Here is a 144,179-nt window from a genome sequence, read left to right as displayed (position 1 = left end):
GATGCTCTCTCAAAAGTGCCACCATGTTGAATAGTGTTTTGTCTTCCTCCCTCACTCACACATCATTGGTTTCAGGTGGACGTAGAGCCACCTCTGGGTCAGAATACATTTCAGAGACAGATAATCAAAAATAAAGCTTCTGCAATCCCATTTACCTGTTTTTGCCTCTGTTGCCCATGGTTTTGAGGTTGTAGTCAATCATGTCCTAGATTAATATCAAGAAGCTTTCCCTCCGTTTACTTCCAAACTTTTGTAGTTTCGGGTCTTGCATCTAAGTCATTAGTCCAATTTGGGTTGGTTTTTGTATATGGTGTGAGATAAGGGCTTGATTTTGTTCTGCATACAGATGTCTAATTTTCTCAACATCATTTGTTGAAAAGATTGTTCTTTCCCTATTGTGTATTCTCAGAAAACAGTATTATGTGTCCTCAAAGAAATTTAAAATAACCTTACAATCCAGCAATCTCACTTCTAGGTAAATTTCCAAGGAAACTGAAACCAGAATATCAAGAGGTATCTGTACTCCACATTCATTTCAGCATTGTTTGTTAAGATAGGAAACAACATCCAGTAAGTCCATGTCCGTTGAAATTACATACACACACATTCAATCTTACTCAGCCTTAAGAAAAGAAGAAAATCCTGCCATTTGCAACAACATGAAAGATATTTTTAAGAAGAGTCTCATGGTATCTGGGAAGAAGTGGGATTCAAATAAAGATTAACACACAGAGAGATTAAAAAATTAATAGTTTCATTTTCCTGTGTTCTGCTTTAGAATTCACCCCAAAGCCAACTGTTTTTGTGGTTCTTTAGATTTTGTTTCTCTTCTTACTACCTCCTGCTATCTATTCCCCATCCCAGTGTTTGGGAAGACTAAGAGAGGAAGTGAAAGTCCTGTTGGCTAGGAGACCTGAGAGGTGAAGATGTGCTTATTGGTAAAGTACACTTTGTAGAATGTGTGGGTGTATTTTGTTTGGTAAGTTTTTTTTTTTTTTTTTAGTCACTACATTCATATTACCCCTATTTACCAGATCAAGTTTTGTTTGGGCACAAAAGAGAAAGAGTCAACAAACATTTGCTGAATGATTTGACTCTGCTTTGCTCCTTTTAATTATACCTCCGTGGAATCTTAGTAACTTTCCAATACAAAATCCATTCTGAAGTCTGATTCATCCAGACCTCAGTAATATGTTAATCATGAATTGTATACAAACTGATTTAAAGTTTGTGCCAGCAAAAGTTTTATAATATGCTTATACGATGTCAATAAAACATAAATAAGAGGAATTCCAACCTACTCAAGAGGATAAGCTCTTTTCAAAGATTTAACAGTAAATATTTATATACCGACAAGAAGCACACTAAATACAAATGGTGTTTCTCAACTCATTAAAGTACCAGGAAACCTGGGGTCCCTTAGGGCTCTTTCTTAGCTACTAGTTCATACCACGACAGATGCATGTTAGTTCTAATAACTATTCTTTTTTATAATTTTCAATATTTCAGATTATTCCTAACTGGGTCTGCCTTCCAATGATTTAAGTCTGAATGAGTGAGGTTTTACTATGATTGACAAAACTATATACCAAGACAGAAAGAAAAGTACACTCATCAAATATTCTCTTTGTCTGATCTGGAAAAGAGAGAGAAAAAGCAAAAAAGCACAAGTGTCTGAGGTCAGTGAGAATTACAAATGTGATTTGGAAGAAGAAGAGAGCCAAGAAATTGAAATGTCCAGCTGAGTGTGGAAAGTCTCTTCATTAGGGCATGAGTTCTAATGCATCCAATCAAGATGGGCATGGCCCTCAGAGAGTCTTAAGTCCCTTCCATGCCACCATGCCCTGCAACCTGGGAAGGACTCAACTCATCAGCATACAACTTGATAGCCCCAGGTGTGGAGGACTCCCAAAGAGTTTGTTGGGGACATCTCCAGGTTATCTAGGAAAGAGTCTGCCTTGTGTCTGACTGTGGTGGTAAGCATTGCTAAGAGTTATTAAAAGAAGATAAACTTTTTTCTTCCCCTTTAAAGACTAGAAAACTCAAAGAGTTGGGCTGGGGTTGTGGCTCAGAGGAAGAGCACTCTCGTAGCATGCGTGAGGCACTGGGTTTGATTCTCAGCCCCACAAAAAAATAAAACAAAGATATTGTGTCCACCTACAACTAAAAAATAAATGTTTAAAAATTGAAAGAGTAAGAAAAGGGGAGAAGAAAGACATATAGTATATTCCAGAGGTACCACATCTTCATAGACTTTCCACCTGTAACTACCGTCTACTGAGCTCAGGTCTGTCTTCTGAAGATGACTCTATCCCAAATTTAACTCAAGAACTTGTTCAACTTTGACTGAAAGATATTTTTAAGAAAAGTCTCATAAAAGCATAAAATTTTAGGTGTGGCAAAGACAATCAATATCTATACAAAACTAATAAATATGTCTGACTCAGAGGAAGAAAATTTCCTCTATAGATTATCTACAATTAACTTAGTATGGTTTATAAATCTTTGGTCCTTGAATCCTTTTCTCTGACCTTTATGCATCCTCTTCTTTGCCTGTTTACTCTTCTTGGAATTATGGGTCACCTCCAGAAATACTTCTCCACAATATTATCATCAATATCTGAGGGGTTTAGGTTACAGTAGAAAAAAAAATCAAATTCAGTTACTCAGGCATCAAACACATCATGACCTTCTGACAGAGTATTCTCCAGATTCTGGGTTAAACATTTCCCAGAGAGAATTCGTGAATGCCACAGATATTCAAACTGACTTAATTTCTTTTTATTTGTTTATTTATATATGGCAGCGAAATGCATTATAATTCTTATTACATATGCAGGGCACAATTTTTCATATCTCTGGCTGGATACATAGTGTACCAATTCATGTCTTCATACCTGTACTTTGAATAATAATGATCATCACATTCCACCATCATTTCTAACCCCATATCCCAGCTTCCCCTCCAACTCCTCTGCCCTATCTAGAGTTCCTCTATTCCTCCCATGCTCCCCCTCCCTATCCCACTATGAATCAGCCTCTTTACATCAAAGAAAACATTCGGCATTTGGTTTTTTGGGATTGGCTAACTTCACTTAGCATTATCTTCTCTAACTCCATCCATTTACCTGAAAATGCCATGATTTTATTCTCTTATATTGCTGAGTAATATTCCATTGGTATATATGCCACATTTTTTTATCCATTCATCTATTGAAGGGCATCTAGGTTTCAAACTGACTTAATTTCTAACTGAAATCCAGATTGGCCAGCTAAGGTGGTTTGAATGAACATTAATTCTTACTTAGACCACTGACTCAGCATGGTGGGCCATTGTATACATAAGTACATGCACAAGTCTGTCAGGCAGACAGACAATGTCTGAAGTAGTCGACACACTATCGACAAGGCATGCATCTTTGTTCATTTGTTTAGTCTACATTAGGAAGCCACTGTCTCCCTTCAGTTCAGAAGGGTGAGGCCGAGATATTGTACAAATACATGCAATTTTCCAAGTTTCAGGAAATTTGAACTGAAACATTGACTGGAAAGAGCCACTTGCATGTGGAGCTGTTGTTCAAAAACTTTTTCACACGTGATGAGCTCACATCCAAAACGTTTGACTTAACATGCACGAGGATTTGGCAAGAGCCTTCAGGGAGGAGTGCCTGTCATGGGAAATGGGTGAAAAACAAGGCTGGCTAGTGCCTTCTCTCAGAGCACACAGGCCTTCGTGGGCCAGGGTTGCTGTTAGTAAAAAAGCAAATAGAGACTACCTTTCCTCAATCCAGCATGAAATCCAAGATTACAATAAGTTAATAGCCACTTTTTCTATGGCTTCCCACTTTTAAGTACTCCAACAAGATACATAAAGATGCATTAATATATCAAGAATATGAATATATAATTAAAATACATTAATGTATAAAGAGTATTAATATATAATTAATACAATTAATATATAAAAGTAGAGCAGCTAGACATTAATCATATCTGTTTGGATTACGTTAAAGTCACAAATGTTTAAAATGCCCACTGTTTTAGAGTTGACCCCATCTAAGTTAGATCTTGTGTTAGTAAGTATATTTAACACCTTTAAGTGCTATGCATTTTCCTAGAACATGGTCCTTGTGGATTTCCCGGGTAGTTAGCTTTAAGATATTCACCAGCATGTGTTCCCCTGTATCTTAGGTCCAGCAGACTTTCCCTCAGCCTTCAATAATTCCTGAAAAAGTCCTTGGAAGGGGCTATAAGCATAGCTTATGCATGAAGTTCTCACCAGAAAAACCACAGCCATTCTGTTGCTGTGTTTCAGTTGAACCTAAGCATAATTCAAGTTCCAGGGCTAGAATGGCTGCAAGGAATGGAGCACAGGATGCCTTGTTGAGCAGCATAGACTTTATTTTACTATTAGTGGGAATTCAGCAAGATTTTCAAAGTCTGTTTGAGGATACTAATCTAGTAGGAGTTAGATGAATTGGAGGGAGTAGACACTGTAGAGAGATGTAGGGACCATATAAAGACATGGGTAATGTGAATGAGAAAGTAGGAAAGACAAAAAGAAACATTTAGAAAGAAGAACTGACAAGCCTTAAATATTAATCAGTTTTTTATTAATAACAAAATACCTGAGGTTGTGTGCTTCCTCATTTATTCTAGCAGGAGAGAGAAGTTATTGTTTTACAATTCTAAGCAAAAGCCCTGAGATCCACTTTACTTGGATTTGCTTAGTCACGTAACTACACCAAGTCAATCACAATGACTGGGGAGACAAATATGCTGACCTGAAACACACATATTCCACCTTAGAGCCCCAGGTGGAATCAGATTCCATAGAGCTATGGATCCCTAAACTGAAATGTGGGCTATAGGAAGAAAATAATAAAAGTTATAGGGTCAACCAACAAATGTCTATTACACATTGTTTTGCTAAACCCCTTCCTCTTTCCCATACAAAGTTTATGTTAGATGCAGTGATTACATGGTTTGTCCAACAAAAGTTTCAAAACCGCAGCATACAGAAATCAGAATTGCCACACACCCCATAGAGTTAAGGAAAAGGAGCAATATTCATTTAAAAGGGAAAGAAATTTTGAGTATGTTCAAAGTCTAGGCAAAACCAACCAAGTCTTTGCCCCTGGGACGTATTCTAAGCTATATTCTTTCAAGTCAGGTGATGTCTGAGGCTGCTTCCTCCTTCCATCAGTTGTGGGCTGGCTTGGCATTTAAAGACCCTGCAAGATGAGGCCTCTTAGTGCTCTGACATCAATAATGAGGGATGTGACAAGGCTTGAAAGATCTTCGATAATTACTTTAAAATTACACCAAAATGCCCAGTTTTGATGTGTGTGTTTTTTTAATGCCGTTACATGAAGAAGTTTTTAACAACCACTGGTACATGATTCTGAGAAATACTTGACCACAGAATGCCTTAGATTCAAAACGCATTACTTTGTGGGAAGAAAGGCACCACCCAGCACCCACACCCATCCCAAAGTTCAGTGAACTTAATTTCTGAATTCTAGACACTGTCTCACAATGCTATAAAAACATTCGTAGTCCTGTTAAAACCCTAGAGACTGAGACCTCAAGGAAGGACTCTCGGAGTCTCCATGACAAAGCTATCTGGGCAACGTTGCTAGATTTTTGAGCTCTCCAGCTACTTGAGGCAGATGATGGTATGGCCAGAATGATGGGCAAAGCACTCAGCCCTGACCAGTCAGAGTACACAGTCAACCAGCATCAGAGTGGACCCTGATTCTCAAAGGCCACCTTTCCAGTTAACTACCAGCCCAGTTGTCCAAGGAGATCTAAGGAGGGAGATCTGTAGAAGAGTAGGATCAGGGAGGAGGGAGACAAAGGACAAGCTGCTGAGAAGAGTGAGAAGGGGAGTCGGCACTCACTCCACTTCAAAGGAGTTCAGTTCCATGGAGGAATCACAGGTGAAAGGGTGGGAAAAGAGAAGTGTAAGAAGAAATGAGGCAGGAAGCAGAGGAGACGGTCAAGTATCATAGACTGGAAGCAGGTGGAGAAAGGGAAGACAGAGGAAGAGAAAGGAGTGGTGACACAGAATAACAGATCAGGAATAAGCAAGAGGAGCAAAGGAGACCATGGAGAGAAGGGACTTTGGAAATTCAGACAAGCAGAGAATAGAAAATGAAAGTTAAGAAAGGTAAGGCAGAAAAATGTATAAGAGGTGATAAATAAAGCCACAATAAAAAATGATGGTGTTTATGAATGATCATCATCTCCTACCACAATGCCAAGCAGGGGTCAGCAAAAATTTTCTACAAAGTGCCAAATGATAAACATTTTGAGCTTTGTGGGTGGTACTGTCTTTGTTCACTCCTCAGCTCTGTGTTGTAATATGAAAAGGCATAGACTATGAGTAAACAAATGAGTGGGGCCGTGCTCCAATAAAGCAACAAAAACAGATGTGGCCCATGGGTCACAGTGGTTGACCCCTGTCATAATGCAAACCCCTGCAGACAAGGGTGTTTCTAACATTTCTGTCATTCCCAGAGCATCCCTCCTAGGCTTGGGCGTGCAACGCCAGCAAATGTTAGAACGACTTGGAAGAGCCATTTCATAGGCCAAAAAATGGCAGCAATTTTTCGATGGTTTTCATAGCTTTGCACCTACAAAATGGCAGTTTCCTATGATTCAACTTCCTTGATTCAAGGATGACCATCTGATCCCCAATGTAGAGGCTATAGACAGAGGGAAGAAGAGCATGTTCAATCCTGAATTAAATAAAGTCAACAGAGAGGTTGGTCTTTTGTTGTGGAAGCCCAAGCTAGGACATTAGGTATCCTTCTTTTGCCCATGCTGGCCCAGGCCTGGGATACCTAGTGTCCTAGCTTGGGCTGCCACAACAAAAGACCACAGACTGGATGGCTTCAAACAACAGAAATTTATTTTCTCATGTTTTTTTTTTTTTTTTTTTGTCTTGATCCATTAAATGGCTATACCCAAATACCTTAGACTGGATAGTTTATAAACAACAGAAATCTGTTACCCAGAGTGCTGGAGAGGAATAGGATTAAGGTGATAGCAGATTTGGCAGTCTGGGGAGGACCCATCCCTCACAGATAATACTGTCTACATGTCCTTACATGGTGTAAGGGCGCGTGGTCTCCCTCAATCTCTTTTACAAGGGTACCAATCCCATTCACAAGGGCGGGGTCATCATGACCTAATCACCTCTCAAGGACCCACCTTCTAATACCGTCCCTTGGTGATGAGGTGTCAACATAGGAGTCTGTGGGGACACAGCACTCAAAGCTCAGCTGCGCTGGAGATAGCAGTCCAAGGTCAGAGTGAAGCAGAGTCAGCTTCTGGCGAGGGCTCTCTTCCTGGTGGAGGAACCTCTGCCTTCTCACTAAGTCCTCACTTGACCTCCTTCTCTTCCTCTCCTTCATTTATAAGGTTACTAATCCTAGCACAAGGGCACCACTTTCAGGACCTCGTCTAATCCCAAAGGCCCCATCTCCAAATGCCATCACACCGGGTAAAAGGGCATCCACATAAAAATTTGGGGAAGGGGACACACAAACATTCAGTCCTCAACACTTAGGAAAGGCTTTCATTGACACTCCTCTTAAACCACATTGTTGTTACCTGTTCTGTCTATACAGGAAGAACCAGGCTGTATGACTCCCTTGGGCTCCCTCTCCCAGATAGATATTGTATCAAGGTACATGGAGAGAATCACCAAAGGGCTGATCCAGAATTTCACACTCAGTACTCATTATTAGAACTTTTAGATTGAGAGCGAGTTTTCCAACCAGTACAGACAATCACTCCACAGAGTTTGGATCTGAAGCTGACCCAGAGACCAGAACCCAGACAAAGCCTCTATCTCTGTAATTCATGCCCACATTAGCTTTGAAAAAGGGGACCTGACTGCAGAGCTGGCTTTCTCTCCAACCACCATTAGTTTCTTCTACCATTTGAATGTGTAATGTCCCCCAATGTATTAGAAGTTTGGTCCCTGGGGTGGGGGGTTCCTTGACAATTATGGTGGGACCCAAGCCCCTTCCTTTTGTTCCCTGGCTCATGATGTAAACAAGTTTCACCACATTTGCTTTGGCACAGACTCCAGGTTGTGCTACCTCATCACAGACCCAAGCAACAGGGCCAATTGGTCATGGACTAGAACACCCAAAACTGTGAGCCAAAACAAACCTTTCTCTTTATAAGTTGATTATCTCAGGTATTTTGCTATAGTAACATGAACCCAGGAAACAGTTTCCAAAAGAGGTCTGTGCTGACATGGGAATAATTTCGGTGATATATGGTGACAAGGACTAGTCAAGCTGTGTATGCTCCAGGGCTTGGAGGTCCCAAGCCCAGTATCATAGACATAGGGGCTTTTTCTGACCCTAGACTCAGACCTTTGACTGTGGCCTCACAACCCCTTGTTCTTTGGTGGTTAGGAAGAACATTTTGTAGCTTCTGAGATGGGCAGTGTTTGTTTGGTGAAGGGTTTATTTTGAGAAGACAGAGCCACTCTTCCGTGGCCTCTGAGGCACAATGCAGGACATCTGGAGTTGATTTTGTGGTTGATTTGCTTCGTTTGTTTTCATTTGGTACCTGGCACCACAGCTGTCTTTCCAAGTTTGTGTTGGCCCCTGACTTCGACTCTTGTGTGGGCACCAGTGGTTTGGGGACTCTTTCTCAAGTCATTTACCAGGGTAGCATAAGCTGACTTGTCAGAGTGAAGAAATGGCCCCCAGGGATCCCTTTGGGGGTCACAGGAGAGACATAGCCACACAGTGCCCTGATGACAAAGCTTGAATGATGCCAAATGTCCAGTGAAGGAAGCTAAGTGGGTCTAGTGTGGTCAGCAGCTTCACATCTGGAGGTGAACGTGTAACTCTCAAAAGAAGAGGGTTCTACTGTGCTGCTCCCCAAGTAAAAATGAAGCTCTGAAACTTTTCTGTAGGCATTTGACCTCTCTGTAAGGGAAAAAAGTTAATTTGTATTGGGAATGAATGTGTGTGCATGGGTGTGTGGACATGTGCATATCCACTTTAAAACTTTTTCCAGAACTGCTGACAACACGGTCCTGAGCCACCAAACACCCAGTCTCTGCAGTCTTGAAATGACCTTTCTGCTCCCAAGAGCAGCAGCCAGCGTGTTTCCTAAGATCATCTCTGGGCTCATTGGCCTGGCCTCTGCATTTCCTGACCCTCCCTCTCTGGCCTCCTCCTCCCAGACTCTCGGCTCCTGTCACGCAAAGTTACTCAACACTGAGGAGGAGCTCACCAGGGCCACAGCAGCAGATCCCAAGGGCTCAGCACTGCCACCATGGGGCGAAGAAGGAGAAAAGGAAGGCTCTTTGCCTACAACCCCCAGGCTTGGGTGCCTTTTACCTGCCCCTGACCCAACACCCATCGCTGCTCTCCCTGGATGAATGCCCCCCCCATTCTCTGTGCCCACCACATACTGTTTGTCTTCATGGCTATTTTTCAAGAGTGGGTGGAGGGAATTCCATGACACGACAGCATGTGGTTGAGGACTAGCATAATGCTTCATCTTCCCTGTGCCGAGAGCTCAGGTTGAATGAATTCCCCCGAACTAGCTCTTTCATCTTTTGTCTACTTTTAATATTATTTTCCCTTTGGGCCTCAGCTCATAGTGTTTGGTGTGGTGTGAAGAAACAAGCTTTATTTAACACACACCGAACTTACCAAATCTACCTAGTTTCCAGCCATGTAAAATAACGGTAATAGGAGGGGATATGGCTCAGTGGTTAAGCAGTGGTCCAGGATGCTGAGGCCCTGGGTTTGATCCGCAGCACCCAAACAACAATAGTGATAGTACTGTCTTACGATCTACTTCCCCAGGGCTGTTGTGAGGAGTAGATGAAGAAATACACATGGAATCTCTACCACAGGACCTGATCCATAACTGTTGCTCAGTAAGTATTAATAACACCCCTCCCATGCCTACTACCCATGTTTACTGGAACTAAAGTCAATTTTTTTTCATTCTTTTTGAATTATCTTGCTTTATTTTTTAATTTTTCTGTGGTGTTGGGGATTGAACTGAGGGTCTCACACATCCTGGGCAAGTGCTCTACCACTGAGCTACATCCTAGCTCTAATTAGATTGTCAGGTCACACCTGGAATACAACTTCTCAACCCTGGTATGCAGCACCATCACCTGAGGAGCTTTACAAAGTGCTTGTACCTGGGTGCCCTTATCTTCTCTTCCCCTTAAATACCCTGAGCATTCAACCTCCTTACTTCAACCTCCTACTTAGCCTTCTTAGCCATTAGCCCCTGCTGCCAGACCAGACAATACTCTTATGTCCCTGATTTTTTATGTAAATTTTTGTTTTTGCATGACTTTTCTTTCCCAGAAATAAGGTGGTCATTAAATTTGCATGTGTTGGTGTGTGGGAGGATGGCACTCTCTCTTTAGCATGTAAGCATGAACTCATAGCCTTTCATATGTCCAACTTGTACCTATTAATGAGCCATGATTTTTTTTATTTGATGTTCACCATTTCACTGTAAAGCTGGGGAGAAGCCCCTTCAAACGCTGCATCTCATATTCTCCAAGGTTCCTTGTTTTTAGGCCACAGCAAGAAGATGATGCTCAAGTCCTCTGGACTTTGCTCCAAGACTTGAATCAAATAACTTTGAACACATTTTGCTTGCTTTGAGAAAGAAATTGTAGCAGAAATCCCAGTCGCGCGGCTGCTTTGTTCTAAGTCGTCACCAAGTCGCCACCATCGACCTAACAGAAATCCCAGTCCAAGCTTCACTCCCAGGTAGCAGCAGTGAGGAGAAGGGCTGGTCCTTTGGCCCTGCTGCTGGGGATCTATAATATGAGAAGCCAAGAGGATGTGTTTAGGGTAGAAAGTCCCGTGGTTTTCCTGATGTCATGACATCTCATCTTAACCAGCCAGAGTCTCCAGGGAAAGTCTCAACGTCCGTGGCATTCCAGCCACACGGTGAGGTAGGGCTCCCTCCTCTGTGCAGAGTTACATGGCCTTTGGCCTTCACTGGGCCCTTGGGAGGAAGGACAGCAGCAGGCTCAGAGTCTACAGAGCAGCATTTCCTGCTCTCAGGACTAATGCTTTGTTTTCAATTTACTTTTTCACTTCTCCAAGTTCATTCTTTGACCCTGAGCAGCCTCACTGCACCCCCATAGAGTGCCAGCTGCCCAATTTGTCTGGGACTGGAGGGATTTTCAGGATGAAGGCTTTTCAGTTGTCAAACCCAGACAGTTCATCTGGGCTGATGGAGATGTGATGGTCACCCTATCACCCACAAGCAAATAGCAGAACAGCCCGAGAAGCTCATCACTTCTGCCCCAACAGGAAAGAGGAGCCCAGTATCTGCTCAGCAGAATACCAGAGGACAGAAGAAAAATGTGTTTGGGATTTACATGCAAGGCGACCATTAACATGAATTTAAGAGTCACATTGTAGTACAAACAGATTCTGCAGCACACACAGCCCAGCCAAGGTAATTACATGCTGAACTGTTTAACTCAGTAAACACACAGCAGTGAACAATTTGCTTTTCCAAAAAAAAAAAAAAAAAAAAAAACCACAAAACAAAACAAAACAAAACAAAAAAACTAGTTTTCTGGTTGCCAAGTCTGGTTTTCTTCCCTATCTCAGACAGTCCTGTGGAGGGTAGATGGAAGATCTGAAATTTCATTGGCAGATGCTCCAGGACAAAGGAGAGGCAGAGAGTCCTTTCAAGGACTTGCAAGTCCACAAGTCCACATGCAGGAACTGGGCCTCACATCTGTGGCCACCAGTTTAAGTGAAGGTATGTTCACAAATACCCTGATGAATATTGGTTTTACAACTCTCTGATGCTCAGATCCTTGACTACCCAAGAACTGTATCCATCAACTCTGCACAGGTCCCAAGAAGGCCAGAGGACAGCTCCCAAGTCCTTGCTGGAAGCCAAGATGGTAGCGTTGGAGGAAGCTAGAGTTGAATGAGTCCAACCCACACACACACATATCCCAGATAATCTGGTCCAACATCCCCTTAAAGTTAAGGCCTGGAGAGCTAGAGGTATCCAAAACCCATAACTAACACAGTTAGAGTTGGGGATTAGAAGCAAATTATCTGACTCTTTTCACTAAATAAATCCCTTTGTTTCTGTGTGATGCTGCTCATAGGTCTCATCTTTCACAGAATTCCAAAGAAAACCAGGCAAAGACAGTTTGAAGATTGAGTGTGATTTATTCCCCCTGGGCTTCTAGTCTCTCCTAGCAAATTTTATCAGAGGAAGAGCATTGGGAGGTAATTTGGTCTATTTCATGGACCACCAACAATACCCACAGTTTCCACAGAGTGCTGTACAGATGCAATTAAGTTAAAAAATGGAGATGAAATCATCTCAGAAGGGGGAGATGGCAAATCTAATGAGTGTTCTTAACACCCTCCATAATATGACCCCACCCTCTCCCTTGCCAATCTCACTGATCATCTACTCCTGGAAAAGCAATCTTCCTACCATCCAAACACAGCTTTCCTCATCCCTACCACATGCTATTTCTTACTCTGGGAAGCTCCTCCTTCTCCCCCCTGAACTTGTTCAAATGCTGCTTATTCTTCAAAGTATGGCTCAAATTTCAAAAGTTTACCTCTTCCTCAGAGTCTGCCCTGATGCAGCCCTGCAGCGGGTGATAAATGTCAGAAAGACTCCAACCCCACTGTTTACATGGACCCTTGAGTTGCCCTGGGGTGAGAGTGTATGTGCATGTGTGTAAGGGGATCTCCAGCTAGACCATGTGCTCCTGGAGCACAGAGCTAGGTTTCCAAGTCATTTTTTTTTTTTGTCTGCTTGATTGGATTCTATTGTTAGTGTTATTTTTTTATTTATTTTTTATTTTTTTATTTATCACCATTGCTGCCATCCTCCACCCCAGGAATTGCTTCTTAATGTTGGTTGCCTAGACTCACACTGAGCCCAAACCATGTGACACTAAAATCACTCTGGAACAGAAAGCACCCATCTTTTGCACACACCCCCACACACATATTCATCTTTGTGTCACTGCTGAACCAATACTTTCAAAAGAGCCACCTGCCCTTTGGAAGTCTCAGAGATTTTATTGCAGAAATGTAATTTCCTTCTATGACTAGCACTATGATCCTGAGGACTCAGGCTCAGCCATTGAGTATTGGCTCCCCTTGAGTGACCTTCATTCCTCTTTCTGTCCCTCTAAAGTTATCTCTTTACCCCCAAACACTCTCCCTCCTTGCCCAATACATCTAACCTCCTCTCTCACCTGTGCAGTCTCATGCCTTTTGAATTCCACAATGAGTCAGTACAAAGTTTGTTTTTCACTGTGAAACTTGAAACACGGGGAACAAACTTCATCCACTGACAAACCAAATCTGTCCTTTGTAAGATGCTGCACCACTAAATTTTGCTGTGCAACCATCCAGCTGGGATACAAATGAATGTGAACCTGTTCTCTAAAACACCTCTGCAGGAAATTCTCCATGCATCAAAGTATTGAAAGCCCATAGCCCATCAGTTTATAAACCCATAAAGTCCTCACAATTGTCAGAAATCCTTTGCAATTAAATTAAAATATGTCTTATGGTCTCTTAGGAATAGACATCAACTGCAGTTTGTAACCCAGTGTGGAAATAGCTATGGGCAAACAATGACCTCCACTAAGGTGCATGGGTTCTTCCTTGGAGTCCTTCCTTCCGGGGGCAGAGGGCCAATCGCCTCACCTCTGCCCTACAGTGTCACCTCATAGCCAATATATGTTCCTTTACCATCAAATTTACTTCCAAATGGTAGTTTACCATAACGTACCTGATTTTATTTTCTGAAGGAAATACTCCAACCTTGTACATAGGTACAACATGACAAAGAAAAAGGTCCCATGTAATCTGGCCATTTAGGAACATGGTACTTGGTACCATGTTCAAATTCTGTCTTACAAAGTAAGAGGAGTCTCTAAAGGTCTCACTAAATTACAGTGGACACCAGTGTGCCCAATACAGCAGTACCACTGAATTCTCCAGCTCCAGCTCCATAACTTGTCCCTTCCTACATGTCCTCTATGATTGAGCTTAGATAAATTTTCTTAATAATAATAACTTGAGGGTGTAAGAAGAAGCAAGTTTAATAACTACTCCAAGACTCACAACTCCAAGTGTAGGGAACAAATTTTGGACTTAAAGACTACAGATTGGAGACTGAGTATACCTTCCACCAGACACCAGGCACTCTGGTAGAGCCATCTGAATTTTTAGCTTCAGTTTTCTCATCTGTCAATGATGGAATGGGTTTGGTCATGTGTAGTCATTTTTATAGTGTTCTAAAGTCCTCATTAGGTGTTGGGATGATAGATGATAGATAGAAAAAAGAAAGGATAGATGGGTGAATGAATGGATAGTGATATGGATTGAATTGTGTCCTCCTCACCCAGATTCATATAGTAAAGCCTTTCCCCAATACCTCAGAATGTAACTGTGTTTGGAAATAATGTCTTTAAAGAGGTAATTGAGGTAAAATGAGGTCAAATGGGTGGGTCTTAATCCAATATAGCTAGTGTTCCGATAGGAGGAAATTAGGACACAGACAGACACAGAGATGAGAGGGCCATTAACAAATCAGAGAGAGAGAGAGAGTACTTAAAAGAAATCAACCCCACCAACACCTTAATCTTGGTCTTCTCAGTTCCAGACCGTGAGAAAATAAATTTCTGTTTAAGCACCAGTCTGTGATACTTTGTTATGGCAGTCTTTGCAAACTCAGACGGATATAGATAGAAGGTTGGTAGGCAGGTAGGTAGATAGATAATCTGGACTAATAGATCTTTTGTATCAAGATTCTGGTGCTCAGAGGGCCAAGAGTGTAGCTTACCTAGCATGTGTGAGGAAGCCCTGGGTTTGATGCCCAGCACAGAAAAAAAAAAAAAAACAGATTTTGGTGCTGAAAGTAAAACAAACCAGTAAGCAGCACCCTTTTCGGCAGAGTTAGTAGTTACTATACGTGAGCTCTGTGCTGTGTGCATTATAAAGATTTTGGTTTTATCTTAAAATGTAACAACTTGGCCAAGAACCCTAAGTCCCCACTTTCTCATGCCACATATTATTTTACATTTTTATAAGGAAACTATTAGGAGAGAGGGCTCCAAAGGGAGGTTAAACTCCTCATGGCCAACTGCTCTCGGCCTTGGCTCTCAGCCCTGGCCCTGCTGACCTGGGTTGTACACATGAACAGGAAGGACTTCTATTCCACAGAAGACCTGAGGTCAAAAGTAGCAGAGTAGCCAACTTGACTCCTTCCCCAAGGCCCACACTTTCATCTAGAGACCTTAACAAGTCAAAAAAGTAAGGGAATAAGATCCCAATGAGCAAACGAATCGGAGCTCTTCTCCCTGGGGCCAGGACTGCTGGCACGAGCCATTCTTCCCTGAGTCCTGTGGTCTATCTCCTTGGACTGGGAGATCCATCTGTTTCAGTCAGCTGTTCATCACTGTGACCAAGAATCCTGTCTAGAACAACTTAGAAGAGGAAAAATATGTTTTGGCTCACAGTTTCCAAAGTTCCATCCCTGGTTAGCCGACTCCATACTCTGGTCCAGAGGTGAGGCAGAACATCATGGTGTGAGGGTGTGACAGAGAGGTGCTCAGCTCATGACAGCCAGGAAGCTGAGATGGAACTCCTCTTGCCAGGAACAAAATATGAACTCCAGAATCACACCCCTTGCCAGAACAGAACCCTCCCATGGTGATGCAGACCAGGCCTTCTGTACTGCTCTAGAGGCCTGGGGGTCAGTATTTCTAACGGAAGGGAAAGGATCTAAGAAAGAAAAACCCAAGAGTCAATTCCACAAATATGCAAACTATGCCAAAGTCTCCCCTGAGCCTCAGTAGTTCCCTCTCCCTGGATGTGGGCCACCCTCCATTACTTTAGTCATGCAATGGGGAGAGGTGTGCGGTGGGGGCAGGGGGAGTCACTTGGAAAAGGCACTTATTTATGAAAGCAAATAAGAGGTCATAGATTCCACTATCAAGTGTGTAGTGTCAACAACACCCAGCCCAATGCTCTTCTTGATAGAAGTTGAGTAGTTGAAGGAGGGATGGAGGGAGGGAAGGAGGAAGGGGGCTTTTATTATTTTCTTCTGGAGATTTCTTCCCCAGTCAAGGAAGAATTACATTTGAATATTTATTGCCTATATATTTTGAACTCTCCGTCTTACAACTACCATCTATTTATACTGTGGCCCACCTAACAGAAATGAGCTTACATTTTCAGTGAGGCATTTTGCAAAGCAAAGAATAAATCAGTTCTCAGAAATAAGGGGCTCTCAGAAATGGCCGAACTGTTATGCCACCAGGAAGGGGTTATTTCTCAGCAGCATACTAGGGTCTCTGACACAGCAAGCGCTTCATTTACCAGGCAGACAATGGAGGGGCTTTCCCAAGTGTTATTTTCATAAATGGTCAGATTAATATAGGGGCTTTTTCTTGCATTTCTTTGGAAAAATCTTATCCCAGTGTAGAACATCTGACCTCTAATACCTACAACTAAGCTGAAGCTCTTCCTCTGAGCTGTTGATCCTTAGCCTTCATTTCCACCTGGTCTGGAGCAAAAAGCATACGAAAGTGTGTTTTTCTTTCCTCCCATTGGAAGCGCTTTACAAAAGAGCTGGAGAGGATATGAGAGGTGACCCTATCATTCCAGGTACTTGTGTCTTCCTTAAGCTTTTACCCCAGTATGCACTTTCTCCTCTTCATTCCTGTCTCTCTAGGCTGTTTTGATTCTACCAAATGATTGTTGTAGCCTTAGAGGATCAACTGTCTAACTCATCCACAGCCACAGGTGGTCCACCAGGTTTCAACACGGGTACATTTCCATCAGCAGTCAAGATTTTTCCAATCACAGGTCCTAGGCACCTTCATGGATCCTCCAGGTTCAAGGCTGCCTCCTTAGAGGACCCATGAGCCACCCCAGATGGCTAACTGTCAATATCATCCTTTTGCTTGTCCAACCAACTATCTTTGAAATAAAAAGAAGAGGTCTCTTTGAACGTACCCATTTATTTCCCAAATAATTCCGTTTAATGAATTCCTTATTAGGCCAAATCCAATGCCCCAAAATATCTGCCAAGCATGTCATTCTGCACAAAGGGGTTTGAAAATAGCCAGTAGCTAGTGTGAGGAAAGGACATGTGAAAGAGCTGGGTGTGGAGTTTCCCATCCTCGCCGGAGGTCCACCACTGCCTCACTGTTTGCAGATTTGGGCTGAGCTATGCATCACATTGTTCATGTAAAGAAAAAGCGACTGTTCTCCCTGAGTGCCCCTTCCCTGCTCCAAATGTCTGTGATCAACAGCCCCAAGACTCTAATTGCCACAGCCTATTAGAAATAATGAGACTTTACATGGCAGAAGCCAAGGGTAAAAGCGACATCTCACAACACGAAAGGTTAATATCAACATATACTGCTAGTGAGTGCAAAGGGCACATCAACTGGTGGCTCATTACGGCGGGCTGACCCACGGGGACAGTGTCATTCTGCAGAGCGGCTTTCTCAGGATGTGGCAGCAAAAGTTACAAAAGATAAGGACCGGCCTGCGGAACGCGCTCAACTAATGAGAGCTGGAAATTGTTTGAAATATCCCGATGACCTCACAGACGGGGGATGCTGATTAAGATGGCTACATGAGGCTCCTTTCTTGTCTGACAGCCCACTGAGAAGCTTTGGTGAGATGTGACTAACAGGCCGGGAAGGTGTCTCCATGTTCTCTGACATGGTCGTGCTTTGGGCAAAACAAACGGGAAAAGGAAGTCCAAACAGACGCATAGATTTGAATTCAGATTTTAGACACATGTCTTGGGGCGAGAGCCCTGGGGGGCCCGTCAGCTATGATTCCTCTATGGCAAAGGGTGTTTGTGAGTACTTGCGTGACTAATCGCATGACTGCGCTGGGGATGAGCCAACAGCAAATTGAGGTCTTGAACACTTGACAAAACAACCCTACTGTTCTGTGGGCGAAATTCTATAGAGCTTCATGTGTAATTAAAGGAAAGTTTCACTAGAGTCTACACCTCAGCCATTCAGTGCTGATATGTAGCACAAAGAAAGGGTTTTTGCCGCATCAGAATACATCCATGAAACAATGGAGGAATTTCCTAAGTTCTCTGAGATAGAGATGTTCACAGAAGAAGCCCTAGGGTTCTCTTAACCTTCATTCAGTGTCTGGGACTCTGAAAAGATATCACCATTCTGGACAACCTGCCTGTAGTTCATAGTAAAGAATGAGTGGAAACATATCTCATTCTGCTTAATTCCTTCTCCAGCAAAACGAGAAGTTAACACTTGTCCATTTGCCACCTCACTTAAAATATTAAAGATCACTCACATCTTGCAAAAACAGTCAGATCTCTCAAGATAAAGAGCTGATCAATATAGCAAACAAGGCTATATAATGGTTTTTGTAGAGATTCATAGAACTTTCTAGTCTTCCTAATTAGCTAAATTGATTATCAATTGCAACAAAACTGATTACCTCAAAAATTAGAGACTCATCACTGTATAAAACAAGATTACATAAAGGTTTTTTAAGGAGATTTATGAAACCTTTTTTTCCAACTTTTCTGAATAGTTGTACCTGAGAACAAATCACCACAAAATATAGCAGCTTTAAAAACAATATACATTTATTATCACACACAGTTTTCTATAACAATTGCACAAGATTACATTCAAGAAGTTGATCATAGCTGTGATATCATGAAAAGTCTTATCTAAGGCAGAAGTTTTCTTCCAAGGTAGCTCACTCTCATGCCTGGAAAATTAGTGCTAATTGTATCAGAGGCCTCAATCCATAGAGCTACTTGAGTGTCCTCACAACATGGCAGCTAGCTTCCCCAGAACAATAATTCAAGTGACAAACAGAAGGTACAACTTTTTTTACAAGCTAGCCTTAGAATCATACATCATCATAACCAGAACATTCTAATGGTTACACAGATCAGCCCTATTTGAAGTGGGAGGAACCAGTAGGCGTATAAATACCAGGAGACAAGAATCTTTGTGAACTATCTTGGAGCCTGGCTAATGCACAATTTTAAAAACCGAAAAGTATACAGATATAATTAAGAAACACACACAAAAAAAATTACAATTGGTCTGGTCAACCAGAAGTCTGCAAGTGGAAAAAAAAAAAGTATTCCATGATAAAATCTGTGGAGAAAAAAAAAAATATATATATATTCTATTGAAAATTTTTCTTGATATTTGCTCCTACAATGTGCCTATAAAGTCAAATTGAAGAGATGAATTAAGAGATTATTCAAGAGAAATCAGATTTGGTAAATAAACCAAGGTTTTTAAAATAACTCACTCGCTTTTCACCTGAAGATCTAAACCATCTAATAAACTGCTGATTCTCCCTTTACATTGGAGTGGTATACAATAATTCACCAATATGTCAGGTATAGGGAATTCAAGAATAACGAAGTGGAGAAAACTCTAATCCACTGATTTGAAAATCCATTTTATGGAGAAACTCAACTCTTCAGGGAAATGGACTTGCAAAGACCATTTGGGAAAAGTAAATCTCTGAGGTATGGTTGTGGTCAAGGCTGATATATAGTCTACATATTCAATTCAACTGGTTTTAAAAAGTTGTCAACATTTTATTTTATAAAATCAATTCTTATTTAGGCACTTAATAATATAGTTTTGTGAATCAGTTTTTCTTATTTCTCTATAGAATGTGTGGTAGACTGTTCACTCTTAGTTTGGTGTTACCACAAAATGAGATATTTAATTTATATTTAATAACTATTATCTGGATAAGGACTACAACTTTCTTAGACTTCTTTTCTTTTTTATAATTTCTATCAAAGACGCTAGAAATTAGTTTTCATTTATAGACCATTTTTCATTAAAAAATATAGTTCTTATTATTACATAAAGGGTTACTGAATGAACATTAATGAGTACAGAATCCTAAGATAGACTTAAGATGTGAATTCAGGGCAGTCAACTGGGCTCATCCACAACTTCACAGGACTCAAGACTTAAGTTCCTGACAAACAGACAAATTACTCTATGTGATGTCTTGAGAATAACATATAAAGACTCAAGGTCACAAATATTAAATCCACATATGCCAAAAACTACCTAAATACAAGTAAAAGCTATTTATATATAAGTAACAATTTAACCACCATCAAGATTGTTCATTAATAGATCTGTATATATATTTTTTAATTTTTTGTAGTTGTAAATGAACAGAATATTTTTATTTGTTTATTTTTATGTGGTGCTGAGAATCAAACCCAGTACCTCATGCATGCTAGGCAAGCGCTCTGCCACTGAGCTACAGCCCCAACCCTAGATCTGTGTATATTTTAAAAAGCTAATAACTATGTCCAAATGGCCACCAACATATATTAATCTGTCATTTCATCAAAATATTTGAAGTCAAGGTTATCTAGTTAACGATACAGTTGTAATAGTAGTAGCAATGTTCTCAGCACAATTAATTGAAATAGGAAAGCCAAGAAAAAGGTACATTTGGAAGGCACTATGTTTGGTGTGGACATCCCTGATAAAGAAACTCTTCTCTTCCCCAGGCGGTGACTTGAGGATCCCAGCTCATTCCATTCTTGAGGTGTTACTATCTTCAACTCTCAAGTTCAGTATGAAGGGTAAGAAAGCACAGGGGAGGCATACGGGACGCTCATTCACTATAGCCTGCAAGTGATGCTCACATGCTCACACACCACTGACCAGAATGAGCCATACAGCTCCAACCCAGAAGCATGGGAAATGTCATTTCTGCTCAGACAGGGGAAATCTTCCTAATGAATTATTTTTATAATGAAATTAAATGTCTAACTTACTGTTGTCAAAATTTAAAACTTTTGCTCTTTAAAAAGCACAATCAGAAAATTAAAAATAGGTGAAAAATGCAACACATTTATCTCATAAAGGAATTGTACCTAAAATACTCCTAGAATTCAATATATGTCAGGCACTGTGGCACATGCCTGTAATCCCAGAGATTTGGGAGGCTAAGGCAGGAAGATTGCAAGTTCAAAGCCAAATTCAGTAACTTAGCAAGACCCTATGTAACTTAGAAAGGCCCTAAGCAGCTTAGTAAGACCCTGTCTCAAAACAAAAAATAAAAGGGACTATGGATGTGACTCAATGGTTAAGCATCCCTGGGCTCAATCCCTGGTACCAAAAGAAAAGAACTCAATATGATACAAATTTCATCAAAAGACATGAATGACCAAAAAATATACAAAAATGTTCAACTTGATCAGTCGTGAGTTACCATGTATGAATACAACACAAACTAAAACCACAATGAGACATCATTACACACCCACTAGATTGGCTAAAAAAAATTTTTTTTTGTAATGGGGATTGAACTCAGGGGTACTTGACCACTGAGTCACATCCCCAGCCCTATTTTGTATTTTATTTAGAGACAGGGTCTCATTGATTTGCTTAGTGCCTCACTTTTGCTGAAGCTGCCTTTGAACTCATGATTCTCCTGCCTCCACCCCCCGAGCTACTGGGATTACAGGCATGGGCCATGGCACCTGGCTAGATTGGCTAAAATTTAAAAGACTATATATACCAAATGTTTGCAAGTATGTGGAGAAACTGGAACTCTTATATATTGATGTGCAGAATATAAAACAATTCAATCACTACCAAAACAAGTTAACAATGTCTTAAAAAGTTAAGTACACAACTACCATGCAGCCCAGTCATTTTGCTCCTTGGTATTTAATCAAAAACCAAAAACAAACAATGACAACAAAGATAGATAGATAGATAGATAGATAGATAGATAGATAGATAGATATCCACACAAAGATTATACCTGAATGTTCTCAGCAGCTTTATTTGCAACAGCCAAAAATTGAAACAATCTGAAAGTCCATCAGCAGATGAATGGATAAATAGTTTTATATCCACACAATGAGACATTAGTCTTCCATTAAAGTGATGAACTATTGAATACCTAATGTGGCCGAATCTCAAAATCCTTATGCTGACTGAAAGAAATCAGGCAAAAACAGGTAACAGAGTTCAGTGATTCCTTTCCTCAGCATAACCAAGAGGATGGGATTTGTCCACCAAAAACACACAAGAGGGTTCAAAGTAGGATTTTTCATAGCAACCACAAACTGGAAACCATTCAATATGTCCTTCAGTAACAGAATGGATTTTATAACTTGTGCAATTTCCCCTTATACAGTGATGAGAATGAATAAAATATCTCTATATGCAATAACTTGGAATATTGTAAACATGATGTCAAATGAAAAAGAGACAGGTGCAAAAGGTGAATAAATAGGATTCCGTTTATTGGAATTCAAAAACAGGAAAACATTTTCTGTGGTGTTAAGAGTCATGGTGACAGTGGGCTGTCCTTGGGGTGAGGCGGGTGTGAGCAGTGGAGGGGTATGGCTGGGGTGCTGAGGATATTCTGCTTTTTGGTCTCAGTGCTGGTTACAAAAGTGTGTTCCCTGTATGAAAAAAATCCTCAAACTATACAGTTAGGATGTGATGCATTTCTCTGCATATCCTTTTTTTAATTTTAATTGACATAATATTTTTTTTACATATTTACGGTAAGACAATTCAACACATGTATACAAGTTGTAACAATGAAATCAGGTTAATTAGTATTTTCACCCCCTCAAATATTTATCATTTCTATACATGAGGAAAATTCAGACTCTTCTAGTTACTTTGAAATTATAAATTACTGTACATTTGAATCACCTTATACTGTAGAACACAAGAACTAATTCTTGGTAGCCATTATTTAACCTCTTTCTATTCCCCCCACTTGTCCTGTCCTAGACCATTATTCTACTATCTTATTCCATTAGATAAACTTATTTAACTTCCACAAATGAGTGAGTGCATGCAGTCTTTGTCTTTCTGTGACTGTTTATTTCACTTAAAATGATGTCTTCCCGTCCCAGCCATGCTGCTGTACATTCTTTTTATGGCTTATTATTTTCTATTTTGTACACATGCCACATTTTCTTCATCCATTCATCCATCAATGGACACTTTGGTTGCTTTCATATCTTAGCTATTGAAACTAGTACTGCAATAAACACAGAATGGCAGGTATCTCTTTGATGGAACAACATTTTTTTTCTGTTATACATTCATAAAAGTGTGTTCCCGTAAGCTGTGGGGTTGGGTAACGCAGTCATAACTGGAAATGGTGATAGTGGAAGAAAAGTGGGTATATGTTAGTAAGTGTCAGAATGTCAACTAGAGATAAATATGTGTGTGTCATTTGTGACAACAGTCATAGATAATGATAAAAGGAAAGAGAAAGTTAAGAATCTTGGGTAAATATTACCCATAGGTGTTGGAAGCCGAAAACAAGGAGATAGAAAAAGACCAAGGGATGTGTGCACATAGAAGCCAGGGCAGGGGCTGGGGATGTGGCTCAAGTGGTAGCGCGCTCGCCTCACATGCGTGCGGCCCGGGTTCGATCCTCAGCACCACATACCAACAAAGATGTTGTGTCCGACGAGAACTAAAAAATAAATATTAAAATTCTCTCTCTCTCTCCCTCTCTCTCTTAAAAAAAAATATTTAAAAAAAAATAGAAGCCAGGGCAGAAGAACGTTTTAAAGAGGAGAGGGGTAGGTAATTGGCAAGAGCAAACACTGCACAGTGGTAAGAGGGTGGGAGCCAGAATTTCTAGGTTCAAATCCTCCATTTTCTTAACTGTAAATGAGGCTACTAATGGACATCACCTCCTAAGTTAATTCGTTTGAACCGTGGCTAGTCCGTGATCTAGAGAGCCCCAAGAGGGTAGAAAGCGTGAGGTCAGGCTGCGGGCTTAGTAATTAGGAGCCAGGCTGCAAAGGAGAAAATAGATGCAAAAAGAGCAAACCAGTGAGGACCCCCAGTCCAGTGAGCACAAGCGGGTCCTCCAGCTTTTTAGTATGACACCAAGAGCGTGTACAAACTTTCTAGTTCCCCCGTATTCCCTTGCCAAGGCAACAAGTCGGCGAGGGTCACCCTGAGGCAGGGACCCCTGGGCATGTGATCCAGAAAGAACCACTAGTGTTCTCAGCTGTCTGAGAAGTTTGAACACAGACATAACCATCTCATGGAAATAATTTGTGGGGTGAGTTCATGTTTCTCAGATTAAGAAATTTCTCCAATAAAATACATCCCAGGAAAGAGAGAGAAGGAGTCCTCCCACACAATTGTCCCCAGAAGTCGACTCAACAGTCCTATCTAAAGTGTCCTACCCAGTGGTTCATGAGTGGGCAGTCCAATGAGTGAAATGCTATGATGTAACTAAGCACTACCTTGCCCTAAACTTCCTGAGGTCCCAAAAGGCATCTCAGTCACTTGGAATCTCTTCCTTCAAAAATGCATCTTCTGAACTACATGCACAGAACGTCTTTGGTGCTTCTGTTTCCTGTGAGCAATCATGTGTTTTTCTTTCAGCATGAATATAGATAGGTTCATTAGAATTTATCAGATTCCTCGAAACTTCCACACCACTCAGGAGATTTTTGTTTTAATTCCAAGAAAAAAAAAGGGGGAGTGGCAAATTATAAAAACTACATTGAGCCTCTTCATCCTTTATGGATTCAAAGAAGCCAAAACCACAAGTTGGTTACCATATGCTATGCCCTCTGCGACAGGCATCACTTTCATCTTTGGAAATTGTGCGGTGGCAGGAGTTGGGGTGGGTGCAGTAACCCCACGATTTTGTGCAAATTGAGTCCTTGGGGTTTCAAGTGAGGACAAGACTGAACCTCAGATAACCAAAGCAAAATTGAAAAGAGATATCATAAAGAAATTACTGCAGGTGGAGTTCATCTGCAGAGATGGACTCTCCACCCCAGCAGTAATGAGGAGCCACATCCCACCATAATTTCAGCTTTTACTGGTGTTTTACCGCACCCTTAATGTTCCTTTTCCACAATGCCTTACTGTACACAAGGCAAATCAAGAGCCAAGGTGCTCAATTTCATGCCTCAGTAAAATGCCAAATTACTGCAAGGACTGAGTTGCTAGGGAGGCTTCTGATTAATGAGAATCGTGGTACTAAGTCTAGAGCTGCCAAGGGCATGCTGTATCGCTTTTGGATAATTGTTATTCATAAAAGAAATTCCAGTATCTGGTGCTTTGCCCCTATCAGGACCTTATCATAGCAACAGGAGGAGTGAGTGGGTGCTGGTGGCCACAGAGGGGGAAATACATCCTCAACTGGACTCAGACTGATGCAGGGTGGGTGTCCTCGACAGGAGCAGACTCCAGAGGATTGCCTAGCAGGCGCCCGGTGCAGTTGAGCATGGTGCCCGGGTGGCTGTCATGAAGGCCTTCTGAGCGCCTCCCCAGATGAAGTCCCAGCTGGAGGCCAGAGCTGTTTTTTTAACCCTAACAAGATCTGTCATTAAACGTTTACTGGAGCCTAATTCTGCCTCTTTCCCTCCAGGCCTCGCTAGTGGCGGTCAAAGGTCATGTCAGCCTTCAACACAGGCTCCTGGGGCCCTGGCTTTTGTTCTCTAGACCTCATAGTGGTCAGGGGGAAACAGCCTGGTGGCCTTTGGAAAGCACACAAGAAACCAACAAACCATGGTTCTTAACAAATGGGCCCTTCCACGGCCAGCCGGCCACAACCACTTACGATATTTATAGCTTTCTGTCCGCACAGATTAAACACAGGGAACAAAAAAATGGAGTCCTTTGTCTGGTAAACTTATGTCATTCCTTGTTAAGACAAATTGAGAACAAACTTAGGTTTTGTTGGGAAACAATTTTTGCTTCTAAAGACAGTCTTGGATGAGGCTGTGAGCATTTCTAGGGACAAGGACATCTTGTACGATATTAGTTTAAGTAACATTGTGCTCTGATAATTTCATAAACTTCAGCTGTATTGTTTTCTAGCAACAGAATACATTTGGCCATTGGCAGCATTTCTTGCTCCTTCATGGGCAATTAGCGCTATAAATACATACCTTGTAGATGCACTCCTCTGTGAAGACTCAACACCAAAGCCACGAGATCTTGGCAGCCCAATTTAGCACTTTTCTGTTGGAAATGTGGACATTTTTCTAAAAGATACATCAGTGCTTTGGATACTGATGTCAAGGGGAGGGTTATGTTCATTGTCTTTGCAATCTGAGAACTGTGGGTCCGAGGGGAGTGAATTTTGGCTGGAAAACCCTTTTACAAAGACAGCATTATGCACGAACTCAGTATATCGATTTAACCCCAGAAGTGCTTTGATTCAAACCATTTGGGAGACCAGAGCTCAGCCTAGTAGGCAACTCATTGTGCATGGCTACTGTTCCCACCCAGCACTGTCTCCTGGGGACACTCTATAGAACATAGCTCAGAAACTACAGACCTATCAAGCCTGTCCAGAATTGGTTGCCTGAAAACGTGGGTGCCTAAGGAACCTCTGCAATTTGGGAAAGCTCCATGATCTCACTGTCTGGCCTTGACATCTAGTAAATATGACTCCTTTTTTCCACCTGCCCAAAGAAGCTATGAGAATCAATACAGAATCGAGAGTAAAGTGTCCATGATACCCTACTCCCCTTTATGTGGGGGTTATAATGATCATAACAGCAGTTTTGTGCAAAATATCTTTATTAATATAACTCACATGTCATACAATTCACCTGTCAAAAGTGTACATTTCAATGGTTTAGTATATTCAGAGTTGTACAGACACCACCACAATCAATACTAAAATATTTTTTTTTTTAAAGAGAGAGTGAGAGACAGAGAGAGAGAGAGAATTTTAATATTTATTTATTTTTTCTTAATTCTCGGCGGACACAACATCTTTGTTTGTATGTGGTGCTGAGGATCGAACCCGGGCCGCACGCACACTAGGTGAGCGCGCTACCGCTTGAGCCACATCCCCAGCCCCTAAAATATTTTTGTCATCTTAAAAAAAGAAAGTCCATAGTTATTAGCAGTCATTTCCCATTCCTTCCCACCTCACACCTAGCCCCAAGCATCCACCATTTATGGTATATCTATATTGATTTCCTAATTCTAGACATTTTGCTTAAATGGAATCAACTGTATATGGCCATTTGTGACTAGTAATTTTTATTTAGCAAAAGTCCGTCACTACTTCATTTCTTTTTAGGCATAATAATATTCCATTATGTGGTTATATCATATTTTGTTTATCCGTTATCACTTGAGGGATATTTGGGTTGTCTCCATCTTTTGGTGATAAATAGTGCTGCTATGAACATTGATGTGTGATTTGGGGAATTCTTTGTTTTTGTTTTTATGGACACATTTTAATTTCTCTTGGATATATGTATACCTGGGAGTGAAACTGCTAAGTCATATGGTCATTGAGTGAAAACTTTTGAGCACCCGTTTAACAGTGTTTTCCAAAGCAGCTGCCCTAGTTCATACTCGTACCAGCAGTGTCTGGGGGTTCCCATCTCCACATTCTGACCAACTCTCATTACTTATCTCTCTGATTACAGCCATCCTACTGAGTGCAAAATCATGATTTTTGATTTGCATTTCCCTGACAGCAAGTGATGTTGAATATCTTTTCATGTGCTCATAATGAGTCTTTACTTTTTAAAAAATGGTAGGAAATTTAACAGTAAAAAATATCAGGATATATGGAACTTATAAGCACCAATTCTTCTCTATGTATGTCAAGTGAATTTTTCCTTGGAAGGCTTGAAATATGTTCCACCTAAATCCTGACAACCTAAATCCACCAAATTCTCCTAACTCTATTACTATGCCCCAATTGGGCCAAACTCTCTTGCAAAAAAGACATTTTCTACAAAACTCTCTGCAAAACCAATGAACTCCAAGACCCAGCCAGTAACACTTTCTCTGCATTCAAGGTCATCTAAATTTCACGAGGCTGTGACTCTGTGCAGAGTCTTACAGGGCACTTTTTGCAAGGCAGTCTCTGTGCCTGGCACCAGGCACCTCCTCCCATAAACATAAACCTCTAGCGAGAAATGTCCTTATGGGCTGTTGTTTAGTCGGTCACCAGAGTGATTTCCACCAACCTCCGGGGCATCTGCCATACTCACAAGGAGTGGGAAGGGAAAAATACAGTGGCCGTGTGGACCTGTTCTGTTCTCTTAAATGTTGATTTAACAGGCTTGCCCAGAGCCGTGGCCACCCCAACATCTACAGAAAGCTCCTCCTCAGTCACAGCCAATTCCCTAAGACGGCTCTGTAGACTGGCTCTTAGTGATCATTGGCTCTGGTACCCAACAAGTCTCCATCAAAGACCATCCTCACCATCTGCAAAATCCAGGACTTACTTCTTGATCATTCTGAGCTTTGATTTCCTCATGTGTAAAACAAGCTGACCAATAATATGCTGCTCAAAGAGTTGTTGTGAGAATTAATGACATTCTATGAAGCATTGAGCAGAGTACTTAGTACATAGTAGGACCACAGTTAATGCTATTATCATGGATATTTGTATTACCATTAATGCACTAAGATTTCCTGTTTCCAAGTCTTTACATTTACTGCTCCCCTGTCCAGAATCTTGTCCTGTGCACTTTTCCCAGGCAGTTCCTATTAATCCTCTGAGTAGGCTTATAGAGACCCCTCCAGGAGTCTTTCCTTCCCTGTACCCCCAACAGTTGGTGCCTTCCCATGATCTTCCTCTTACTCTGGTCCTTTTACCCTGTCTCTGCTACACGTAAGCTGACTGCATCTTTCCCAAATCCTGTGCTCCTGCCATTAGTGGGAACTCTGTCCTCATGTCTGCCCGCCCCTGAATCTGATGGCCCCTTTGCCATTCTCAAGACTTCCTTAAAAGGAAAAGAAACTCATATTTTCTGAGGGTTACCATGTGCCAGGAATATCCATGTGTCAATTCATATAACAAGCAAGTCTTTGCCTGTTTTGAAGATAAGGAACGAGTGGTTAAAAAGGTTAATGAACTTAATTAAGGCACCATGTCAAGACTGGCACTCAGAGTTGATGCCTTTGGCATCATCTCACAGAGATCCCTTCTGCTTTCCTTATGATCCAGTTCCAAACCATCCACCACCAGTACCCCAAGGCTCAGCTTGGCTACATCCAGCATGGTGGTGTGGAGAGTAGAAGCATGTTCTCAGATGGCTGAAAGAACGTGTTTCTTCCCTTACTCTTTGTTACCTTATTAAAGTCTGTTCCATTTGCTTCACTGGTTTGGGATGTTTAGAAAGAATTGGGCAAATCCTCCTGGGTCCTTTCTCAGAGAGGAGCATTTGGGTGGGTTAGAATGAGCCTCCAGGGGCTGAGGTCTGGCTGTCAGGGATGGGTCCCCCGAGAAATCACCATTCACAGGGGTGACTAGCAGAGGGAGGTCTGCAGAGAGTCAGAAGACAAAAGTTGTGGTTGTGCCTCTGGCTGACTCTGCAAACTCCACATGTGTTACCCAGGAGGCTTCTTTGTGGTACTGATCCACAGTGGGTGTGTGCCTGAGTACCACAGCATCCCCCAACATTCTCCCAGATGTCCCAGCCTGGCCCAGTAAGCAGGACTATTTCCAAATAATCATGCAAGAGGAGCAAAGCAAGGAATTCAACTGCTACTTGATACATGGATCCCATCTGCCTTGACCACTTCTTTTCAGGGAGACTAGCCTCACCCACCAGTGCAAGACCCAGAGCCCATTTTTGTGGTTTAACCAAAGGAGCAAAGAGCCCTGTTTACATTCACTGTCAGATCTCAGGAGCTATCAAACCATGAAAAGATATGAAGGAAATTTAAAATGCATGTTGTGACACGAAAGAAGCCATACTGAAAAGGTTACAGCCTGTAGGATTCCAACTATATGGCATTTTGCAAATGAAGAACTATGGAGACAGTAAGAAGACCAGTAGTTCCCAGGGGCTGGAAGGGAGAAAGGAGGAGAAATGAATAGACGGAGCAAAGGAAGATTTAGGGAAGTGAAACTCTTCTTTTTGATGCTGCAGTGATGGGTATATGGCATTATATATTTGTTAAAACCCACAGAACTGCATACCACAGCTTGAACCTTAATATAAACAATGGACTTTAGTAACATCCTATCAATATTTCACTCATTGTAGCCAAAGTTCCACGCTTATTCAAGATGTTAACAATAGGGGAAACCGTGTTTGGAGATAGACTCTAACTATCTGATCAATTTCTCTGTAATCTAAAACTGTTGTTAAAAAAAAAAAAACAAAAACTCGGGCTGGGGATGTGGCTCAAGTGGTAGCACGCTCGCCTGGCATGCGTGCGGCCCGGGTTCGATCCTCAGCACCACATACAAAGATGTTGTCCGCCGAAAACTAAAAAATAAATATTAAAGATTCTCTCTCTCTCTCTCTCTCGCTCTCTTTCTCTCTCTCTCTCTTTAAAAAAAAAAAATTTAACATTACTTTTCAAAAATCAATACAAAATAAATTGAGGCCATATATATAAGATTCACAGAGTAAAATAACAATAAAGATCAAGTCGGTTTAGAGCCAGAAAAAAGGCCTAGAATTGGTCACCCTTTCACCAAATATTTACGAACAATTACAGAGTATGGGCGCACTAAAAGCACAATGCCATCAGGACACGATGACACAAAGTAGTAATGAGTGGAAAAGGTCGAATAATCCCCTTTGGGATGTGACGGGGGCAGGGGAGGGGACAGACCAGTAATTATTACTGGGTGGGTTTTTATTTTCTTTTACTGGTTGATATCATTTTATACTGCTTCTATGATAAGCTCATGTTGCTGTTGTAATAAGAAAATAGAATTAATTTTCTTTTACTCTAATGATGCCACTTCAGAAAATGCTTCCAGACAAAGGTGAGTTTGGAGGCAGGACTATGAGAGCATATGAACTGAAACAGATGGGCAGGTGGCTGGGATGGTCACTGTGCAGAGGGCAGGAATGCAGCCGAGAGACTTGTGCACTGCAGGATGTGTCTGGTGGCTCCTGAGGACAGGCCCAGTGGCTTCCGTGGTGGGCTTCACTTGGTGGCAGCAGCACTGGACCACACTAAGCACAGCCAGCCTTGTCATCCCGATGGTTTCTAACATTTGTTCTTTGTGCTGAGTTGCCTCAATAGGTGTTTCACAGAAAATTAATCCCCAAGTATTTGTAAGTACATTTCTATAGTTAAGTGTTTAGATAAATGTTGAATTGAACAAAGAATAGTAGAATTTATATAGAAAATACTAAAGCCTTTATTATTTTATATTGCAATTTTAAAAATCAGAGAATATAGTGTTTTCCAAAAGTGTTTAAAAAATCTCTCCCCTCCCCTCTTTCTCTCCCTCCCTCCCCCCCCCCTCTCAGGGGCAAGAGGATTTTATGGAATTAGTGTCTTCATTTGGAGGATTTTAACTTTCCCAAATGTCATATTCCTGGTTCATGGCAATGATTAATTTTGTTTGTCAATATATTTCCCATATCCCCAGCACCATGCCTGGGAGCCAGCACATAGAAGGTCTCAGAAAACATTTGTTACAAAAGTGAATGAATGAATCATTAAGAAAAATTGACTTACCATGAACCTCTTCATATTCTGCACCATTCACTCCCAGTTTTCACTTCCCTATGGAAAAAAGAAATCACCCGGGATCACAATGAAGAGCCGACTTAGTTCATCAAAGAGCAAAGGCAAAGAAGAATTCAAAATCTAGATCTTCTTACCAGGACTCTCCCCTGGAAGTTCTGTTGTTTGCAGATGAAATTCTCTACCCAGCCTAGAGTTAGGGACAAACTGAGGAAGATGGGTCTGTTGTTCACCTTACAACTCCCCTTTTGACAAATTCAGCTGGCCTTACCCGTGTCAGGTAGGAATGACCTCCAGAGAAAGCAGTCACTTGGAGAGTGTGAAGTGACTTGCAAGTCAGTCAATGCAGTTAAAGCCTTGCTCTCTCCAATTCTCCATCAGAAGTTTTCTCAGGACATGCTTGTCCCAAAGGGAAAAAGGAACAGCCTGGTGACAGCTATTCCCATAAGATGAATTGCAGGTGGATTACAAGTAACTTGGGTTAAGAAGGGATTGCTTGCAGTCTTTAAGAGGGGGGTGGGATGTTTTGGGCTGAGAAAGTCTATGTTCCTTCAAATATTTCCCTGCCCTCAAATGGTTTGCCCCTGTAGTACTCGGTGTCCCTACCTTCTGTGGGCTTCTGCCACCTGGCAATGAAGGAACTATCAATCTATTCCTTCTAGGGACTGAAGGAGCTTTCTGGCCTCTCAAAATACAACAGAGGAAAACTCTGTTCAGCCAACATTCAAACCTCAATTTGAAACACAACTGGCCATTATATCCACATGCTACAAAAATACAACCTTCTTTTGAAAAGGAAAACCCTACTAATGGTACAAAAGGTAGTGCATGCAGAATGCTTTTAAATATGGAGCCATTTTAAACTCTCAAAATGTCATTCTTCCAAGGAATGCAAACTGAAAGTGAAAGTTGCTAAGTTTACTCTTGTTTCTAAGATTAACTGTGACGTTAGACTCCCAGGTTTCAACACCCATGCCATTGTCCAGACAACTGGATCCTGCTACAGTGAGGGAAGCTGGATTAAATTATTTCAGAGAAATGTGTGTCATTTCTAAGTCTGCAGTCAGCTTCGCGATGTTTAAAGCAAAGGTTGTTAGACACGAATGCTGTACAGATTTTGTAAATGTTCTGCATTTGCCAGTGGTAGAGACAGATGTTGACCACATCAGGAGAGACATGCGTGACAGCGTTTTCCAAAATGTTTGTGATGAATTAAAATTTGCAAAGGGGAAAATTGCAGCTGTCTGGTGCCAGGACAATTTCCTCCAAATTCCACCTCTGTCAGGTCATGTTCTCCTCAGGAACATGAGGAAATCCAAAGTCTGGAATTAAAGGGCTCAAGACTATCCCAAAGGATCCCCAGATGCCAGGACCACCTCTTGGCTCTCTGCCTACATATTTTGCTTGGGTGGCTCCCTCTACCTGGAAAATGTCACTCTAGCACCCTTCAAAACTGGGATGGAACCTTATCGTTTCCAAGGAGACTTCCCTTTCCAGCTGCTCCCCACACTGATCATGCCACTGTGTTTGATACTCCTGGCAGTCTCTCTAATCATCATTAAAACCATGATGGACCCACTGGAAATCTTGGCATCAAATCTGTGTCCCCATATAAAGCCAGCATGTGGAACAGACTCCCTGGTGGCACCTGCTGCCCTTCCTCCCTCCCACATCCACTGTTCATCCCCACCCTGGATTGTGCTTTGCTCTTCATCCACTTCTAATGGGTCATCTTGCTCTAAGGGATCGCAGGTAGTGATAGCGTAAGTGCTTTCTGGATCAGAGCGTAAGTGGGATTCTTTGCACTATGTTGTCATTTGTTTTCCTCTGAGCACATGTCCTCTGTGGTGGCTTAACTCTCTCTACTTCATATTCTCCTCCCAGGATAAAAGGATCTCATGAAACAAGTTTATCTTCTTCTGTTCTAGTTTCTGAAACTAGCATTTTGTTGTTGTTGTTGTTCCTTCTTTGATTAAAAGAGCATCTGTGTAAGATCCTTTATATATATTATCTTCAATCCAAACTTATCAACTCATATTATGCATGGAGAACCACATCATCAGAAAGGTTAAAGGGCTGACCCAATGTCATTCGGCAAAGGCAGAGCCCTGACTTGAACCCAAGAAGGTCTAGCTCTAAACCCCTTGACTGTGGGTCAGTGTCATAGTGCCCATGTCTAACGCCATGACAGGCACTTGTTGGTGATGTTGTTCTAACTGATGCTTAAAGTATGACCAGGTGATAGTTGCTCCAGGATTGAATGAAATCCTGGAGACAAAGCTATCAAGAGTTGAGCTTACAAAAATTAAAATTAAAAAAAAGTCAAGCTTACAAAATTGGCACAAATTGGTTTCATGAAAGACTAAAGGGATCCCAATTAGGTCTATCTGAGAAAGGTGAGACTGACCTCCTAAGGTAACCAAAACATTCAGAGCATGGGATAGCACAGTAGCAGAACCATTGAGGTGAACTGATGCCGAAGTTTGGATACAGAGGAAATAATGGATGGGCACACTGGTCAGTTTTTTATGACATCTGAAACTGGGATTTAAAATCTGTGTTTTTGAGGAACTTCACACAGGCTATCTCTCTATAATGCATTACCCCCAACTCTCCGAGTGTTCCATGTTTATATATAATATTTGTCATTTGATATTATAACAGCATGTTGTCTCCTCTTCCCCAGCCCTCTGTTCCCCAGACTATCAGCTATTCAAGGACCGTAACATAATCTTGTCACTTCTCCCCAAACTGATCTAAAGACTGGACACAATTTTAATAAAAAGCCACACCAAATTCTTAAGGAGCTTCACCAATAACTCTCAAATTTATAAGAAGGAGCAAAAACCCAAGAATAATCAAGGCACTTCTGAAGAGGAAAACCAGGTTGTGCTACAAAGTTGGAATAATGAAGTCTCTGTGTTGTATGGACACAGACAGACAATTAGTCCAGTGGGACAGGCTACAGGATGAGGGGGGCAGAGAAGTGTGGGTATTTGAGAATGGCATAGAAGCCCCCAGGCCATGAAGGAAAACCTTAAGTCTTGAACAAATGTGATAGGGCCACTGGTTACCCACGTGGAAAAAAAAATAACTGTGACTGCACCTCGCTTCACACCATGCAAAAAAAAAAATCAAATCCTTTAGATGTCATTCTGAAGACTTAGATATAAAAGGCAATACTCTAAAACAAAGACAATATAGGAGAACATTTGTAGAACCTCAGGGTGCTGAAGCCCTTAAACAAGATACAAAAGTGCTGACTACAAAAGAAAACCTAATGAATTTGGCTACATTCAAATTAAGAACTTCTGTTTAACACAGACCCAATGAAGAAATCAATCAGAAAGCCACAAGCCAGGAGAATGTATTTGCAATATACAACCAGTAAAATTTGCATAAAGAGGATTGAGTTTTAAAAATCTCTTCAAAGTCTAATAAATAAGTTAATCAGTACAAAGCCAAACAACCTAGCAGAAAAATGAGCAAAAGACAGGAACAGGCAGTCCACAGTGCAGGAAACATAAATGGCCTGGCACACAAAAGAAGACTCAACCTCATTAGTAAACAGAGAGACACTAATGAAGATACCAGGGAGCTTCTAGCTTACACCCACTGAATTGGTAAAAAATAAGAAATCTGATACTGTCAAAGACTTGGCAAAGTTGTGAGTCAACTGGAATTTTCATATGCTGTTGATAGGAGTCTAAAATGGTACAACTGTTTGGGAAGAAATAAGTTGAATGTTCACAACTTTACGTAGCCTAGCAAGTCTACCCTAGAGAAACTCTTGCACACGTGCACAAGATTTATGTGATTCTATTTTTAAGTATAAACTCTTGCATGGAATTTATGTATAGGAATGTTCATAGCAACAAGGTAATAGCAACCAAAAAACATTCAAAGAAAAAGAATAAACAACTATTTATATCTACTCGGACAACAAAATGTTATATACCATCGTTAAAATAATCAGTGACTACATGAACATGGATAGCTCTAAGAAACAAAATATTGAGTTTAAAAAAACAATAAGAATACTGCATATGATAACCATTTGATAAAGCAAGCAAAGTTAAACAATGCATTATTTGATATCATATGCATGCATGCTAGATTATTTTTTAAAACCAATGAGCTATAAAAATAAAATTCAGAATGCTGGTAACTTCTAGAGGTATGCTGGGGAAGAACCAGGAGAGGAGCACACCAGCTAAAGCAATGGTACTGATCATGTGCATGGAAGGAAATCTCACAGGGTCTCTACTGGGCTTTGTCACTTACCTGTGTGCTTCTCACATTCTTTCTCATCTATCAACTATGACATAATAAAAGGAAAAAGCAGTTGCCCAAACTTTTCTGAGAATGCAAAAAAAAAAAAAAAAAAGATTCATCCAGGTGCTCATAATTCTGCTCATGCTCACAGACTCACCAACATAGAATGTCAGAGGTGGGCCCCCCCAACTACACCCTCCACTAATGAAGTGGGTAAGGAAACCTGAGGCTCAGAGATGACTGTTCCATGGTTACCTGACAGAGCCAGGAACCAAACTCAGGTATTTCAACACCTTTCCCTTAGACCAGGTCCCCAGGCCATGCCCTTTGATCTGATAGATAATAAAAAGAAAACTCCAATCTCCAACACCTGGCACAGAGCCTATTCACTGGTTCTCAAAATATGTTTGCTGACTTACTGAATAGTACAGAATTTTTGCTGGCTTGATCACAAGGTGTCTCCAAAGTATTTCTGTCTCCTGGCTCAGTGGCTTCAAACCAAACAAAGCTTCCTGGAGGGAAGACAGAAGACACTACCAGCTGTATCATTAAGGGGCACTGCCAGGACTCATATGTTTGGACACATGGGAGGAGATATCATGGGAAGAAAGAGGATAGAGCCCTGTGGCATCCAGGCTGCACTCTCCCAGCTGGTCCCAGCAGGCCAGCCTCGCGTGACTGGCTCCTTCATCTGAAGGTGCAGAACTTGGGGGAAAGGAGCCAAACCCTGTGAATGTGTCTTTGTTGCCTCCGAGGTGAAGAGTGGCTAGATTGTGTGGTTTAGCTGTGGAATGAGCAGTGGAAGCACTTTCTCTTCTATTATATCTGCATAATAGGCCGACAGGTCGCACATTGTGTAAGTTCCTGGCAAGAAAGTGGTTTCCATCTCGCTGAATTGGCAGCTTCCCTAAACCTCAGGTTTCCCATGTCCCTCAGATATCATTATACTTCTGCCCATGGCTTTTCTAGACTTTCCCTATCATCAGAAGGGGGGTTGGGGGGCTCTGCTGTGAGGAAATTGAGCCGTCTCCTGCAGCTCCTATCTGGAAGAATGGACAGCTACGATGTAGAATGCAGAGCCTGAAACTGGCCTTCCCTGAGTGCTGCAGGGGCCCAACTGTTGCAATGTGGCTTGACTTTTCTGCCTGCAGCTAACATCCAAGATCTCTGATTCCATTTCAGCATGCTCTTGATGCATTAAGTTAACATATTAAGAATTCCAAGCCAGTCATGGTGGTGCACGCCTGTAATCCCAGCAGCTCGGGAGGCAGAGGCAGGAGGATAGTGGGTTCAAAGCCAACCTCAGGAAAAGCAAGGCACTAAGTAACTCAGTGAGACCCTGTCTCTAAATAAACTACCAAATAGTGCTGGGGATGTGGCTCAGTGGTCAAGTGACCCTGAGTTCAATCCCCAGCACCAAAAAAAGAAATGAAAAAGAATTCCAAGTCTTCCTATCTAAGGATATATTTCTCCTTTTATTCAGCTCTTCTATTATATCCCCCAATGACGTTTCTGGTTTTCTTTATTATATCCTACACATTTTTCAATAGCTCTATTCCTAGGTGTGTTCTCTTTGGGGTAGCTCAAGCCAACAATCTCATGAGGCATGATAATGGGCTGCTTCTTCACTGAGATGCCTGCTGGCTGGGAGCTCCCGTATGGCGTATACCAACATGGAGCCCTTCGTGTACTGAAACCAAGACTGAAAGTTAAATCTCACAAAAAAAAAAAAAAAAAAAAAACAGTCCCCCCTTATAGGACATACCTGTAATCCCAGGGGCTTAGGAGGCTGAGACAGGAAGATTTTGAGTTCAAAGCCAGCCTCAGAAGTTTAGCAAGGCTAAAGATCTGGCTCCTTTTTAACTGCATTGATACATTACATTTGTAGTGCTGCAGAATTTAAAAAAAAAAAAATATATATATATATATATATCACAGCCTTTGTGGGGTTTTATTTTTCAAAAGTGCCAGACATGAGGTGGGAAATGGAAAGAACACTGGACATGAGTATGCTCTCATCATACCTGCTGAAACCACCTTGGGCAAGTCACCTGCCCTACCTGTCCCTAATCCCACCTGGAAATGGGAACAGCAATGCTCACCAAGTAAGATGTGATGGGGCACCAAGGGCCGCAAGAGCTGCGCCAAGCTTAGGAATTCTATTTTCACACCGAGAATCACAAATATCTTCTTTCAGGATAACACATATCTATTTAGTACTCACCAGCAGGCAGAAAAGGAGAGATTCTATGAGACTGGAAAATGAAAGCAGCAAAAACAGCGATAATGATAATAGCTCATATTTCTTGAGAACCTCCTACATGCCAGGCACCATGCTAAGGCCTCCATATAAAGTATCTCATTTAATCTTCAGGCAGGTAAAAGTACTCTATTTTTTTTCTCTTTTTTGGCCAAAGAAAAAGGCCAAGTTTAGCCCATTGTAGTAACTTGGCCAAGTTCACTTGGCTTCCAAATGGCAGAATTGGGGTTTAAATTCAAAATAAATAAAGCCTCGCTTTAAGAGATTTCCACACTACCATGAAAAATAAAACAGATATAAATGATACATATTCACAGAAAAGTAATAAAACTCATATATTTATAAATAAACAACATCATATAAGGTTTTCAATGGATAATACCATTGACTTGTCCAATATGACCAAAGAAGGAGAGAGAGAAAGGGAAGATGAATAATTTGGGAAGATGTTCTGGAGAGAGTAGCATGTTACCTGGGCCTTGAAGGATGAGGCATATTTTGACAAATGGAGGAGGAAAAAGGTATCCCAGATAAAGAAGTGGTCACAAAGGCCCAGAGGAGGGAAACAAAGCCCGTAGTGGGTAACATTTTGTGTGACTGGAATGTAGGAAAAGGAAGGGGAGATGTGGGCTAAAATTAGAGATTGCTAATTGTTCCCTAATATTCATTTTTTCTCTTCTTTTTATTATATGGCACACAGCTGCCCAGCAGGAGACAAGAGTCCCCAGCTTGTCTCGTCTCGTGGCAAGGTGCTATCATGTGAGAGATCTGAGTCCAGGTACATGAGCTGAAGAGATCTACTACTAACTCACTGATCTGAAGTCAGAAGACTGAGCTCCTGCCCAGGACTCCCCTTCCCCCACTCCTTTATCACGAATGGAAGTAGTGAGACCTAAAGCAGCTGCCTTGGGTCCAAGGAGGGAATCCACAGGTAGAGGCTAACCAAGCTGCCCAGCACACCTGGCCGCCCAGGTGTAGGTGCACAAGAAAGAAATAAGCATCGATCTTAGGTAAGTAATGGCACTTCTGGTTCTTATATAAACTTCAGAAATACAATTATTGCTACATGGACCCAATTAGTGCAGGGTCCACTCTTACAGGATCTGGAATTCCATGATCAATATTTGGAAAACAGCATGCAGACAACCGGGATTCTTGTTTTAGTTTGAAGCATCTGTGTTCACACAGTGAGCTGGTGTCAGTTTTCCTTTCCTAAAGAACTTACATATTAATGGAGAGCCTTTCTATCAGTCGAGTTCCAAATTATGTTAACTAGAGCTGGAAGTCAGGAAAGCACATTTTCCAACGTCTCAAAGAAGAAGATGGTGCTGGTTTTATCAAGAAAGCTTTAAAACCATAAAAGGGAAAAGGGAAATATAGGGAGAGGTAATGGAAATACACATCTGAGAACAAATACACATCTGAGAACAATTCCACCAAGGAACTATTTGCCATTGATCTTTAAGAAAGTGCTGTTCCCAATTATCCTGAGATACTTATTCTCGGATGAGTAAAGTATAAGTCAATGGCTTCCAAGGAACATCTACCACGTTTCTTCCTCCATCCATCTCAGAAGAAAAGAAGCAATCATACAGAAAGGTCTATCTCATCCATAAGTTATTTAAATAATAGGTTATTCCAAATAAATTAATTTTCCAGCTACCTGGAAATCAAGTTCCCTTCTGTTGTTTTTTCATTAGCCAATAACAATAAAATCAGTGTTCTTGCTCCCCAGATGATCATAAACAAATCTCAAACATGAATGCTATATTTGTATCAGAAGATGGTTTTCTGATTAAGCAGAACAAAATTTAAGTTTTTAGAGATGCTGTCATAACAAACACAAAAACATCAGAATCAATCTGTAGGTCTTCCATTTGATAAATTCATGTGCAAGAGGCCAACATTTTGGGACATGGGTTCCATTAAGTAATCATCAGTCTTTCATAAGAAATCTTTCCTGATAAACATATACTCAACATACATTTAACACAGGTTGCATAGTATACACTTCTACTACAAAGTTGTTCCTCATGGATGTATGGTGCAGGAGGAAAATTATAAACAAAAAGCAAAAATCTGTAGTTCTCAAATTGCACTTAAATCAAATAAAAACAAAGACAGGACACTATACTTGATAGATAAAACAGTCCACTGATTTACAAGGTACTTGCAATTCTTGGAAAACTCAGTGTATTTTGCCACCCTGTAAAATATAATTATGTTTATGTGTAAAATAGATTCAAGTTTAGGTTTGGGCAATTACGATGGGTATTTTACCCACATATCTTATGGTGGGACATTAGAAAGCTGTGTGGGATGTGGAATAGCATTTCAATTGTGGGGACAGCTGGTGTGGCCAGGGGAGGTTGACCAGCATCTCCCCAACCCCACTAAATGCCAGCAGCACTTGCTATCATTGTGAAAGAAAACCATCCCAAAATTCCCTAGGGGGCAGTCACACCCCCATTCTCATGCTCTTATGCTAGAGTGCCTCGCCCCAGGCTCCAATTTTGCTTCCTAGGGCATATCCCAATGTACCTGAAGCACCTTCCTGTGGTGTGGGCATTGGCAAGCTGCAACAGGGAGTGCCTTCAGGATTATTGGGCTTGCTTCTGACTTCAGATCAGACAAGGTGCTGAGCCTGTGCATCTCGTCCTTGCAATGAAAGGGTTTTTATGCCACTGAACTGACACAGAAAAGAGGTGGAACAGGGGAACATTCTCACAGTTGGGGCCTCCCAAGTAAACTTACCTGCTCAGGCCCTCCCCTGCACTGCGCGGAGGAGACAACTACTAAGTAGATTTTAGCAACATTGATTGTGAACATGGGTGACAAAGGCCCTCATCCCTAAGGGACAGCAAGGAGGGAATTCTGACAGGCAGATGGGGCTGGAAAGGTAGATTGCTAACTCCTGATAAGAGAGGAGAGGTCAGAAACAGAGAGGCAATGTGGACAGGGGGGCCAAATTTAAAAGAGCTTTACTGGGTTTGGGGTGAAAGCAGGGGCTGTTTGCTTTGCCCCCTGTTTTGAGAGGCATATATGGGGGTGCTTAAGTAAAGGGAGTATTTGTGAAAAGGAAATCAAAGGAAGGCAGAAAAATCCTGCAATCTGAGATCCTCACAAAGAACTCTCTCTCCAGTGAACTGGTAACCCTAAAACATAGCCCAGTTCAGCTGAAACCATAGCATGCCAAAGATTTAAGTGGATCTTCTAAGCTGAACCTACAATTCTCTGTGTTCTCAGGAAGAAGGAAGATAGGGCTGGAATCTTGACTGGGGGAGTAGTTGAGAGGTGCCTCTGTCTTCAACGTTTTGCTTCTGGAGTGAACCTACCAAGGCCCTTTTACCCCTTTAACCTCAGCAAGTAGAGAATACCAATGATGCATTTCCCGGCCCAAGGAGAGCTTCTCCTTGATTGACTTTCCAAAGTCCTCTCCACGCGGCGCTGGCACTCTCTCTTTCCCCCTCCCCTCTCCCTGCCTCCCTCTCCCTCTCCCTGCCCCTCCGCCCCTTCCTCTTTCTCAGCTTTTTTCAATTCTTGAAACCAATCAGTCAAGATTGTTTATTATGCTTTGGTGCCCCTAGAGGAATAGAAATAGTATAATTTGCCAAGAGTTGTCCCCCCACCCAAAGATCTGTGCACAAATTGGAAATTCCACAAATTAACAACTTTGAACTCTGGTCTGTACCAGAGAGTGTTGTTCTGAGAACCATAATTTGCCAGTCCCCGCTTTAACCCAGCAATTAGGAAGTAATAAACACTCATTTAACTTTTCACCTTCTTTCTCCTTTTACTTTCCAATTGTTTGTTGCATGTGGTTTATATCATCAGGAAAGAGAATTCTTATATGCTGTATGTCACTCTAATTTCCATATTTGCTGAGGTCTAGGTTCTACTGTTCAATAAATGTACTCAATGTTCTCCCCTAGTATAGAGTAGCATAATACCTTACTTTATGTATTTCATTGGCTTAACATGATACTATAAATGAAACTTTTTTAAAAAAAATCTAGACATCCATCTACAGGAAGACAAAACTCATTTTATAGAAGGAAAGAATCTGCTCTAAGGCTAACAGCCTTGTGCTGTCTCCTAACCTTTGAAATCCTTTATTTCCTTTTCATTTTGTTCAGATTTTTCATTTATATCCTCTAAATTTGGCAGCATCTGTTTTTCTTTGTGTTCCTTGCAAAGTAGCTCTCATGTCAATGATGGAGTTTGGGTTTGGTAAAATTCTGAGCTGTGTGTTTGTTGAAGATTATAGATGTTTGACATCTATTTCTTCTTATGTAATTGGTCGATATAAATACTCTATCATCCCTTGAATCTTATTTGGAAATTTGAATTACCCTGTTTATATATCAGCGACTTTTGTTATTTCTACACATCTCCACAATCTTTATTTATCTCTGCTCTGGCCTTTGATTTAATTATTTTTAAATTAATTCTTGAATGTCTCTTTTTAATTTTTAAATAGACTATATTTTTTAGAGACATTTTAGGTCCACAGCAAAATTGAGCAGGAAGTGTGGAGGGCCCCCCTGTACATGCACAGCACCCGGCCTCAACATTCCACACCAGGGTTGCACTTGTTAGTTGATGCACCTGCGGTAATGCATCCTTAGTGCTCCAAGTCCACAGTTCATATTGGGCCTCACATCTGGTGTTGCACATTTTACATGTTTGGATAGATATTTATTGGCATGAATTCACCATTACAGTGTCATATAACTTTGCAGCTCTGAAATTCCTCTGTGCTCTGCCAATTCATCCTTTTCTCTCCTAACCCCATTGATAATCACTGATTTTTTTACTGTCTCCATAGTTTTGCCTTCTCCAGAATGTCACATAGTTGAAATTCTACTTTATATAGCCTTTTCAGACTGGCTTCTTTCACTTAGTAATATGCATTTAAGTTTTTTTGTGTCTTTCCATGACTTACTTCAGAGTTCATCTCTTCTTCGTGCTGAGTGATATCCCACTGTCTGGGTGTACCACAGTTAATTTATCCACCTCATTTGCTTCCAGGTTTGGGCAATTATAAATAAAGGTGCTGTAAACATCTGTGTGCAGGGTTTTGTTTGCACATCATATTTTGAGTAAATACCAAGGAACATAACAGCTGGATCCTATGGTAAGAGTATGTTTAGTTTTGTAAGAAGCTACCAAACTGTCTTGCAAAGTGGCTATACCAATTCTCATTCCCACCAGCAACGAATGAGCACGCCTGTTGCTCCACATCCTCATTAACATGTGTTGTTGTTGGTGTTTAGGATTTGGGCTATTCTGACAGGTATCTAGTAGTGTCTCGTTGTTCTTGTAATGCTACAGGTTTTATTCCAGACTGGAACATTTTTCTGAAGCCTGCATTTCATTTGATTTTTTTTTTTCCTGTCTCTTCTCTCTTCATGTAACGTCTTTGTATATTATAAGATCCTGTGATGTTTCCCTTTTTTAAATAGGAGTGGGAAATATTTTCCTTTATGATAACTTTCTCTTTTCTTACTCATGTGACTTCCCTGCCTTAACCAACCATGTATGCTCACAACGCTGATGAAGAAGGAAAGGGGGAAATAGGGCAAGCCATGTTCCTCATTGGTGAACCAAAGCTAGAGAATTTGGGTGGAGTGTGCACGTGACAAGAAGTGAAGTGGAAGCAGCTAAGTTCGTTTTGTGCCATGTGTCCATCGTTCTGATAGAAACCAAATACCGTGTATTCACGTGTACAGTCTAAACATCTGTATGATGTCAGTGATTCTGCCTATAACTTAAGTACCTTATATTTAATTTAAGACAAATGGTCGCATTTGTGCTAATACTATTAAGTGTTAATTTTCTTTACTTAAAACAACATTGAATAACACATTTAAAAAATGGCAAGTTGAAAGAGAAAGAGGCCATGGAAGAAAGGAAAGGGCTTCGTCTGTTAGTACCTTTTAATAGCACTTTGAAAGGGGGTCTTTTGAAAAAGGACCCTGCATTTTCCTTTTGCCCTGGACTCTGCAAATTATGTAGCCAGCCTTGCAGAGGAGGTTCATGCTGAAAAGATCTTAGGGATTAACTGGCTCTATTCCTTAATCAGACAAGGAAGATGGTGCCAAGAGATGAGGTGCCATCCTTCTTAGGAAACTGAAAGGAAAGAGTTAGATAGGAGAAACTTCCTCCATCTTTAGACTTCAAGGGGTGAGCCAGCATTTCACTGAGGCACACCAAGTCCCTAAGGAGTCATATCCACCCCTACCCAGGCTCTCTAGCATCTCCCCTCCCCATCCTGTGGTGATCTGGGCTGCCCAGAGCCAGATCATCTCCTGCATTAGAGGACAGTGGACCTAAGCACCCAGCAAACTGCAGCTGCTGCATATTTTGGGCTCTTGACCCCCATTCTTGGTTTCTCTTAGTGAGCATCCCCCCTACTTATGCAACAGCCACACAGAACCCTGTAGCACAGCCTGAGCCCACCAGCCCTGGGTGACTACAGGGTGACTACAGACACATGTTCTCATCTTGAGAAAAAGCCATTTCTAAGACACCCACAAAGACTTCAAAAGTTTGGAAAAGTAATTTTAGAGGTGGATTTGTAGGAGAACAGAGAGTTCTGGTGCAGTGTCCTGAATCTTCCTCCCTTAGACAATTATCTTGCTTTCTATGAAGACATTACAGGTGAGGAGTACAAGAGTGCTAGAACTATTCTGGCAATTTTGAAATATAAAGTACATTATTATTAACTGTGTTCACTATGTGGAGGAGTTAAACTTTGGTTTTTTCTTTCATTTCTTTATTTCTTTTAATTGATTTTATTTTTTAAATATATGACAGCATAATGCATTACAATTCTTTTTAAAATTTTTTTTTAATTTGTTTTAATTAGTTACACATGACAGTACAATGACCTTGACATATCATACATTTAAATCAGATGGGATATAATTTCTCACTTTTCTGAGTGTACTATTACAATTCTTTACACATATAAAGCACAATTTTTCATATCTCTGGTTGTATACAAAGTACATTCACACCATTTGTGTCTTCATACATGTACTTTGGATAATGATGCCCATCACATTCCACCATCATTGCTAACCCCCTGCCCCTCCCTTACCCTCCCAACCCTCTGCCCTATCTAAAGCTCTTCTATTCCTCCCATGCTCTCCCTCCCTACCCCACTATGAGTCAGTCACCTTATATCAGAGAAAACATTCGGCATTTGGTTTTTTGGGATTGTCTAACTTCACTTAGCATTATCTTCTCCAATGCCATCCATTTACCTGCAAATGTCATGATTTTATTCTCTTTTATTGCTGATTAAAATTCCAGTGTGTATATATGCCACATTTTTAATCCATTCATCTACTGAAGGGTATCTAGGTTGGTTCCACAGTTTAGTTATTGTGAATTGTGCTGCAATGAACATTGATGTGGCTGTGTCCCTGTAGTATGCTGTTTTTAATTCCTTTGGGTATAGACTGAGAAGAGGGATAGCTGGGTTAAATGGTGGTTCCATCCCAGTTTCACAAGGAATCTCCATACTACTTTCCATATTGATTACACCAATTTGCAGTCTCACCAGCAATGTATGAGTGTGCCTTTTTCCCCACCCAGGCCAACACTTATTGTTGTTTGTCTTCAAAGTCATAAATTGGTGAGGTGATGATATTAACATCTTTGAATCTTTCTATAATGTGTATGTAGATCAAAACATCACAATGTATTCCACAGATACACAAAATTATTCTGTCAGTTAAAAGTAAATAAACAATATTTTAAAAGGGCAAATTAACAAAGAAACTACATACATACACAAATATTTTAGGGGAATTATAAATTAATGTCCTGCTCAGGAGGCATTTTGTGACATCTACTAAATTTGTAAAAAACACGAACCCTTTGAAAAAAATAACTCTGCTTGTAAGGAGTTCAGCCTACTGATGTATATGCAAGATATACACATTGGTCAAGCTTGTCTAGCCGTGTTCACATCTTTGTTTATATTGTTAATCTTATTAGAGCTATATTACATAGACTATTAAAATTTACTTTACTTTTATACTTTTCTAATTTAAAAAAAAAACTTTAATAAAGGCTTTTTTGTTTTAAAAAAAAAGACTGCTAGAACAGCATTGAGAAAGATGTCTTTTCCTACGACTCTTGGTAAAATCTTTGCTGGGAGCTTGGAAACACTAATTTTGAAATATGTTAAGAATTTCTTTCCAAGGCAACTGATTGAATAGCACAAATGAGAGTCCTTTGTTACACAACCTATCATCTGATAATCCAGCTAGCACCCCCAACACACACACAACACAACATGCATTAACACAGTTTGTCTTCACTTCTGAGGAAATTGAGAAGAAAATAAGACTCTTTTCCTCAAATTACAGTGAGATCATTTTATCTTCCCCTCCAGTCTAGGGCATTCCCAAAACAACAAAGCAATGTGTGCATCTTTGAAAGGACATCATGTTCCTGAACATGACTTCGAACTCTCCCCCGTCTTCCCTCTACCTATATTAAAACTTTTGAAAGACATTTTCTTTGAATAACATGTTTTCTGAGATTTCTTGATGTTGCCTGGAAAGTATTTCTTTTCAAATCAAAGCATTTTCAGCACAGGCTGTAGCTAACTGTGGAATGTGGGAGGTAGGTTTGGACTGTGATTGGGCAACAGGGGAAGAAGTGCCTCCCACCCCAGGGATCACCCTCTCCAGCCATCAGGCTGCTTCCAGATCATCACTAGCAGCAGGTTTTACAAAAGATCCACCCTCCCGTCTCCAGGCACCATCCTCTGGTCCTTGGGTCCTGTACAGACTTTCTCACACAGCCCTCCAATAGACCCTTTGCTTTGAGGGAGGGGATTCTTTCTTTCCTCTGGCTCCTACGTGCTGGCCTTTGATTCTCATTTGCTTCCTGGGCTCTCTTGCAGGGACTCACAATTAGTTCTATCTCTCTTATTGCTCTTGAAAGAACCAATACAAAGGCATCCCCTGGAAGCCTTCCTCATTACTCTGTGGCCCATTCTAGAACATTTGAACAAGGTCTAGAGTCTAGCATCTCAACAGACTCTTGTATTTGCCTCCCCAGCTCAACTGTAACTCAAGAATGATGACATTTATCATCCATGCCTCCCCTTCCACCTGACTGCCTAGTGCAGGACTGGTATACAGGCACACACTAGATATTCAATAAATATTTGGTATATACATTGAAAGTTTCTTACAGTAAGCATAGAGTCCTTGTTAACATACCTGCACAGAAACCCAGGAAGTAAATATAGTTATCACTTTAATTTCAGTTGGTGAATGTGTTTCAGTTGTGTTTCTAGAATTTCTTCTCCTACACTGTTCAAGGCTGGGAGTTGGGAGGTTGTCACACGAGTAAGATCTAAAAAGTCACGTGGGCTGCTCTGCCCAGCTGCAGGGCACTAGGGGCTACTGCTGAGCTCTGAACAAATCCTGGGATTATTTATAATTGAAAAGTAGGCTCCAAGAGCCTTTAGAGTCATAAAGGAGTTTATTATTCTCCACCCCCACGTGCTTCTCCTCCGACCTGACATCCTGCCTCACTCGCAGCAGGCCCTCCAGGTTCCCTGGCCTCAGAACACCTGTTGCCTGGCAGACGACCGCCTCCCTGCTGGACCAGAGACCCGCAGACCACCTGCATACCGGCATGCGCCCTCCTAACTGCAGTGGTGCATCAAAGAGTGACCGGGTGGCCAGCTGAGGCGGAAACTCTGACATGGCTGACTTATTCCCAGGCTTATCTCAGCAGGGGCCTGCAGAAGTGGGGGACAAGGAATTGAGGCCACTGTGAGTTCTTGGTGTGAGCTTAGTCCTGTTTCAGCCCACATGACCCTCCCTCCCCCTCCATCTCTGGCTGAGCCAGCTCTGGACTGTGAACACAGCCAGTTCCAAGCCAGGTGACCAGGCAAGTGGAATAATAAAGAAGGTTAGACCTGGAAAGTCAGGCAGAGATCTTCTAAACCTGTAAATATGCAACTCTTCTCGCGGCAGAGCCCTTTCTTCAAAAGACTCTTATGAAAAAGCCAAATAGGTAAAACCTGTAAAAACCCAGGAGGAATCCACACTTCAGCTCTCTGGTTTCACTTCTACCAGGCCAAGGTGTTTTCTTTTTCTTTTTTCTTTTTTTTTCCCTTCCTTTTTTACTTTTCATTCCTGACAAGCACAGATTCCTGGCATCCCAGAACCCAAATATGGTGGCCAGGGCCTCTAAAACCAGAAAATGCAGGCCCGCAGGCAGGACTCCTCTTGCCCATCTAGGAATGGCGTTTATGAAAAACTGTAGCAGAAAGGCACGTTGACGAATGTGTTAACCGGTGAGTTCCTGCAAGTGGTAGAAGCCCAGGAGAAGGGGCTTAATTAAAGTGGGACTTACTCAAAGGAGATTTTACTGGAAGAAACACAACACACACACACACACACACACACACACACACACACACATCTGGGCTCTCAGTGCCTAGCATTGAGCCTCAATGCTTTCTTTCTTTCCTTTCTCCTTCTCTCCTCTCATTTTTTTCAGTAAAGATGGGCTTTCTCTGTGTGACTGAAAACAGCCCTCCAGTCCCCCTGAGTTCGATGTCTTCACCCCCAGATCTTCTTAGCACAATCCTAGGAACGACTCTGAGTGGCCCAGATTCTGTTATTTGTCCATTCTTGAACCAGTCACTGTAGCCACAAGGATTACTCGAAGCCACAAAGAAGGGGACAGGGAAGAAGTTACTGTTAAATTAATGATGGTGAATGGTACAGGTTCTTAACATTTTGACAGTCTCTCATGGATCCAGTGCCTTGACCAAAAGGAATGTTCCCAGTGAGTCCAACTTCAAGCATTAAACACCAGGGCAAGGAGAGCCATGCACAGCCCCTCAGTCCACCCTCCCTATACAACCAGAGCTAAAAAATAAATAAACATCAGCTGAGAACATGTGTGTTGCTTTTCCTTTTAGAATTAATTCAACTCGAGAGCATTCTATCTTATCTTGCACAAACGTGCAAGAGAGAGTCTGTTGGTTCAGTGGGTAATAAATAACCTCTCATTATGAGAAATGTGATGCCTCACTCCACTGAGCCTCTTGTAACCGTAATCAGACATTACAGAAGCTTTTCTTGTGAGACCAGAGATATCTGAGCCACTTCTCTTTGCAAATGACTTCAACTAATGCCTTTCCATGCTATTAGTGGAACGAGTCCAAGCTATCTTTGATTTGTGGTCGCTTGATTGGGTCCTGAAAGGAGAGACTCTGCCTTGCGAGGAGGAATAATTGCCTGGGAATCCTACAGAGTGATATAATCCCTGTGGAGTTGGAGGGAACACAAGTTTGGAGAAACTTAACTCCTCCAGAGAGATGAAGCTAGATGGAAGGGGCTCTTTGCTGCTCCATGCTGGTCCCTTCTTTTCCCCTCATGGCTCACTTCAGCCCTTTCTGCCTCATCAATTTTCCTGACACTGGGAATGTTTTCTTAGAAAGGAGGGGGCCTCCTTGGATCTCACCATACAAAGCCCAAAGCCGCTTGGAAAATCATTTAGCCCACAATCTGACAGGTTAACCCACCATACCCTTACGCAAAATGTCAGCCCTCAGATTGCACCTAAACTCTATGGATTTCAAATTAACTCCAGCCACTATAGGACAGCCCCTGGTGGGGGTGGGGGTAGGGGTAGGGAGGACATTAAACAGAACAGCCTTCACTAACAGCAAGGGAGATGTCATTTTGCCTAGGACAGTTACATGACCACCTACGTGCTTCTGGGTTAATCCAAGGCCGTCGCTCAGAGTCATTGGTACCATTAGATTCAAGGGAAATGACCTCTGAGCTCAACACAGGTTGGGAGAAACATGCCAATGACACAGCATTTGTTTTTGTTTTAAATTTTAATATTTATTTTTTAGTTCTCGGCGGACACAACATCTTTGTTGGTATGTGGTGCTGAGGATCGAACCCGGGCCGCACGCATGGCAGGCGAGCGCGCTACCGCTTGAGCCACATCCCCAGCCCCACAACATTTGTTTTGACCCTAGAAACTTGACTTCATTTTCAGACCATAACAACCAAAGTTTATCTCAGGATTGAAAGGGACTTTTCCTTCTTCATAAACTTTTTATTTTGGAGTAATTTGTTATTAAAAAAAAAAGTAAAAAATACAATAGAGAGTTCCCACATACTCCTCATCCATTTCCCACTAATGTTAACATCTTTCATTTCCATGCTACAGTGTCCAAATGAAGAAATATACGCCATTAACCAAACTCCAGACGGTTATTCAGACTTCATCAGGTTTTCCACTAATGTTCAGGAGCCTGTCCAGGATCCCACGCTGCATTTAGTCCTCATGTTTCCTTAGTCTCCTTGGATCTGCAACGTTTTTTCAGCCTTTCCTCCTTTGTTGTGACCTTCATCATTTCGAAGGGTACTGTTCTGATATTTTGTAGGATGTCTCTCCATTGGGTTTGTATAATAATGTCTCATGGTTCCATGAGGATTATGGGTTTTCAGGAAGAATATCCAGGAGGGAAGTGCCTAGGAAGGATTTCTTTTTGGAAAAGAAGTAGCTCCCAAGTTACAAACAACTTGCCTTTAAGCCAAATCCTCTTCTATTTTGTTCCATTTTATATTTCTAAGAAAGTGTGCGCCAATTTTATACTGATTTTATTTTTCAATTCAGATTTCTAGCATCTCTTTAAAAAATAGAGCCAGTGACCCCAGGTTCTCCCTGGCACTGAGAACCAGTTTGCTTTTTTGTGGAAGGGAACACATCTTCTTTAGGCCCCACCTGTGGCCTCCTTAGCACAAAGGTTCAGCATCCGTTGCAATGGATCATGCCCATGACATTGATTTATTTCCAGTAAAGAGGCATTTTCTATATTTCTATCCTATTTCTTTCTTAACAAAAACAGGCCCAGATGATCTCATGCTTCAAGAAAAAAAGAGCAAAGAAAAAAGAATAAGAAATGGGATGAGTTGAGTCTCAAGGAAATTGCATTTTTCCTAATGGCAGGAAATAGGGTGAATGCACATTCTAACAACTGCGTGTGATTCTGTGACTGTGGTCCATATGACACGGTCCTCACCTCTTACTTGGCAACAGAAAAAAGGATGTGGCTCAAGAGGCAAGCCAATTGCGAGGAAAGTGGCTAAAGGGAAAGGACAGGAAACCTCCTCTTGCCCTGACTTCCACCAAAACACTTCCTCAGCCAAATTCATGTCACTACCAGGGATAGCTCTGTCACCTATTGGGACACAGCCAGCCAGTGAGGTCTATGTAGCTGGGCCTGCCCTGGGCAAATTCCAATATTGCAAATTCCATCTCAGAACCTGTGAGAGGCACGGGAGATCTGATTTCTTCTCCGCCCCACCCACCCCCACTGTGTGTGTTTCAGTTTTTTGTTTTGTTTTGCTATGTTGCCCAGGCTAACCTCAAATTCCTGTGCTCAAGTGATCCTCCTGCCTCAGCTTCCCAAGTAGCTGGAATTATAGGCATGTGCCACCATACCACGCTAACCATATGGCCATAGGAATCAGACAACCCCTGTCACAATTCTGAGGCAGAATTCTGATCTCCAATCTCCTCCGCCCAAGAAAAGTGATGACAACCTCCCCAACTCCTTTTCCCCTTCCCCACCCTCTCCTGATACTCTACCCTTAAAAATTCTAGGTTCTGCATAGACTATAACCAGCACATGTTGAGAAGATGACCAAAGCAAGTCTCCAAGCACCTCACCAATGCATCCAAAATGCAGACTTAAGTTGGGAGGGGCTCTTCCTCAGATGAGGACCAGATGTCAGGCAGGACATCTGGACCCTGGTCCTGGTTTCAGTGCTGTATAATACCAGGCAAATCATCTAACCCCTTTGAGCCTGTAATCTCATTATTCAAGTCAGGTGATGTTTTTACTTGTCTTTCCAAGTTCCTGATTACTATGCTGTGTAAATATCACTAAGTCATACAGTAAGCTGCCTGCCTTACCACTAGCCCCATTTATATTCTTCTCCATCTGTCCATAGCAAACTAACTTTCTCTGCCACTGCACTTATATCACATTCCTGCATTTTTGTTAAACCTGAACCCCTCCTGATACAACTGTCTTTAGAAGGACACACTCCTATCTGACCATGGAGCCAAGTAAGGGATACCTTCTTCAGTACTTGGTATAGGGCATGCTCAATAAATGCTCAATGAACAAATGAATTCAAGAAGTAAGCAAATAAAATAGTGTGTTTACTTTTCAGAAGAAAATATACAATCAATCAACAAATACATGAAAAAATGTTCAACAACTCTAGCAATTAGAGAAATGCAAATAAAAACTAACTCTAAGATTTCATCTCACTCCAGTGAGAATGGCAGCTATTAAGAATACAAACAACAATAAGTGTTGGCGAGGATGTAGGGGAAAAGGCACACTCATATATTACTGATGGGACTGCAAATTGGTGCAGCCAATATGGAAAGCAATATAGAGATTCCTTGGAAAACTGGGAGTGAAACCACCTTTTGACCCAGCTATCCCACTCTTTAGCGTATACCCTAAGGACTTAAAAATAGCATACTACATCCCACATCAATGTTTATTGTAGCACAATTCACAATAGCTAAACTGTGGAACCAACCTAGATGCCCTTCAGTAGATGAATGGATGAAGAAAATGTGAGATATATATACATATATACACACACACATACATACACACACACACACACACACACACACACAATGGAATATTACTCAGCAATAAAAGATAATAAAATCATGGCATTTGCAGGTAAATGGATGGCGTTGGAGAAGATAATGCTAAGTGAAGTTAGCCAATCCCAGAAAACCAAATGCCAAATGTTTTCTCTGATATAAGGAGGCTGATTCATAGTACGGTTTAGAGGGGGAGCAAGGGAGAATCCTCTAGATAGGGAGATCCTCTAGATGAACTCTAGATAGGGCAAAGGAGTGGTAATGGAAGGGAGGGGGCATGGGGTTAGAAATGATGGTGGAATGTAATGGTCATTATTATCCAAAGTACATGTATGAAGACACGAATGGTGTGAATATACTTTGTATACAACCAGAGTCATGAAAAATTGTGCTCTGTGTGTGTAACATGAATTGCATTCTGCTATCATATATAAAAAATTAGAATTTTTAAAAATCAAAAAAAAAATAGTGTGTTTTAAAGTACTTTGTGAACTATTGGGCTTTATGTACACATGAAGGCCTAGGAATGTGATCTAGATAGTTCCTGGGTAACTGACCTTAGCCAATGCCTATCACATGGACCTACTCTCTGGCCAAAGTTGGTTACAACAGAGGTTGACTTCTGATTCAATTAATCAATCAGCACCAAAACAGACCTGAATACCCATGGAACAAAATAAAAGATACAGAGACAAACCCACAAAAATAGTTTATCTCATACTAGTCAAAGGTGGCATAAATATATATTGTAGAAAAGACAGCTTCTTCAACAAATGGTGCTGGGATAACTGGAAATCCATATGTAGCAAAATGAAATTGAACCTCTATCTCTCACCCTGTACAAAACTCAACTCAAAGTGGAACAAGGACCTAGCATCAGAGCAGAGACCCTGCACCTACTAGAGAAAATATAGGCCCAATTTTCCATCATATCAGTTTAGGAAGTGAATTCCTCAGCAAGACTCCTAAAATCCAAGAAGTAAAATCAAGAACCAATAAATGGAATGATATCAAACTAAAAACTCTTTATTGCAAAGGAAACAATCAAGAACATGAAGAGACAGCATACAATGGGAGAAAATCTTTGCCACCTGTACCTCACATGGAGGCATTAATTTCCAGAATATATAAAGAACTCAAAAATCTTAAGACTAAAAAAAATAAATAACCAAATCAATAAACGGGCAAAAGAATCGAACAGATACTTCACAGAAGAAGAAATATGATCAGTTAACAAATATATGAAAAAATGTTCAACAACTCTAGAAATTAAAACTGCACTGAGATTCCATCTTGCTTTAGTCAGAATGGCAATTATCAAGAATACAAATAACAATAAATGTTGGTGAGGATGTGGGAGAAAATTTATACTCATACATTGCTGGTGGGACTTCAAATTGATGCAATCACTGTGGAAAGTGTGAAGATTCCTCAAAAACTTAGAATAGAACCATTTGACCCAGCTATCCCACTCCTTGGTATATTCCCAAATGACTTCAAATCATCATATTACAAGAATGCAGCCACATCAATGTTTATTTTATAGCAGCTCAATTTACAACAACTAAGCTATAGAACCAACCTATATGCCCTTCAATAGATGAAAGGAAAAAGAAAATGTGGTATATATACATAATGGAATATTACTCAACCATAAAAAATAATGGACTCCATGACTTCTGCCAGTAAATGGATAGAGCTGAAGACTATCATGCTAAATGAAATAAGTCATTCCCCAAAACCAAAGGCCCAACGTTCTCTCTGATATGCAGATGCTAACACACAATAAAGGGGGAGGGAGGGAAGAATAGAAGTCCATTGGATTAGACAAAGGGGAATGAAGAAAGGGAGGGGGAAGGGAATAGGAAGGATAGTTGAATTAATCAGACATAACTTTCCTATGTTCATATGTGAATATAAAACAACTGTAACTCTATATCATGTACGATCACAATGGGATCCTAATTAAAATAAGTTATACTCCATGAATGTATAATATATCAAAATACACTGTCGTGTATATCTAAAAAGAATAATAAATTTTTTAAAAATATCTGTCAATCAATTGGCTGACAAAGCACCATACTCTTTCAGAATTTGAACTGTCACAGAGATAATAAATCATGAGATGAAAGTGACTAAACTGAAATATTATGTGAAATAAAGCTGGGACAGCCATATTGTTGCATTTCAAGCACCAGAAGCCACCAAAGAAAGAGGAGACAGAGAGAAAGACATGAGAGAGAGAGATGTGGGTCTTGGAACTAAATAGAACAACTCAGTTCCCAACATTCCAGTGGCAATTCCAAGTGGCTGAACTCAGTCTTGTCCTTGGCTCTCTGAATTTCCCTTGACATTGTACAAAATTGGGCGGGCGTCAGAACATCTTTCCCTTACAACCAAATAACCTTCATAAAGACGCCGAGAAACAGGTCACAGACTCTTCGTAACAGGTACAAATTTACCCACAGGAGAAAGGAAAGCCACCTATAAGGGTGGAGGCACAGACACTCCTCTGAGGCAGTAGACACAGGGGCACTTCTCTAGCTCAGGGCAAATTGAATTCCAGAGCTGATGATGGCAGTGGTACTCCCGAGGATACACAAGGACACTTCTCAGCTGGGGTGAGCAGAACAGGTGGAGCCAAAACGAGGAAAATTTTCCAATGAAATAAGCCTTCAGCCTAACACATTATTGCTAGAGCTGAGGGCCAACAGTTAGTGGCCAGTCCAAGAAGCTTCCCAGGACCCTCCGAGGAAATTGGCTGGTGCTGGAGGACTGGGAAATTCACCAAACCACAAGATGAGGATCACAACAGGCCAGAATGCAAACAAGTCATTTGAGCAAAGTGACAAAACTAGGAGAGGAGACATAGCCAGCTTTGGGTATGGTCAATGGGATCCTAGTCAGAAAAGGTTCCCACCCAAGAACTGTAAGTAACTCAGATGGTGTTTGTCATGAGATTACGAAACAGAGTGGAACTTGTGGTTCCTGTAATTTGTCTGCCTCAGAGAGCAATTGTTGATTTTCTTCTGGAGACAGAATCATCAATTTGATTTGCCAGTGTTGAAAGTTCTCTGGCTTCTGGAAGAAGCTTGAATCAAAGAATTGAAATGATCATCTCTAGATTGGTTTTCTTCCTATTTACAAAAAGGGGATGTTGCTATTACGATGGCTTTCACAAACATCCGAAATGTAACTATCCCCCAAAAAATATTTACTCTGAAAGAAGAAATGTATGTGTAGGGTTTTTTTTCCCGAAAGTCGGGTAAGCAATAAACATAAATGCAAAATCAGATGCTAGTTTCCTTCAAAAGCTGAACCGAGTTAACAATCTGCGTTGGAAATGCTGGACTACCAGGAACACTTTTGTAAAATGGGCTTCATCTGCCCCCTGCTGTACTCTAGGTGAATGACAGGACTTCTTAATTTAGCATCCAGAGATAGATTACTTGACAGGTAGTAACTTTCCTGGCAGTTATGTAAAGACTATGGTAGTAGCAGAAATAGGGCATGTGGTTCACCACTGTGTCCCCAGCATGTCGCATATAATATACACTTAATAAATGTGCTAGGTAAATGAATATACAGGTAAGGAAGGTATGCTTATAGACTCCTGAGTAGGTGTAATACCAAAATTTACCAGTCCAAGAAAAAAAATGCAAATGTTTTGCAATGCAGTGTTCATAAGCATTTGAAAATAATGTGGTGCCCACTGGGCATGTGTTCCCAACAATCCCAAACCTGGAACCCTTGAAGAATTCCACTAGACTACAAACTAGCTAAATTAAAATATTAACACTTAAAGATACAGGCAGATTTTTTAAATATGACTGCCAAGAAATAATTCTTTGAAAGCTTAGGATCTAAAATACACAAGGGAAGAAAACCATAGACTTGTCTCCAATAAGGCAGAACTTGTTGAGAGATCATATAAAGTTCCCTGTCATCCTCCATCCCTTGCTCCAGGGGACTTTTGCAGCTGCCAGACCTCCAGTGATTATCCACAGGTCTTGCAAGAATGGGAAAAATACAGACACCATCTTGTTAGTGTACACTTATTAAATGTGAAATGAGTTATGGTAGGGGCCTGATTTCTCCAAGAAGCTGAGCTTTAGGGAACACATGCATGAATCAAATAAACCTAAAAAAGTGGAAATGGCATTTCAGACTGGGGCAAGTGGCCGAGTAAAGACACAGACTGAGCATGTCCCTGAGCCACTCTTGAGAAGCAAGGCTTTTTTTTTTCATGAAACGGATCCAATCTAGCATACTCTGACAGTTAATGTCAATAAAACACCAGTTTTCCTCCTGGTATTTTTACAGTGACATCCACTTATTGCATGGGACCAACTACAAAAATCAAACCCCGGAGAGAATACCTATCAAAACAAACGAAAATTTCAAGTTTTGTTTATCTATCCATATAACATTCATGAGAATAGATTCGGAGACACTAGGTCAATGTAGACTGAGCTAAACTTTTGACAAGGATTTCTTTGGCAGAGATTCTAAATGTAAATAAGCAAACTGGGAAAAGGTTCTAATTGTTTGCTTATCTATGTCCTGAAATCTGGACTCTGCCGTGGCCTCCATTAAATACAGTAGGGATGCCAGAAATTCTGTAGTATAATGTGAAAGACTACTTCTAAGCCACTTCAGTGTTCGCTCAATAATTTAATGAATTCAGTAGCCATGAAAAAAAGAACAGAGATTATGTCTGGGCTTAAGAAACAGATTTCCCACCAAGTCTGATATGCATGGCTGAGGGCCTCACCTGTCAACTGGAGCAACCAACTCTGAGCCTCCAGTTGGGTCGGGGGATGAAGGGAGATCAGTTTACCATCTGGATAGGTGATTACATAGGACCCCTTTCATCACGCACTACGTTTGTCTTCGCTGGGACACACACCCACTCTGGCTCTGGATTTGTCTTCTCTGCATGCTGTTCTTTGTTGGGCATACTAAATATCTGAATTGTGGTCATATTCACCCAAAAAAGGTGTTTTTTATGAAGGAACTCACTTGACAACGAAAGTAATAATGCAGTCGGGAGAAGTGGTGCACATCTGTAATCCCAGTGGATCCAGAGGCTGAGGCAAGAGGATCACGAGTTCAAAGCCAGCCTCAGCAACAGCAAGGCCCTAAGGAACTCGGTGAGACCCTGTCTCTAAATAAAATACAAAATAGGATTGGGGATATGGCTCAGTGTCCAAGTGCCCCTAAGTTCAACCCCCAGTAACAGTATCCTCCCCCTCCACTGCAAAGAAAAGTAATAATGCAATAAGCTGATGCTCCAGGATATGTGGGAAGACTAGTGAAAGCTTTCACTGTGAAGCAGGTGACCTTATGGGATGGAGAAACGGTCTTCTGAAATCTCCAGTACCAGCCAAGAGTCAACACTATATAGAACTGGGCGTTGTCCTACCAAGTGTAGGATATGCTTTAACAGTAATATGATAGTATTTCTCTGGGAATTGATAAATAAAAACAGGTGTGATAACTTCCCCCTTTAACGTTTTGATCCACTTACAAATTGTCACTTGCCATTCTGATGATTTTAGACTGCTGGTTTAGAAATATTGATGTACAAGAGATAAAATGTTCCCACCGGATGTTTATGGCCACTTGAGGTTCCTTACACCACATTACTAAATAAGCAAGTGAAAGGCCAGGTGGTGGGGGGGGATGTTTACTATTTTAACAGAGGCCATTGATACTGGTTATCAAGGGAAGGATTGATGCTACATGAGATGGGGGACATTTGGAAACTAGAAGACCCTTTGAGGGAATATCCTTCTATTGTCTTGTTTAATAATGAAAGTTAACAGACTAGAGCAACCCTAGAGAGTAAAGGACCATCAGAGACTCAAATCCCTCAGGAATTAACGATTTGGTCACCGAGTTTGGTCACTCTGCCAGATAAAGGCTAAATTCTAAATACAAAGGGAACATAAAATGGGAAAATATCAACTGCAGACTTATTTTTCTCCTTCCTTTGTGAGTTATATACATAAGTACATGAATTAATTATTTTTAATACCCTCTACCTTCCTGATTATTTTAGATTGGCTGTTGATTCATTTTGTAATTCATCCACAGTTCACAGAATTAAGCTATTGTGCTTAGGAGAATGAACATCAAACCAAATCCTAATTGGGATTTGGGGATTCCCCTTGTTAGGAAGAAAGCAAGTTTCGTACAAGGGACAGTTCCATTGTATTGTACAGGTAAGAGATTTGAAGATGGAAAAAAAATGTGCATCGATGCTGAACGCCCAGAGGGTGAGCTACAGGGAAGTGTGTCACTTAGAGCTACCACAAGTCTTCCAAAATACTCTCCTCAATTTGATAATTCTCCAAGTATGAATCCTACCTTCCTCAGACAGAATTTTTTATAGAGCACATTAAAATTTAGAAATTAGTATATCAACAGGTGTGTTAGTTTCTATCAACAAGATATCCAGGTGCACGACTTGTTTTGGAAGTGAGTTTTTCTGGAAAAAGCAGTAAGACCCAGGCAGCCAAGGCAGCATGGTAATGGTCAGTGGTGATGACGGCTATCTTCACCATCCACACAGCAGAGACCATGTCATGCCACAATTCCCCTCCACTTGGAGCTATTCCAAAAAGGAAACAACTTCTCTAAAATAGCCCAACTTCTCTAAAAATTCCGCCAGTTTCTAGCCTTTGTGGTTCTCTTCCTACTTAAATTATCTCAAATGGATTCTGTTGCTGGAACTAAGAAGGCTGGCCTGAGGCATCAGAGTGCACACTCAAGAAATCCCAGCAACTAGGGAGGCTGATGCAGGATAGTCACAAGTTCAAAGCCAGCCTGAGTAACTTAAGGAAACCCTTAAAAAAGAAAAGGACTGAGAGCCAGGCATGGTGGTGCATGCCTGTAATCCCAGTGGCTCGGGAGGTTGAGACAAGAGTATCATGAATTCAAAGCCAGCCTCAGCAAAAGCGAGGCTCTAGGAAACTCAGTGAGACCCTGCCTCTAAATAAAATACAAAATAGGGCTGGGGATGTGGTTCAGTGGTTGAGTAACCCTAAATTCAATCCCTGGTACCCAAAAAAAGAAAAACAAAAGGACTGGGGATGTAGCTCAATAGTAGAGCACCCCTAGGATCAATCCCCAGCACCAAAGAAAACAGAAAACTAAAAAGCCTGCTAGAAAAGTTTAATAGCCAAGAGTCAATTGGTCTTGCCTGTTTCCTCATCTTTGAAAATTTACAAGCACTGTTGTAAAGATTTGAAATAATTGTGATCATTTATCACAATTATATACGCAAACGTATCTATTACCTAGGAAATAGTCAAATCATGACTTATTTCATTAAAATATACCAAATCTACTTCTCTCCATCTAATCCAGGTCATCATTTTGTTTCACCTGGATTATTTCAGTCACCTCCTAAATGAACTTTCAAGACCCTGTCCCCTCCTCTCCCAAATATATTTTCATCACAATAGAGAAAACAATCCAGTCAAGATATCTTCTGCTCAAAATGCCCTAATGGTACCTAGTTTTCCTCCTATTAAAATTTCCTTTAAACAGCTGACAGGACCTACATGACCTGGCCTCCTTTCTACCTGGCTGACCTCATCTCTTACTGTTCTACCCCTTGTCCTGGAATTCCCCATCATACCTGCCTACTTTCTATCCCTTTTGAATAATACCTACAATCATTCCCCAGATCTTGGAACCACCTTCTTTTATACTTTTAAAATTTTCTGGTATAACACACATTTTATACTGAAGAAAAAAAGGGGAATTTTAAAGAACAGGGTTTATAATACAGTCCCGATCCCTAGTGTTTACAAGTGGAACTTGGTCTGAACCAATCTGTCTTTGGCAACAGAACCATGACAGGATTTTTGAAGTATCAAGAAAAATTACCCAAAACTTGGAAATAAATCATAAGACACTACATCCTTTCAAAGTCATTTAGAGTCCTTGTTTAGCATTGCCTGCCAAAGAGACTTCTTAATATAGGGCAGTGGTTGTTAAAGTATAGTTCAGGGACCTCTGGGAGCCCCTAAGACACTTTTTGGGATTCCGTAATTTCCTCATTTCTAACTATATTACCTGTGAGGTCATATTTTCTTCATATACTTCAACCAAACCAATATATTACAACATGAATATAGAAGCTGATATGAGAATCCAGCTGTTTTCTGATAAGCCTATCATTTGTTCATTTGCAAAAGTATAAAACAATGTCATTTTTATCAAAATTTTATTTAAAAATTATCATAAAAATGTTAACATGTAATAATAGGACAGCTTACATATTGGAGAAAATAATGCAAAAACCATGAATCTGAAAAGGGGTTAATATCCAAAATATATAAGAAACTCACAACTGAATAGTAAAAAGCAAATAACCCAATTAAAAATTGGGTATAGAACCTCCATAGACATTTCTCCAAAGACAACATAAAAATGGTGAACAGATATATGAAGGTGCTCAATATCATTAGGAAGGAAGGAAGGAAGGAAGGAAGGAAGGAGGGAAGGAGGGAGGGAGAGAGGGAAGGAGAATGGATGGATCTGTGATCTATCTTAATGCACAAGAGTAAACGTTTTTAATTTTTTTATTTTTAGTATTTTAAATATACATAGACATAATAACTTATTTATTTATTTATGCGAAGGATCGAATCCAGTGCCTCATATGTTCTAGGCAAGCCGTCTACCACTGAGCTATAACTCCAGCCCAAGAAGTATGTTTTTCCCAGCAGAGGCCCCACCTCTCTCTCAGGAAAAAAGAGAATACAACAATTAAACCTTCCTTAATCAGAAAAGCAGAAAACAGCAGGAAAAATCCATCAGCCTACTTCCCATTATGAAACTTCTCAAATACTGCATCTTATACTGCAGTATGTATCAGAATGATCTGAAGACTAATAGAAACATTTAAATTCATACAGTGTGGATGAAACCCAGGAATATGCACCTGTAACAGGTACTTCTGGTGATTCTGATTAAAAATAAAAGCAAACCCATACTTTAAGAAACTATCCTAGGAGCTGGGGATGTGGCTCAAGCGGTAGCACGCTGGACCGGCATGCGTGCGGCCCCTGTTCGATCCTCAGCACCACATACAAACAAAGATGTTGAGTCCGCCGAAAAACTAAAAAAATATATTTTTTTTTTTAAAAAAGAAACTATCCTAGAGTATTAGAATTACTGCTTAACTCCTCTGCTTTCCTAAGAACCATCAATGTATCTTTAACCTAAACATCAATTCCCTTATATTGTCCATAAGACCACCATCTGGCCCACGTCTGTATAACTTCATTTCCACTGCTACATCCATCTCTGCCCTCCAGTAACCCTACACCATTGTAGGCCTGGCTTCCCACTCCAGGTGACCAAACTCTGAGCCTCAGATAATTTTTCTATAAGAAACAGAGATGAAAATACTCACTCTTAGCTATTGCACTGAAACGGGTAGCATTTGGATAGTAAATGTGTTTGATTTCTTCCCCCTATAAAACATTCACTCTTCGCCCAAACAGAGGAGTAGCCTGGCCAAAATAATATGAACTTCTTACAGATACACAATAACCCATAATAAGGATTTTATCTTCTCAACAGATAAGCTGTAAGCCCGACTGGGGGAGAATTTAGGAGTAGATGCTTAAGAAGCTACATTAAAACAAAATGCTATACTGAAATTCTAAAGTTATATTACCACAAATTTTAGTTAATGATCATGTTGCTTAGTATTTTGATGCCAAAAGGAGAAAACCCAACCACTGACATTTAGAAAACGGGTTGCCGGACAACCAGCTAACTCATCCACAGATGTTATGTGTGTGAGGGAGGCAGGCAGGTGGGTAGAGAGGATGAAGTTTACTATTCTAGCACATTTTTAAACACTTCATGCATTTACTATGTATAAAGACACTTCATAAAACTACATATACAGTATAATTCTTCTTTCCAAGAAGCTTAATCCAGTTGAGGAAAATACTGATAAATGCTTTCTTCCATAGACAAAACAGCAATGGCCGCTATCATCCAAACTTCATTTTATTTATTCTCTTTAGAAAGCAGGAGGTACAAAGTTAAAAATAGGTATAATTTGGAAGACAGATGCATTTTTTAACAAATATCATCCCCACAGAAAAGATTTAAAGAAACATCAGTTTTTAAAAAAATATTTATTTTTCAGTTTTTAGGTGGACACAATCTTTTTTTTTTGCCCATAGTTAATATATTTATTTGGACCAGAATCAGCTTTAAAAAAAAAAAAAGTAACCAGTGACTAGCTCATATTTATAGTTGAGTTTTATTACACTTTCTTATTTTCCCTGGGCCTTGGAAGTGTCAAACAGCACACAAAAGCCCTGGTTGTTAAAGGAAAGGAAGTGACATGAATTTCTGTATAATATTTTAATATTTAAAAGTGAATAATCCATTTTTCTGGAAAAGTTATAATGGCTCACTCTATCTTATGGGCACAGATAGAAATTTGAATACATTTAGCAGCAAAGGACTACCTCAGAAAGAATGTAATCAGAGCTGTCTAGCACAAAACCCTCAAACTTTCAAAGCAAATTTGGGGAAGAACATCAATGCTGCGTTATCCTCTCCACAAACCCAGAGGCTACCAATCATTCAGTTTAGGGTGGCTAGATGTGAAAAGCAAGCAGCCAGTCAGGGACTGGGCAATTCCTAACTTTTGATGAACTTTCGTAGATCTGGTTTCTCCTCCAGGCGGGTCTGCAGGTTCAAGAATTCCCGGTATGGGCGGTTCACAGTGTGGTAGGCCAGCTGCTGCAGGGCACTGCTGTTCTCACTGTTAAAAGCTGTCTCATGCTTTACAGTGTAGAGTGTATACGGGTGAAATCCAGTGCCACTATGCTCTCGGGCAGTAATGGTACCAGTGATACGAAGGTTCTGGATGACAACTGGGCCATCTGGACTGCTCAGGGGTTCAAAGAAACGCCGGTGCTGCGGCCGGCCGGGGCGGGTCACATGTCGCCAGGGGCCCCGTGGCCAGTCTGAGACCCCACCTGGAGTGGACTCATTGGGGTTCCCGCCGACAGCCTCAGCCCGCAGCCACCGCAGGCTAGGGCGACCGTGTTCCGCAGCGCCGACTGTGCCAGGGCTCTGGACACAATCTTTATTTTTATGTGGTGCAGAGAATCCGGTTCCTCACACATGCTAGGCAAGCACGCTACCACTTGAGCCACATCCCCAGCCCAGTAACATCAGTTTTGATACATTTTCATTTTCATTCTCCTGAGATCTGCAAGACAGGTATTATTCCCAATTTTATAGACAAAGCAGCTGAGGCTCACCTGTTACATTTGCCTTTGTTCAAGTTCCCAAAACTTAGAAGTGGTTGTGCTGGGAACTAAACCTGAGGTTTAACTCTAAGGTCCATTTTCCTTTCCTAGAATTGCAATTTAAGTATTCCTCTACTCTAGGTTACACATTTTTATGATCGTCTCTGTCATAAAATAAAAATCTTTAACAGCCTAAATGACAAAGTGGGGAGAAAGTAAGTTATGAACAAGCGTCAGGAAGTACAGAGGGCCAAATGAAGTCAACAGATGGAACCTTAACACAAGCAAAATTGAGAGTGCAGTTTTCTGTTCCTGAACCTGCTTGCCAAGCACCCTTCACATATTACTATTTGATTCTCTCTCAAGCCTGTGGCAGTGGGAAAACTATCATTAAAAAAAAAAAAAACAAAAAAAAACAAAAAAAAAACAACCTCTTGGCAGTAATACAAGATCTGATGTTCTCTCCTCAAAACCCCAATTACCAGCCGGGCATGGTGGCAGTTAATTATAATTATAGATCAGGAGGCTGAGGCAGGAGGTTCATTTGAAGTTCGAGGTCGGCCTGGGCAACATGTGTGAGACAGCAACTCAAAAACAAACAAAACAAAAAAAACAATTTTTTAAAAAAAATTTTACTCTATCAGAGTAATCAAAGCAACCATTTGAATATTAAACAATTAAAAATTTAGGAAAATGTCCATGTTATATAAAAATATATAGGATAATCCCATTGTGTAAAATAACACCAAGAGTATGTTTTATGCACATTCAGACATGTAAATAAGCACAGATTTCAGTAGTACATATAGCAAACTAAATAATGGTTAGCTCTGAGGTATCCATTGAAATCAAATAGACAGGGAGATTTTTTACTTCTTTATTTTTTTACATGGTAATATTATGAGTTATTTTCACCTTGTTTCAGTAAAATCATATTCTACTTTTCAGTAAAATCATATTCTACTGCTTTTTAGAATGCAGCCAAGAAAGAGTTTGCATCTTGCATCTTGAGTTAGGGATGTTACTCACCTGTGTCTGAAGCTTCATACTGATTCAAACATCTAGAGGTATGTATGGATCTGAGTCCTAGGTTTGCAAGCCTGATATACCTAAGACTTTGTTTTTGATGATGTGATTTCCTATAAATCTCACAGGTCTGCCATGAATGTGAAAAGTTCAAATATATATGTGGAAATATTTTACTAAACTATGCAACAGGTGAGATCCCCTTCCTTAAGTCTTTAGGTATTTTTGGTCAGGCAAGGAGTTATAAAAAGTCACAAATTTAAAGAACATAAAAGTTGTATTTTACTGCAGAATGTTAGGAACAGCTCAATTCCACAGCCTAAATTCCAAAAAAAAATGCAAATCTGAGAAGAGAAGTTCCTGGAATATAATATAAGACTTGGGAAGAGGGTGGTGATTCCACGCTATCTGGGGAATTCCCAAATTGGCTTTATTTGACCAGGAAATCAACAACTTAAGAACTGCTTTCCAAAAGGCCATTTTGGATATTTACACAGCAAACCTTTAACAGTGATATCTGTGTTTTCGGAAATTTGATGGAATATTTTAATGGTTCTTAACCAAATTAATCCCCAAACTTTTTTGAAAAAAATCCATAAAAATGAAGCAATCCCAACTAAAACTAATAACACTCATGCCTACATCAGGAGTAAGGTTTCTAGACCACCCAATTCTAGACCAGCTCAATTCTGAAAGTAAAATAAACTTCATCTTGAAGTTTGCTGAAAATAACCCTCAAAAGTGAAATACTGGTATTCAATTCTAAAAACAGGATATTTTATTTTCACTGAGGCAAAAATAACTAGCCATTTATTTTCATGAAAAATATACATACAAGGCATACTCAACAGCAGGTCACAAATGACTGCCCCTCTCATAAAAGTAAACTGTGTCTTAATTAGGAAGAGAAATATTTATCATTCAGAAAAATCTTCATCTTTTCAAAAAACCTAAGTTGCAATATTGATTACTAAAAATTATACCACAGAATGCCACTGGAAAGGCTGGATCCTCCATCATTGACAAACCATTCATTTTTATCGACCCAGTTTCATTAGCTGTAGGAGACCCAACATGGCGGCTGGCAAGGAGGCAGCACTTTCAATGCCTCTGCAGTAATGGAATCAGAGAGACCCATTAATACACCTACATGCGACCTGCTGAGAAACTTCTAGCAAAATTCCGCTGAAAGGAGACCTGCCGGGAATTACATCAAATAAATTTATAGGAGTAAACAGTAACTCAGCAGTCAAACAGAACAAGAAGCAACATGAGCAGTATGAAAAAACAAGGAAGAAAAGGAGTACAAACAATGCAGGACGGCCTAAATATTCAGGAGGATATAGAGTCATCAGAAAAATGGTCATATAAAGAACTCAAGGAACACCTTAGACAGATGGAATGGAACCTTAAAGAGGATACGAGACAGCAAATGCAAGCAGCGAAAGAACACATTGAGAATGAATTACATAAACAGATAAAAGAAGAAGTTAAGCATCTTTATCAGGAGATAGAGATTATAAAAAAGAATCAAACAATAATCTTAGAAATGAAGGAAATTATAAACCAAATTAAAATCTCAAATGAGAGTATCACTAATAGAGTGGAGCAAGTAGAAGCCAGAACGTAAGATAATGAAGACAAAATATATCATCTTGAAAAGAGTCTAGCCAACTCAGATAGGCTGGTTAAAAATCACGAGAGAAACATCCAAGAGATATGTGATAACATAAAAAAACCAAATTTAAGAGTCATCGGGATAGAGGAAGGGATAGAGATTCAAACCAAGGGAATGAGTAACCTACTAAATGAAATAATTACAGAAAACTTTCCAGAAATAAAAAAGGAAACAGATATACAAATTGTTGATGCATACAGGGCACCGAGCATACAAAATCACAGTAGACCAACGCCAAGACACATGAAGATATCCAATATACAGAACAAAGAGAAAATATTAAATGCTACAAGAGAAAGGAGGCAGATTACATTCAGGGGTAAACCAATAAGGGTAACAACGGGTTTTTCGTCACAGGCGCTGAAAGCGAGAAGATCCTGGAACAACGTATTTCAAACACTGAAAGACAATGGATGCCAACCAAGAATTCTGTATCCAGCAAAATTAAGCTTCAGGTATGACAACGAAATAAAAATCTTTCACGATAAACAAAAGCTAAAAGAATTTGCAGCCAGAAAACCAGCACTGCAAAGCATCTTCAGCAAAACACTACACGAGGAATAAATGAAAAACAATAACCAAAGCCAACAGTGGAAAGTACCTCAGTAAAGACAGATGGAGGGGGGAAGCTAATCATGGAGAAACAAACTAAATTAAAAAAAAAAAAAGATAGATAAATAATCAAACAAGGCTGGAAGTACAAACCATATATCAATAGTAACTCTAAACGTTAATGGTTTAAACACTCCAATAAAGTGACATAGGCTGGTAACAGGGATTAAAAAACAAATCCAACAATATGCTGCCTCCAGGAGACACATCTGACTGGAAAAGATATACACAGGCTGAAGGTGAAAGGTTGGGAAAAAATATACCACGCACACGGTCCTCGCAAGCAAGCAGGGGTGGCCATCCTCATATCGAATAAAATCGACTTCAAGACTAAGTTAATCCAAAGGGATAAGGAAGGACATTATATACTGTTAAAAGGAACCATTCAACAACAAGATATAACAATTATCAATATTTATGCACAAAATAATGGTGCTGCGAAGTTCATAAAACAAATTCTCCTCAAGTTCAAGAATCAAATAGACCACAACACAATAATTATGGGTGACTTCAACACACCTCTCTCACCATTGGACAGATCCTCCAAACAAAAGTTGAATAAAGAAACTATAGAACTCAATATCACAATCAATAACCTAGACTTAACTGACATATATAGAATATATCAACCATCATCAAGTGGATATACGTTTTTCTCAGCAGCACATGGATCCTTCTCAAAAATAGACCATATATTATGCCATAGGGCAACCCTCAGTAAATATAAAGGGGTGGAGATAATACCATGCATTTTATCTGATCATAATGGAATGAAACTGGAAATCAATGATAAAAGAAGGAAGGGAAAATCCAATTCACATGGAAAATGAACAATATGTTACTGAATGATCAAGGGGTTACAGAAGACATAAAGGAGGAAATAAAAAAATTCTTAGAGATAAATGAAAATACAGACACAACTTATCGGAATCTATGGGACACAATGAAAGCAATTTTAAGAGGGAAATTCATCGCCTGGAGGTCATTCCTCAAAAAAAGGAAAAACCAACAAATAAATGAGCTCACACTTCATCTCAAAGCCCTAGAAAAGGAAGAGCAAAACAACAACAAATGCAGCAGAAGGCAAGAAATAATTAAAATCAGAGCGGAAATCAACAAAATTGAAACAAAAGAAACTATTGAAAAAATTAACAAAACTAAAAGTTGGTTCTTCAAAAAAATAAACAAGATTGACAGACCCTTAGCCATGCTAACGAAGAGAAGAAGAGAGAGAACTCAAATTACTAATATACGGGATGAAAAAGGCAATATCACAACAGATGCTACAGAAATACAGAAGACAATTAGAAATTATTTTGAAAACCTATATTCCAATAAAATAGAAGATAGTGAAGATATCGATAAATTTCTTAAGACATATGATTTGCCCAGACTGAGTCAGGAGGATACACACAATTTGAACAGACCAATATCAATGGATGAAATTGAAGAAGCAATCAAAAGACTACCAACCAAGAAAAGCCCAGGACCGGATGGGTATACACCGGAGTTTTACAAAACCTTTAAAGATGAATTAATACCAATACTTTTCAAGTTATTTCAGGAAATAGAAAAAGAGGGAGCTCTTCCAAATTCATTCTATGAGGCCAACATCACATTGATTCCGAAACCAGACAAAGACAACTCAAAGAAAGAAAACTACAGACCAATATCTCTGATGAACCTAGATGCAAAAATCCTCAATAAAATTCTGGCGAATCGAATACAAAGGCACATCAAAAAAATTGTGTACCATGATCAAGTAGGTTTCATCCCTGGGATGCAAGGATGGTTCAATATACGGAAATCAATAAATGTTATTCACCACATCAATAGACTTAAAGATAAGAACCATATGATCATCTCGATAGATGCAGAGAAAGCATTCGACAAAGTACAGTATCCCTTTATGTTCAAAACATTAGAAAAACTAGGGATAACAGGAACTTACCTTGACATTGTAAAAGCTATCTATGCTAAGCCTCAGGCTAGCATCATTCTGAATGGAGAAAAATTGAAGGAATTCCCTCTAAAATCTGGAACAAGACAAGGATGCCCTCTATCACCACTTCTATTCAATATAGTTCTCGAAATACTGGCCAGAGCAATTAGACAAACGAAAGAAATTAAAGGCATAAAAATTGGAAAAGAAGAACTTAAATTATCACTATTTGCGGATGACATGATTCTATACCTAGAAGACCCAAAATGGTCTACAAAAAAACTACTAAACTAATAAATGAATTCAGCAAAGTGGCAGGATATAAAATCAACACGCATAAATCAAAGGCATTTCTGTATATCAGCGACAAAACTTCTGAAACGGAAATGAGGAAAAACACTCCATTCACAATATCCTCCAAAAAAATAAAATAAAAACCTAACAAAAAGAGGTGAAAGATTTATACAATGAAAACTACAGAACCCTAAAGAGAGAAGTAGAAGAAGATCTTAGAAGATGGAAAAATATACCCTGTTCATCGATAGGCAGAACTAACATCATCAAAATGGCGATATTACCAAAAGTTCTCTATAGGTTTAATGCAATGCCAATCAAAATCCCAATGGCATTGCTTGTAGAAATAAAGCAATCATGAAATTCATATGGAAAAATAAAAGACCCAGAATAGCAAAAGCAATTCTAAGCAGGAAGTGTGAATCAGGAGGTATAGCGATACCAGATTTCAAACTATATTACAGAGCAATAGTAACAAAAACAGCATGGTACTGGTACCAAAACAGGCAGGTGGACCAATGGTACAGAATAGAGGATACAAAGACTAATCCACAAAGTTACAACTATCGTATATTTGATAAAGGGGCTAAAAGCATGCAATGGAGGAAGGATAGCATCTTCAACAAATGGTGTTGGGAAAACTGGAAATCCATATGCAACAAAATGAAACTGAATCCCCTCCTCTCACCATGCACAAAAGTTAACTCAAAATGGATCAAGGACCTTGATATCAAATCAGAGACTCTGCATCTGATAGAAGAAAAAATTGGCTCCGATCTACATATTGTGGGGTCGGGCGCCAAATTCCTTAATAGGACACCCATAGCGCACCCATAGCAAGAATCAACAAATGGGACTTACATAAACTAAAAAGTTTTTTCACAGCAAGAGAAACAATAAGAGAGGTAAATAGGGAGCCTACCTCATGGGAACAAATTTTTACTCCTCACACTTCAGATAGAGCCCTAATATCCAGAGTATACAAAGAACTCAAAAAATTAGACAATAAGACAACAAATAACCCAATCAACAAATGGGCCAAGGACCTGAACAGACACTTCACAGAGGAGGACATACAATCAATCAACAAGTACATGAAAAAATGCTCACCATCTCTAGCAATCAGAGAAATGCAAATCAAAACCACCCTAAGATACCATCTCACTCCAGTAAGATTGGCAGGCATTATGAAGTCAAACAACAATAAGCGTTGGCGAGGATGTGGTGAAAAGGGTACACTTGTACACTGCTGATGGGACTGCAAATTGGTAAGGCCAATTTGGAAAGCAGTATGGAGATACCTGGGAAAGCTGGGAATGGAACCACCATTTGACCCAGCTATCGCCCTCCTTGGACTATTCCGAGGACCTTAAAAGAGCGTACTATAGGGATACTGCCACATCAATGATCATAGTGGCACAATTCACAATAGCTAGACTGTGGAACCAACCTAGATGCCCTTCAATAGATGAATGGATTAAAAAAATGTGGCATCTATACAAAATGGAGTACTACGCAGCAGTAAAAAAATGACAAAATCATAGAATTTGCAGGGAAATGGATGGCATTAGAGCAGATTATGCTAAGTGAAGCTAGCCAATCCTTAAAAAAACAAATGCCAAATGTCTTCTTTGATATAAAGAGAGCAACTAAGAACAGAACAGGGAGGAAGAGCATGAGGAAAACATTAACATTAAACAAAGACGAGTGGGGGGAGAGAAAGGGAGAGAGAAGGGAAAACATATGGAAATGGTAGGAGACCCTCAATGTTACACAAAATTACATAGAAGAGGATGTGAGGGGAATTGGAAAATAAACAAGGAGAGAAATGAATTACAGTAGATGGGATAGAAAGAGAAGATGGGAGGGAAGAGGAGGGGGGATAGTAGAGGATAGGAAAGGTAGCAGAATACAACAGTTACTAGTATGGCATTATGTAAAAATGTGGATGTGTAACCGATGTGATTCTGCAATCTGTATTTGGGGTAAAAATGGGAGTTCATAACTCACTTGAAGCTAATGCATGAAATATGATATGTCAAGAGCTTTGTAAGGTTTTGAACAACCAATAAAAAAATAAATAAAAATAAAAATTATACCAGAGAAATACTAACACCAAAAGGGTTATTTCAGTCAATAATTTTGAGTCTGTCTTTAATCCCTTTTATTGCTTATTGGTTAACAATCGGAGTCCTTCAGCTGAAACTGAAGGGTTTTCTTGGAATTCTGTATAGAATTATACCATCTTTGGAGAAAACACTCTAACAAGAAATACTAAGAAATCAAATGGTCTAGATTTCACAAGTTTTTTTAAAGGTAAGCTAAGTCTTATATTTCAGAACAATTGCTATTATAACAAATTTTTATTTTTTTTATTCATAAAAACAGTCCACAGCATTCATAAAACAGGGTGGTAGAAGAAATTAAGAGACACACTTTTTAGGTGGACTCTTTACCTTTAAGAACAGGTGAGTAGGCAGTAATTTAATACAGATGGAATACAATCCATATAAAAACAAAATACAATCCATATAAAAACAAGATTTGAATGGAGGTGGGAGAGAAGATATACCAACCAAAGTAAATTTAGAACTTTCATGCATGCAACTCAACATCTGAATTTCCTTTACTTAAAAACCAAACTAAGTGCTTTAGTAGGTGTTTTACTGTAAAGAAAGCTACAGAAGTATTTTTAAAAGTTCAGCCTTGCATATACTACACAAACACGTACCAAAAAAATAAAGAGAGAAAGGGAGAGGAGAAATTAATAAGCCTCAGCTACACCTAAGCTACTCACAAGTTTTCTCTTACATAGACAGACACAGAAAAACAACTTTACAAGCTTTGCTTCAAGGTACAATACCTTAGATTTCTCACTTGAGTGTTTCCTGCTCATGCTCTTTTCAGTATAAACAAATATGGTTTATGTGGTGGAACATATACTTGAAGAATTCCTTAAAAAAGAATCACAAGTTTCATTTTATATATACAACAAATTTTTAATTATGTACTGAAAATAAATTACAGGAAATAACTTTAAAATGCAACAGAGGACAAGTCACAATAAACATTCCCATTGAATTCCCTGGGGTGGGGGGGTGGGGTGAGAATTGCAGTGCTCAAGGAAGATAAATATCACAAATATATCAAAAACTTCAAATTGTCTATGCATTCACACACTGACGTGAGCCACAAACATTCCTTTCACAGAAACTGTACTTATTAGCCTACCACAGAACCAGATTTTGCCATAAACTACAAAACTTTTAATACAAAATCGTATTTATATATTTATAATTCATATACATGCCCTATCTGTGATTTTAGAAAATAAAAGCTACACACTGTACAGACACTCTTAACTCATAGCTGTAGGCAACATTTTTGGATGGAATTTCTCCCCCAATAAAATTAATGGCATATTTTATGTACATGAAGGCTAAACTGCAAAAAGACAGTTCAGTTTCCCAGATATGCATCTCCTTTTAGGGCAGGTTTATAAATTTAAAAAAGCCAAGACAAATGTACACCTCAGAATAACTTTCTTAGCTACAAGAGTTGCCATGTAATTTTTGTGAAATTTCCGATACATGCATTTATGTAATACTGGTATTGAAGGCAGTAAAGCAATATATACTTTTAATGTAGTGGCTCAATAAAGGCTTCATTGTCATTCCGATTTGATTCTTGATACAGTGATTCATAAATTCTTTAAAAATTAAAATTTCAATGGGACACTGTGTTAAAGAGACTCTAAATAGATTTCTTAAAATATTTCCCTGAAATATCCTTTTACATAAGACAAATTTCACTAACATTAGATTAAGTAAAAAGAAGGAAAAAAAAAAGAATTAAACATGGCACAAATGTGCATGATATAATAATGCTCCTCACCCAATCTCCAGGTCTTAGGAGCCTTTAAATGAATGCTTAAAACCAACAAACAATTTTCACACTCTGTGGCAGCCATCTGTGAAGCCAGTTATACTAAACTACTTCTACAGTTGATTGTAAACTTTGGTTTATTTTTATTTGAGTTCTCATTGTACAGCAAGCATGAAAAAAGGGAGTGGAGTCCATGAGGAGATGAACTGTCAGTCTGTCTTTAATCTGGCATGATGAGACACCTGGTCAGTCAGGCCTGCTTTGATAGAGTTTGTTACAGACTGCCTTATGTTTTCCTCCATCAAATTATCACCCAGGGGCTTCAATACCTGTGGTATGAGAAATGTGCAAAACAAACAAAACATGAGGTAAAAAAAGAGTTACATATAAAAATAGATATAAAAATTCAATTCAAAGCAATGACAAAAATAACCAGGAATGTGAGAAATAAAAAGATGTTTCTCCCAAAAAAAAGTTATGATGATACAAGTAAAGCATTTAGACATTTTATAATGCAACAAAAATTACTTTCCTCTTATTCAAACCATTTACAAATCCTATGAGATGGATGTGCAATTCCATACCCTATATGCAGCATCAAATCTGGTATGTATACAGCATTTATGCAGACCGGCCCAGACGGTCCTGCTTATTGTCCTACATGTGTGAGTGTGAACACTTCAGATAGAGAAAAGAGTTAAAAATACTGTCTAATTTTTCTTCTTGTTATTGTTGGATGACAGTCTCTGTCGCTGTGCTGATGAAAGAGCACGATGAACCATTCGACGTCTAGTAACTTCAAACAGTTTGGAAAACACCTAAAACATGGAGTGATTTGTTAGGAGAATGACTCAAGAGTGCCTTGATGCTAAAGAGCTTAAGACTACAAGAATTTGAGACTGTAGGTTTCTCACCTTCCTGGGACTCCTCTGAAGCAAAAGAAAAGAGAAATGCAATACATTTTAGACAAGGTTTGTTGACATAACACAGATCTTCTCTGACTAGTGAGCACCTTACCTCAACAATACTATACTGAAAATAATTTTTGCACATCATTTAATTGTTTTGTAATATGGCACCTGTAAAATCCTATAATCAATGCTAGACAGATAAGTGTTTTTTAAAAAGACAACGTGAAATTACTGAAATTCATGTTGCAGAAAATCAGTAATGATTCAAAATGATAAGTAGATCACACTCTTATAAAAAGTGAGGTGGTGATAGCTTTTAATCCATCTTCTATTAGCAATTATCAAAGGACCATGAAGTAGTAAGATTTATAAAGAAATAAAATTCTAAAATTTAACAAATATCCAAACACAAATAGAATACTTTCCTAAAGAGAAAAGGCAAAACCCAAATTAACACACTATTACAAGAAAAGTCAACATCTAATCAACTTTCTTCAAAAAATGGTCTGCTTCTTCAGTCTTTAAAGCCAAAAACAAACATGCACCTGCAAATCCTAAATCTTTAAATAGGTTCAACACCTTACCAGAAGGAGCATGAAAATGCTCCTTCACACCATGATAATAACCTCAGCTTTTATCCTGGTCCTTGACATGATGTTCAGGTATTTCATGATGATCATTTTAATGACATCCTTAAGGAGAATTATCTTTACACAGGCAAATCCAACACACAGGTGGCAGATATACAAAAACGCACTCATTAGTAGATACTTGCTGGACAAGAGTTCACAGCCTGACTTTGAATTGTAATTTGAGGTAAAAGATTTTGACTGAAGTTGGTTTCTCAGCTCATGGTTGCTTTACTTTGTCCTTTAGTATTTCCATGGTACAGAAGTCAAAGTTTCTTTGGGAAAAACTCTCTGTGGGATTGCTTCTTGTAGTACATCAATAAATCACCACTTTCTTCATGGAAGGCAATGACAGGAGTCTGTCATCCAATGTTTTTCCTGCACTGCTTCTTGCTGGTGTAAGAAACTTCTTTTTCTTTCCAAAAGCATGACTATACTTCCAAACTTCTTTTCCTTACCTTTAAAACTATTCATTGATTATATTTTATTTTCTCAAACAAAAAAATATATTATTAGAGATCCTGGTCCTACCTACTGATGGCAAAATCAGGCCTATAACTAACTAAGAATCTATCCTGAGAATATTACAGATTTAAGCTAACCAAAATACATTATGACTTTAAAGAAAAAGAAATTTTTAATTAGTACATTCTGTATCCAAACAAAACATAAAATATATTTTTATCATTCTTCATGTAACGGAAAGTAGTGTGTTGATATGTAAACACTGCAGGGGAGGCGTGGGGAATAAAGGGAGTCATGGGGAAAATGAGATTAGTCACTGAAAAACCAAAAGATAGATACCAACCTGTTCCCATAGTGTTTCAGCAATCTGATCAATCATTGTTCCAATTTCTCTGAACTCCCCAGAGTATTTAACATATGCCCAAGTACAAAGGGATGTCAGTGCTAACCCCATGACAAGGTTACACAAGACAGCTATAGAGTTCAGGCCAATGAAGCCAGTCAGTCCTGAGATTATATACATAGCAAACATGACCGCAAACAGTGTGGCAGGAGTACGAGCAGCATAGAAGATATTTTTGCCATCATTGTGCTTTATAAAATTTGCATAGGTTTCTTCAATTTCAGCTTCAAGCTGGTCCTGATAACGACGGCAGAACTCATCTCCACCCATTTTTTTCACAGAACGAAATTGTTTAAGTGCTACTTCCTTGAGATCCAAGTGTTTTCGCTCCAGATCTGAAGGTGCAATGTAAGGCTTGTCACCACCACATACCTGTACAGACAGAATTACAGTAGGAGAGATTACATGCCAGAAATAATTACCACTTGAAAGAAGTTCCCTGCTCATAGTTTTAACCAAACCACTTACATGATTTACTTTTAAATTTGTATGTAATACTTTACAGATTAATATAACCTATTGTTTCTTACAGGTTTAACTGACTCAAATAATTTTCCAAATATGAATAATACTACTAAAACTGAAGTAAAAAAAACTTTACACTACACTTGATACCTGACTTCACCTGACCCACTAATACATCAGGTGGCTGACAAGAGTGGATAAAAGATTACATACTGACATAGAACAAGCTTAGGGCAGAAGTTGCTACTAGCCTTAAGCCAATGTTAACTTCTATCACAGGCTATTAAGAACAGTCAGAAAACATTTTAGTAGAGGTTATGCAACACCTTACCACCTGAATTCTAATCATGTGAATTATTCTCTTAGTTTATTTCCAACAGAGATTATAAAGGGGGATTGTGAAACAATATAACAATATGTAAGAAACACTAATTGGCTCCATTATTTTAAATATAAAAGTCTCCTATCCCGCTAGTATCAAATTTAAATTTTAGTTACAAACCTGTTCCATGCTTTTGCAATAGAGATCTCTTGCTCCTGCTACAGCAGCAAGATTATTAGCTTCAGCTGTTGCCTAAAAAAATAAAATTAAATGCACAATTATTGTTCAAAAAAATACCCTATGACTCTACAAAATCTGATTAACATAATAAATTATATACAGTGAACAAGTCTAAACTGAACCATAAAAAATATCAACTTAAAGTTTTACTTTCCTTTAGGAGAGTATATCAGTAGCTTATGATATAGATTTTTAAAAGGATAGTTGCCTAAGTTTATTTTGCTTAGATTCATGCTTAAAGAGGTTTTCAGAAAGTACCATGTGTTATGAAATGGACAGATATAGATATAATCTTAAAATGCGTTAGATTTCCTTCCTTACATATAGTTCTTTCATAATCAGATTCACACAAGACATATTTTCAAACCTATAAAACTGTTTACTACATTAATTTTACTAGAAAATACTATTTAATCCACTATAAAACTGAGAAGCTGCCCAAAGTAGTAAGTCTTAAAAAAACAGAATCTGAATTAAACAATACTAATTAATAATAAAAGAACATAATTTAAAGTGGGGGGGGAGCCTATTCACTAGAAGCAGCTCTAAATCAATAGCAAATGAAAATAAGCTTTTTTTCAAACAACAATCTTTGTCAAAGACTCAAAGAACAGAAGTAGCTTAGTTCAGAAAGGCCCACATTAAACCATCTACAATAGAAATGTTCCTACACTAAGTATCTGAAGAGAAGGTATAAAGGGCTTTATTTCTATTGGCCTACACATGGCTCAAGGTCTGTAATCTGCAGTTAAAAAAAAAAATCGTATAAAGACTTTAGAATTCATGACACATACTGCCTTAAATATATAAAATGTATTTCCATGCAAAAAAGAACATTCCTCACATTGCCATTCCCAGAATTTCTCTTTAAAGCAAAGACTTTTGTTCTCATAAATAAGGATATATACAACCTCCTGCCCCTTCCCCCAATGCCTTATACATACACACACAGTGTCTTAATCTCTCTCTACCTGAAGCATGGACTTTGGATGTGGAAGTTCCTCTCCTTGATAAATTTTAATGTAAGCCTAAAAAGACATAAGATTCATATTGTAGGTTACACAATTTGATTTGACATCTCCAAAGAAAAATCATTAAATACAAAAATAATTTGCATCATTAAAAGGAAATATACTCTCATTTCAACAAAATTAATCACATTCTCAAAACTATTTATATACATGCAGCTAAATAACACCTAGAAGAAATGTTGCTACCTGTACTTTGAACTTGTATAAGTTGTATCTCATATTTAAAAGTTTTATACAAAAAATGCCATCGCTTAATGAAAAAAAAATCCATAATTCTCCCTGTCAATCTTTTTTTTTTTTTTTGGTAGTGCTAGGGATTGAACCCATGGCCTTGTGCATGGAAGGCAAGCACTCTACCAACTGAGCTATATATATCCCCGGTCCTACTGTCAATTTTTCAAATAAACATGTTAGAAAATATTTTAACCCAGTATTTGACTAACTTAAATTTTATCTCAGCTTAAGAAGAAAAAAAAAAAAACCTAATTTGTAATTTAATAAGAAAAAATGTTCTGATGTCCATACAGGTGTCTTTCATCTCAACTTTCTACTGACTCAATATTAATCTATAACTAAACAAATTCAGTATGAAAATGATCAGGCATTCAATAAGTGAACAAGAATACATTCTTAGTTAACTATTCCTTCCCACCTACCTATAATGACCAATAATAATACGACCCTCTACAATGGTCTTGTCCTGGCAGGCAAACTATAAGAGCTAAAGAATAACTGAGGGAGAGGGAAAACCAATGAAAATGCATTTGAACTCAAAAATCAGTAATAGATACTTTCAGCTGCTCTTCTTGAGTCCTCAGAATTCTGAGAGAATGCTTTTTTGAAGAATTCAGAATACAGAATTATGTTTCCAATCCCTATTATCACTCCCAAATGACAAAGCAGTATTTCAGTATAATAAATGGCTCTTCTCTCCATGTCAGACGGAGGAAAAGTAGAATAATTCTGTGAACAAACAAAATCATTTTCTAGAAGATACAAGTAGTCTGTTACAATCTCTTACTTAAATGTCGATACACCCAGAGGCCCAAATATGGGTTGTTTTTATTGTTGTTTTAAAGTAAAGGTTAAGAAACTTCTTATATATACAGATGAGTTCTAAGTTGGCTACATTTCTATCCTAGATAGTCATTCAATTTAAGAGTTTGCCTACCTTAAAATACTCTACAAGATCTCTACAAGTGACTTTAGATCCACTTATCTCTTTTTCCACCAAATTTTCAGGGGCAAGCAGCAATGGAACCAGATTTTGAAGCTCTCGTTTAAAGTCCTCATCAATATCTGGTGAACATGAAATTAGTCAACATTTAGTCCAACAAAATAAAAAAAAAAAATAAGTCCTCATTGATAAGAATTCTTAAAGTTCTATTTTATAACTTATAAGGTCTATTTTATAACTTTGTAAGAGGACAAATAATCACTTAAATACAATCATTTTTTTAAAGTTCATCCAAAAATGCCATATCTCTTAGGAAAAAAACAAAAATCCCCACTACCCTAGTACACCGTTTTCCCACACCCCCATAATTCTTTCAGTTCAAATTTGGACTACCAAAACAATATCTTCATCAAGTATTAAAACTAAAGCATCCTTTACAAGAGGCAAACAATTTAAGAGATCAAATTAAATTTTAATACTATATTTTGTTTTTCTAACCATACTGTAACTTTTGTTAATTCTCAAGCCTTTTGCTATCACACTTAGATTAATTCTAAAACCACAAAAAATTATGCTATCAACTATGAAACAGAGAAATTTAAGTCTAATTGCATCAATACAATAAAATGGTTAGAGCTTTTTAGCAGATAAAATATTAAAATGTTTTCAGCCTTCCAAATTCTCAAGACTTCAGTCCAGAGCAAAGGAACACATTATAAAATAGGTTAATCAATATGCTAGATGGTTGCAAACAAACCAATAAATGCTAGAAAGAACACTGAGAGCATTCTAAGCACATTAGTATTAATATATCATGATATCCTTTATCAATAAGACAGGAAATTTAAGGAATCATGTATTTGAAAAAACTTTCAGTCTCTAAAAATGTTTGATTTTAGCAAGAATGGGAATTCCCACCTTTCAATCTCCCATCAAAACTAGGATTAGTTGCAACTTTAAGACCAGGATGTGGCAAAAGGAAGCAACCCAGATTTGAGAAACAATTGTGAATGTGCTTCCTTACATTCTGTAACTCTTCATGTTGATTTTGTTTTACCTGAGGGCAGAAAGAGACAGGATAATGGTGCAAAGAGGAAAAAAATTAATGTTAAAAAAGGAAATTTACATGTATACTTGCATGTATATACATTCAACTCAGATGGTTCTAAAGGCCCATTTCTGAACACTTTGATAAGACCTCACATTTTCTTAAAACCAGAAAAGATGTTTCTTCCTAAGTAAGCTGCCTGAGATACCAAAAAAATAAATAAATAAAATAATAATCAATTATAGTATCTAATGTCTGAATAACAAGTTGTGGCTGTGACTTATAAATTAAGATTTACCTTTAAAGTATTTATAATGTCATAATAAAACAAAACAAAATGAAACAAACAAAATACTCATATGCCTTCAAATAAAAGGGTTGGCACCTGATAAGAATAAGAGCCAGGTCAAAAAGCTCCAGTGTAGTCCCAACTACCTTAGAAATGGTATTGTAGGACTCTCTTTATGTGATTATCTATAATTTATGCTAGTTATCAGAGCTTAGAAAAGAGATACTGAAATACTGATATTTATTTTCTGGAAGAAAATCTTAGAAACATTTTGAATAATTATTAACTCATTTAGAGATAGATAATTTACACACTCTTCAAAAGGTTCTTCTCAATGGCCATTGTAACAAAACATGTGCTATTCATAATTAAAACCTGGAAACTACCTAAATCTTCAGCAACAGAATGGAAAAACAGTTGTCTATTCGATTAGTGAAATTCTAAATAGCAATGAAAATAAATGAACTAAACTACATGCAACAACATGTTTTAGTCTCAGAAACAAAATATTAGGCAAAAAAGCTAAATACAAAAGAACATATGTCTAAGTGCTTGTATTCATAAAAAGTACAAAAACAAAGCCTGTTAAAAGGATAATGGTAAGGATTGGGTGGGGGTAAGTAAGTACCTGGAGGTGGTGCTTCTGGGTGTAGGTTATGGCTATATTCGTTTTATTTTCTACAAAGTTACCAAGCTACACATTATGACCTGAGCAATCTTATGAACATATGCATGGCATCGATAAGAAGTTTAAAATCCTTCTTGCTTTGAGGTAACTAGTTCAGATATAGTCTGTTAATTTCTTATAAACAAACCAGAAAAAAAAGCTGTGATAATTGCAGTTATCTGAAGAAGCTGAAAATCCAAGAGTAAAGAATTGGTCTTAATCTCATTTTAGGAATAAGAAAATCATACTATTCCACCACAAGTCTTAGAATGTGATTGAGAAACCAAGTGCATCATTCCACAGACAATAAAATCTTATTAACCTACTGTATTAATAAAGGGATCTCTACACATAGAGATGTTATATATATATATTGGATGTTAGTAGATGGTAATCTGTAATTATCTGACCTGCAGATTTCCTAAGTACTTTCACAGGAAGGTACTTTAAGGATAAAAGATGATGATCTTGTTGGTGAGGTTATTTTCCAGGAATGGCTTCATGTGGCATCTCATAAAGGAGTGAGAGTACTTGGATCCTATACCCAGTTATCAATAATTAAGTGACCATAAGCAAGTAACTTTTCCAGGCTCCAGTTTCACTGTGTATGTTATGGTTTAGATGTGGTATCCCCTGGAAGTTCACATGCAAGACAATGCAGAAAGGTTTGGAAGAGAAATGATTGGGCTATATCCTAACCTAATCAGTGAATTAATCCCTAATGGGATTAACTGAAGTGGTAGGGTGTGTCTGGAGAGTAAAAGAATTGGGGCATGGCTATGGGGTATATATTTTATATTTGGAGAATAGAGTCTCTCTGTGCTTCTTGATCACCATGATGTGAGCAGCTTCCCTCTACCACACTCTCCGGCCATGATATTCAGTATCACCTCAAGCCAAGGAATAAGAGAACCAGCCTTCTCTGGACTAAGACCTCTGAAACCAGGAGCCCACAAATAAACTCTTCCTTCTCTACAATTGTTCTGATCAGGTCCTTTAGTCACATGCAGCAAAAAAGCTGACTAAAACAATGTATAAGAAAAAAAGGCTGATAAACTATGAAACTAGCCTAGGAATCCATCAATGGATGAATGGATAAAGAAAATGTGGTATATATACACAATGACATTTTATTCAGCCATAAAGAATGGAATGATGTCATTTGCACTGAAAAAAAAATGGATCAAACTTGAGAATATTACATTAAGCAAAATAAGCCAAACTTAGAAGGGTTGTTTGTTTTCTCTCATCTGTGGAAGCTAGAAAGGAAAAAGAAAAAAGAAGGTATAGAACATGTGTCTCATGAAAACTGAAGGGAAATCAGTAGAGCAAAGAAAAGGGACCAAAGAGAGAAAGGAGAAGAGGAAAAGAAGAAGTACTAGAGAATTTGTATGCATGCACAAATATGTAACAGCAAATCCTACCATTGTGAATAATTATAACGCTCCAATAAAAAATATGAAGGAGGGGCTGGGGTTGTGGTTCAGTGGTAGCGCACTCACCTAGCACATGCAAGGCCCTGGGTTCGATCCTCAGCACCACATAAAAACAAATAAATAAAATAAAGGTATTGTGTCCAACTATAACTAAAAAATATGAAGAAAAAAAAGGATGAACTAGATATGTTCAGGGTTAGGGTTAAGGTTAGGGATATGTTTAAAATCCCTTTTCTAGCTCTATATGTTGTCACTCTATCAGAGATATGAGAGGTTCTCATATCATCTGTGTTCAATACGTAAACATTAACCAGCCTGTCCTAAACGTTGAGAAGCTGAGCTGACCAAAAAGAGACTTGTGAATATTCTAAGTGGACCAAAATCTCCTTAAAAAATATTGATCCTCAGGAGGCTAAGGTAGGAGGATACCAAAATTCTTGAGGCCAGCCTGGGCAATTTAGTGAGATCCTGTCTCAAAAAAAATCAAAATAAGGCTCGAAAAATACCTTAGTAATAGAGCACTTGCCAGGCATGCTAGGGGTGGAATCCCCAGAATGAATGAAAGGAAGGAAGGGATGGAAGAAATGGGGTAAGGGGTAGGAGGAAGGAGGAGAAGGGAGAGGGAGGGGAAGGAAGGAGAGGAAGGAGGAAGCAAAGGGAAAGGAAGAGAAAGGAAGGCGGGGAAGGAGGGAAGGTGGGAAGGTTGATCCTTTGAATATTTACTGAGGGACAGTTTGTTCAGGAGAGAAAACACATGTAACCACTTATGTAGAGTTAGTAACTGACAGTGTAAGCACAGTCCAGGCAGCCCAGCCTTTTGCCTGGTGTGGTGCTTATGCTCTCCTCTCCAGGACACAGGGCTTACCTGCAATCTCTTTTCAAGGAATTGTATTCCACCTTCCAAACCATATGAATGTTCATAAGGATAACTCCAATCTCGAATCAAAAACATTAATGTCTACACACAGAAAAAAATACAAAACACTTCTTATAAAATCTTAAGAAAAAACCATAAGTTTAATAGTTAACACCTCCTTTCTCCCCTAAACAATTCTTACTAAAAGTGAGTACATGGCTATTATTAAAGACCCACCTAAACCAACAACATACTCAACCCCCATACCAAGTAATCACCTCCACTTGAATTTCACTACATATAAGGAAAAAAGTCACCCAAGCAATAATATGATTTTAAAAAGGAACAAAAGGCAGAGCAGGGCATTTAGATCATAATTTTAAATCAAGGTTGTATAATTACAAGACCAACCAAATCAAGATGGCTAATTCTACACGAATTATAGATTTGATGTCAATAGCACTAATTTCACAGAATGATTTTTAATTCATACACTTAAGTTTCTCCACCTCAGCACTACTGACATTTTGGGCCAAATAATCTTTAATTGTGCATGGCTGTCCTGTGCATTACAGGATATTAATATCTCTGGCTTCTATGCACTACACACCAGTAGCATTAACCTCCCCAAAACTGTGACAACAAAAAATGTCTCCAGACATGGGCAAATGTCTACTGGGTGGCAAAATTACCCTAGTTCAGAAAAACTCACAGATAATATATTTATTCATATACATAAAAGGAAGCCATAAACCTGCCCAATCATTTCATAAAAGTGATTGCTTTAACTAGAACAGCACACAAGAATGAGACACAATTGATGTAAACCCACTAATAATCACTAGCAATGCTATCAGAGGAAGGACTTCACACACTGATGGGCAATCAATCTAGATTTCTTTGTTCTATTTCCTATTCTCCCCCACCCTAACTGCAACTAACCAAACAGTACTAATGGCAACCTGCAAATTGTACTTGCTTCAAAAAATAAAGTAGCTGGGTGTGGTGGCACACACTTATATTCCTAGCAGCTTGGGAGGCTGAGGCAGGAGGATCACAAGTTCAAAGCCAGCCTCAACAAAAGCAAGGTGCTAAACAACTCAGGGAGACCCTGTCTCTAAATAAAATACAAGATAGGGCTGAGAATGTGGCTCAGTAGCTAAGTACCCCTGAGTTCAATCCCCAGTACCACAAAAAAAAAAAAAAAAAAAAAAAAACTACCTGGAACTTTTTCATATTAAACCAAAATAAAGAGTAACAGGACTAACTTCGACTTGTAACATACCACAAAACAGAAACTGACCCTTATTTTTGGAAAGAAAAGTTACATTACTCATGGTTATATTAAGGGCCCACTATTATTATATAATAAGGTTCTTTGCCCCTCAAAGTTTAATGTCATGATAATTTTAGAGAGAAAAATAAAAAATAAAGGTTGTTTATATACCATTTTTCCAAGCTGGTTAATGTGAGGGAGTCATTTTAAGAGAATTTCACTTTTTACTCTACATAATACCATATTGTTTGAATTGCTAAAATAAATGTGTATATCTTTGCAAAATAAAATTAAGTTAAAAATAGACCTACAACATTTTCTAGTAGTGTATCACATATAAAAGAAATGTGACATGACTGTCTTATTCAATTTCTCACTGTCTTAAGTTTTGGAATTAAGTAACATCTAAAAGAACCATTACCCCCTTAATCAAACTAGATTTGTTTGTTCTATTTCCTATTCTGTTGGCCTCAACCTGGTATTAAGTTGGTGACGACATCACCAATATTTAGATTCAACTCCACTGAATTGATTGCTACAAATGAGTTTGTCATAATACCCTGTATCTCCAAAGTTAAAAGCTGAGGTGAGCTTCTCATAAGTCTATCTTATAAAATGATAAAACACTTACTTACCTGAAATGGTTTCTGATAGATTTCTTCCATTGCAAGTCTTCCATACTCTGTAAATAACTATAAAATCAAGTTATTTAAACTAATGTCCCCAGGGAAATTGACAGAGACTTTTATAAAATTGTTCTATATCAGGACAAGCTATCAGAACTTTTAATATCATCTGAAAGCTAAGTATTTAATTTTCTAACACACAGGGTATATATTGAAATCACAGGCCTGGCATAGTGGTGCACACCTATAATCCCAGTGACTCAAGAAGCTGAGGCAGGAGGATCACAAGTTCAAAGCCAGGCTCAGCAAAATCAAGGCACTAAGCATCTCAGTGAGACACTATTTCTAAATAAAATGCAAAATAGGACTGGGGATGTGGCTTAGTGGTTGAGTGACCCTTAGTTCAAACCTCAGTACTAAAAGAAAAAAAAATGAAATCACAGGTCAGTTTTAAACCATATAATATTCAACTTTGTTATTACATCATAGGCTTCTAAGTATAAATTCACAATAACATGACAATTCAATTTTAAAACTTTAGCATGTATTCTGAGACATACATACTTGTAAGTGTTGAAGATCATCTTCTTGAATATTCTGAGATAAATTGTATACCTATTAAAACAAAATTCATTGTTTTTATTAGTCTTACTTTGAATACACACCTTGTGTATAATTTTCCTTGTGAAAATTAAGACTATTTTATGCCTTACCACAAATTAATCACTTAGCCACTATCTTAATCAGTGGCATACAAAAAGGACTTTCTCTTTTTTCATAATAGTCAAGTGATAAAATATTAAGGAGGAAGGAGTGGTGGTAAAATACGTGAAAATCACGAATAAATGCATATTCACTGCCTAAATTTGGCAGATACTTGAAAAAAGTGTACTGCAATAGCCAAACTATGGAACCAACCTAGATGCCCTTCAAAAGATGAAGGGATAAAGAAAATGAGGTATGCAAACACAATGGAATATTACTCAGCCTTAAAGAAGAATGAAATTATGGCATTTGTCAGTAGATGGTTGAAGCTAGAGAATATCATGCTAAGTGAAATAAGCAAGTCCCCAAAAACCAAAGGCCAAATGTTTTCTCTGATATGTGGATGCTAATTCACAATAAGGGGGGTGGCAAGGGAAAAACAGAGGTACTTTACATTAGGCAAAGGAGAGTAAAGGGAGGGGAGGGGGTATTGGAGGAGGAGGGACAGTAGAATGAATCAGACATTATTACCCTATGTACATATATGATTGCATGACTGGTGTGATCTTACATCATGTACAACCAGAAGAATGAGAAGTTATACTCCATTTATGTATGATGTGTCAAAATGCATTCTACTATCACATGTAATTAGAACAAAATTTTAAAAAGTAAAAAAAAAAATTAAAAATTATATTGTATAATAGGTTCTTTTTCTCCTCAAAGTTTCATGTCACGATAACTTAAGAAAACTAAAAAGTAAAGGTTGTTTATATACCACTTTTTCAAGCTGGTTAATGTGAGGTTGTTTATATACCACTTTTTCAAGCTGGTTAATGTAACTGATCAGTGGGAATCTCATCTAACATTGACTCTACTATAGTTCTCTTTTTACTTAAAACTCATCAGTCTAAACAATTTTAACAGAAAAATTTTAGCAGCCTCTGGAAACTAATAAAAGTAACAGTAGGTGGCACTCTTATCCTGTCCAGAATTTTCTGAAGACTTCCAAAGACAAAACAGACCAGAGCTATAATAGAGGCTCTAAAGTTCACACTCAGGAAAAGAGAAATTGGAGAAAAGATTAGTTAGGTCCAGTCCTTCCAAGACAGATCTTCAGAAGAGAACTCGGGCTATAATTGGAGAAGAATGGGCACCTACTGCTAAGAAATAACTTGTATCTAAGAAAATAAGGGTACTCCAAAGGGAGAAATACAGATAACTTGGAGGTCAAGAATATACTTGATGTTCAGCAAACCTAAAATGATAGTCTCAAGTCATAATTAATTCTAAAGAGTATTTTTAAAAGTAATTAATGACTGAGGTAATTAAACTTCAGATTTAAAGTAAAACCTGACAGTATGACTAATCTATTCTTATCCATCCAGTGGACCTTAGCTTTTAGAAAACAGGTCCAGATCTTTTCATTGTCAGGGCCAGGCAAATAGTAAAGAAAGAGACTTGTTTATCTTAGATCATTAGTACTTAGAATACTACCCTGGATACAATAGGTGGTAATAACCCTGGATATAACAGGTGCTAACAATTTGTTGAAAGAATAAATGACAAGGTCAATTTGTTATTGATTTATCAGCTAGAACTTATTTAAGGAAAGAAAACTAACCTCCAAGGTCAGGAAGAAAGCAATAATACATATCTAATCTTCTTGGTTTTTTTAGAGTCTACAAAGCATTTTATGCATTATCTTATTTAGATCTCTTCTTTAACAACAGCCACACATGAGGTAGGCAAAATGGGTAAAACCCTCATTTTGCAGATAAGAAAGTACCTATATAGTTTTTAAGTTACTGTCCAAAGAGTTCTTTAAAAAGTTGAATAGGGCTGAGGATGTGGCTCAAGCATTAGCACGCTCGCCTGGCATGCATGCGGCCCGGGTTCGATCTCAGCACCACATACAAACAAAGATGTTATGTCCGCCGAGAACTGGAAAATAAATATTAAAAAAAAAATTCTCTCTCTCACTCTCTTTAAAAAAAAAAAGTTGAATAAACAAGAGAACCCCAAGTTTGAACCCCAGTAATAAATATTAAGACACAGAACTCCCTCATTATAATTTAAGGCAAGGTCTACTGCCAGCTTACTTGAGGGGCTACACTATGATAAGGCAAATATGAAGAGATGGCTTCTATACTATTGCAATTGTGCCATTTTGCAAAAGCAGAGAAAAAAAAAATAAGAAGGGAAAAAGAGATTTCTGAGGGTCCCGGATAGTATCACTTAGTGAGTAGTAGCCATTATCCTCAGCCTTCTAAGGCTGAAAGCCTAGATTCTACAAAAAATTTAAAGGAACTGGTTTCTGGTATATTGCTTCCTTTGTAACTATCCAAAATACAAAATTTCACATTATAAGCCAGAACAGTAGGCATGGAAATAAGAAATGTCAATAAGAAATGTCAATGTGCTCTTTAATTTTAATCATATTAAAATTTTTCTTTAATCAAAAGGCATTTTTGAGGAGCAGCTGAAGGTACCAGGATCATATGAACTGATGTTATCACTTAATCCCTATCTCACCTGCACAGAGCTGGTCATAGTGCTCAGAGCAAATACGGTTGCACAGTCTTTAATAGTTGACTGGCTATCAAAGGCACCCTGGGTATCCATTAGCAGCACAGCCACCTAGGAATTCAAAAGTTTATCATACTTAGTAAACAGTCACAAAAAACAAATATAAAAATCATATATTAAATGGTAAATTTCAAAAGCAATAATTAAATCAAGAACACTCATCTCTATACATTTTAACATAATAATCTTTATACATTAAACTTGCCACACATTAAGTTCTGTGTTGCTTTGAATTTTTTTTTTTGGAGGGGGTGGGGGGGGGGGGGTTGCTGGGGATTGAAATCAGAGCTTTGTGCATGCAAGGCAAGCACTCTACCAAATGAGTTATATCCCCAGCCTGTTCCTTTGATTTTTAACACAGAAAGTAGCTCAAGAAAAAATACAGAAGATTAAAAATAGAAAAGTATAAGTGAAATTTTACTTTTGTTCCATTAGGTCTGTCAATCACAAATACTTCATTCCAAACTTGTATGCCTGTTGTTTCTCTTTCACAACCACCTCGCCATGTAAAGCCGGTCAATGGTTCATTGTTTCCACCAATCCAACTTTGAGAATCCTGTTAAAGTCAAAGATAAATGTAAACTAAAACACACAAAAATCAAAAGAAAAAAAAACCTTTAAAAATCACCCATTCCATATTTTACAGATGAGGAAGGTAAGTTCAAAGATAAAATACACTATGTAACATCATCCAAGTAGTTACAAAAGCAGTCCTAAATTCTATGTGGTTTTCTATAGGGATGCAGTTTCCTTCAAACCTGAACCTTCTCAAGTCAGTTCAAATTTCCACTCTGTGGGCTTTTAGGTGAGTGGGGTCACACCCATTTTTCCCTCTTCAGCAAAGATTTCTTATAATGTTTAAAACAAAAATCAGACACCAGCTATATCTTCTTATACAGAAAAGTAAAACTAAGTTTCAGAAAGAATGACTGTCAAAAAAGAGTATCACTCTCTTAAAAGAGCTTATATTAAATGTTTTTTATGATGCCTTGTTACCTTTAAAACATAATCAACTTTTAAAATGACCAAGTCTTACGCTGGGGATATAGCTCAATTGGTAGAGTGCTTGCCTTGCATGCATAAGGCCCTGGATTCAATCCCCAGCACCACCACCAACAAACAAACAAACAAACCAAGTCTTGTTTGCAACCTGATTCAAATGATCCAAGTATAAAAAAGCCTTACTTGAATGAACAGAATCTGAACCCAGACTGCATTATCAGTTGGGATAAATATGATTGTCTGATATGAATGACGTCATGATTGCATTAAGAAATAGCTAAAAGAATACTTGTATGTTAGATACTCAAGTATTTGTAGTAAAAGGATATGCCTGGCATTTAATATTTCAAAAGGCACATATACACATACAGAAAACAGATGAAAGAAGACCAGCAAAATGTTGATGTATAGAATGCTGGGGTTCATAATGCTATCCTCTTTATTTTGGGGTATATTTTTAAATTTTCTATAATATAATGTTTTAATTAAAACTATAGGCCGTACTACTATAATTAAATATGATGGGGCTGGAGGTACAGCTCACTAGTAGAGTGTTCACCTAATATGTACAGGCACTGGATTCAATCCCTAGCACCATAAATAAATAAGAAATAATATAACAGTTATTAAATCATAAGGTAGTTTATCTAGAAAATTAAATGTGGGACATAAATGAATACCTTTGACAGATGTCAAGATGACTATTTTAGTATACTTAAAAGTTCTTTACTCAACATATCTCCAAGGAAAAATTTGGTTTCAGAAATACTTCTGGTAAGCTTGAATATCTAATCCAAAGTAGATTATAAAGTTCAAATTACTGGTAGGAAGATGATGTTTTAAAGCAGGATCGATGAAGGATGAAACAATTTAGGAAGAGCATGTATAAAGTGGCAAAAATAAGTCATCCAGACTATAATGTAACATGACGATACAGCCTTAAATTTTAAACAATCTATAATCATCATTTCACAAAACTCTCATCTCGAGTAGGTTACCAGTCTTATAAGTCATAAAATTCTCTATTTGTTTTCTTCAGGTTTCAATAACTTCAACTAAAGGCCCTCACCTCTGCTGGTTACAGACTGCCACATGGTACAACTCCATTCATAGTATATACAATAGAACCATATTTCAAAGTACCCTTCCTGAGGATAGACGACCACAACTGGTAGTCCTGCCCCTGGCCTATATTTTAGATGCTCCAAATTGTTCTTGTACCTCCTTGCTGTACTCTACCCCAATTCTTGCCACAGCTAATTTTCACAAGAAATGTAATCATGTCATTGTCTTTCTAAAACTCCACCTATGGCTTCCCCATTACCTATAAGACCATCCATCCAGAGACCTGTTTCATAACAATGCCCCTTTAATCTATTTTTTCTCTCTCTGTTTCTGATATTCCCAACCAGTACTTACATATCCAGTTTCTACCATATCCCTCCACCAAAAAAAAAGAAGAAAAAAAAAAATATCACCATTTCCCAAATGCACACACTGTTCAGCCGTCAACATCTTTCTCTGCCTAGACTCAGATTTTTTGACATGGTGGGGGAATCAGATGCCACATGTGAGAACCTACTCATTCTCTCACAATGTTAAAGAAATCTGGTATTGAATGAACCATTTTTAAAAGGTGTAACCTACACAAATAAGTTAAAAGACACTATCCTCTTAGAGAAGTCTACTTTTAGTCATATTTTATTTATCTTGCTTCTCTATCTTCTCTAACAAAACTACTTCTCTAAACAAAATTACTTTCCATGACAGCAGTTTTATTTCATTCTCATGAATTCCCAGCATGTCAAATAGTGCCTGGTTTGTAGTTAGGTATTCAAAACATTAAAGTTTTGTGCTCCCTTTTGAGCATGGGTAATAGATGCAGAAGAAATATGAGCTTCTTTATTATTCTAGAAACAATATAATTATGTAGACAAAGCAGTAAAAATAAAATTTTTGAACTATGGATGACTAAAGTCATAGGCTAATGTGCTTATTAACTTATTAACCCCCCTTCAAAAAAAATTTTAAAAAGAATTAGTGTCTCATAAAAATCTACTATGTATCATTACTTCTTAGTAAATGGGAATATTGTAAAATATTCAATGGATTAGTTAATAAAAAGATAAAAGAAAAGGTAAATCAGAAAACCAAGTTAATCAGATTTTCAAAATTTTGAAATCTGTTATTTCTCTAACATACTGAACATTAAAGCTTTCATAAAATACATTCATTCATTCATCCATTCATTCACTCATTCAACAAATCTACGGAACCTCTACCAATTGCCAGTCACTGTTCTAGATTCTAGAGATAGAGCAATGAACAAGAACAAAATTTTTCCTCTCCAAGAACATTTTAGTAGGTTCTAGAGACAGTCTCAATGATTATGTCTCAAAAGTTACAGACCCCATCTGCTCTCAAAATTTATTAAAAGCAAACCTTGCAACTTGAAAAACACTAATCTGATTCCATTCACTACTACAGAGAAAAAAAAACCTCAAAACTCACAGATTTCCAAAAGCTACCTCATTCTTCCAATTTAAAATAGTAGGAAAAGAGGAGATCTTATAGAATAACTCTCAATTGCAAAAGGCAATCTGAAGTCATCTGAACTTCAAATGTAGTCAGATAGTGGAATAAACACAGCACATGCCAAAAAAGACTTGACTTTATAACTTACCAGCAGTAAATAAACTCTAAATAGTAAAAAACAAATTCATATTTCACCAAAGGAACAGTAATTGTCTGTAGTAACAAAATGAAACAACAGCTATATAAGCTTTAGACCCAGAGTTTGGTAGCCCAGACAAGCCCATAACCATCAGAACACACCAGTTTCCCATTTGCTGACTCCTTCCACAACAGCCAGGCTAAAAAAATAAAAGTCCATCCAGAAGCCATAATAACTCAGCTTGGATTGGAGTAAAAGACAAAAAAGTATAAAACTAAGACCCAATTAGCATTACAATAAAGAAGGAGATCATCCCTAGTTAAAAGCCCCACAAATGAAAATCCTAACCTGTATAAAATAAGTACCTATTCAGGAGACGGGTTATTAACACTCAATACCCAAACTGGTGGAGAGAACTAGTATATACATTCTAACCATTGATTGTAGCTTAGTATTTTCAGTTGAATGTGAGAAAACTCAAGTCCCAGGGGGAAAAAAAAAATATGGAACATTAATTCTGAAATAATCTTACTGATCTCCCATCCCTGCCTCATGTCCAACTCCTCTTTCCAGGGCCGGACAAATAGTTGGCATTACAACTGACCCAGGTCACAAAGTCAAGCAAAGAACATTTCTAAGAACTTACAGATTTGCTAAGGAGAAATTTAATAATTTAAGTTCTGCTTAAATGCATCTTTGACCATGAAGACATTATGCTAAGTGAAATAAATCAGACACAAAAAGAGAAATGTATGTTTTCAGTCATATGAGTTGCTTAGAGTAGTCAAGCATGCAGACAGAAAGTAGAAGGGTGATTGCCAGGGGCTGAGAGGAGAGGAAAATGGATTTAGCATTTAAATAGTAACACAGCTTTAGTTTGTGAAAATAAAGTCCTCAAGATGAAAGGTGATTGGTGATAGCTGCACAGAATTAACAAATAAATTTAATGCCTTTGAACTGTATACTTATAAATGGCTAATGTGGTGAATTTTTGTTTTGCCTATCTTACCACATCTTAAAAACAAAAAGGTGGCCTTGAGGGGTACCAAAACAGAAAGGGGAGACACCACCAGTTATTAAACTGCTATCTAGCCAACTCCAACACCCCCTAACAAGCCTACAATTTTTATTTTCCTTATGGACTTAAAATTCTGATCAAATTCTGTTTGTTTCTCACATTGGTAAAAATGATAGAAAATTCAAAATTTCAGATTATCACATAAGAGTTACAGTGCTTCACTTAAAAAGTGAAATATTCCAAAGTAAATTCAATTAAAATGGTTAAATGAATAAGCTAAACCTCTAGATTAAATCTGGAAGATAGTTCAATGAACTAATGAACCAGTATAAAGTACAATGATGCTTTAAAATAAACAAAATCCACACCTATCAGAATGGCTAAAATTTAAAAGATGACATTTACAAGGAATACAACAACTATAAGTCTCCTATATTGCCTAGTGCAATTGGTGAAACCTCTTTGCAAAAATATTTGGCAGCCACTAGTAGAGCTAAAAAGGTATTTTGTCATATGACCCAAATTTCTACTCCTAGATATAAACCTAACAGAATTGTGTATATTCCCAAGGCTTGTATAAGAATATTCACAACAATTTTATTTAGAAGAAACAAAAACTGGAAACAACTTACATGTATATCAATAGAGAATGAGGTAATTAAATTGTGATATATTCCTCTAATGAAATATCACTTAGCAACAAAAAGACATTTCTGATGCATTTAACAACACAGATAAATCTCTTAGACTTAATGTTAAATAAAAGAAATCAGACACAAAATATACATACTTTTACAATTCATGTCATTTCCAAAATAGACAAAAATAATCTAAGGTAATAAAAGTCAGCATAGTGGCCTTTGAGAGCGGGAATAGTAATAACTGGGAGGAGAAATAAGTGAGTCTTTTAAAATGCAGAAAGTGTTCTCTCTTGATTTGAAGTGGTGGTTAAAAAACATACTTATTTAAAAATTAACTGGCTATACTAAGGTTTATGCATTTATTGCATTTAAGTTATAACACAATAAAAAAATAAAATGACCAAAAAGAGGCTTTTTTAAGATATTTTCTTCCTCCAAGTACATTTATTTCTTGGAAAAAGAACATGAAACAAAACAAGTTTTTCATCATGTATTCACACATTTCCCATAAGTCTTACAACTCAGACACTGTTAGCCTTGGAGAGGAAAGTGAAATTAAATTCAACATCCATAGGGCTGATTCATACATGTTTCAGGTGAGTTATATGTATTGCATATGATGCTTAAATATAGTTTTTATTCCTGCTCTCTGGCAGCATTCTAGAAGCAAGTCCTTAAATAGTAAAGAATAAAAACTACATAAAGGACAGTTTCTTTAAAATACCTTCTGTAAATATGCTATGGATAAGTCAAAACTCTTATGTACCAAACAAAGCAAAGATCCTTCATTCATTTTGCTTGGAAACTACTGGAAGGCAAGAAACGTGACTACATTTGCACTAGCAGATGCTCTTCTGTCAAGTCTATTTCACCTTCTGAAATAAACAGTGAAAAGCAAACATTTATAAAAGAGCAAGGAATATAGTGTAGGAACATCCTATATGGAACCACTACATACTGGAAATATGTGGGGAAATAATGAAATTGGCCTTGCCACTTAGTTTGAACCTCATTTCTTAAACTAAGCAAGTTGAAATTTTACTAATACTAATATTAGTAATATTAGTATTAGTAAAATACTAATATTACTATGTAGAGTTATTATGAATACTCAGTAAAATAATACCTGTTAAGTGCTTAATAATCACAGTACCTAGAATTCAATGAAAACTCAAATACTGTTATATGAAAAGATACTGAGGAAGAATATATCTTCATCTACTGAAGTCTTCTGCCGAAAATGAATAAAACCTGATTCTGATCAAGTCTATAGAATCAACACCAACGGGATAAAATTAGCAAATCCAGAAATGTGCAGCTCTATAACACAATTGGTCTTTACAACAAATAACTTGCCAAGAAAAATAGAAACAGGGCTTAAAACAATTTAAAAACATCAAGTCATAATGTAGATCTCATCTGGTTGGATTCAAACTGTTAAAACATAAAAAGCATCTGTAGCAAGTAAAAGGTTGTAAACATTTCACAATATTCAAAAATTATTACTACTTTTCTGTATGATGACATTATTATAATGTCCTTTCTTTAAGAGATATTGAAATATCTACAAATGAAATTATATGCTTGGGATTTACTTCAAAACAACACATTCAGGTGTGGAGTCAGCTGGACTACAGATGAAATAAGAGTTCATGATTTCTAAAAATAAGAATGTGGGCATTCATTATATGATTGTCTAATCTGACATGTGTTTAAAATTCTTTTCTTTTAAGGAAACTTTTTTTTTTTGAGAGAGAGAGAGAGAGAGAGAGAGAGAGAGAGAATTTTTAATATTTATTTTTTAGTTTTTGGCGGACACAACATCTTTGTATGTGGTGCTGAGGATCGAACCCGGGCCACACGCATGCCAGGTGAGCACGCTACCGCTTGAGCCACATCCCCAGCCCTAAAATTCTTTATAATAGTTTAAAAAAAAAAATTAAGAAATGATATAAAGTAGAAGCAACTCTGCATAGAATTAAGATCACTAGATAAGTTCAACAACAGCTATCATTTACAGTGTCAATATATTAAGCACGGTGTTAAGTATTACATACATTACATAATTTAATTCAATACATGAATTTTTGATTTCTATAAACTGATTCCAGGAATTGAAAGTACTTTTATGGTAGCCATGTGACAAGTTGATCAGCTTTTTTCTAACAATTCCTATTGATACTAGAGTAATCTATTTCACTTTGAAAACGTGTCACAAAAATCAGCTAACTAAAAATAATTAGATCGTCAACAGATTAATGCTTAAATAAAGCACAATATAATCAAACAGAATATTAAAGCAACAAAAATAATGAACTGTGAGATGTGTACATTTTACAGTAAGAACTGTAACAAAATAAGCCATATATAGGATATCTACAGTATGATTTTATTCATGAGAAGTTCAAAAATGGGAAAAAAGAATTTATGATAAGAGGTTCAGAATAATAGTTACTTGAGGGGATAAAAATTAACTGAGTGAGAGAACAAAGAGGGATGCTCTATATCTTCATCTGGGTGGTGGGAATATGAATATCAAGTAGTAGCTCAAAAAGAAACCATAAAAAAAGCTATTAACTTCACAAGAAAATGAGACCTAAAAATCAGAATTTCCCCTATATTTAGAGATTTAAGATAGAAATCTCAAAATAATCTTAGATTTTAAAAGCTTGCTATGAAGTTTTTGCTTTTTTCTAACAAAAAGCTCACATTCAGCCTTGTTAGTATTCCTCTACTAATTACTCAAAATAAAAATACTCATCTATTTCTAAACTATAAAGTAAAAGGTTTACACATTTAGCTCCTTTAGTGAACACACACATAAACTGACTCATGTCAGTAGAGAAGACACTAAAAGATGATAAAAACTGCTGTTCTTCTACTTCTCTCAGCTAGCATATCATCTTTGCAGGTGTATAGGTTGAGGAAAAGTATTCAAATCTATCCCATTATTAGTTTTCCTTCTTTACTTACATCTCATGGGAAAAGAATGATTAACCACCAAATCAGTATGTGATCCCCCAAATCAGACACTATATAATATAATTTCTGATTAACAGAATAAGGTGACTTATATCAGGAATTCTATATGAAAACTCAATAAAATGCATAAAGATAATTTCACCACAGAAGCCAGTAACGAGGTATATAACCTTACTGAGGTCATCAGAACCTTTACACCGCTTCAGTGCCTCCTCCAGAAAGGGGGAGTTCTGTTAGTTCCACGATTGTGAATATATGACAAATGTAGGCTGCTACTCCTCCTCTAACAGTCACTAATTTGACCAGAGATGGAATCAGAAATGCTACCTGAGGTGAAACTTATCTGTCATTCCTAGACAAGCAATCTAAGCTTCTTTCCCCTTCTAACATTCTACTTACTATCTGTGACCTACTTGGAATCAAATACATTTACAGTGAACAGCTCAGAAACAGATAAATATGAAACACACAAGAAGTTAAGGAGTTTAAAAACATCAAAATTCTTTTATATTTTCCAAATTATAGATTTTTTTTAAAATATGCCACTATTTATACATTTTCTATTTCAGATATTAAGCTCTAGAAAATAAGTCTAAATGAAAAATCATTAACATTCCATTCCTAATTTCCTAAACACATAAAATGTCATTCATTAATATGAACTACCTTCTTTTTTTTATTTTATTTTTTTATTGGTTGTTCACAACATTACAAAGCTCTTGACATATCATAATGAACTACCTTCTTGATACTCAGGCATACCTGAACAGGTCTAAAGAGATACCTATAAAAAGAATTTAGTAAAAAGCTTCTTGGGAAACCAACTGGGAAAGTTTACCTTATTTCAAGGCAAACTCAGATTTACACAGAACTTAAAAAGATGAACACTCAGATAATTACATAATTCTGTTAAAAGTTTTATTTCTAGTGGCTTATGTCAAAAATTCCTGTAAAGCCATCTGCCCTAAGTGCTCCACTCCAAAATTTTCAAATCCTTCTTCTTGGTCCCTATCAAATTTAATTCCTCCCACTTGACTCCAGCTTTTAGAAAAACACTAAGTCAAGTGGTTTTTATTTTTTGTTTTGTGTTTGACTTTGAAAGTCAAAGTCAGGGAGAACAAAGTAAATATCTAAAAGCAAGTGTGTAGAGGGAGGAAGATTCATCCGTCAAACAGACATCAACAACACACAGTAGCACTAAGTACTGGAGACAGGATAATCAATGTAAGTCCCACCACTAACAAAAAGGTAAACCAGCCAGAAAAATAAAGTAATATTAATAAAACGTGCCATGAGAGCTGGGAAGAGAATTAACAAACTCAGACATCAAGAAAGGCCTACTATGAAAAGATTAGCAAAGAATAGGATATTTGAGAATAATATGACATACTAGGAGAAGAGCAAACACTACAGCATACTTGATGTAAGGATGCAAGCAGTAAGGCTCAGATACCATGGAAGGCCATAGAAGCTACTCTAAGGAATTGGACTTTATTCACTAAAAGTGACTTATTTGAGAAACACAAGTATACTTTTGCAAAGGTCTCTATCAGAAAACTTCACTAACAGTAAAAGTATCTAGGAAGATGAAAGTGAAGAAATAATAAAAAGGGAGACAAGATAAGTAGTACTTCCAATATTTTCAGGATACACTCAAACATGTTGGACTAGTACTACACTGCCTAGAATATAGAGGTTCAAGCATATGCATCAATATGTATTATGTCCCAAAAGGAACAACAGAGATAAAGAAGAATCAAGAGCTCAAACTTACATTACTGTCTTAATACAGAAGTCTAATTAAAGAACTATATTTCTGTAAAATTAAAGAAACAATACTTGTTTTATATATATATATATATATTTTTTTTTTTTCAATAACTGGTTGGCAGTTATTTGTTTTGATAAGGTTCAACTTAAAAGACACTATTCACCTGGTTATACATATATCTAAGCATGAAGTCCAGCAGAAATGATTTCCCTTTACGAAAAGCTCCTGCCACAGATACCACAACTATGTTAAGATCTCGTATGTGCTCCTGTAGCAGTATCTGCTCCAAAGCTTCTTCATCAAGCTCAAAGTTATGGTCATCTTCATGAGCAAGGACAATCTGTACTGGACATGGTTTCTTCATAACCTCATCAGAGTTTACTAGGTCATCATCTTCATAATCCTCCCCTAGAATTTTAAAAAGAAAGAAACAAATTACTTTAATCACTGTATTACAAAACTTTTCATTAAGAACCACATCTACAGCCAAAGTTCAAATGCACCCCCCACCACCCGTTCTCATCTGAGAATAATTTAATAAAGAGACAGTCAAGTACTTTTGGACTTCCCGTTCCTTCTCTAATAGGACAAAGAATGCTGGTCACATTTACCCCTTGAGCACTGCATCCTTCTATAAAGGCTTTTTGCTACTGTATGCACCAAGAAAATACAAACTGACAGGGAATAGAATCAATTTTTCCTGATACTTCAGATTCCAATTTTCCTTGGAAAATTATTCCACATTACAAAGACTAAAACATATATATGAATTTTGAATGCTGGAATTTTGAATATATGAATTCATTCTGGAATTTAAAGGGCAAAGTTAAGGTTCTAAGAAGCTTCCAAAAATGCCACCATAAAGCTAAGTCCCTAATTTTGTAAGAGTAATCTAATATGGCTGAGGATATAGCTCAGTGGTAAAACACTTGCCTAGCATTCATGATGCTTTGGGCTCAACCCCCAATACAAAAAAAAAAAGTAACCTAGTAGTATAGCCATTATTAAATTCTTTATAAAGGAAGTCAACAACACTATTTCAAAATGTGCCACAAACAGCGACAATGCATTATATATAGAGAAAGAAACTTGAGAAGCAAAATTTTGAAAGAAATCAATATTTAATTAAAGAAGATATTATCACTGTTTCATTGTCATACCACTATAGCCAGATATGTTATTTAAATGCACAAAAAGTTGGGGCTGGGGAGGTGGCTTAGTGGTAGAGTGCTTTCTTAGCATGCGTGAGGTGCTGGGTTTGTGACCCTAACCACATTTAAAAAAATAAATAAACTAATAAAATAAAGGTATTGTGTTCATCTACAACTTTAAAAAAATGAAATAAATAAATAAATGCATAAAAAGTTGACTTTCCAGGAAAGACACAATACAGTTAAATTCCAAGTTAATATATCATTAGGAAAGTCCAGATAAACAATAAAACAGTATGCAAATTGTAATTAAAAGCTTCCAATCTTATTCAATGGTTAAGACCACAAGCCAGAGGGCAAAACTGCCTCAGGGAATGTCACAGCTTCTGTTTTCTCATCTGTAAAATGGGGATCATAACAGCATCTCCCTCACAAAGTTGTCATCAGGATTACATGAGTTGAAACATATATGGTACATAATAAGTTTATATAACAGTAGTTTTTTTTAAAAAAGAGAGAGAGAGAGAATTTTAATATTTATTTTTTAGTTCTCGGCGGACACAACATCTTTGTTTGTATGTGGTGCTGAGGATCGAACCCGGCCGCACGCATGCCAGGTGAGCGCACTACCATTTGAGCCATATCCCCAGCCCTATAACAGTAGTTTTAAAATAACCAATCCAACAGGAGAGGCTTTAATTTACACCTTAAAATGCCAAAACACTACAGTAATTTTCATCTGCCCCGTAGCTATGTACTACACCACCATATACCCATTTGCTCAGGCACAAATCTGAGAGCTGTCCTTGAAACATCTCTCCTTTCCATTACTCCTAAATTTAATCAATAGCCACATTCTTAACTTCACCTTCATGTCACAATTTCTGTTGATAACATCTCTATTCCCATCACCACTACTTTGACTCACTTAGACTGTAGTACCCAACTGCTCTCTGTCATTAAGTCACTTACTCCCTTCCCCTAAACCAATTCAACCTCCAGAGTAGGAAATAAATAATGTAGTCAAATGTAAATTTGATTATTACTCTCTTTCTTAAAATCACTGTTACAGAAGACTAATGATTAAAATCCTATACACGCCTTACAAGATCCTGTACATGCTACCAATCTCTGGCTGCATTGGTGCTACTTTCCCCTCTTTAAACGAAACCTTTTTTTTTTTTTTAGATACTTATGCCATTAAGTTCTCTCTAGACTCAGACTTTACTTGTGGCATTTCTCTGCCTGGAATACTCTTTCCCATGGTGTTCCCCTAATCAATTCATATTTATTCATTAATTCTCAGTTTAAATGTCATTTTCCAAGAACAATAATCTTCCCTGAGACTCCTAACCAAATTTAGTCCTTCTATATTAATACAATATTTTAATATTTATGTAAGTACATATTTATTATGTCTCCCCTTCTATAGTGCCAAACCACTGCTTGAAACTCAATTATTATCGTCCCACTATAACCAGAGTATTAAGAAAAACAAGCCCCCCCCCCAAAAAACCCACCCTCTAAGTTCCTTACCACAACCTCCACAGTACCATGTGATCTGACTCCTGCCTCCCCTCTTATTTCTTATTACACACCCCTGTTCATTCCCAAAGCCCTGGGCCATTGGACTTCGTCTTGTTCTTTTAACAGGATAAACCCATTTCCCACCTTAGAATCTTTGCCCAAAACTTTTACTTCTGAATGGAATGCTCTGTCCCTAAAAATTCAGGTGGTATCTTACCTCCCCCCCCCCAGGCCTCAGTTCAAATGTTATCTCCTCTGTGTGGTCTTCCCTGACCATACAATCTAATTAGTGACCCCATCCCTAACACTTTAAAGGGTTTTTTTCATAGTCCTTTTCAATATCTAAAATAACCCTTTTACATTTATTTGCATTTGTATCTTCTAGTTCCCCCACCATACAATGTGTTCAACACTAATCACCTTGTTGATCACTCATTCTATCTTCCAATACCTTAACCAATGCTTAACACTTAGCCTAGAAGATGCTTAATACTTTTTGAAAGAATATATTTAAGCATTTCACTCAGAAGTCTTACATCTACCATTATCTATTTTAGAAGCAAATGTAATAATTAATTAGTTTGGGGAAATCAAAGCAAGTCAAGAGTAGTTAAGGGTATTGACCACAAAATTACAATGAAAACTGATGGTTCCACAAAGTAAAACACTTTGATTTAAAAGGAACTTAAAATTATTAAGTACTAAAATATCACAACAACCAAATGTGGAGATTGGTGATTTTGTAAAAAACCAACAATTTTGTTCTTGTTGTAAAGAAAGCATTAGTTTTCTTTTTTCCTTAATTGAAAAAGAGAGGGGGGAAAACCCTAGGAAGAAAGCCTTTATTAACATAAAATTTTACCTGGATTAGTTAGCTATAGTTACCTTGTGGCTAAGTTTTTTCCATAGGCATGAATAAAGATATGCACCTCAGATAAACATACAGAGGCTAAAGACTTTTTAAAATGCAAGTGTGGCAAAAATGATTCAAAGGTATAATGAAAAACACAATGATGTGATTCACCTACCTTAACTCCATGATGATATCTCCACCATATTTGGCATAAATAAACATAAAATATCTCATCAAACACTGATAAAAGCAACTGAATAAAAGAGAACTATGGGTAAATTTCATTAGAATACCTGTAAATATCAGCATCTGGTGATTACCTACAAGTCTCTGAATTTACTATTAACCTAATACTTTAAATGTCAATTAAGTCTTGTGTATAGAATACTTATTATATTCCCATTCTTATATGCCAAAGTACCAGAACGAGTAGATTTCAGTCCTACAGTATTTTTCCTGATTCAGTTCCAAGTCATTTCTCCCTACTCAGCGCCAAAGTGGGTCTTTCAAGGTTAAAGCTAAAAGACAACTAGACGATTGCCAGTTTCTCAAATCTCTCTCCTTACCTTAGCAATAAGTATATCTAATAATCTATTCATCACAAGTCCTACAAAAAGGCACCTATCTTTAAAAAGACCCATGGTTGCCAGGATTAAGGGAGAAGGAAAGATGAATTACAATTTTTTTAGGGCACAGAAATGAATTCTCTATGATACTATAATGGTGGATACCTGATGTTATACATTTTCCAAAAACCCACTGAATATGCAACCTCAAGAGTGAACCCTAGGGGGCTGGGGATGTGGCTCAAGCAGTAGTGCACTCACCTGGCATGCGTGTGACCCAGGTTCGATCCTCAGCACCACATACAAAGATGTGTGTCCACCAAAAACTAAAAAATAAATGTTAAAAATTCTCTCTAAAAAAAAAAAAAAAAAGAGTGAACCCTAATGTGAACTATGGACTTCGATAATAATAATGTGTCAGGGAAGATTAATCAATTTTAACAAATGAACTACTCTCATGCAGGATGCTGGTAGTAGAAGAAGGAGGAGGAATGTGGGAACAGTACTTTCTGCTCAATTTTGCTATGAATCTAAAATTGCTCTAATAAAATAAAATCTACTTTAAAAAGACACCTGTCTTTTTACTGTTTAATCATACTTCATCTTAAATCTGTCAAATTCATACATTCAACATGGATTCCAACAGCAAAATTTACACTTTAGAGCTGACCTAGATCTGTCAGCAAACCTCAAGCATAATTTTTTAGATAAGACAATAAAATGGTGCTACAAATCTGCATTACAATAAACTGTTACTAATATTAGGTTACATCAACTCAAAACTTACAAGAAGAGAACAAAGTAAAAATTAATTTGCTTTTCAGAAGCAATTAAAGTGTATTTTAGGTTATTATTCATATTTCAAACAGAAATCTCAAATTTTTATGGAAAGAAACCTTAATTATGTCTACTTAGTCCATTTATAAAACCAGTTATCTGAAAGAAAGCAAAGTAATGTTTTAGAGTCCAGTACTAAGACCTAAACTTTTATAACATATATTCAAATGAAAATAGTAGCTAAGCATTCAATAGTTCATTCTAGCACATATTTTTAAAAGCCTTAAAGAGGTTACATCAAGGTACACCTTTTTTTTAATATTTATATTTTAGTTGTAGTATTTCATTTTTATGTGGTGCTGAAGATCGAACCCAGTGCTTCACACGTTCTAGGCAAGCACTCTACTACTGAGCCACAACCCCAGCCCTAGGTACATCTATTTCTAAGAATTTATTTTAAAGGAATAAACAAAGATACTAACAAAGATGTACAAGTTTACCAGTGTTATTTCTGGTAGTTAGGATTAATGCTGAGTGTCTCAAAAATGGAAAGTGGCTGAACTTTGAGCCATATTACACAGCTTTAAAAACACTCTTAAGAAATAGGGAGTGTTTTTTTTTTTAATTAGTAGGAAAAAGGCAGATTACAAATATAGATTATCCCCAGTTTTGCTTTGCTTTGAACCTATAAAAATATAGGTAAATGGGGCATGAGAAGATTGGAGACTTCAAGTCATTATAGCAACTGGTACCAGAATTCTCTACCACAAGCAGCAATAAAATTAGACATAACAAATTAAGGCATTATTTTCAAACCCTTACTCAAGCAATATAAAACAGTAACCCCTAAGGCAACACAAGGTGAATTGTTCCCCCAGTTCTTTGGACAGGAACAGTTCCCTCCACAGCATGATGTACTAGAACACAAGCAAATAAAGATCCCAGGATAACTAACATAATAGGAATCTGTAAGGCAGGGTGCAGGAGGAAAAGGAGTTGTGCAAATGTGTGCCCAGAGTCTTCAGCATGGGAAATAACACCAAGGGGACAGCTACTACAGGATTAGGAGAGAAAAAGCCACAAAAAGTCAAACAATTCTGAGAAACTGTAGAGTTCTGACACAGTCAGAGTAGAGTTATCTTACAATTCAGGTGGCATCAAGCTGGGACACTAGAAAGGCCACATCTTAGAACTAAGGACCATGTTCTAGAATAAAGCCTTTTGAAAGACCATCCAAAGCAAAGCCTAAAATCAAGACTTGGAATGATCTGCATGACACACAGTTTGAAGATTTAGTACAGACAACTTGGGAGGATGGGAAAGGTCTTCTAAACTTTCCACAGAAATATAGAGCCAAGCCTACACAAGGTCAAGATCTACCAGTAACTGAACTGCTTGCAACAACAAAATATCCATAACAGAATCTCACAATGCATAACATGTAATATACCTGATCAGAAATTACTAGACATACAAAGAAGAAAATGTAGTCCATAGTCAAGAAGGAAAAACAGCAAATAAAAACTAATCCTGAAATGACCTAGACTGGGAACTTAGCAGAGAAAAGCCTTTAAGTAGATACTGTAAATATATTCAAGGACTTAACAAACAAACAAACAAATAAGGTCTTAATAATAAATGAATAAACAGAACATCTCATCTAAGAAACAGACTATTAAAAGATAAATGAAGCCAGGCGCAATTATGTATACCTATAATCCCAGGGACTCAGAAAGCTGAGGCAGGAGGATCCCTCTTCAAAGTTCAAAGCCAGCCTCAGCAACTTAGCTTCTCTCAAAAATAAATAAATAAATAGATAGATAGATAGATAGATAGATAGATAGATAAATAAATAAATAAATGGGCTGAGGATGTGGTTCAGTGGTTAACTGCTCAAGAGAGAAAGAGAGAGAGAGAGTGAGAGAGAGACAGAAAATTCCAGAACTGGGAATTACAATAATTTAAATAAAATAGTCACTGGATAGACTTAAGTAGATTGTAAATAGTTTAAAAAACAAAATAGGTCAGTAAACTTGAAAACAGAAATTCTCTAATCTGAAGAACAAGGGGAAACAAGAATGAAGAAAAACAGACTCAAAAGAACGATGCAGCAACATCTAACATGTAGCTAGTAAACCAGAAGTAGCACAAAGAACAGAGATGAAAAAATACTTGAATAGTTAAAATGTTACCGAATTTGATTACAGACCCAAAAAGCTCAGCAAATCTCAAGTAGGATACACATAAAGAAAACCAGGTAAGTCAGATTGCTAAAAACTAACTATAAAGGGAAAATCTTTCAAGAAACTAGAGGGTGGAATGAAAGAATGATACATATTACACAAAGGGAAATAATTCAAATAACTGCCTCTTATCAGAAGAAACAGGAGGGCAGAAAACAATGGAATGATATCTTCAGAGTGCTTAAAGAAAAAAGTATCAAACCCAGAAATTAACATTCAAAAATAAAAGCAAGGGATTGAGAGTGTAGGTCAGTGCAAGAGGTCCTGGATTTGAACCCCAGCATGGAGAGTTGGGCAGCAAAATAAACACAATAACCAAAAGCTAATTATATCTGTTGCAAGCAGATGTATACTACATAACAGGCAAAATGATGTTAATTCAGGCTAAAACATAATATTACTTATTGGAAAGTCTCTTAATTACTTCATATAGATCTGAATCAGAAGTAGTCAATAGTTACAAATATAAAAAATTGATTCCTTCCAGTAATTTCTTAAAAGATAACTGGTCATTTAGAGCAAAAATAATTAATTGTAACGTGGGGTTTATAATATATAGAGAAGTAAAAAAAAAATAAGACAAATGTTATAAAAATATGAGTAAATGAAATTACACTTTAGAATTGCCTTAGAACAATGACTTTAAAAAATATAAATGGTACAGCTACAAAAGCAGTAAGGAATCAAAATGGAATACTATAAAATACTCAACTCACCCAAAAGGAAAGATAAGAACAAAAACAAAGGGACAGAATAGGGGGGAAAACAAGTAAGATGGCAAACTTAAACTCAACTAAATCCATAACAACATCAAATGTAAATACACTAAATGAGAATAGACAGCCCAATGCATATGAAATATCAGATACATAAATTTTCAGTTTTCTGGTAATCACATTATAAAGCAAAAAGAATCAAAAATAAATAATTCTTTATATTTACTAACAACATACTACAAATATTATCATTTCAACACAGAAATTATTTTAAAATTGATACTTTCCTTCATACTGTCTTCAAATCTGTGAATTTAACATGTACAATATACTCAACTCAGACACGAAATGTTGTTTTTTTTTTAAGTGAGAGAGAATTTTAATATTTATTTTTTAGTTTTTTTCGCCGGACACAACATCTTTGTATGTGGTGCTGAGGATTAAACCCGGGCCGCCAGGCGAGTGCGCTACCGCTTGAGCCACATCCCCAGCCCCCAGACACGAAATGTGTATCAGAAATATCACTTACGTTTCATAGCATTTACAATGAAAGAGTACATTCACATATACAAGTTGCTCCAAACATAGTTTTCTACTAAATAACTGAATTAAATATCAAAAAAATTATACTCTTATTTGCATCCATATAGTAACAAAACTTTTTAAATGTAAATTAACTAAAATCAAATTCTGTTCTTCATGCTCTCCATATTACTTTAATATGCACTGCTCTAATTGACTATTTCTCTATACATATTGGTATCCTATATGGATGATTTTTCATAATCTAGATAGCTTTACGAAAGTAAAGCAGTTTATCACCCAAAAGTCTCTTGAATTCTATAGTAACAAATGCTTTAATAGCATTTTACAGATAGTTTTATTAATTCAAAAGAATTTACATACTGCATGAAAATTTAAGAGTTTACTGAGGTATTTTTTTTTAAAGAGAGAGAATATTTTAATATTTATTTTTTAGTTTTCAGCGGACACAACATCTTTGTTTGTATGTGGTGCTGAGGATCGAACCCAGGCCGCAAGCATGCCAAATGCGCTACTGCTTGAGCCACATCCCCAGCCCTACTGAGGTATTTTGTACAAGTAAATAATTTAATGCTGAAAACTAATTTTAAAACTTTATAGTTACTATTTATTTGCTTCTATAATCTATGACTCCTACAGAACCCTCCATCAGAAATGCAACTTTCAACTTAACTTTGTAACACAAACTGTTTTTCTCATAGTTAAATGTGGTTCTCTTGGGCTGGGGATGTGGCTCAAGGGGTAGCGCGCTCGCCTGGCATGTGTGCGGCCCGGGTTGGATCCTCAGCACCACATACAAACAAAAGATGTTGTGTCCGCCGAAAACTAAAATAAATAAATAAATATTAAAATTCTCTCACTCTCTCTTTTAAAAAAATAAAAATAAATGTGGTTCTCTTAACTGAATGAGGGATAAAAAACTAGAACTAGCTATAAACATAGACCATAGACAGCAAGATCAATAAGGCCCCATCACAGCCTCTATTTAAATAAGCAAAGCCTCAAACATAGATTTGTCTTCAATAAGCCCTACCCTGATTTCATGACCTTTGCCATAATTAAAATGCCCACAAACAAAGCTCAAATTTATAAATTTACAATTTTATAAATCAAGATTCACGGTGTTTATAATCTAAACACTATTAGCAACTATAAGCTAAGGATCACTGTGTAATCTGCCGGGGCTAACAATCCAGCTTAAAATTCTGGAATTGTGCAGGTATGCAGAATTGTACAGGTATACATTCTGCTCTGTTTTTCGTAATTTTTTTTTTCAATTTTTGAAATTTCTTGGCTTAGCTATGATCTTGGGGGAAAAAATAAATTACCAAAAGTCAAACTGCTTAAAGAAATTTTTTTAATTGCCACTCTAAAAAGATGGCATGGGGGGCTGGGGATGTGGCTCAAGTGGTAGCACGCTTGCCTGGCATGCGTGCAGCCCGGGTTCGATCCTCAGCACCACATACCAACAAAGATGTTGTGTCCGCCGAGAACTAAAAAATAAATATTAAAAATTCTCTCTCTCTCTCTCTCTCTCTCTCTCTCTCTCTCAAAAAAAAATTATACAAAAAAAATTTAAAAAAAAACAAAAAAAAAAGATGGCATGGCATTTTAAATCTTAAAAAAAATGAGAAGAGTATGAATTGTCATCCTGGTTTAGTTACATTCAACAAAGCATAGTTGTGAAGGACAAGGAAACATAACTGAAGGAAGCACATATCTCTAGGCCAGTGCAATTACCAGTAAATTTGTTAAGTGTGAAAAAAAAAACTTTGTAAATTAAACATATCAGTAAATGAAAAAAAATCTATAAAACTCTGAACCAAAGCAACAATTTTCTTAGAACACTATCAAATGCTTAAAATTGGATCAAAGAAATACATTCTTAGCACATAAAATGGTATGAGAGGTTTAGGAAGAGAACAGGCAGACACTGAAATCCAGTGGGAAGTGCCATCACAGAAGTACAGAGGAATTTTGCAATAATGTTTCCTAGAAGTTAAGAAGGTAACTATGATTTGAGATCACCATCAATAAAAAAGGAATTTTTTGGAACACAAATGCTCTCAGAAAAATGTTACAAGCTACAATACCAAGAAAGGCAACGCAGGTTTCAAAACAAACTTAGCTGAATGTTAGAATCTCACCCAAGGGGCTGGGGATGTGGCTCAAGAGGTAGCTCGCTCGCCTGGCATGCATGCGGCCTGGGTTCGATCCTCAGCACCACATACAAAGATGTTGTGTCCGCCAAATACTAAAAAATAAATATTAAAAAATTCTCTCTCTCTCTCCCTGTCTCTCACTCTCTTTAAAAAAAAGAATCTCACCCAAGAGATCTCATCAACAAAGCACTTCACAAGTGGAAAAACAAGAATCATTGAAGAAAAATGTCTTTCCCCTAGTATTTACTATTCAAAATTATAGAACACCAACAAGAAAAATAATAACCAGATGATAACAACTTTGAAAATAATTGTAAAATCTTTGGAATAATATAGTCCTCCTATGGTTGCTAAAGCAAAATCTATCAGGAAAACAGACCCTGAGTTTTAACTGTCCATAGAAAAGGAGCTTTAAAAGAGGATCTAAAAAGCTTCAATCTAGTTAACAAAGAAAAATTATTTTAAGTTACATTAGTGTACACACAATCATTATTAAATAAGGATTTGCTTATATTAAATATCTGATATTTGTTCTTAATTTGTATGTAAAATATTTCTGATTTTTCCATTTATCTTTAAGATAAAGTACAACACAGAATAAGATAGATTTCCTAAAAGAATCCCAAAGAGAAATAATGCATTTACAGAAACTAATAATCTGACTTAACACTATTATCCAGGAACCAATTAAGTGGTAAGGTCTAAGGTCTTCTATTAAAAAAAAAAAAAAATTTCAATCTTCACTCCCTAGAAATGGAACTTCAAAAAAGCAGCAATGAACAACTAGGACTACAAGGTAAAAGGCTGTACATTATAATGGATAAGATCAACACCTGGGGTTGGGGCTGGGGCTCAAGCGGTAGCGCGCTCGCCTGGCATGCGTGAGGCCCTGGGTTCGATCCTCAGCACCATATAAAAAGTAAAGATGTTGTGTCCATGGAAAACTAAAAAGTAAATATTAAAAAATTCTCTCTCGGGGCTGGGGATGTGGCTCAAGCGGTAGCGCGCTCGCCTGGCATGCGTGGGGCCCGGGTTCAATCCTCAGCACCACATACAAACAAAGATGTTGTGTCCGCCAAGTACTGAAAAATAAATATTAAAAAATTCTCTCTCTCTCTCTCTCTCTCTCTCTTTAAAAAAAAAAAATTCTCTCTCTTAAAGAAATTAATTTAAAAAAAAAAAAAAAGATCAACACCTAACTCCCCTGAATCAATCCTAACATAACAAACAGAAAATCAGACACTGCATATTCCTGATATGATGCATCAAGAAGCATAGCAAGATGTATTGGTGGAAAAAATTTTCAAGAAATCTAAATCTGATCAAAGTTCTAGCTCTAACTAGAAGGAAGGAAATACAGGAGGCAGAAAAACATGTTAAACATCCCTACAGAAATATCCAAAATATAGGTAATTCCACTGAACAAACCTAAACAAATAAATTACAAAAGCAAAGGGGTTGGGGGAAGGGTACCAACAAAAGGCCAAATATGTTTTCAAAATATACAAAACGTGTGATTACAAAATTCTGTATTTACTCCACCACACCCCTTTACATATTACTCGAAAATATAGTTCTAAACACAAGGTAATTACTTTCTCCTATATTCTAGAAGGAGGAACTCTACCCTAAGAGATTCATTATTAGGTGACTGATTAAAAGAAGGTACTCATTTATTAGTATGGAAGACTAAAAAGAATCAGCTTCAAAATCAAATCCACTTGACACCCTATAATGAAAACTCTAAGCTCAGATGACTTTCATTAGTGTATTCTATCAAACGCTTAAGTTAGAATGATACCAATTCTACAAAGCCTTATAGGAAAAAAGGAGAGAGAGGAGAATATTTCACAATTCACTTTATAAGTCACTATTATTACTAATACCAAAACCACAGGTAGACATTGCAAGAAAACAAAACTATAAATCAATACCCCTCGTGAACACATAACGAAACCCTTAATCAAAATCTAGTATTCAGGGGGTTAGGGTTATAGCTCAGTTGTACAGGGCTTGCCTAGCACATATGAGGCACTGGGTTCAATCCTCAGCACCACCTATAAATAAATAAAATAAAGGTATTGTGTCCATCTACAAATAAATTTTTTTTCAAAAATCTAGTATTCAGGATATATAAAGAACTATTAAAATTAAATAAGAACCATTCCATTTTTAAATAGGCAAGGGATTTTTAACAGACATTTCAAAGAAAATATATCAATAGCAAACATGCACATGAAAATATACTCAACACCATTAGATGCTAGGGAAATATAAATTATTACCACAGTAAGATATTACTACACACCCTCTAAAATGACTAAAATACACAAGACCAACAAAAGAATGGAGTAAGAGACATTGCAAGAAAACATGGCCATCATATATATTTCTGGCAGAAGTGTAAAATGATACAGTTAACTTCAAAAAAAACTTTTTGGCAAACCTTCTAAAAATTAAAATTTGAATAACAACCAGTATGGGGCTGGAGATGTGGCTGAAGCGGTAGCGTGCTCGCCTGAAAAACAACCAGTAATCACACCTGGAACATATGACAACAAAAGACTTGAACACAAATGCTTATAGCTGATTTATTCGTCAGAGTCCAAAACTGGCAACAACCCAAACATTTGTTCATTTACTAGAAAATGAATAAATGTGTTAAATCCATAATAGAAATGAAAAGAATTTTATAGGTGTGTATATGCCCACAAAAACAGGTAAATCTAAAAGTAATGAAAAGAATTTTCATTACCCACAAAAACAGGTAAATCTAAAAGTCACATGCTAAGTGAAAGAAGCCTCACAGACACACACTCGCGCACGCACACACACAGTATTGTACTGTATGATTCCATTTATGTCGAATTCTAGAGAAAGTATAGACTATACTGACAGAAAACAGATCAGTAGTTATCAGGAGCAAAGGGTAAAGAAAAAATTGACTATGAAAGGACATTACAGAGTGTTTTGAAGTACTGGAAATATTCTGTATCACAACTGTAGAAAAGGTCAAACTACAAATGTCAAAATTCAAATTGTGCTCCCAAATCAGTGAGTTTTATATAAATTACATCTCAACAGACAGATTTTTTAAAAATCAGATGTGATCTATTCTTCTTACCTCTTTCATTTATCAAACACAAGAATTAAAGCAATACAACCAATTTATCTATCACCTTCAAGAACAAAAACATCCTAAGGGTCACAATATTTTACAGGTGTATTGTCTGCTTCTAGGATAATTGCCCAAGAAAGTTATACCAATGTAATTAAAAACTGAAGCTGTTTTCCAATTCTTTCACTAAATTAAATTTAAAATATTTTTTCATAACCTGAATATAGGGACTTGAAAACAATTTCAATGTCTCCAATGCTGACAAATCCTTTTTTTCTGGATGAATTACTGTGAATACAGTACCTGAACATGCCTAGATATTTTGGTTAAAAAACAAAAAGTGATTATGAATTACTAATAACTTAATTTCTTTAAAAACTCTGGAGATATTTTTTCATAATGGGGACAAAGGGCATTTTCTAAGTTCTACAAGTGTTTTATGCACCAATAGAATGTAAGAATGCTCCCTAGAATATACACCATATCAAGATGCACAAGGCATACATTCAAGTTCTAGTACATATGCTCAAAAATTAGCCTCAATAGTTAAAATTAAATATATCACTCACAGAATTTAGAGATCATGCAGCCCTATTCACTCATTCTAAAGTAAACACAACTCCACCACTACAGGGGGTAGGGAGGAGGAGCTGGGCCAGGATTTAGATGCTATTCCTGTTACAGCAGTGCTTATCAAAATTTTTAATATAAATATGAATCAACTGAAGATCTTCTGAAAACTGTATATTTGGACTCCTTAAATCTGGGGTGCAGCTTGAAACTGCATTTCTAGCTAACTCCAAAATGATGCCAACACTACACTCCTGGTCCTCAGAACATGTATACAATAGCAAGGGTCACAATATTTTACAGGTTATTTAGTGTGTAAATGCCATACATTTAGTTTTATTTCATGTAGCCTAATGATGCTAAAGCAAAGTGTTCAGGAAGGAAAAAAAATCAGGCTAAATTATAACATTCTATCCATCCTAAGATGTGCGTACACACACACACACACACACACACACACTCTTGATACAACTAACATTTCATACTACCTATTGGGGATTCTTGTGCAAGAGACAGGGTACATAAAACTATCACTACTTAAAAAAAAATAGATGGGGCTGGGATTGTGGCTCAGCGGTACAGCGCTTGCCTAGCATGTGCGGGGCCCTGGGATCGATTCTCAGCACCACATAAAAATGAATAAATAAAGGTATTATACCCAACTACAACTAAAAATAAATAAATATTTTTTTAAAAATAGATGGAGAAAATGTTATAAAATGTTAACATGATACACAAGTAGGGTTGAAAACTAAAGGTCAAAAGTGATCATTAGTCACATGGGTGAGCTTTTATGGCAATACTGGGCCTTGCCTCCCAGGATAATGCAGCTTGGAACAGAAATACTGACAAAACATAACATGTCCTTCAGTAAGACAGAAGCAGCTATTAGCCAATCAGGAACTATAAGAAAGTTTTAATTCATAATTTTCTCTTATAAAATAATGTCAGTAGGAATTTATCAAGTTAAATTTCTCTCATACAAAACTGGGCCTATAAAATAACAACCTGCAAAAACAAAAACTCTGAAGACTCCAGAGATGAACCTATTAACAATGTCAGTTATCATACTTTTCCCCACTAGTCTTGCCTCTTTGGCCAACAACAGGTTGTCCTAAAACACCCATGCTTTTAAAAATGCTCTCAAGAGGCTATAATATAGTTCATCTCTTTCCTCCATTACTATCAAATCAGGAAAAAAAAAAGAGTTGTTTTTCCTGTAATATTCATATATTATTTTATACTTGAAATCTAACGTTTCCATAGTAACCAGCACTGATGTCTCACAATTTTTGCTGTTCCAACTTAAAGAACACTACGGCATAAAAAAAAAAAATGCTTTTATGTATTTATCTAAATAGATGAAGAAAAATGTAAAACAGATTATAAATATGTAAGCTCAAAAGCAATTTTCCCAAAGTTTTTGCCATCAAATATTAACCAGTTCTTTAAAGCACACACTTGAATATAAGTGTACTTCAAAGAAAATACAAAAGTTAATTTAAGATATATGAAATAAGGTTGCAGTTCATGAAGTCAACTCTGTTGACTATTTTTTTTTTAAAGAGAGAGTGAGAGAGAGGGGGACAGAGAGAGAGAGAGAGAGAATTTTAATATTTATTTATTTTTTCTTAGTTCTCAGCGGACACAACATCTTTGTTTGTATGTGGTGCTGAGGATCGAACCCGGGCAGCACGCACGCCAGGCGAGCGCGCTACCGCTTGAGCCACATCCCCAGCCCTCTGTTGACTATTTAAGAGATGCTAGAATAAGTGATGGTTCAGAGGACTCTAGGCAACAGCACAAAAATTCAACAACGTTCTATTTAGGTTCTCCAAATCCTCTCACTAAAGTAGTTCTCCATTTTCTTCCAAAGAGAAGTCTTACAGAAAATCTCAAGAAATAAAAAGGGTCCTACATCTGCTCTCAGGTATTTTGGGGGAAGTGGGAAAGTAATATAATTTTGTTCTGTTGCCCAAAGTGAGAGTAAAACAATGGAACTTTTTAGTTTAATATTTTTAAGGAAGTTATTTTTTATATATCCTAGAGGAATTCCTGCACAAATATGTAAGAGAAACATGATTTCTTGTTCACTGAAGTATTTAAAAAAAAAAAAGGAAGAGGGCTGGGGCTCAGCAGTAGAGCACTTGCCTGGCATGTGTGAGGTACTGGGTTCAATTCTCAGCACTACATACATAGAAATAAAATAAAAGTCTATCAACAACCAAAAAAAAAAAAAATACTAAAAAAAAGGGGGCTAGATTAAAACCTTTAAAAAGGAAGAAAGAAGGGGCTGGGGATGTGGCTCAAGTGGTAGCGCGCTCGCCTGGCATGCATGTGGCCCGGGTTCGATCCTCAGCACCACATACAAACAAAGATGTTGTGTCAGCCGAAAACTAAAAAATAAATAAATAAATATTAAAAATTCTCTCTCTCTCACCTCTCTCTTAAAAAAAAAAAAGGAAGAAAGAAATAAAACAGCACAACCTAAATACCCATGGATAAACCGTAAGTCAGAAAATTGAAATTAATAAATAAAATCTAAATATTGATAAAAATCAATATTTAATAAAAAAACAAATCAAGCCACAAAAGAATACATGATTTCAGCCACTTACTATGATTTTTTAAACACAAAAATTTTTATATCTATTATTTATGAAACACACATACACATCATAAAACTATTTAAAAACCAGAAATATATGCCATGTTCAGGATAGGTACGTATATAAAAAGGTATTGCGTGAATTCCTTAACTGTCCTATTTCTCTCTTAAAAGGGATTCAAGCCACGCACAGTGGCACATGCCTGTAATACCAGCAGTTCTGGAGGCTGAGACAGGAGGATGGCAAGTTCAAAGCCAGCCTCAGCACAAGTGAGGCACCAAGCAACTCAGGGAGACCCTGTCTCTAAATAAAATACAAAATAGGGCTGGGGATGAGACTCAATGGTTGAACGCCCCTGTGTTAAATCTCTGGTACCCACTCCCCTCAAAAAAGGATTCAAAACTGATATGGCAAATATGTAATAAGTTGTATGCAATAGGAACCTGAGCTCTACTGTATCTTTATCTGTCACGTTTGTAAATTTGAAGCATATTACAATTGTTTTTAATGAAACATACTGTCTCAGAATTTACTTCCCCAAAGAGGGAACTTACAGTCACAGACTCAATGACTTTCACCCTGTGAGTGTAATCCTCAACAACCCTGTGACCTAGCTATCATCCCAATTTCAGATGGAGGAAATGTATAGATTCAAAAAAGTTTTTTTTAAAAATTCTTCAAAATTCTACAGCTAAAATGTAGTACATACATCAAGATTTCTACTTTATATTAAACCCACAATGCTATTTTCAAACTGCCTTTTCATGTTATTCAATATTAAAGGATAGGGGCTGGGGATGTGACTCAAGCGGTAGCGCGCTCGCCTGGCATGCCTTAGGCCAGGAGATCGATCCTCAGCACCACATACAAACAAAGATGTTGTGTCCACTGAAAACTAAAATAAATAAATAATTCTCTCTCTCTCTCTCTCTCTCTCAAAATAAATAAATAAAAATAAAAGGCACTTATTTGATTCATTTAAAATATTAAAGGATAATTTATATAAATATCACTCATTGTTCCCCAGTGGCATAAACAGATAAAGTAAGGAGGCTCAAAACAGTCAAATGAGTCCCTACAAGTCCCCACTTTTTTTTTATTCTCTTGGTTGGGAGCTGCTTTTCCCCCCTCCAAATTTTTTTTTATTGGTGCCTCATAGTTATACAAAATAGTAAGATTCATTGTGACATATTTGTACATGCACATAATATAACAATATACTTTGGTTAATTTTGTTCCCTAATACTTCCACTTTCAGACCACATTTTTTAATGACACAACATTTAAAATGAATCCTAATACTAGCTCATCTACTATGAGTAAAAATTGACAAGTACCGAAAATAAATAGGATTAAAGGAAAAAGTGAGTTTGGAAAAAGTGAGTTAACTAACTTCTAGTATTTGAGATTTCTAGATCCCTAACATTCCAGATAAAACTGGACTATTGGACAATAACTAGAGTAATCAAAATAATCAGAACTACAGATACACATAACCCTTCATTAACAGTGGAGGTCTTCTTGCTCCAGAATTGTCAACCCATTGTAATTTAGTTATAAATGGTCTACAACTGAGTTATAGTATCAGTATTTATTTATTTATTTTTTTAAAAAAAAGAGAGAGAGACAGAGAGAGAGAGAGAATTTTTTAATCTTTATTTTTTAGTTTTCGGTGGACACAACATCTTTGTTGGTATGTGGTGCTGAGAATCGAACCCGGGCCACACGCATGCCAGGCGAGCACGCTACCACTTGAGCCACATCCCCAGCCCTAATATCAGTATTTAATTAGCCATAACCACAGGGTAAAACAATGAGTGCCATGCATACTAAAGTTTAAGAACCATCCAAGGGCTTGCTCAGAATATAGACTCTTGTACCTCACCTTCAGAATTTGGTTCTGCTCATCAGACATGGGGCCCAATCTACATTTTTAACAAGCATCCAGTAACAACTGCCAAAGTAATTCTGATGTGCATGATGAAAGAATTAGAATTGGAGGAACATAAGCCTTTATTCCTTTTATAAGCAGTCACTTAACACCTACAACATGGTTCTAGGAACTGAAGATTCACTAGCAAAAAATAAAAATAAAAATCTTGCTCTTAGGTACTTACATTCTAAAGATGGAGAAACAGAACACACACACAATGCCTGCTAGTGTTAAGTAGCACAGAGAAATACAAATGGGTTAAGGGAAACAGAACAGGGTATTGCTATTTTCTAAGAGTAATCAGCAATACCTTCTCCAATAAGGAAACATTTGAGCAGAAAAAGTGAATGAGGTACACATCTGGGAGAAGAAAGGAAAACATTATTAATTTCTTTCTCATCACTCAAAATAATTTACCATGTGAATTATTATTTTTTTGTGGGGGGGGGGAGTACCAGGGATTGAACTCAGGGGCACTGAACCAAATCCCAACCCTATTTTGTATTTTATTTAGAGACACAGACTCACTGAGTTGCTTAGTACCTCACTTTTGCTGAGGCTGGCTTTGAACTCACACACGATCTTCCTGTCTCAGCCACTGGGATTACAGGCTGTGCCACTGTGCCCAGCGGGAAATAATTTTAGGTGGTATATTGTTTTACTACAGAAGAGAGGAAAACTCTTAAGAGTGTCTACTTTGTGCTTATACCATGTATTATCTTTTTAATCTTCAAAATCACTTTGTGGGGTAGTTACAAGTTTCCTTGTTTTCATAAAGGAGGACACTGAGTGAGGCTCAAATTAAACAATCTTCAAGAATACAAATTTTGTATGTAGTCAAGTAAGGATGCTCAGCCAGGTCTTTGTGATTATCAAATCTATCATCTTCCAACTATGCCAAACTCCACCTTTATTACTAAAAGAGAATATCAGTTGAATAAACTCGGTCAATGTCTACCTGCATTATTAAAGGAGCATATCTGATGATTACAATCAGATCTGAATTCTTATGTGGTTAGGATTTCTAGAAACCTGGAAAAATAAAAAGATTACCAAAAATTAAATATGTTTACATAAAAAGGATGCTCTCATTTTTATAACAAATTTTTGGCACACAGCTATTTTTTCCAAAACTTCCATGTCTAAACTCAATAATTTATATAGCCAACAAATCATTTATACAAGTTCCAACATTTGGGGAACACAAGTTTTTTCTTCATAAATTTTCTAGAAGGGCAAGTTTTAAATTGCAGATCTTTAAGATGCAATAAAAGTATATTTGTCCTTGGCAATATCTGCATATATTTTACAACTCATTGTTTCATATTCAGTACAACTATTACTGCAGAAGGCCCCCCACCCTACCTACTTCAGACTAATAATTAGAAAACACAGAATCATACTAGATACTAGAAGCACAATTCACCAATAATACCCTTACTCTAGAGGTTCTAACACAAAGATGTATAAAAGGATAGTAGAAAGAAAATCTAATTGAGTAAAACAAAAGCCATACTATATAGGATTACGTAAACTAGAGCCATAAATGAAGACATCCTAGAGATGGCTGCATTTCTCTGGCCCTGGACATCAAGTTAAGGCTAACCTTAAAATACAGGCTAAGAATGCTAAACATTATCCCTGAGGAGAGCTACTGAAAATTTTGGAGCAGAGACAGGACTAAACCTATGTTGCAGAGATAAACTAAAAGTAATGAGTAAAAAGTGTAACGAACTAAGAACAGGGAGATCAGCTAAAAGGCAATTTGAAGAGCCTAGACATGAGAAGCCCAAAGTCAAGCTGACAATAAAAATGGAAAAAGATGTATGCAAAAGCTAGTTCTTAAACATCCATCTTTTGGCCTAGACAACAGATAATAATAAACTATTTCATATTTTTCATAAGGGACATTTTCTTTTCCTTATTAAGTGACAATGTACTCCATTTTTTTAAATTAAGTCTCTCTTCTAGATACTTTTTTTTTAAGAGTGAGAGAAAGAGAATTTTTTTAATATTTATTTATTTTTTTAGTTTTCGGCAGACACAACATCTCTGTTTGCATGTGGTGCTGAGGATCGAACCCGGGCCGCACGCATGCCAGGCAAGTGTGCTACTGCTTGAGCCACATCCCCAGCCCCAATGTACTCCATTTCCATTTCCAAAAGTATTTTTCACACAGTGAATCCACGGTTTTGTCACACACAGATCAGGAATCCATCAAAACCAGAGTAGGTTTCCTCAACGCAGGCAAATAGTTTAATCATTCCCATTTTGGCTCTAAAATTAGCTTTGTAGAAGTTAAAGCAGACAGGTAAGAGGAAAATTGTGACAACCAAGAGAATCTCTCCCTGCTTGCCCCCCCACCCTCCCTCCCCCCCCCTCTCTCTCTCTCTCTCTCACACACACACACACACACACACACACACACACACACACACACACAAATTTAGAACAGGGTTATCATGACAAATTTCAAAAAGGCATTTGCCAAGACCATGGAAATAAGACACTAAATTCCATTTCGATACATCTCTCTACCTCAGAAAACTGTTATAGCAGCAGTTTAAAAAAAGAAAGTATTCAAATTCCAGACTTGTCTCAAAATAGGCAAAATTCCTACTACAAGAGCAGCTGTAAAAAGAAGGGAATGGTGCCAAAAACAAATAAACATCCCTCCAACCAGATAAAATGTGACTAATTTGAAAAAACAAAGGAATAGGAAAGTGAGAGTTTCCCACTACACTCTCCTTTTGTCCCTTCTCTAGCTAGACAATTTTAGGGTACATGTGTTAGAATTCTTTGTGGTAAATAAACACATAAGCTCAAAAACAGAGGGAAAGAGGAACACAACTCTGCTGTTTTAAGTCACATTTTGGGCTACTCAGACAGCTTTTCCAGGAACTATCCAGTCATTTAAATCAATTCTTTGCTCTATTTGGCTACAGAAAAACAGCCCCATATTCCTTTTTTTAATTAAACATGTTCTAACACTATTTGTTCTTCCAGTTACCTCTAATTATGTTTTTAAATACTTGTTAAGCATCCTTTTTAGACTGAAAATTCTTTAAAATCAGGAACAAGTGCTTAAATTAATTTGTAAGGTTACTTTTTATCGAATAATTCTCCATGAATTTCCTTCACCAACACTCGCAGTAATTCTACTTCTGAAATTATAAACTTAACTCACAATTATGCTAAGATCTCCTTAATCTCCCATTTACATGAAAGCTTGGAGCAGGGATCTCTATACTTTTCTATGCTGGTATTCACAAGCAACCTATAAGCCTTGCTTATAAGGTAGATATGAAACCTCAAATAGCAGCATAAAAGGAAAAAAAAAGTTCTGCCTAAGTATGGTCTTCAATTTGACTGCCCCTACCCACCCCTTCTCTATCCCAAAAGAAAACTAATCCCATTCCCTTCATGTTCCCCCTTATCCACAAAAAGCATAACTTTGAACACTCAGTACAGGCCAAATGTTTTTAAGACATTATATTTTAATCTTAAACTTCTAAAGTAAGTTTTTTTAAGTTACAAAATTGAAGCTTACACTATTGGTATGACTCTGCACCATGTACAGCCAGAGGAATGAGAAATTGTGCTTCATTTGTGTACTATGTGTCAAAATGCATTCTTCTATCATGTATAACTAATAACAAATTTTTAAAAAATAAATGTTTAAAATGACATTGGGGAGAAAAAAAAACTGAAGCTTGATGGTTAAAGAGAGCTGAACCTATCTACTATTTTCTTCTACCACAATTCTGGGCACTAAAGTAGATGCCCATAGTCTAGCAATTAAGAGACAGGCACAAGAATTCAATATTTCACAAAGAATTTAGAACAGTAAAAAAATAAAGCACTCCAACAGCATACCTAAAGAGGAGGTTGGCACTAAAGTCAGTATGTTCAAAAGTTGCCAACTTAAGAAATATATTCATGTGAAAGAAATTATTTTAACTTTTTTAAAATATACTATCCTTGGGGCTGGGGATGTGGCTTAAGAGGTAGTGCGCTCGCCTGGCATGCGTGCGGCCCGGGTTCGATCCTCAGCTCCACATACCAACAAAGATGTTGTGTCCGCCGAAAACAAAAAATAAATAAATATTAAAATAAATAAAATAAATAAAATAAAATATACTATCCTTACCAAAAAAATATAAAATTAAAAGGCAATTATAATAATTTATTACATACAAAAGGGATTTTAAAATAAAAGAAACTGAGAGATGGTCAAAGAAGCAATTAATAAAAAGAATTCACATTTCAATTGTGATATCAATATTTCAACATCAATTGCAAAAAGAAATACAAATTAGTCAGGCACTGTGGCACACAGCTGTAATTCAAGCAACTCCAGAAGCTGAAGCAGAAGTCTCACAAGTATAAGGACAGCCTGAGCAACTTAGGGAGACTCTATTCAAAATAAAAAATAAAAAGGGCTGGGTATGTAACTCAGTGCTAGAATATTTACCAAGCATGCATAAGGCCCTGGGTTCAATTCCCAGTACCACCAAAAATATATATGTACATATTACAAATTAAAACAGTAAAATGCTCATTTTTACTTATGTGTTGGCCTATTTTCCCCCCTTTCTTGGTACTGGAGATTGAACTGGAGTCGCTTTACCACTGAGCTACATACCCAGCCCTTTTTATTTTTAGACAAGGTTAGTTAATTAAATTGCAGAAGTTCCCACTAAGTCATTGAGGCTGGCCTGGAACTTGAGACCCTCCTGCCTCAGCCTCAGAGTACCTAGAATTACAGGCATTTATTTTTAACTAACACCCAGTGTGAACAAAGACATTTGTAAACAAACACAAACCTTACCCTACTGGAAAAAAGGTGTAACTTTTGTGAATGGATTTGGCCAGGGATAGCTTCAATCTTAAAAGTGTACATGCCATTAGACCCAGTCATCTACTTTTAAGAATCTAACCTAAAGGCCGTGATTTATCTGCAAAGATATTTAGCCAACATTATTCACAAGAAATAACCCCATCTCCAAAAAGAGAATCAGCTAAGTAGTACTACATCACCATTTAAAAAAAAATCATATTGTAGGGATTATTTAATCATATGGGAAAATATGAAACAAAAAAGCAGATTACAACAATTACAATGAGGTCTCAATTTAGGAAAAATTAAATTATTCCTTTTAAAAGAACAGAAACTAAAACATATTCACTAAAATACTAGCAGTGGTTAGTTACTGTTAACAGGTATTTTTATTTTCTTCTTTTTCTTTATTTGTATTTTTCAAAATGTTTTCCAAGATTTATTCATTTATTTTTTAATACCAGGGATTGAATCCAGGGGCACTTTACCCTATCATGAGCCACATGCCCACCTCTTTTTTTATTTTTTATTTTGAGACAGAGTCTCACTAGGTTGCTTAGGGTTTCACTAAGTTGCTGAGGCTGGCTTTGAACTTGTAATCAATCCTCTTACCTCTGCCTCCCTATTGAGTCACTGGGATTACAAGTGTGCACCATCACACCAGCAAGATTTACTGTTTTTAAAATTTTAAAAAGTTAAAAGCTAGGACCATGAGCTACCATTTTACACACAGTAAGCTTAAAAATCTATGATCATCCTGTTCAGTAACATGTTTTGCTACAACTTAAACATGACAAATTTCTATCATAATATCCATTTGTAAAAAACATTTAGCACCAGCCATATCATTCAACCTTCTCAATTTCTAGCATACTTCAGTTTAGCTACTTTTTGAGAAAACAGCCAAGTACCCTGCCATTTTTCTGCAGTAAAAGCCTCTCAATTCTATACAAAAAGTTCCACATAGCCAGTCCACACTGTCATATCTATTAAGAAATAAAAAGGCTGATGAAAATACAACAGCAATTTCTGAAATTTTTATCAATAACTGTCTTCAAAAAAAAATCTAAGAACAAGGGTGATTTTCTGCAAAAAAAAACTTCTCTCCAACTTGTCATTCAAAATAAAGCCCTCCCATTTTTATAAAAGTGAATTTAATCCAACTTTTTTTCTCATTGATCTGTGTATTAGAATGGTGAAAATTTGCACAGCTTATGTGCAAATTTTTCCTCTTTCAAGAATTTCTATATAGAATGCTTTAGAGTTTCTAAAGTGCCTAAATAGATATTACCTCCTTGATGAAGAAAAAAGAGGAGGGAAGAGACAAGAAAGGGAAAAGAGGACAGGAGGGAGTTGGGGGAGGAGAAGCAGTCTGTAGGGTGGTACAGACCTGTAATCCCAGCAACTCTGGAGGCTGAGGCAGGAGGATCACAAGTTCAAAGTCAGCATAGGTAACTTAGTGAGACCCTTTCTCAAAAAAATAAAAAGAGTTGAGGATGTAGCCCAATGGTAAAGCACCCCTGGGCTCAATCTCCAGAGCCTCCCCCTAACATCCCCAAAAAAGGAAGGAAAAGGAAAGACCTATAAATTTAATAGGGTAGATATTAACCATCAGGAAGGCACAAATATTACAGATAAACACTATAGTCCTAAAATTAAAATTCAAGTGTTGCTGGGTATGGTGATGTGTACACATCCCTGAACCCAATGAATCTGGAGGCTAAGGCAGAAGGATCACAAAATCAAGGTCAGTCTAGGAAATAAAGCAAGACCCTGTCTCAAATAAAAGGAAAAGGGCTGGGATATAACTCAGTGGTAGAGTATCCATGGATTCAATCCCCAGTACCCCCCCAAAAAAAAGTTTTTAAATGTTAAGGATACAGTTCTAATTGCTGTCCATGACTCTACCAAAAAGGATTAAATGAATTGGATGTCACTGTTTATGTGGTTTTAAATCAATCGTTTTTTAGGCATTCCTTGTATATGACAGGCTGAAGTAGATTTTGCAGATCACTGTTTGAAAAGCCAATATTTGGAAACTGCCATGACCTTAAGCTAAGAAATGAACTCATACTGAATTCTGTAATTGAAATAATTCCAGAAGGTGACCTTGTCACATGATTGAGTCTCTAAAATGCATGCTTACTGAAATGAAGAGTTAAGAAATATGTATACTTATATTTTATTTTTAAAACTGAAAAGGCCTTCCAAGTCACAAATCATCTATTTTAAAAATTAATTTAAGTTCAGAGTCTCAAATAATCAAACATTATAACTACTTCCAACAGAATATTTGGCACAGGGTTAAGCAGTTTTGCCACATTTAATACTCAAAATAACCCTATAATGAACGTATTATCCACATTTCACAGATAAAGTTAAAAACTTTCCCCCACTCTTGTCCAAACTAAACCTCCTTACACATTAGAGAAGAAAACTATAACTTTTGATTGCAAATGTACTTTACACATAATAGAACAAGTAGTCAAACTGGCACATTCTTACATGTTACTATGTCTTATACACAGCTTTACAAACTGTAAAGTATTACAAACACTTGTACCCTATCATCTGCTTCCCACAATAGCCTTGTTATGAAATTATCATCACTACTATATATGAGGGCTTCAAAGCTTAGAGAGCTTAAGTCACTCAGTTTATGACTCCTTGTTCTTCTTCCACCACATTTTCTTCTCTATGATTAAAGAAACATTGCTGCCACATCAGCATTTTGCAGGGAAAGATGAAATGTACTAGAGACCCGAGCTATGCATCTTTCATCAATTATATATTTCTCCAACTAGTTATTAGAATTACTAGCTAACAGGATATCCGGCTAATCACTAACTGATATCAATCATAGAGACACAAGTTGTATGAATAAGTTTTATTAAGCTAGTAGTTTAGCAAGGGAATTACCTAGATTGTATCTATACTGACCAGAAGACCAAATCCAAGTAAGTCTAAAGAGCACAGTTTCTCTTTGGGAAAACAGAGGATGTTTAAATGAGTCTTTCATGACTTCAGTATTGTTTCTAGTAGCTATCATCTGCCCATATAGTTACTGTATAGCCATTTTTTCCCAAAGTAGTGAAGATGGCTGCTGACGTGAAGTGTTACAATTCTATCCACAATATGTGTGTACACCAAAACACATAAAGATATATTTACCAATAACTTAAGAAATCATTTGCAAAATGGTTACTTTGGCTTTGCACTTCCAGCCATTTCATGCTACTCAATAATGAGCAGAACTGTTATACTTTCTTCACCAATTGTTCTACTCTCTTTCATATCTACCTTTTCCCTTTCTACCTTAAAATTTCCTAGTCCACTTGGTGACTTGCCTTCTCATTCCTTTTTAAATGGCCTGATCTTCTCTCCTTCATTAGTTTATGCTTTCAAATTTTGTTTATTCAACAAAGCCTGGTTATTCCTAGTTATATGTGATAATGTCCAATGTATGTGGGACCCCTAGCCTCCTCCAAGTCTGTTAAGAGTGCCTCAGTAGTTTCTGAGACTGTGGAGAAATCACATTCACTCTCTTCAATGAGAATAACAGAATTCCTTCACAGAAAGGTTTTAAGAAATAAAATCAAGACAAGATTTTAAAGTGTTTTATAAAGTCCCAAAAATTACCCTATTGCCACTGTATTTTCTGGTTGGCATTTCCTTCTGGCTAAACACTTTTAAAACTATAGAGAAAGCCCTCAAGTGTTCTTCTGTATGGTGAATGGCAAAGGATAGTTAGGGTGGAAGAAACTTAGTTGAGTAATGGATTTATTGTAGGATCAAGTTCAGTTATTCTATGTTCACATCTATCAATGACAAATTTTCTAGAAAGTAAGTAACACACCTGGCTTTTAAAATCTCAAAATGGCTACAAAATCAGAATACCACCACACTTAAAAAAGGAGGGGGGGGGGAGAAGTTCTTCTTTGTCTTCACCCCAGAGATAGCCCTCTTTCTTACAGAGCTATAAATCACCATTAAAGGAAAAAAGGAAAAAAAAAGTATTAACTTCTACTCCCTTTCCATTTTTGGCATTGAGAGCCTGCCAAACAGCTGCATGTCAAGCAAGCCTTCTAACTGAGCAAAAACAATTTTTTAAACACATCTTGCCATATTTTGCAATAAAGGTAAAAGGTATTAGAGAGATTCTACTATGCATCTTTCATCAGTTACATATTTCTCCAATAGTTATTAGAGTTACTAACTGGCAGTGTATTCAACTAATCACTGATTGTTCTTATGTCAACCATAGAAACACAAGTTATGACTAAGTTTTACTAAGCAGGTAGGTTGGCAAGGGAATCCCCTGGATTCTACATGAACTAGTCAGAAGACCAAATCCAAGTCAGTCAAAAGTACACATTATCTCTTTGGGGGGGAAAAAAAAAAAAAGAGGATGTTTAAATGAGTCTTGCTACTAAGTCCCACAATTTAAAAAATATATCTTGTAGTTCAGCATCATCATACTAGTTGACAGTGTTCCAAGTACAAGTAGTTGCCTAATTTTGGAAAAGGTCTAACAATTTCAAGAAAGTTTTTATTTGTGAATATTAAACTTTAATATTAGCCACAATTAAATTTCATTGTGGCTAGGAATGTAGCCCAGTAGTAGAGCATTTGCCTAACCATGTACAAGACCCTGGGTTTGATACCCTGCTGTGGGGAGGTGGAGGAGGGGGGTTGTTACAGCAAAAAACAAAAACTTTATCACAAAGTTACAATACAGTCAGAGAGTCTCTCTCTCTCTCTCTCTCTCTCTCTCTCTCTCTCTCTCTCTCACACACACACACACACACACACACACACACAATATTCTGAAATACTGCATGACTATGTGCACTAAACTTAAGGCCAGAATCTTAATTTTTGACCATAGTTTATTTTCCCTGTAACAAATGTCTCTTTACTGTAAGGTAGCTCTTCTCCCCACAAAAGAAAAATTTCACAGAATTTCAAAACACTTTACTAAGTAGATTTAATCACATCTACAGAATCCTATCAACCTGTAAAGTCAATAATGCTTATGTACTGAGGTGCTTATTTGCTTTCTAAAGATCCTACATTCCTAAAAGAGTAAACATTTCTCTTAAGAGAGACACAGCATCTTCCTAACTACTAAAGTGACACCTGACTCACCCCAACTCTTCAACTTTACTTCTCCAGAAAGCAGGAGAAAAAAAGAGTTTATACAACATGATCAAAAAAAGATGAGTCCCTAATAATTCACAACTTGTTTGTTCTTATCTTCAACTCAAATCCTAACAAGTTTATTTGGTTTTTAATGCAGTAATGGGTGACTCTGAACAAATTAGAAGGTGCAGGGGTTCCTTTAGGCAGTCATTTGATAGGAATGGCTATCAATTTAATTTCTTCCACTCTCTCACCACCACCACCACCAGAAGAAAGACAAAATCTCTAAGTAGCAGTCAAGAGCTTTTAGTAAGTGGTAGGCCCCACTTATCAACAGTCTCCTGAGTCTTCTCCCTTTTCAATAAGCAACACAAAAACAATGTTCATAACCATAACTGAGTCAAAATGTATGCTTCTCCTAAAAAGGCAAGTAGATAAAATACTTTGAAACTATATCTAAAAGAGTTTGGGGTAGTGCGGAGCACATACATCCCCCTCTCCTAGGGCCCAAAAGAACTAAATTAATCCATTCATATTTCAGGCAGCTAATTACTTGAGATATAGAACCCGCAGATCCAAGGCAAAGCCTCTCCGGAAGTATTTCTTTCTATAAACTATAAACAGTTCAGTCAAGTGCTGTAGTTGGCAAACAATAACTCAATAAGCTTGATTTCCTTTTCTTTTTCACTTAGGAAAATTCTAGTTTGCAATCACCTTATATATGTCCAAGGACTACCATGAATGATCAAGTATATTTATTCTAAATAAACTTTTTTATTAAAGTGAATCCTTACCAGACCGGTAGCACAGAAAGCTGGGGCAGGAAGATCGCAAGTTCCAGGCCAAGTTGGGCAAATTGATGGGACCCTGTCTCAAAACTTAAAAATCAAGACAGAGAGGTGTGGAGGGGTTGGGGATGGCCCTCAAAGGTAGAGTGCCCCAGGGTACAATTCTCAATACCACAAAAATAACAAAATAAAGCGGATACCTGTGTTTAATATTTAATTCAAATGTTTTAAATTTCATCCAGTAAAACTTTTATCAGATTGTGGAAAAAATCAGAAAACACGTGCTCACATTCAGTATATTTAATATACTCTTACCTTAGCTCGACGTACTTAACTCTAGGCTTTTAATATTTATAAGCCTTTGAGAAACTTTATGCCTTTAACTAACATCAAAATTCTCAATCAGGATTCCAAACGTTTAATTCACACCACAGTGAAAGATCAAATGCTAAACTCCTAAAAATAGGGGTGCTATGAGTGAGAGAAACACACAACACCATGCTGCCAACGCAACTGCGCCTTCGAGGGGGCAGGGGCGCCTTTACACGTACAGTAGGAGCTCACATTCAGCAAAACCGGGGAACGAAGGATCAGGTGACTTAACACCACACTTTCAGTCTGATCCGAGTGACTAAGAACCCTAGGCTCAAAACACCAGTTTGACACCTAAATCCAGACTTGGGACCCTTGCCACGCGCAACTCGCTCAAATGGGTCGGGGACTGAGGGCCCCCTTCCCCCCGGAACGCGAGCCCCAAGCACAACCCCGGCCTGCAGACTGCGGTTCACTTCAGAAGAGTGTCGGGAGAGCCTTCCGACCTGGCAGCGAGGTGTCCGCTCTCCCCACGTCCTTCTCCCCGAAGGGGCCCATCACGCCCCGGCCGCCCCTCGTTCTCTGTCCGCGCGAAGCACAGAAGGCAGAGAGTGCCCTCCAGGTGACGGGTCGTCTCGCCGCGCCCGAGATCGAAGGACTGCGCGGCGGCGCCGCCGACCTCCCCGAGCCCCAGCCCGCAACCCTGGCTCAAGGCCGCCCCCTCGGGCCGGGGTGGACACGGCCGCAGCCACGCGGCGGGCGAGCGGGCAGGGGGCCGGGCCCGGTTCAGATGCGCGCGCCGCCCGTTCACCCGACAGCTGCAAGAGCTGCGAGAACCGCGCGCCGCTCTCTCAGGCCGCGCGCGGCAGAGCACGGGGCGCGGCTGGGGCTAGGCCCGGCGGGCAGACGCGGCGGCGGGAGGAGAGCGGAGCCTGCCCAGGACTCCGACCCCGCCGCCTGCGGCCGGTGCCCGCGAGCCCAAGCAGCCGGCTGCTTCCCTCTACACGAGCCCTGCGGGCTCTGTCCTGCCGGGCCGTACCTAGGGAGGTCGTGGACGAGACGTGGTTAACCCCGGCGCTAGGGTCGCTGGTCCGCCGCCGGCGCCTCAGCCCCTGGTGCGGCTGCTGCCTTCTCGCTGCCTCGTCCCTCTCCGCCATCTTGTACCGATTTAAAATTAACTCCCCACTGACGTCAAACGCCGCCGCCGCTTTATCAACCTCCCGGGAGCCGGCGGGGCGGCCAGCGGGTCCTAGCGCCGCCCTCAGCCCGCGCCTCCCTGTGCTGCCCCCGCCCCCGTCCCGCCCATCCGCTCCCTCACTCCGCCTCCGCCCCGCAGACGTGCGACGGGGATTTCTCCGCCCAGCGTTTCTGGCAGGAATGGGGGCGCGCCACCTCCCTCGCCGCGGTCTAACACGCCCACCTTTCTGAGCTACCTACCACACCCTCTTAGCTCTGGACTGGATTGTGTAAACCGATAAGGCATCTTTGAGGACTAAGTTCTTCCTTCCCAATTCAGTTCCCCAATTCTATTTACATCTCTAGTGTTGGTTCGTGCTCTGCACGTGAGGTTGCGTTCACACCCCTTTCCTTCTTGCCTTTCCATTCCCACGACCGCCTCCGCAGCTGTTCCCCTGGTCGCCCTCTCCACCCAGCAAATTGTTGCTTGTGCTCTTCTTTTTATCTTTTCGTCACCCGTGCAAGTCCGTACTGTTGTTTTCTCTCCCACCACCATCATACAGTTTGTTTGCACTAGCTTCCCATCTCCCCATTACTTAGGAGATTCTCCTCTGTCTTCTTAACTGCGCGTACCGTAACCTTACCCTCCTGTTCTTGGCACTCTGCAGGGGCAAACCAGAAAGCACTCTGATCAGATAATGAATTGTAGTAGGTTCTTTCTGAACTGTGATGAACCTTCTTGTGGGGATCCAGTGACATCCTGTAGAAAGTTCAGGTGACTTTTTGAAATAATTGTCAACCTGTGGTAGCATCTGCGAAACATGGTCTCTATTCTCTTGGATTTTTACCCCATCCTCAGCTTCATTAGAAACTCCTTTTCTCTGGGTAAAAATAGGTGTCCACGTATTCAAATAAATGCCTTGTTCAGGTCTTCTCATAATCTGAAGCTCACAGCCTTTCATCCTGCATGATCTTTAGAAAAACATTGGTATCATAGAAGCTTGCAGGGGACCATTCTAGGGGACTTTTCTTGGGCTGTTGGGGATTGTTTAGTCATCTGTTTTCTGTCTTTACCACTAAGGGAAGAGATTGAGAGCTCCTTCTGATTCCTGGAGAAGTCTAAGCAGCTACTTGTCTGATGAAGTGTTTTCTTTCATCCATCTCCTATGTGATATCTATTTAATATTGTCCAGTCTGCTTTGTGCAAGGCATCATCTCGAGCATAAGAGAAGATGCAAAGATAATATTTTTACCTTCCATTCACTATTAGCAGTTAACGTAGCACTGAGCATACTCCATCAACAATCCTGGGAAAGTTAGGGTGATTCCCAAGGTTGCACTGCTGGCCAGTTGGTCACCTAACTAGTGTCCTCTCTGCTATTAGACACTGTTAGTCTCATAGGTTGCTACTAAGTGCCCCAACAAATTCTCCTAACTCCAAATAGCCAAATGCAAGCAACACCCAAGTTCATGGTTTTTTTTTTTTTTTTTTTTTTTTTTTTTAGAGAGAGAGAGAGAGAGAGAATTTTTAATATTTACTTTTTAGTTCTCCGTGGACACAACATCTTTGTTGGTATGTGGTGTGCTGAGGATCGAACCTGGTCCGCACGCATGCCAGGCGAGCGCGCTACCGCTTGAGCCACATCCCCAGCCCCTCAAGTTCATGTTTTAAGAGTTTTCTTCCATTTTTCCCACATTAGTCATCTCTCCTCGATTTCTTATCACAGTGAAACCTCAACATTATTCCAGACTTCTCTCCTTTCTTTTTTTTTAAGAGAGAGAGAGAGAAAGAACTTTTTTAATATTTATTTTTTAGTTTTTCAGCGGACACAACATCTTTGTTTGTATGTGGTGCTGAGGATGGAACCCAGGCCACACACATGCCAGGCCAGCGCAATACCGCTTGAGCCACATCCCCAGCCCTTCTCTCCTTTCTTCTACACCCAAAAGTCCCATGTGAAGTTAATTCTGACTTCTGAATTTCTCCTTTGCTCACCTCCTCTATCCCCTGAATCTCCTTCTTGATTCATCAGCTCCCACTAGACATACTGTAAAAACTGGTTGTCCTCCTTTGGGTCCTCCACACAGCCTCCAGTTTGAGTTTTCTTACATGCAGATTTGATCATGTGGTCTATCTGCTGCAAATTAAATCAAGTTCTTCAGAATAGTTGGCAGCCAATCCCTAAAAAACAAATGCCGAATGTCTTCTCTGATATACAGGGAGTGACTCAAAATGGGATAGGGAGGAAGAGCATGAGAAGAAGACTATCACTAAATAGGGAAGAGAGGTGGGAGGGAAAAAGAGGGAGAAGGGGAGTTGCACGATGGAAGGAGAACCTCATTATTATACAGAATATATGTATGATGTTGTGATGAGAAAAAGAAAAAAAAGTGTGTCACATTAGATGGGATAGAGAGAAATGATCGGAGGGGAGGGGAGGAGTAGGGGGGATAGGAAGGGCAGCAGAATAGAATAGACATTATGGTTGCTGTATGTATATAGGTGACTCTATGACCAATGTGATTCTGCAATCTGTACAATTAGAAAAATGAGAAATTATACCCCCAATGATTCAAATGTATGAATTGCCAAGATCATTGCAATATCATGTGTAGCTAAAAAAAAAAATAAAAATGAAAAAAAAAGAATAGTTGGCAAAGTCTTTTGATTCAGCCTCTACCATATATTGAGCCTCCTTCACCATTCATTTTTTCATGTGTTAATTTAACAGATAAATCTTGACTCTGTTGTAGGTTCTGAAGAAACAAATAAAGAACCAGACAAAATGGGTTTCCTTGGGTTTTGTCTCTTTCCAAACCCCACACAGAGCCCTCCATGATAAGAGAGTAACTCGGAAGCTCAAAGGTCGGTCTTGCTCAGGGTTATCTCTGGTGCCTAGACAATGCCTGGTATATAGTAGAGTCTAAATCAAAACCCATGGAATTGGGGCTGGGGATGTGGCTCAAGCGGTAGTGTGCTCGCCTGGTATGCGTGCGGCCCGGGTTCGATCCTCAGCACCACATACCAACAAAGATGTTGTGTCCACCGAGAACTAAAAAATAAATATTAAAAAAATTCTGTCTCTCTCCTCTCTCACTCTCTCTTTAAAAAAAAAAAAAAACCCGTGGAATGAACAAATGAGTAAATAAATGAATGATTCTACCACTGATTGACCTGATGCTTCTAAAATCCTCACCTTTTTTTTTTACAATTAATAGCATTTAAAAAAAAATTTAGTTGTCAGTGTACCTTTATTTTAATTTTATGTGGTGCTAAAAATTGAATCCAGTGCCTCACACATGCTATACACTAAGCTACAACCCCAGCCTAATAAACAGCATTTTTATTTTTTTTTTTTAAAGAGAGAGTGAGAGAGGGGAGAGAGAGAGAGAGAGAGAGAGAGAGAGAGAGAGAGAGAGAGAGAGAGAGAGAGAGAGAAATTTTAATATTTATTTTTTAGTTCTCCGCGAACACAACATCTTTGTTGGTATGTGATGCTGAGGATCGAACCCGGGCCGCACGCATGCGAGGCGAGCGCGCTACCGCTTGAGCCACATCCCCGGCCCCATAAACAGCATTTTTATGGGATCAAATCAAACAATGGATTGAGAGCATTTTCTTGATTGAGAACATTTCTTGACTATAAACAGGTAACATTTATGGAATGTTCACTCTTCCAGGTACCGTTCAAAATAGTTTATATATGTTATCATTTAACCTTTATAACAATCCTAAGGGGTAAATTCTATTACTAGTCTCATCTTTTTTTTTTTTTAAGAGAGAGTGAGAGAGGGGAGAGAGAGAGAGAGAGAGAGAGAGAGAGAGAGAGAGAGAGAGAGAGAGAATTTTTAATATTTATTTATTTTTTTTTTTAGTTTTCGGCGGACACAACATCTTTGTTGGTATGTGGTGCTGAGGATGGAACCCGGGCCGCACACATGCCAGGCGAGCGCGCTACCGCTTGAGCCACATCCCCAGCCCAAGTTTCATCTTATAGATAGAGAAACAGAGGCATCGGAGATCAAATAACCTGCTTAAGTGGCAGGTGTGGCATTCAAAGACAGGCAATCTGATTACAGAACTTGTGCTCATTCCCACTGTGATAGTGTTTGCAAACTATGAGTGTCTGGAGAGCAGAATCCATTGCTTAACCACACCAGGGACTCTGGTTTTCTGCCTTCAGTTAATGTAAATTATAATTTACATTAATTAATTAAATATATATATGTAAAATCCCATGAGGGGGAAAATCAGCAGAAGACATCCACAGACAATTCAATGAAAAGTTTTTAAAATGGTCCTTAAACAAATAAAAAATGTTTACTTTCCTCTCATAAAAAGAGTAGCGCAGACAAAAACAACACTAAGAATCCACTCATCCATTTGGCAAAAACTCAAAAGCTTATGATTACAGTGTGTTGGACAAGGTGTGGGGAAAAGTTACTCTCGTACACTGAGAATGCTAAATGATATGTCTCCTATAGAAAGGAATTTTCAATAACCAACAAAGCTATTTTGCTTTTACTTCAACCCACTAATCTCACTTCTGAGCATTTACCCTGTAGATAAAATCCAACAGTACCAAAAAATACATTTACACAAGGTTACTCATTGCCACATTATTTGCTGTTGCAAAACATTGCAAACTATGTAAATGTTCAAGCATAAGTGGTTGTTTAAAATACTCTGTGATAAATACTCATGATGGACCACTTTGCAGCTGTTATAAAGGGGAAAAAAAGGAAGATCTTTATGAATTGATATCAAGTAATTTCCATGAAATTTTCTTAAGCGGAAAAAGCAAAAGGGCATATTAGTATGCTACCATTTTTGTGAAGAGAAGAAATAACAAAGTATACATATATCTACTTATCTATACAAAAAGACATAACATACTATTCCAAAGAGGGAAAAAAAGAAAGACAACCAATCCAAGTAATTTGAAAATATACTATTAAATCATAAATATGTCTCACTCTTGTGCAGAATCAGGAGAGAACAGAAAAAAAAAATCAGACCCCTTTTTAGTAGGCTTGTTTTCATAGAGATAACAGGTGAAGTAGTTCTGAACTTATTTTATATGTACTATGGGATTGAACAAATTAGTGACTATCTTGATACTGTTGAGAGCCAGGGTTCTCAATGGGGAAGATGGGACATACGGATAATGAAAGAAAAAAGCAAGATGAACACAATGGGATGAATTAAGTTGCAGGAATTGACATGGACTCAAGATTTCTAAAGTAAATAATAGGTATATGAAAGTTTAAATATGTAAATATGTGCATACATACAGTTGTATATTTGTGTACGCACATGTGTGTATATATGTGTGTACATATATATGAGAAATATATATATATTTCTCAACTCACCTAGGCCTATTAGCAAAGACATCAAAAGTAGCAATGAGCTGGGTACACACTCCTGAAATCCCAATGGCTTGAGAAGCTGAGGCAGGAGGATCATGAGTTCAAAGCCAGCCTCAGTAAAAGTGGGGTTCTAAGCAACTCAGTGAGACCCTGTCTCTAAATAAAATACAAGATAGGGCTGGGGATATGGCTCAGTGATCGAGTGACCCTGAGTTCAGTCCCCAGCACACCCCCCAAAAAAAGTAGCAATTATCACACAGTGCCCAGTCTTGGTCCTTAGTGCCATTTTCTAAAGGAGCCAGGAGTCCTTGGAGAAAGGGCTGATCCCAGAACTGTCTCAGGTTTGGTGTTTCTGTGACAGAATTTAAGCAGTTGCTCAACAATTTAGTGACATATGCCACCAAAACACAAGCTAACTTGAAGGGGCTCCCACTGGCCAAATCTGGGAAAATTTGGAGTAAAGGTTATGATGTATGCCACTTCTTCTCAAATCACTCAGAAAATATAAATGTATATAGAGAAAGAAAGAGAAGGGGAAACAGAGAAAACAAATGATAAAGCAAATTAAGCAAAATATTAATAATACATGAATCTAGATAATAAATAATTATTCAGATGTTCTATGTATTATGCTTGAATTTTTTTTTGTAAATTTGAAATTATTTCCAAGAAAGGCTTGGGTTTATCCATCAAAAAAATGTAAACATAAAATAATTATTTCTTTTACAAACAAAATGCCTTTGATCAAAGATCAATAAAAACTTACATTTCACATATTAATACAGTTATTAAAAATCACTTTCATTAACAATTTGTCAATAGAGGAAATACTCATAATGTCAAAGAGGAAAACGCTTCAATCCCATAAAAATGTGTAGATGTGTATAGTCTCAGGTAAGGCAGGAGGTTTGCAAGTTTGAAGCCAACTGGGCAACTTAGTGAGACCCTGTCTCAAAATAAAACAAAAAGTGTTGGGGATTTAACTCAGTGGTAGAGCACTCTTGGATTCACTCTCCACTGCCAAAAAAAAAAAAAGAAGAAGAGGAAGGAGAAGGGGAAGGAAGAAATGACAACCACATGGGCCTTCTAACATATGCATGTTCTTCTAACATATGCATGTTCTTAACAATATTCTGATAACTTATGTTCTAAATCTGGGACCTAAATCACCACCATCATCCCAAGAACAATTATACTTCCCTCTCCTTCATAGAATTTGTAGGCTCTTTGTTAACTTGTGAAGCAGCATTCTTCTTGTGTGTTTGTGATTGTACAATTTGGAGAGCTTACTTTGTGTGGACATTTTCTGTTTTGTTATTGGCCCCAAGAACATAGTGTTTTCTTTTTAAATGAGAAGACCAAAGAAAGAAAAAAACTTTAAAAAGATGATTTTTCAAAGATGTATACTCTGTCATTTACTCACCAAAAATGCAGAGATACATAGAAAAAATAAATGGTTCACAAATGAGATGTTTAGAAATTAAAATATTTAAGAAACAATTTCTAATGTAAAAAAGCATAGACCAAGCGGGGCATGGTGGCGCACTCCTGTAAATCCAGCAGCTTGGGAGGCTGAGACAGGAGGATCGAAAGTTCAAAGCCAGCCTCAGCAAAAGCAAGGCGCTAAACAACTCAATGAGACCTTCACCAGTTGGCTGTAAATAAAATTTTCAATAACTGCTATAGTTTGGATCTGATCTTAAGTATCCTCCAAAGGTCTATGTGTTATAGGCTTGATACCCAAGGTAACAAACTTGCTGGCTTGTAACACTCATCCAAGCCTCTGCGGTTTAGCATAAGCATTCTTGAGGAAGATGCAGTCATCTGGTGTGGAATAGCACCCTTTATGGTTTTCTTCCCTCCACCTTGAAGGAATCAAAATCTATTTATCTAGTCTACTATCCCTGCGTAGATATCAATCAAATCTTTTTTCTCTTTTGTGCTTTTCTCTTTAGGTGTTCTGCCCATCCTAGAGCCCAAACCCACTCTCTCCCCAGTCTGTGGTTACTACACCTGAGTCAAGATAAGGTCAAACTCTTATTTTTTAAAAAAATGGCTGTCCAAAAAAAGAAAAGGGTGCAGTGAATGTTAAAACATTTCACTGCCATTTGTCAGACACATATTTTCTTAACAAGCCTTCTATGGGGAAGGAAAGCACAGGGCATAGAGAGTCTGAGAACTGACTGGAACTCACCCTGTCATCTTGTTAACCTCTAACAAGATGGTGTAAGAAAGAAGGAATGGTCTTCCCTATAACATGCAGAAAACTGGATCTCCATTCATGGAAACCATTCCCTTGATTTGGAGTATATCACCTAGATGAGGCAGGGTTAAGTTGGGGAAACAGGTAGACAAATAAATATGAAGTGGTGACCACAATAGAAAAAGTGTGAGAAATTACTGTGGCGCAAATGAAATAAACTGCTTGCTCTTGAAAAACCAGCCTCTACCTCAGAACAAAGCCTGTCCAAGGAAGGGGGCATGACTCTTGTCCTTGGAAAGACCCACAGAGCACTCCTAGGCACATACCCACCCTGCTGAGTTGTTTATCTACAAATAACAGGAGAGATCTGCTGTCCTTGACTCAATTAGGCTAGGTGGGGACCCATAGCAACACCCTAGCAGCCACCAATCAGCATGGGACAGGGAAAATACCTGGGATGCCAGATGACCCTCCCAGTAATTTATGGTGGTTGATAACGTGTTGGAAAACCTTGTAGTTCAGCACAAACACCCCTCTTGGCTTAAAACCAATCAGTTTAAAGGAATCCCCCTCTTGTACTGACCAATCACCCTTACCTAACTTGTTCCCACCAGTAAATGTGCTAATCATTTTTTAGAGTTGTTGTTTGATTTTCCCGCGGTGTGTGATGATTTGCTGAGAGATGCTATGATGTATGTGAAGTCCCTGCCTTCCCCAAAGAGTGTATAAAACTGCTGCAAACCCTGGGCTCGGGGCCTCTTAGCGTCACCAGTTGCTGGGTGCATGCAGAGGACCGAGCTAGCTCGCAATAAACACCTCTTTGCTGCTTACATCCATCTTGGTCTCTGGTGGTCTTTTGGGGGGTCCCGAATTCGAGCATAACACTCTGGCAATGAAAAGATGCCTATGTTGAGGGTAAACTGCCTTCCATGTAGAGCTGTATTATCATTTCAGTGATATGTTTTCTGAAAGTACTGTTTCAGCTACACTGTTCTTGCAAATTGTTGTTCCTGAAGATGTGTGCAAGAATGTGCAAAAGTGACTAATTAAGATGAGCAAGTGTTTGCCTGAACTGTGGGGTGGGGGATGGAATCTGGACACTGTTGCTCCAAGGTCCAGGAAACAAATGCAGGGACTGCTGGGGAATTGGCCTGAGGACTGGCAACACTGAAAGCACAGAAAGCAGTGAATTTGGCCCGGTCACTGTCATACTCAGGACAGACTCTTCAGGCAACTTCCCCTGACCTCAGGGGCCAGTGGCTGTTGATTAAACCCAGAAGTTGCACAACGGCTACAGTAAATAAACTGATTTGCTATATAGAGACTTCTTTGGAATTAAACATCTTGGAGAAGCCAGGCAGGAAATTTTTGCAGGGACAGAGGGAAATCAGAGTTCCTGCTGGAGTAAATGTGAATTAAAAAAAAGGTCTCTGGGTTATTGTGTGAGTCAACTTTGTGTTATTATAACAAACACCTAAAAAAATCAATCTATAAAGAGAAAAAGTTTATTTTGGCTCACAGTTTTGGAGATTCTAGTCTGTGATCCAGTGGACCCATTGCTTTTAGGCCTCTAGTGGAGGTACATGGTGGCAACGGTAGGGAGCATATGGTGGAGCAAAACCACAGACCTTATAACAAGCCAAGGAAAAAAGAAGGGAGGGGAGGGCTGGGGTTGAACTTGCTCTTCAAGAGCATGCCCACAGGGACCTAAGCACCTACCGAAAGCACTACCCTGGGAATCAAGCTTATAACAGATAGACCTTTGGAAGATACTTAAGATCCAAACTATAGCAGTTATTGATGTGCAGGAAGATTGTATTTATAGGAAACTGGTGAGCCAGGGTTATTGGCTTATACTAAGATAAATAAAATCAAGAACATTTAGGTTTTCTTGAGTCTAAAACTTATTGTAGGAGCCTGAGCACAGGTGCATGCCTCCCTGGCATAACCCTGTTTGTCTCTGGTTGAGAATTACGGCCATCTTGAAAGCAGTTTTTCCATAGATTTCCATTTGGCCTTGCTGGTTAATATTAGGGGTCCATTTTTCTCTACAGCAAGGGCCCACTGTCTCTCATGAATGTAAGAGGAAATTCATGATTCCCCCATCTACATTCAACCTCAGACACAATGACTTTACACATGAGCATCAGTTCAAGCTGATAAAAAGAACACCAGCTTTGGAATTCACACACCAGCTCTTTCACTTGGTTTTATGACATTGAGAAAGATGATTACCCTCCCTGACCCTTGATCTCTTCTGCTTTGAAGTAAAATACTCTTCTCTTAGGATCACAGTGAATGTAAATATTTTGCCCAGTGACAGGCACATGTCAATAAATAATAGACATCATGATTATTGCTCCAATGAAGCAGATCTATCAAGTCTCAGATCTTCCCTTTGAAGAGCAGGAGCATAATTAATAAAGATACCTATTCATAATTTCATCTAACCTACAAAATAACTCTGTGAGTGTAGTGGCACCCCCTCCTCCAAAAAAAAAAAATCTTAACTAAGCTTCTCCAGAAATCTTCACCATAATTGATTTTAGAGCTATAAGCAAAACAATCTATAAAAAAAAGTTCAATGTAGGGCTGGGATTGTAGCTCAGTGGCAGAGCACTTGCCTCACACATGTAAGGCACTGGGTTAGATCCTCAGCACCACATAAAAAAATAAATAAACAAACAGAATAAAGATTTTAAAAAAAAGTTCAATGTAGTTAAACTTCCTATTTTCCTGTTGCTCTATTTTACTTGGCCACTGGCTGGGAAGAAATCAGCACTCCAGATGCTGAACACCCCTTTACTTGTTTTTCACAAACATGTATCCCGTATAGTAGTTTGTAGAAGTGTGTTTCCAAATGCAAAATATGATTTTAAAAAATCCTTTAACAAGGCCTCTGGCCTTGAGCTGGAGCTTCACAGAGAAGTCTACATTTTTAAGATAAGAGAAGTTACCAATTGGGCTCCATGGTAACTGCTGGCAGGGGGAGAAAAGAAAGGGGAAAAGAAGCTCTCCCCTTCTCAGGTGTTGTCCTTGGAGGGTTAACTTGCCCAGAACAGTGAAAGAAAAAGCTGCTTTTATGTGAACTTCTGAGCCCCTCCCCTGACATGCTTGGTATAAAATTCTAAAACTACCTGAGCTTGGGGTTTAGGGGATTAATTGATTACAGCTAAAGCTGTGCCCTCTGAACCTGGCTACAGCCAAATAACTGTTTCCTGCTATCTTTGGTGCCTTGCTTCATCTGTCCCTACATCAATAGCCTTTTACAAATGAAGAAACTGAGGCTTAAAAGATTACATCTTTGTTCAAGGCCACATGGCTAGTAAGTTGAGGAGCCAAAATTTCAACCCAGTTCTGTCTGCCTGAATTGCCCATGCTCTTAAGCATGTATTTCCGGATAGCACACTGTCCTTATGGCTAGGCACTGAAAATTCTATGCCAGAACCATTTATCCTGGCCACTAAGTAGCTAGAAACATCACTCCAGATGTCTAGACTGTTTCAGATAGCTGGTATTAACAAGGTTAAGGATAAGAGCACCCCTAGGGGAGCTGGAGATACAGCTCAGTTGGTAGAGTGCTTACCTTGCATGCACAAGGCCCTGGGTTCAATTCCCAGCCCCACAAAAAAAAAAAAAAAAAAAAAAAAGAGCATCCCTGGGCACCAGGGGAGCACTATCCTGGATACGTGGGGGATCACCTACTTATCAAACAACTTTCCTGGATACGTGGGGGATCACCTACTTATCAAACAACTCCTGTAGAGTTCATTGGTGTCATGTAGTCACTAAAATAGTTTAGTTATAGGATCAATAAAAATCCAAAGTTATTAACTAGACCAGCTCAAGTACCTTTGGAAGAATAGGTAGAGGCTGTTTTTGAACGGATAGAGTGCTTGCTTGGCATGTGCAAAAACCCTGGGTTCAATCCGAAGCACTGCAAAAAAAAAAAAAAAAAAAAAAAAAAAGTACAACCATCATACAAAAAAAAGAAAAAAAAATGCTTGTAGGATCTCTCTAGAAACTATATCATATTCTATCGCATTTTTTCAAAAATAATTCTGGAGGTGGGGCAAAGGTAGCCACCATGACACAGAAAATGTGGTTGTAACTTGAAGCAACCCTTGCCATGTGCTTTAGACTCCTCTGGGAACAGAGTAGTGAATGGTATCCACCTCAGGCCGCTATCCAGACAACACCTAACATGTTTCCCATGGCTTGCCTGCCCCCAGGAATGCCTTTGAAGTCAGTGGGAAATCCAGACTTCACAGAAGAAACTGCATATCTTGGCTTCTGTTAAGATTAAGACAAGAGATGGGGATGTGGCTTAAGCGGTAGCGTGCTGGCCTGGCATGCGTGCGGCCCAGGTTCGATCCTCAGCACCACATACAAAACAAAGATGTTGTGTCTGCCAATAACTAAAAAATAAATATTAAAAATTAAAAAAAGATAACATCTACATTGCCCTTATTACAATCAACATACTTTTTTGTAACTGAAGAACAGCCAAATCTTTCTTTCCATCTCACAACCCAACCCTGATTCCAAACTCCTAAAAACACTGGCTGGTTGACAGACAGAAACACTCCACCTGGACAATATACTTTGAATCCAATGTCCTTGTTATAACCTATTTTTCATACTTGGATTCATTGCCACTAGAATAGTTTCATCATTATATTTTGGTAGTTGAATCTCAGTTCTCTCTGACACTTCATCTCAGTATCATGCCATTTCTTCCTTTCCCCAAGATTCTTGGGTCTGTCTTCAATTATAATTACTCAGACTATCAGTTCCTTCTTTCCATTTCCCATAATAGTTCTTTGTTCCAGCTAAAATATAGGTATGTAATGACACTGCCACCTAATCTGCTTGGCAAATATTTATCTTTCAAGCTTTTCCCAATTACCCTCCAAGTGAGATAGAGCAAACTATAATGAAGTGGTTATTGTTTTAACATCATACTTTTTGGTATAATTTTTTTCATACAAAAATAGATAATCAGAACACATACATATGGTGAAATACCCATACATAAATATATATGTAATAAACATATAAGTAAATACATAACAATAATAAACACTTGGTGATTGCTCTTTGGTAAAGTTACCTATTTGTTTTTGCTGTCAATAAGTGATTCTTAATTTGTTTTGTTTGACTAATACAAATTATATGTAGCTCTCACGTACAGAACATGTTCCCATAGGCATACCCAAATATCCATTGATGGTCATTGTAAATTAGATAATGGACCATGTAGATCCTGTCAAGAAAAGATCCAGATTTTTACAACACTAAACTAGCTACAAATTTGGGGGAGCTTCTATATGAAAATAAATTATGAAATGAAATGTTTATTTGGGATAAAAGAAAAAAGGAATCCCCTTAAAATCAAGTTTGTAGGGCTGGGGATGTGGCTCAAGCGGTAGCGCGCTCGCCTGGCATGCGTGCGGCCCGGGTTCGATCCTCAGCACCACATACCAACAAAGATGTTGTGTCCGCCGAGAACTAAAAAATAAATATTAAAAAAAAATAAAGATATTGTGTCCACCTAAAACTAAAAATGAATATTTTAAAAAAAAATCAAGTTTGTAAAGCTAACATACCACAAACTCACAGGCAAAAAATTTCTTTATTGATTACATCTTCTTAAAACACTTTTTCTGACTTTTTAACTGTTGAATTTTTGGTTGACTCTTTACACTATACCAATTTGGGGAGATCATTTTCTGAAAAGAGGTTTAAAAGACAATTTATTTCATTCTGTGGCATAGTCAGTAAAGTACTTATTGTTGATCTCATAGAAAACTCTCTCTGTCTCTCTCAACTTCATAACATTTTACTGTTATTGTCATATAAATTTTTGAAAATGTTGTCAACTGTTGGGAAAACCTCAATCTAGTGTTTTTCATGTAGGAGCTTCAGGTTCCAGGGCATATCAAATTTTCTTTTCATGACAACCTCAAATAATCTTTGATTTGAAAATGTATGGAGCCTTTATAATTGTATTTGTAACATGAGAGAAATTTCATTTTTAATTATATCATTAATGAACACAAAATCCTCTTTTTACAATTAAACCCAACCAGTTTTGGAAAAATTGTTTCCATAGACTAGTTTCTGGCTCTAGACATTTTTAAATATGGTCTTTTTCCCCCACATACATATACTGGTTCTGGGAACTGTTGAATACTTTTTTTTTTTAGAGAGAGAGAGTTTTTAATATTTTTATTTTTTAGTTTTCAGAGGATATAGCATCTTTGTTGGTATGTGGTGCTGAGGATCGAACCCGGGCCGCATGCATGCCAGGCGAGCGCGCTACTGCTTGAGCCACATTCCCAGCCCTGTTGAATACTTTTAGACTCTGAACTTACACGTCTTCCTATCATCTTTGAACCCAAGAACATAGAAATAGACAAGGACACGTGTGTCCTGGTTTTCCCTTGTAGAAGTTACATCCTGGAAGTTAATACTAAAGGGATTGACCGAAAACAGAAAGCAGAGGGATTTCATGTTCCTCTTCTCCATGTAGAACTCTTAATGAAACCCATGCTTCACAGGATAGCCTTACTCCATTAAGAAATAGTGCAGCATATTAAAAATGATGGTGCATAATGGTTAGATAGAAATGAAAATGGGCCTCAGTTTTCCCTTCTGAGCCTCCCTTAGCTGGGGCCCGCCCAGAGGTCACCAAACATACCATAGAGGACTAGAAAGCTAGTTGAATAAAGAGCCAGGCTTAAGGGCAGTGATATAGGTCACCCAGGAATCAGATGGAGGTCGTAGGTTAGATTCAGATGGGTATGCTACATCAATATGACCTTAGCAGAAAG

The 144,179-nt window shown here is 38.1% G+C and overlaps 1 protein-coding gene across 2 annotated transcripts; it reads right to left on the bottom strand.

Moving 5' to 3' along the window:
* Positions 1-71,981: 71,981 nt before the first annotated feature.
* Positions 71,982-129,788, bottom strand: ATL2 (atlastin GTPase 2). Of its 2 annotated transcripts, XM_081264082.1 has the most exons (14): positions 129,631-129,788; positions 98,905-99,149; positions 89,075-89,209; positions 88,600-88,704; positions 85,924-85,974; positions 85,369-85,425; positions 83,467-83,559; positions 80,080-80,218; positions 79,156-79,283; positions 77,925-77,981; positions 76,894-76,965; positions 75,867-76,298; positions 74,433-74,447; positions 73,871-74,336 (listed from the first exon to the last, which is right to left on the bottom strand). In XM_081264082.1, the coding sequence occupies exons 1-14, from the start codon at positions 129,746-129,748 to the stop codon at positions 74,229-74,231; spliced, it is 1,755 nt and encodes a 584-aa protein (XP_081120208.1). In that variant the 5' UTR covers positions 129,749-129,788; the 3' UTR covers positions 73,871-74,228. The 2 variants fall into 2 exon arrangements, with proteins under 2 accessions (XP_081120207.1, XP_081120208.1); XM_081264081.1 differs by lacking the exons at positions 73,871-74,336; positions 74,433-74,447 and adding an exon at positions 71,982-73,847.
* Positions 129,789-144,179: the final 14,391 nt, after the last annotated feature.

The sequence above is a fragment of the Spermophilus citellus genome (genome assembly GCF_964194105.1).
Source record: "Spermophilus citellus genome assembly, chromosome: 13".
NCBI classification, from domain to species: domain Eukaryota; kingdom Metazoa; phylum Chordata; class Mammalia; order Rodentia; family Sciuridae; genus Spermophilus; species Spermophilus citellus.
Note: the sequence above shows the minus strand (reverse complement) of the source record. Positions and strands in the feature narration are given on the sequence as shown.

Coding starts and splice junctions, on each gene's coding strand:
- ATL2 (XM_081264082.1), bottom strand. CDS start 129,748: ATGGCGGAGAGGGACGAGGCAGCGAGAAGGCAGCAGCCGCACCAGGGG. Junction 99,150..129,630: donor CTCGTCCACGACCTCCCTAG/GTACGGCCCGGC, acceptor TTAAAATTCTAG/GGGAGGATTATGAAGATGAT. Junction 89,210..98,904: donor TTAGATATATGTATAACCAG/GTGAATAGTGTC, acceptor TGACTTTAACAG/GATTCTCAAAGTTGGATTGG.